Below are 141063 nucleotides of genomic sequence, written 5' to 3'. Positions count from 1 at the left end.
AATCCGTCTCAATTCCACGGAAATACCAACGACGGAGACGACGGTAGGTCAAATTATTACATCTTGTAATGTTATTGTTTTCGATAAATGAACATGATCCAACATGGATTTACATCTCGATTTGCTGTTCATTACGATTCATACTGTTTCCATATGCTGGAAAAGTCGCCGATACAACATTAAAATCACATCAGCAGATGCCCACTTCCAAATTGATTCTTTCCATCATTATGCATGAAAAATGATCTCAATTCGACAGTTAATGGAAATGTTTCCAATGCAATGATCGCATGTAATCTTGAATTGAACGGCGTGACTTCTTGTCATCATTATTGCTGCTGCTGCTACCTTTCATTGCGTAATTCATTAAACTTGAAACAAGAGTTCATTGCGGCAGAAACAAAAAGCCATGCACGAAATGGAACATGAGACGAAAGCGAGAGCGAGAGACATTTTTAATTACTTTCGCATTGCGCCAAAGATCGCGTTTTTTACGCGCATTTTATCGCTCACGTTTCGTGTTTATAACAACTCGTGTGAGATTACATTTTATAACGGTAAAGCGACAGACAAACAGTCACTCATTCACCGAATTGAACACACACAAAAAATGGTGCTCACTTTCCGTTTCGATCATGTCATGTCATTGCGGATTAACTGATTGATATGCACGTGATGTGACACATCTCATCAATATATATATATAACATTTGGGTTTGATCACTTTCGCGCAAAATGACAAATTAAACGGTGTCAACAGCATGGGCGTTTGGCAGACAATAAAAGCGTATTTTATGACTGCTCGTTCATTGTGCTCTAGTAAATATTCAGACAAAAACAACATCCGATTTGCTTTGCTCAGCCGCAACAAATGAAACACTTAGCCGAAAATCTTCTCTATTCATCATTATTATTATTGCCCGTCTCAATTACTGGCTATTAAAAAAAAATACGTATGAAAAAGTAACAAGACAGAACAAAGAAGCGGATGGTGATAAAATCAGATGAAGAAAAAAATGAACTGCCCAATTTGTGGAGTGAGTGAGTGAATCGAATGGGTTGGTCTTGAATGAAGAGAGCTATTAATGTAAAATTATGATCTCTTGAAAGATGTAAATGAACGGCTGTTAAGATCTGGCGTTGGAGCGAGAGTAAAGAAATTAGAACAATGCCAGTTGTTGTTCGGTCAATTGCAAATTGGACAATTATTCCATGTGTACGAAGTGCGTAAGCTCGAAAACATGCACGCAATGTGTGGAAATGCTAGGCAATTTAGCCCATTTCTCTGTTCATATATATAAAATATATTTTTCACGATATAAAAGACGAAAAAAACACAATGCGTTCGAAATTTATCTATTTGAAGTATCAATTTCATGAGTTGTTTTGTTTTCCAATTTCGAGCGAACGAATACACGTATAGAATTGGTCTGTGGTGTGTCAGTCGTCATCGTCACCGGATTTGACAAAGGTGTGAATGTTTTTTTCTTCTTTCTCACTTCGAATTGTGTGCAATAAAAAGCGTTGACCTCTCTCGATAATTTTTGCTTTTCATTTCTTCTTTATGAATGAACCGTATTGACTTCATTTAAACACTCTATTGAAGGAGAAAGAAAAGCCGAAACACCAAAACCAAGTAAATTCCATTCTTGTTTTTCCGTTGTTGTTTTTCAATTGGCCAACATATGTTTATGAGCATCTTATACGCCCAATATATTGTTCGATCAACAACACAACCATCAACTTTTGATGATCCGCATGCATAATTTTCGATGAATAACATTTTTTCCGATCTTTTTTTTTCGTCTTCTTCGACGTTTCTCTCGTGCAATACTTTCAGATTTGGTTTTTTTTTCTTCTTCCTCTCTCTCGCTCGAACAATGTGACTGTGTGGTTTTTTTAGACACAAAAATGTCAATCGCTATTTTTACATTATGAAAACGATCTCACGATAGCTTTTCAAATCAAAATGGTAATATGATTCGTCTTTCACATAAAATCGAATGTGAAAAAAAGCAGAAAAAAACGCAGACACAAAATTCTATCGATTCAACGGAATGTTGTGAGGCTTCGCGAGTATGTAATTTGAAATTGTGAGCTTTTAATGAACTTCAATATAATTGCGAAAAATTACGGCGAAAAAATGAAAGTCTTTTTTTTATGATTGCTCGTGAACAGATGGCATTTGGTTTCTCTCTCTTATTTTCGGTTGGTATTGAAATCGAAAAGCCATTAGTTTTATTTTTCATTTCGTTTGACAAAACAACACGGTGCATTGTGTGTGTGTGTGTGTCGTGCGCGCTTCAATCAAATAATCCGTTGCGATTTTTTTAAGACGAAACTGAAGAAAAAATTAGCGTCATGATTTTTGACACTCTATTTGATGAGCAATGCGCTAATTTCGCAATTGTGGGTAATGTGTGTGTGTGGCAAAGGTTATGTCTATCATAGTTGAACAATGAATTTACACTCAATTACCATAAATCATATGGTGCGAAAAATCGGCAAGTATGCACTTGATTGCATATGATTTGGAAGAGAATGAGTGGCTTGTTTGCCGTTGGCCCACGTTTTGATTGCATTAATTTGCATCTCATCATTTTGACTGAGAGCGTACAATTTGCCGTTGATCGAATCGAGTAAAATCGATTGGCCCTTGAAGGTTGGATCTTAATGACTAATCCAACTCTGTCGCCTCATTCCAGTATGGGTATTCTTCCAATTAATTTAATTAAAGCCCAGCATGTTATCAAATCGACCGTAATGGAATTTTTTACACCTTTGTTTTCGTTAATATCTTTTACATTTTTATCTAATTATGTCGCATGCCAAATGCAAATAACGGTAGGTAGAGTTTATTAATGAACTGATCAATCCATAAACCACTTAATAGACGGACAAAAACATGCTAATCGTTTTTCGATGCGGTTCGAAGGCTGATGAATGCTGTCGCTTTGTTTGATTTACTTGCTTGCCTGGTACACCACAACCATTGTCTTTGTATCTACTTTGTTTGAAAAAGCCGTTCGTTCCGCTCGTAACACGTTTGCCAGAGAAACAACGCCGATTCGTCACTCATTTACTTTGTCACTGAACCGGAAATCGTCAAACCGAAGATGTTAATTAATTGTTTGCATTTGATTTTACAACAAAAGACCAATTTTACGACGCTATTTACAATTCAATTGGTAGGCATTTCGCTTGAGAACAGGAGAGATTGGAAAGCTTGCCATTGATGTGACTGCAGAGCCGATTGAATAATTTCATCGTTGTGCCGTGTGTCACATTTCTTTCTTCTCTCCAATCGATTGAATTATTTCCGGAATGAAATTCGATTGAAATACGATTTGGCAAATCTCCCGATTTATTCAGATCAGAGCAGCTCAGCTTTATCGTAACGAAGAATCGGTTTCAACGTTTTATCATTTACAAATTACTACCACAATATTTTTTGCTTCAATGCTTTATCTTTCTCGAGATCGGAGAGAGAAAGAGGGGAGAAAAGACTTCATCAAAATTTATGCACATTTATTTTCCCATTACAGAATTTCATTTGTCTCAGCTGAATTATCAATCAGGCAGTTTCGTTTTCACAAAATGTATTGATGTTCATGTTGTGTTGTGTATGTGTTTTTCTTCATCGGCCATGTGATGAATAAAGAAGCTGCGCGCGCATTCCAACGAACGAGCAAACCGAACAAAGAAATTATTTTGCATGAATGTTGAATGATGATCGACGGTTCATTAAAATTTAATAAGAAAAAAGTGATATTGAGAACGGTCTGTTGTATTTGTTCGTCGGCAATTTCGATGTTTTTTTCTTCTTCTTCTGTTGCTTTTCGATTAATTTGTGGCAAGTAATCACGATAAAAAAAGGGAAACATCGTTTGAGAAGGTATGACGACGACGACGACGACGAAGACGATCAATACGAATAGTTGTGGTCGTTTTGTAGTGTGGCTTTAGTTCCATTGCTTCAAGACGTTTTGATTGATTCGCAACGTGAGCTCGGTTCTGCACATCAATCGACTATAAAAGCCGCTAACTAAGCACGTAACTCCGTATCGATTTTCTCAAGCGTAAACAATTCTTAAAACATGAGTGTCCATGAATCTTCTGTGCGCCAAAGTTGAACCGCACATTTCGGACGGTGTTCGGTTTCTATTCTTCATCACGTTTTGTTATGCCATTTTGACTACGAGCCCGACCGATTAAAAACTCAACAATAGATTTAAAGGGAAAAAAAACAACAGGGCCAACATTGCCATGGCAAAGAAAATCAAATCGCATTCGAGCCCGCGTCCAACGGTTTTGCTTTTAAAAACGAAACCGAAAATGAGAGATGATTTCATTGTGGCCATTGAAAGTGAAAATTCACATCGTAATCAGTTCGAGGGGAAAAGTGTATTTCTCAAAACCAGCACCGCGATGACCATTTCTTCTTTCGTGAAGGTCTTTTTCTTTTCTCTCGCTCTCTTTCTGTCGTATCACTTGTTTGGGGCGGTAGTCGATTCAATTTGCGTCAAACAATGTGGAATTGAGTGAATAATTGTAGGCTCGATTGTGGTGCCGAGTTTTTTCTTTCTGCTTTACATAAATGAACAAACGCACGCACGCACGCACGAACCACACGTAGGTTCATCGATTACGATTCAGCTTCTGGATTATGAGCATCATCGAAAATTGCTCACAGTGAAATTGTGCACGTTTTTCTATTCAAATGGGTTGTTTCGCTTGTTTCGATTTTCATTCTCCTCGCTTCAATAAAACCGGGCAATCCAAAGCGATCTTCATCACATGCGATGATACAGCTGAAAATGCTGCTGTTCAAACGCATCATGTGCACTTTCGGCATTGAATGTCTGTGTGTATGTGTATGAGCAGGTTTGAAACGCTAATAATCATGATTCACCAACATCCAGCAAATGATCCATTTGATCTCGTTGTTCAATGGGCATTATTAAATAAAGTAGCAGCAACAGCAGCAGCAGCCGCTTCTCGTTCGCATTTTATAAAGTGGGCAACTTCATTGGAGCCGTGGCAAGCGAAGAACGAAAAAAAAACACAACACCAACATATGTAGCAAATGAAGAGAGCTAGAAGCAAGTAATTTGCTGGTCGTTAACAATGAAAACTGATTTAACCCAATGAGTTAAACATAAAGTAAAAAACAAAAACAAGCAGTCATCGCCAATGAATTTCGTGTCATGCAAATGGTTGGGAGAAAATGGCATACCTTCGGAGTTGATCATCAAGTTTTACGATTCAAACGTTTGGCGAAATGGCAACACCGTGAAATTATTGAATTAAAAGGCGAAAATTTGTGTCAAGTGCTATGAGGTTATGAAGATAATCTCTGACGAATGAATGAATCGAGAGGGGAAAAAACCAACCTTCTCTATATGGAGTCCATATTATGGACACGGTAGAAAAAAGTATTCGACATTCTTTTTGGTTCCCATGCGAATGTTATCAAAGCAAGGTCCGGAATATCTTGAGTGTGTGTGTGTGTGTGTGTGTGTGTGTGACACGGCCCATGCCATCGACGTGTGTAATAAATAAAACTAATAAAACATTTATTCACTTTGCGCATGGGTTTTAATCCGCCTTAAAATGCCTATGCATCGATCAGACTTGGTTTTTGGAAACAGATTGTCTGCACACACAATTTAAACATTCCACTCATAAATTTTCATCTGGAGAGTGCGCGGCTGCTGCGCACAAGAGATGGCAAACGAGCACAAACAGAGACGCAAAGAACTCGGACGTGCATTTACATAATTTATATAAATGGAATCTCGCATTGATAACCCAGAAAATCACGGGAAGACATTTAAGCCGAAACGCTCTGCAAACGCACCCAATAAATTCCGTTTCGATGTCGTCGTTGGTTGGTGATAGTGCGGCGCATATAAGTTGCTGGCTCATCTCTCAATCGATTATTGAATAGAAAAAAAACTGAGCCGATGTTGAAAAAGTGAAAAAAATCGGATAATTTTTATGACAGGAAATTTCTTTTCACTGTGAATGCGTATAAATATTGAGCACCGTTGATTTTACAGTTCATCGTTTCTTTTGTCGGTGTGCCGGGGCTATTCACAAAAAAAAACAACATATCGTTTATCTCTGAAAAACCTGTTCCTCTCTCAAAAAAATCGTTTACGTTCTGTGTTCCACCTTTCGATTGAATTATTCGCGGCATTTTTTCATTCAGACTGAGTGATAAGCGTGTGAGAGTCTTTGTGTATGTCTTTCTCTTTCGTTTGCTGTCCTCCTTATTTCGAACATACGTGCATTTTTGGTGGATTCACTTGTCGAAATTTTCTGAGAATTCGCTCGCTCCGATTAATTGGCCTATGAAATCAATGAGAATGATCTTTGGTATGCGCACGCGCGCGCGAAACTTATCACTATGAAAAGAAACACCTATCACACCAATGGATCTACGAAAGAGAAATGAGAATGTAATATAATAACCGTTTTAGGTGTGCCCCTTTGCTCCCTTGCTATATATCTACACAGAGATTGCAGTTTCTATTGCGAACAAAACGTTAAAAGCTTTCAACTTGGAAAGTGAATTATGGTAGTGGCAAAAATGTGGCTCATACCATTCAATTCGTCTCTTCTAGTTTCGTCGAGAGTGTCAATGTATGGGCGGGCATTCGGTCGGTTGTTGCCAAGTATGCTCGTCATTTCGATTGAGTTCGAAGGAGCTTTCGAAATGGCAAAGTGTCACATAATCACCCGAGTGACAGTCACTCTAATAAATTACTCCGGTTCATTAGAATTGCACACAGCATGTCAACATCCAACGATTCAATTAAACATCAACAAATACGAAATATATCACTCGAAATGAAAACGAAACAGAAGAAGAAAAAAAATGGGAAAATATGAAAAACATCCGAATGATATGATTTAACTTAAGATGATTATTTTCCATTAAGGCTCTCTTAGGCGCATTCCACGCCACAATTTTTCAGATTAAGCAATTTTTTGTATCACATTTTAAAAACCATGCCATCCATTTGTATGTTTCGAGTGCATTCGTCACACACACCGAGCGAGTTCATTGCGAAAGAAATAAAATACGTATTAATTTAAACGTTGAGCGCAGCAGATGCTTCAATTTTTGCGCCTGTTGCGTTTTATGGAAAATCCGTCGACATTCACCACTCACACACTCACACAAGCACACATTGTGCGCAAGCCGTTTGTTGATTTAGTTATTTTTCACACCGATTTTAATTCAATTTAATCACTGCATTTTGATTTGCAAGTTTGCAGCGCAGAACACGATAATAAACATCAAGCTTTTAGCTCAAATAGGATTGGTTGTTGTTTTGTTGTTCGCATGAAAAATAAAAGTAAATGCAATTGGCGCAAAGTGAGTGAAAAGCGGGCAGTACACATGGAGTTGAAATGAAAATGAGCGAGATAACTATAATAATTAGATAAGCAAAAATGCGGCAAAGCATTTTCGATGTATATTTGTGTGTTGAGAGAGAGAGAGAGATAGAGTGCGCTAGTGATGTGCCGTGTTGTGTTGTGCGGCCATCGACGCCGACGTCGATGCATGTGGCGGTGTCAGTGACGCAGTTTCAAATTACATGTGAATCACTTTATTTTAAACGGTTTATGGCCCAGCCTCTATTATTTTCTCTCTTGGCTTGGGAGCCGAACATCAAAGTTGTTGCTCTTCACTCTCGAAATCGCTTTTCACGTGGAATTCTGAGTGTGGCGCTTTTTTCTTCTTTTGCGGATTGGAATGCTTTTTACCTCTAGTGTCGCTCTCAATGGATCATCTCGCTTTCTTTCTGGTTTGTATCTCACTCACTCTCTCTCTCTCACGCGCGGTGTGTGTTTTTTTCGTGAACCGATTTCGATTTTCTTCGGCGTCGCCACAATCGTTGAAATTTATTCATTTTTTCGCGCCGGCCCATTGTGCGCCTTGCGTGAATGTGCGGTTTTCATCCAGAAAACAAATGAATGAAAGATAAAAGGCACCAAACGGTTGCGCTATCAACGAATATTAAAGAAACAAACACGCCGCTCCCATTTATCATTTTCTATATGAAAAAAACAGAAACGATGAATGCAAAAAGGCATTTTAGCATCTTTTAGCCACGAAAAATCCCACGAAACGTAATAAGGAAGTTAATAACATTTATTTTATTATTTTTTTCTTCTTCTGCTGTTTATACCAAGCATTTTTGTCGGCAGAGTCAAGAGTAATAAAAGTGAAGCGCGTCCGTCGAGTAGAGTTCGCCGCCTAATACGTATAATTTCAAATTGCTTGAATCTTTCGTTTTCTTTTCATTTTCTCACTCGCACTTGGTGTAGGAAGTTCCTTGTGGTTTTTTCTTCTTCGAACGACTTGAGAGAAGGAGTGTGTGAGTGAAGAGAGCGAGAGAGAAAAGTGTTTGTGTGTTGCGTGTGGTTCCAGATGAAAACGGTGGCCAGCCGCGAAAGTCATGTATGGGAACGACCGTAAAGATTATAATTCGTCGATTGTCCATCGAGAGTTAGAGAGTATCAAAGGAAATGGCAAAGCCATGGTGCCAGTTGCAATATATCGCCTGCAATGCGCGATGAAACTTGCATTACGATAATAACCATGATTAACCGTTCGTTCGTTCGTTGGGTTGTTTGGTCGTTTGCATGATTTGAGAGTGGAACCAATTCAAAATCGCGTGCTGAAATGTGCGAAATTCGTTGTGGTCATCGCAATATTCTGGGCCATAGCCATATTCAACTGTCATGATTTGTATGTGCTTACAATTGTCCGCAATTTTTCATTTTGCTGCTGAGGCATATGGACCAATGTTTGCTGCCGCCATGGTTGTCGCCGTCATCGTCACTGTCGCGAGCGCGAAATAAAACAATGAAAATGTAAATACAAATTGTGGTGCGCGCGGTCGAAGCATTCGTCGTGAGATCACACAATGTGCCATTTCATTTAATTTCTTTACTCGTACATTTCACAGTTGTGTCTACGCTCATACCAAAAGCCAACAGCTCTTATGTGTAATTTGATATCGTCGTTGGCCATTGTGTTATTCGCCAGTGTGTGTATTTGCATTTTATTTCGATATTATCACTGCGAGCGCCTATTTCTGCATCGCATACTCTCTTCAAACCATACTTTATCTCTGATTTTTCATCCACATTTTTCTACTTCATTTCCATTTAGTTTTGCGGTAATACATTTTATTTACTGTCATTTTATGCGGCTGCTGCTGCTGCTGCTGTAATTTGCCGTTGCTTTTTTTGCATTCTTCGCCACTACGTAGACTTCGTAGCTATTTGGCGTTCGTTTGTCTAAAATAGCGTGCATTTTTTTCTGCTCGTCAAGCATTTTTTTCTGCTTCGCTTTGCATAATAAACCATAAACGGACTTGCCAAATGGTAATAGCCACGGCAATATTCGTAAATGTTATAAAGAAATAGCAAATAATCACATTTGCTCTATTATGCAGTTTGTTTACGGTGTTATGCAATTTCGATGAATTGAAATTTTTCCCGAGTTTCCACTTTGTTTGCTTTTTTTCGTGGAATTCGAGGCAACGTGTGTGTATGTATGGTTTTTTCTTTGTCGGCTTGGTCGATAATGTCAAAACTATTCTTGGAATTCCAATTAATTTGATGCTGATCATAAATCGCAAAACAATGGCTTTGAAAATCCTTGCAGAATTTAGATCATCAATTTTGATGGGTTTCGATTAGTTGGTGTTTGTTTTTTCTTTGCTCATGAGCAATTATGAGACATAACAAAATTACATGTTAATAAATTTTCTGAGTGATGCAATGTGCATTGACTCCTCGACTCTCAAACATCCAATTGAAGTGTGTGTGCTTTGAAGTTGGTTTTTTTCTCGCTTATTTTTTGTTTGATTGATCGAAGAACAATAAATGATGAAACAATTGCTGCATTGAGACTCGGTGGGCTCAAGTGCTAACTTTGGAGAAAAAAAATATCTTCCCACATTCGGTCGCTTCGAAGCACCTAGCTAAAAATGAAAGCGATTGTTTCGACGCATCATCAACATCATATCTTCCAGCATATGTTCGATGATTATGCAATGTAACGAACAAAAAAATATGTTTCGTTACACATTTATTTTTATGAGGCACTTGTACCTCCTAATTAAAAACGCCAAAGAAAAAATATCATAAAAATGGAGTAAACAAAGACGAAATTCACTTCTTTCTCCCGTTCGAAAGTGAATTGTGTACCGTATGCTGTTGAGCGTGAGTGGTGTTTTCGGTTCAACGGTAAAACTTATTATAGGTCGAATTGCTTGAGTAGCGTGCGTTGTCAGAGCCATGCAGAAGAGAGCGACAAAATGGTATTGGAATTGGAAGCGCAACAGTAACAGCGAACAACAGTACCGGCGTACTTACAACATCGCACACCAAAAATAAAGACAACAATTAAAACAAAGCAAATAAACCATAAATTCTCGAGAAAAAAAGGAACGCCAAAACTTTACTACGTCGAAAAGAAAGTGAAACGAAGTAAATAAATAATTTTACGTACAATAAATTCAGGCAACATTTGTTGGGCATCGTTAAGAAGATTGAAGCGAAGAAAAAAACATTTACAACCGAAACAGTTACGAGCTGTTGAGTCACACACACCGACGACACGAGGAACAGCAAATAGAAATGATGGGCAAATATCGGTTGAGGCGATGCATGTGGCTTTGATGTCGGTATTTTGATCAATATACCACACTGTTTCTAGCCACTGAGCGCATATTTTTCTCTCTCTCTGAATGCGCGAAAATAGCTACTCGCTCGTATGTCATTCACATCAATGCTGCCGCCGCTGCCGCTATTGCTGTCTGAGTTCAAGCACACAAAATTGATACTTTCAAAGTGTGTGAGTGTTCAAAGCACATATTTGATTTGGGATGTGGCTGGAACATAAATTACTAGGGCGTTGTGCTAATGTAATTGCGTTTGAATGAGCGTAAAAACAAAACGTTTAGAAGTAGGTAAAAGCTTCAAGCCACGATTGTGTTTCTCTTCTTCTACTACTATTTACTGACTACTACTGATTATCTTTTCACTCTCAAATTGTAATTAATTTCAATCAATCACACATTTCTGGCGTGTACGTTTTGTGAAAGCGAACAGTTTCGAATTGCCGACGACGACGACGACACAAACGGAAGCGCTCAAGATGATGACATGGTGATTTTAGCTTGGCCTTTTGCAATTTTCCTTCTGAATCAACATTCAGTCTGTGTGTGAGAGAGTAAAAAGCGATGTGTGTGTCGATATAGATTGAAAATCGCGCGAGTACGTGTGTGCAAGATTACTTGCTTGCGCGAGAAAATCAGTTACTTAAATGGTTTATCTTGATCAGCAATTTAAAGTGTATGGATGATTGCGGCCAATGGCCAATCAGAACCAAATAACTGCTGTTTATTTTGGACGAAAAGTAGCAGTTGCGGCGGGCTACTCGCACAGTAAAAAGGTCAATCCAATTAAAACACAACACTCTCGCATGTATGAGAGTGTGTGCTGTATATGTTTTCTTGCTCTCCGTACGCCGAAAAATCTTCATTTACTTTACTGATTAATTATCGATAATTTCCAGTAGGTTCAACCGCTCCATAGATCCATTTCTGTCATAAACTTTCTTTTTAGCCACAATTGCCACTGACTAATCGACTATACTCGAAGCACACTTCACTTCTTCACTTGTGCTCACCAAAATGGACATCAATGGCTATAGCCTCGAACCACACCATATACACTCATATATATTCTTTATGGTCTGCCAACTGATGAATGAAACATTGCGTTGTTTACCCATAGAATTACACACAAATTGTCGACGAAAACAGTTTCTCTTTTGTTTACCATTTCACCAAGTTCTAATTTTATTTTTCTGCTGCTTAGAATTTAGGCGAATTATGTAGTGCCCAAAATAACGAACAATACCAATTATGAAAAGTTGCTAAATTGCCAAATCGGTTTTAGTTTCGGACAGCCGTTTTCGATTTCTTCAGACACCGCTGGTCACGAATTTGGCTTATCTTTAAATGTTGGCCTTTTTTGTAGATTTCGGTTTAATATCAGCTTAATTTTGAGTTAAAAATGCCAACAATTTTCCCGTTGAACTTTCTGCGTTTATGCAGAAACACTTCAATTTTTTTCTTGCAATCGAAGCCAATTGCTTTTACATACTCAAAACAGTTATACAACATGAAACCAGTCCCAATTTGACTATCAAAACGAATTTTATTTTATTACGCTCAATGACTGTTTTTGTTCCATTGTAAGTGGAAACCAATTTGGGGCCAATTGTCATTTGGATGAAATGATCGATAGTGACTTTTTGGTTGAAATTTAATCGATAAGTTACGTGAACAGACTTTTTTCTCTCTCCTTCTGCCTCTCTCTCTCTCTCTCTCTCTCTCTCTCTCTCTCTCTCTCTCATTACAAAGACGAAATGAAATCCGAAACTGAAACAAGAAAAAAAAAGTCTCGCACAAAGTGATAGAAAAAAGCAGATATTCAATGAATCTCTTTTCTTCTTAATCGGCCGATTGCCCATTTGTGATTCCGTAACTTGTTTTTGTCGATCGACACGTCGTTGAGACAAAAAAATACGAAAAACTGTAAATAGAGATGAAGATTACACGAGAATAGTAATGAGTGGACGAAAAACAACAGCACGAGTCTTGCAGAAAAAAAGAAGAAAAAGAAGAAGGAGAAAAAACAGCACACACACAAAACCGTGACAACACACGATGTACAAAAAAAGTAATACCAACAAGTTACAATATACGCTCTCGCGAGGAGAGTCTCTCTCTCTCTCTCAAAACAAGCTAAAACCATAACCATCGACGATTCATATTCATTTTATATTAAATATATTACAAGCAATTTACTTTCATTTGTTTCGGAATTTTCGTTGTTGCTGCTGCGATTAATTTGTTTTCTACTCAGGTTCGATGTGCGACTGCATACATCGAGTCTGCGTGTGCTGCAGACTCCGATCGAAAATCTGTCGCTTTTGCGTACAGGTGACTCGAGAAGCAGCAGCATCATCATCATCAGCTCATCATCATCTTGTTTCTGCTGCTTGTTTCTTCTTTTTTATGGTTTTCGTGGCTATTGGCATTTGGCCGAGCATATTGCTTCTCAGAAAATCGGTGGCGGACACGAAAAAAACTACAAAAAATTATATGAAACGAAGAAAAAGCGACGGAAATAATTGTTCTGTCGGAGAAAAATATTCATGGCAAAAATATGATTGAATGTGGTGTATCGTCCAGTATGACTTATGCAATTAGCTGTGGTCAAGAAAAATGAGCGAAACAGTCGATTCGACATCTTTGCCGATTCAAGAAAGTGTTGTGCGTTTCTGTTTTTCCATTCTGTTTCTTCTGTCTTCTAATGATTCCATCATCATCTGCTTCTTGTTTCGGCATGTCTACATCCGGAACTTGGTGCGTATATGAATTAAAGTGGCTATAATTGATTTTCTCTAACCTTCATTTCCGCGACTCGATCAGCTTGATCGTTTCGTTTGTTCGCTGGCACGTATTGTTTTGCGTGACAAAACCGCCACACGTTTTCAACGTCAAAACGACGAGATCGACCGACCGACGATATCGTGTGGACAATCGCAATTATATTCCGATTTACTATTAGATTGCATTTAAGTGAGGCATAAAGTCAAAGTGATTTACGACCATTGGAACCGTTTTCGAACACGAAAAATGACAACAATGTTCCTATTTTTCACGAATGACCGCGATCGAAAATTCGAACCGTTTTCAGCCGGCCCAAGATGAGCCCGTGTGTCGGTTTGTTGGTTTTTGGTCGCATCGTGTCGTGGTCAGGCGAGCAACGAAGCGACATCGTAGAAATTGCGCGATAAAATTGTATTTATTTGCACATTCCTTATCGGCTCAACAGTCGATCGTAGCATAAAGTACACACAGCGAATGCGATTCAAATCAATGGTGTACATTCCAAATTCGTACATTACTGATTTTCATATCGCTTGTTTCTATTTTCTCTGGGCTGAAAGTGAAGTGAACGCTTGTTTGTTGCTTCGTCGATGCAGACGTTGGCTTAGACAGGCCAGTACCACTTTGTATTGGAAAGCCCAAATTCGAATGGGCAATAAAATGATGATGTCTCGTTGATGATGCACTCGCGCGGCGTGGTGTGGCGCGGGAGCGCATCTATTTCATGGGCCGTCGTGTTTCGTTTACATTTTATTGACAATGAAACGTCGTCGTTGCAGCAACATCAACAACAACACACGGGGAGTCGTCTTCACTAACTAGAGAGACACGGCAGAAAGAAAAAAAAAAGAATGCGCACACAACAGGGCTGTGCCACTGTACTATAAGCAGCTCGCACGAATTTATATCTCCAGAAACCAGAATAAACTTGAACTTTCAAGCCTTTCTTTCTTTTCTCCTTCGCTCTCCAAATATCGAAAACAACATTTCGCTGAACACCAACAGCCACAATCACGACAGCAAATATATTCATAACGGAATAGGAAATACAAGAGATGCGCCTGACGATGCAAAGACACACTTTTTTTTATCAATCCATTTGAATGTTTTTCACATTGAATGTGAAAAAGAAATGAAAGAGAAAACCAAAGGTCAATCACGGGATTTGTGTGTTTCATCTTGTTGTTTCTCGGTGTGTGTATATGGTTGCATTGGATGCTGGCTGGCTTGTTCAGCGCGAAGACAATTTCACAACTGGGCCAAATCGACTGGATGCGATTTAGGCGAGACAAGAGTGGTGAGCGCAGCAGCGCGCGAGTGCGCTCATCACAAACCAAGAAAATATTGTTGTGCGCACAATGGTTAATTCGCAAGCGAGAGAGAGAGAGAGAGAGAGAGAGAGAGAAAAAGGTGAAATGTCAAGTTTTCATTTTAAGCATATTGTCGACGATCACCAGCCAGATTTTAAACGAATTCATATTCACAGAAGAAGAAAAAAAATTGCCTGCTTATTTATTGCCTGCTCGATATTCCCGCGAAATATTCTTCTGGCTTTTAATTTTTTTTCATGGTTCGGTGAGTGCTTTTTGTTTACACTCGTAATCATTTTTCATTACGACGTTGGTTTTTTTTAATGAAATTCCACTTTGTTTTCGGTTTCGAATTGAGATTGCAATTTTCTCAATCTTTAATTTAAATGTTAACCGCTTAACTTGAACTTGCCCGAATTGCGGCCGAACACGAAATCTGTTTTCTGTTTTTTTTTGCTTTGGCGCGACGCGACGTAAAAAATGATTTTTATGATGAAATTTAGATCACACTGCAAAAAAACTCAAAATGAAATTAACGGACGGTCGCGCGTACGCTAATAAAACGTCGGAATGATACATATTTCGCACACAAGTGGACAATTTCACCTTTCTTTTTGGTTGGTTTTTTGCTTTTTTTCGTTTTGCATTGTTGCAAATTGTGCGATTTCGTTTCACTTGGGCGAGGTGATAATTGTAATTAAAATCGGATTTTATTTCGAGTTAACGACATCATTTTTGGAGCTTCAAATGAATACTTACCGATAGAAATTGCGGTGGGAATCCTTGTGCCGCTATTTCACTGGCCATAAAAATGGCACATATCAGGGATACGATCAACTTCATGTTGGAATGCAGAAACGAAAAATCCTTTAACTATAGCTGTTGTCCCGAATTAAAATATATCCACTCAACTGAATTTCAGGTGAAAATTGTCAAAAAAAATAGTTTCACTTTAACACAATTGTTTCTTCTTCTGTTCGATTGATCGTAGCGAAAACACGGTGCAATGCAACCAAACCGAAAATGTATTCGTTTTCGCCGTTTAATCGGTCAATGTATCGATGTTGTGTGGTCGCTATAATTGCTGTTCAACAAGAATCGCTGATTTTTATTTTCACAATGTTAACAAAGAAAAAAAAACAATTAAGTTGATGTTTCGAAATGCAATTCGTATTAAATGCGGTTATAAATTTTCGTCTGCATCATTTTCACACACATACACTGTGGATTCGGTGATTCTCTGCCTGGGTTCGTCTTCTCTCTGTTGTTTCTTCTTTTTTCTTCTTTCTTGATTTTGTCCCGTGTGTTAACTCGTTCTGTCGATCGACAATGTGTCGAGATATTGGCTATGGGTCCAATACCGTTTATTCGTCTGATGGGATCTGATCGGGAAATGTGTGTTCGAATATTGCGAGCGTACACACCAAGAGTAAAATATGAAATACAACCTTTCACAGCGACGTTTGCACCTGAACTGATGGTATTGTGGGCCGAATTCAGTACTTTGAAATAGTCTTTCTCTTTTTCGTTCGATTGAGTCGCGTTCGCTCAACAGACGATGGCTTAATGACGACGGTTTGGTTGTGGTGCGCGCACGGGGCATCGATATACCACGGCATCATCGAGTGAGTGTGCACTGCACATACACACGAGGCTTTTGGTGCATGGAATGGAGCGAATCGTTCATCGTTGCGAGTACCTCGTGCATTCATTGAGCGTAAAATATCGCTACAAAAATTCTTAGTATATAAAATACGATACTTGTTACAGTGCATTCGCCGCTGTGCGACTTCAGCTTCAACTACTGGAGGAAATTTGTGTGATGCGATTGAATGCGTGGCTGCGTGAAAATTGCTCGGAATTCGAAATTCCAGAGGAAAATTAGGTATCATCAGACGGTTGGCAGAAAATGAATCGCAGCAGCAAAAAAAAATTCTTCACAATTTAAAAACCGTTTCTTCCCGTCGAACGTCAAACCGCGTCGTCTGATCGGTTAATTAGACATTTGGTCGAACGATGAAAGTGCCAAATGCAAGTGAAACAAATTGCCATCGCGTTAAAATGATAGAAAAGAGAAGAAAACAAAATTTAGATTGATGAAAAGCGTCGACTGAGGAATCTGTGAAAATATTAAATTGCAGAAATTTTTTTTCTGTAATCAAGCGCTTGGCACGAATAACACACTTTGTGATAATTGTCTAACATTTTTTCTGCCATCAAATCGGCTCGATTTCTTGTTGCTTCATTTTTTTTTGGTCATTTTATCATATTCGAACATTTTTTTTATTTGCATACATTAGTAAAAGGGGCACGTCCACCGAATAATCAGTGTTTGCACTTTCGCACATGCAACGAATCGCCAGTCTGCATACTAAACGATTTTCAAATCACTTGTCCAACGGAATTTTTGAATCAAACACATCCGCCAGCCATGACTTGAATTAAGTGATTGGAATGTCAGATTGTTTTCGGGAAACTGAGACATTGATAACAGGTTTTTCCTTCGATTTTCATATCAATAATGAGATTTGGGTTCGAAAAATTAATTTTTCTCAAATTGATTATCCAAATCGATAAAAATAGAAAGAAAAAGTCCGAAATCAATTGAATTCCATGAATTATTCATCGTCAAAATAGGTGAATGAGATGATGAAAATTATTATAGAAGAGAAAAAAAAACGCTAAACGGTTAACAAGCGAAGAGAATGAATTGGAGAAAAAAAAATAGAAAGAGAGAAAATGAAATGGATTGACACTGATAAGCGCGGTGCCGGCATTTTAATGATATTTTATTATGATGCTCGGTTGCTGCTTTTTTATTTCTAAGCGACTGACAAATCGTCGTTCGAAAAAGAGTTGTCGAGCTGAAGAAAATAAGAAATTATGAAGTTTGTGTTTGATTTTTTCGATATTTGTTCTTTTTTCTTCATCACATCATCAATTGGTCGGTGCTTGTCATCTCATAGAGGTGCTGGCACAATTCGGGTAATGAAAATGAATTGAATGTAATGACCGATTCAATATGGTTAATTGAGATTAGCTGTTGACAGTGACGCCAATCGTCATCGGAACGTGTGATCTTTTCATTTCCGACTTTTTACATTCAATCCGATTTTCCCCCATCAACAACTTATGAAAACCACCGCAAATATGGACAATAGATTTCAGCTAACTGTAAGATATTTATCAGATTTAAAACAAAACACAACAACAACACTCCTTTTTATTTCTGCAACAGTAAATAAAATTCGAGAAAAAAAATCATATCATTTCTACCTGGTCTGACACGAGCACGGAGCATGAAAGAAGTCTGTCAAATTGTTAAGAGCCAAAGCACCACGAAGAAATCTTGTTCGAGTGAAGAATGCCGATATTGGTGATGATGTTGTTTGCTGCTGCTGGCTGCTGTTGTCTCCATGGCGTGTGATATGTGTTCGTTCTTGCGCTGGATTGTGTTTACGGCCACAATAACAAACGTGCAAGCGAGCGACACAAACCAATGAAAATGACAAAACCAGTAAGACAGCGTAAAAATGCGCAAAATGTGTGAAAAGACCACATAAACAGACGAAGATGAGGGACAACAACAACAATTATCATCACCATAACCTAAAATGTACAAAAATATTTTACTTTCACCGAACAAACCACCAACCAACCAACCAAGCAAGCAAGCAGGCATCCAATGGTAATAATAAGACGACATAATGCATCGACATCGGCCAAGATCTCGCGCTCATGCGCCCGCGCGCACTCACACACAAAGTGCCAATAAGAAAGGATGAACGAACGCAGACAGATGGAAAAGAGATGCGCGCCCGCGTATGTGTGTGTCATATGACGGCGATGTACAAACCAAATACATATATTCATAATCAGCTAGGCCCAAGGCAAGCGGCAAGAAGAGTATAGGCGAAAAATAATATAATTATGCCATTTTTCTTCTTCCGTTGTCACGTCTCCACGGCTCATTCAATGAGGTATTTATTTACTAAATGAATCGAATTGCCAATTGAAACGGCAATCAATTGATAAATAATATAAAATACAATTGTTTTGAGCTACCAAACATTCCGCGGTTTTCTTCTCGTTATTTTCTCTTTCGCTTAACAACGATCCACAGTAAAATGTCAACGCATACAGTTTTACATACAACGACAGAAAGTTGAGATGTCCAAGTGACACAGAGAAACAGAAAATGAAAACTCAACATGATTACCATTTAATTTCCATTTCGTATTGTGGCATTCCGTATTTGCCAAAATTCGCTTTGCTCTGCTGTTTGTGTCAACGCAATTCCGTATGACATCAGTTTGCGTATTTCAAACCTGACTGAAATTTAGCGACTATTTTGGCGTGAGAGTGGAATGGAATGTCCAAACGTATGAAGGTACGGTAGCGGTCGCACAACGGTCATCATCGGCTAAGAATCAATACGCGGTGGGAAATGATTCATTGTCATGGTGAAATGATGATGCAAAATGCCAAATTACAAATTATCAACATTCTCAGCACAAATCACAAGCTCCACTTAAGAAAAAGCATCTGAGATTGTGCGAATTTTGGAACAAAACCAACAAATAACGGTCTTATCCATAAAATCCATGAACAAACATCTTCCGCTTTGTTTTTTTTTTCCATTACATTCTTTTCGTCTTCATTTCGGTGTTACACTCACAGAGAGAAAAAATTGATCGGATTTTTAAATTTATCAGTTGATCACATTTGCATGCTATTTTGTATGCATTTTAAACGTGCCAAATGGGCCATTCGATTTAAACGTTGTTTTTTTTTATGGCCAGACGAGCATCTTGACCGATTTAAATTCATTACACCTGCTTTTGTATTGATAGATTGATTGTGGTGGACACCGCAGCGAATTTTCGACTCAACATAAATTTTTTTTTCGTTTCCATCTGTTCCTAAACTTGTCATTCTTTTTTCTTCTGCATACTTTCTTCGGATGATCGATAACAAAAACGAAATAACAATCATAGACTTCCATTCAACCATAATCACTTCTATTACTAACATTAAAGTAAAAAAAAAACCAGCTCTTGAACATGATTATACTAATTTAATGCGATCGTTAAGTGAATATAAATTTTTAATCCAAATGAATTGATCAAATCAAAATGAAATATAGTATCATCTAGTGAGTGTTGGCCGTCTCCATCAAAAGCTTTCCAATGATCGCTTCAGCGCGAACAACTTAATCGTTCAAAAATAACCACGCAATTCTCGCTTCAGAAAAGTTCATCACAGCGAACAATTGTTGACGGAATATTATAAAATTTGTACTCATTGGAGAAAAAATCTAATTTTTTGCGCTCTTCTGCGGTAATTATAATGAAATTTTAACAAAAAAGTGTTTGTCCAGAAAAAAATATTCAATTATCGCTTTTTCGAAATACCATACTGATGATAAAGCTATAGAATAAATGTGCAAAACCGCCTTTTCAAGATAAATGTGTTGAAAATAGACACAACATGCTAGATACGCATTTTACATTACGAACACAGCTTGAATGCTCGTTGCACACCAATGGACCTCCAAGTGTGTTAGTTCCATGCATTTATTTCCAAGAACATTTCACAAGTGTTTTTTTTTCGGTGGAAATGGAAGAGCAAAAAATGGAGTGTTATTGAAATAAAAGTAAACAATATGAACATTCCTCTTCCGTTACGTGCTTCACTTTTTTCAAGGCGACAATAACAATGTACGTCAACAAATGACGGAACAGCCACCACCACTTTGTGTGATTCGGATAACAAGCGTGCATTGCATTGCCGATAAAAGTGATTCCGATTTGAATCAGAATCAAAAAAGTAGTCTTGTTCCATAATGGAGGTAAAAAAAATTAGCATTCTCGCCTTCCTAGATTAAATTAGATCGTTTACAAAATGCCACTATCAGATCGTTCACAAAATGTCAATTAAGAGAATTGCGATGCTTCGAAATATTCAAGTTGTAAAACTACGCTCATTCATTGGCTATAAAATGACGCAAATCGCTGAGTATTTGAAACACACGTCTCAGTCCTGCATGTGGCTTTTTGATGGCGGCTCTTATCGTTCATCCCTTATCACTTTCCTGGTTGTCTATTTGCATCGCGGCAATTTGCTGTAGAAGAAACTTTAGCACAGCACAAAATGACAAAGTACACAGAGAATCAAACCCACACACAATCTGATAGTGTATACATATTTTGTTAATTTATTTTCAGATATTTTACAAAAATAAACATTTTTATATAATAAATGTTTTTCTGTTGTAACAATTACCGTCTGGCCATTTTAGTCTAACACAGATTATATATTTCTTCTTCTTTTTGTTTTCCGTTAAATTTGATTAATATGGTTTTATAGTAGGTTGTAACGTAGTTTTCAAGTTCACATCAATGTATGCGGGGGCATTTATGTTGTTTTTTTCTGCTTCTTTTTATTAAAATACAACTTAATTATAATTGATGAGTAAACTCACACGTATTATATTGCTGGGGCTCTTAAATCAAATGCTCATTGAGTTTATTATTGAATCAATAATAATGATATAATCTAGGGGAATATCACGCTCCTGAATCTTGTGAGATATTTGAGATATTTGAAATAAACATCAATTGTATGACATATTTTCGAATATTTCGAATAAATAAATCAGATTTTTGTGGATTTTGGAGATATTTGAGATTTTTTGCATTAAATCCGGAAAAATACATTTAAATATCATTCATAATCACAAAAATCCACAATTGTCCGCCGTATTCACAAATATCCACCATATTTCATACGACAGATTCTTAGAGATAAATTGAATTTTCTTGAAATATTTGAAATAATTTAAGCGTGATATTCCCCTAGGATATAATGATAAAAAATTTATGTTATTTCCACGAACGTCAAGCTACGTCCTATCATATGTAAACTACAATTGTGTGCTATCAAGAGGTGAAGAAAAAATTATGCACTGGAAATCGTGTTGGCAATAAACAACGATTTCTTTTTGTGGTTGTTATTCAAAGAGTCACATATATTTCGTTCTCCACACTTCGATGATATCGACATTCAACGCTTGATTTTTTTGGTGGTTCATCTCTTGAATATTGCTCTTCAAATTTATGATCACAATATTTTAAAAGATCAAAAGAGAAAGCATATAAATGAATCGTTTCTAATCATATCGATATTGAACTAGACACAGAATATTTCATGTGATTAATTTTTTCTCCAATAGCTGCGGTGATTGAATGACAATTATATAATAATGTGTACCGTGGTAACTGATATTCTATGGCGCACTCGTGTTCAAAAAGTAATGATGCCACTTTTGAAATAGATGTCATAACTGTCGCTGTGTTTAGCTTGATAGAAAATGCTTCTGTATAATAACAAATCGTATTCTCTTTGTAACTATTAATATTTATATAGCAATTCCTTTGGAAATCCATTGTTTCAGCAATTTGTTTTTTTGCAGTGAAAATGAAATGTTTGAATGCAAAAGGTTAAATTCGAGTAAATTCACTTATTATTGTGACAGAGTTGCTCTACAATAAAGTCAAGATCATTTTGTTTCAGATGTCATTGTTCTTGGTAACGAAATCTTTATTCTACTAGGCCTGGCCCAATGTTTTTATATCCTTTGTGGTGATTTGTATCTAATGACGATGATCGTATGGATTCTGAATGCTACTTATCCGGTGTTGTTTAGCGGCCGACTGATGTTATTGGCTGTTGTCATTGTCCGGATCTCCCATCTAACGGCAGAAAAACGAATACAGCTGGTTAATCCAAGGGAAAATGATTACAAATTGCGTAGAAAGTTGCAATTCATTATCTTATCGAGTCTACCGGTATTGAATCAGTATTATTTAAAAATAAATACTCACCTGATGTCTTGCGGCAGATACGTTTGATCTAAATTGCTTTCGATGACTGACATAAGACACAAAGTCTTGAGGTTTGGTTCGAAGTCCAGCACATGTGTATCGCTGTAATCAAGTAATTTCTGCCCATGACCTCCGCGCATTGTCGGACTTTCGGATGGACTGTAAAATGAACGTACAAACAATTATATCAATTAGATGATTTAATTTTAAGTGCTAATTATTATGGCATATGGAGCTGATAAAAAAAAGCTTTTTAATCTAATAAAAATAGCATATCAAGGACTCTTTTTAAATTACCTGGTGCCTCCAAAGAGATACAATCGCTTGTCAATGACTAGACACACCTGTCGACGACGTGGTTTGGGAACGATTCCTCTGCTTTTCATCGAACTCCAACGATTCTTATCCGGATCAAAGCAGTACATATCATTGAAATGCTGATCGTTGATGCCGTTGTATCCGCCAAAGATGTACAACAAATTATTGTACACAAATGCTGAATGGCTACGTCGACCGAGGGGAATTGTACCGGTTGTGTTTGGATGTTTCCTATTGACAAAAAAAAATCCAAATGAAAGTCAATTTGTTTGCAACCATTTTTCTTTCTCAAACAAATGGAATAAATTGGCCGATTTTGTTTGGTTTTGTAATAAAAGGTGCACGTATAACAACCCAAAACAAACAACACAATGTCCATATTTTAACATCTTATTATCTCAATCAATATAGAAATAGTTTCCAAGAAAATAAACCATGTTGAAATAAAAGAAATCGTAAATTGATCCGCAAAATTTGCGCTCAATTCAAAAATTGGCAAAAAAAAAAATTGTGTCATAATCTTACCATTCACACGTCCTGAGGTCTAAGTAAACGATTTGTGAGCAATAGATTTCTTCTTGCGAATGATATGGACTGTGGGTGTCACCGCGACCACCAAAAATGTACATTCGATTGTTCAAAATGGTAGCGGTGTGAAAATCACGATAGCTCGGCGGTTGTCCACTTGTTCGTATGTATGACCAGTGCATCGTTTTCAAGTTCAATTTGTGAACATCGCATGAAAATTGATTGATTTCCTCTTCAAAGCCTCCGAAAATATACATATAATGATCAATGATGCAAGCACTATGACCATCCCTAACACCTGGGATGTCGCCCGTTACCTCTGGCTTAGACCATCGCAATGTTTGTGTGTCAAAGCAAAATAGGATGTTGCAACCAGTTTCATCATTTCGACCGCCCCACATGTACACTTTGTGTTCGTATGCAACCGATGTGTGTCCATAACGTTGGAATGGTACTTCTGGATATTGTTCATTTTTCCTCGACGGCACCTGTGACCATCGTAAATTTTGTGTATTCAAAATATGCACATCGATTGTGTTGAGCAAACGGTAGTCTTCATTGCTACAATAACCACCGAAGCTATAAATAAAATCGCCAATCGCAACGGCCGTATGATTGACCCTACGTGGTCCACCTTCGATATGTGCCAGCCAATACATTGTTTGGAATTATTTTGCACTCGTCTGTGTGAATTTGGTTTTCTGTTTTTGTTTTTCGGAAGAATTGGTTTTGATAAATAATTTTTAATCAACACTCGAGTATCGTCTCTTTGCTTAAACCGTAAACATTGTCACTTAATTTCTTATCATTTTCAAAAATATCATCACACTCAATATACTAATGTTGTTTTTCTTTTCGATGCTATTTTATTACAGTTGTAATTCCCGTTTGTCAAGATAGAATGATAATTTAGTTATTTTGCTTTTTGTTGCTTGTATTCAAATACCGCACATAAATCCGGCCAACAAGTTTACTAAAAATATGAATATAAATTAAGTGTAGTCTGACATAAACGTCGTTTAACGTGAAATGCTCCGTTCGTGTTGTCGCGTATCGCGCTTAAAATAGACGCTGACACAATTGTTCTAAGAATTTCCCATTCCAGATGACTTGACAGCAAATACACAACAACGTATTCAATTCACTTCCCTAAAATATTCACATTTGCCGTCTAATAACTTCAGCACTGACGCAGTACATTCAATGTTGCGTTCGTTAGATACATTTGGTGTACAGGTGTTAATTGGTGTCAGTACAGTATTTTTTCCCTCTGTTCATGACTTCGACAACAAGCATCGGTTCATTCGTGACATTTATGAATAAAACTTAATTATGCATTCGATCTGTTTGGTACTTATTCACATTCGACACCACTCGTCTCGAAGACTACTTAATGGATCAATTTGTTATATCACCACCACACAGCGTATGATTTATATCGTACGGAATTAACTCACTTAAAAAGCAATTCAAACAAAAAGCTACTTTTTTTGTGTCTGTTGTGATCAACGAAAAATGTTTCTTTTTTTTCTCTTGCACTCTTTCTCGATCGACTGGTATTTATATTTAGATTTTAGTGTGACACCAATGCGAAACTGGGCATCAACGATAAAATAAGTCGTTGCTTGAAACCGAAATGGTATAATTTATGATAGTGTTTCTACTTTGTATGCGCCCCCAACGCTGGATCAATGTAACTATATTCTCGCTCGCTTTTTTTTACATCGCTTCGCTGCATTCACAACATTTTATTACTTTTGATTATTTATTCACCGGATGTTTATATCGTATGCAATTGTTTACAATGTTCAAAAGAATTTTTGCTCAAATTGACACTGCTCAAATATCGCATTGATGTTAGAAAATTGCATTTTGGCCACCCATCCGAACAAAGAATATCCGATTCAAATTGGACGGATTGGAAACCGAAATCGAACTTTTAATTGTTACACAATGTTCTAAATGTTCACTTGACAAATATTAAGAAAATAGTGATTGTCATAATTTTGCACGTCTGGTCCGTACCGTTGATTCGACAATAATGTGTTATCGAGTTGTCGATTCAGATGCCTGTTTTACAGCTTTTGGGTATTTATTTTTTATTGGAACAATATTTACGCAGTGCTATTGCTATAGTTTTTTTTTGTTCGTCTTCAATAGAAATGGCACACCATCAAAACAAAGTTCAGACTATGTTAATGTGTGTTGACAGCCACTGATTCCCAATATGATTTCAGTTGACAGCATTCTGGCGATTATTTTGTATTGCCCGATGCGGAGCGCCATCATTTCAATCTACTACCTCATGAAATACTCAATGGCAAACGATACGGTATTCTAGGTTTTGCTTTTATTTACATTCTTTTCCCTTTATTTTGGTTTATTTTGTTGTTTTTATTTCAACGCATTTTTCATGGATAATTCGATTGCCGGCTGGTAGAAAATATAATCGTAGAAAAATTGGAAAGGTTTTCCAATTCGGGAGAAATGCTTTCAACGGCTTTTGCCAAATTACGTCAAATGAAATGATTAGCTAACTGGCGGATGAGTCATTGAGGAAATAAATCATACTTTGCTGTAAAGCAGATGTGCAGTTCTATTATTCGGTTTCGGTGGTACGACGGACGGAACATCATATCAAAGCTTTCATTGTTGGGTCGCTCGATTCATGAAAATTCTTGGAAAAACTATGAGTAGGAGATTTTTTTTTTGGTCATTCTTTGTATACACGTTTCGTTTGGTCTAATCAAATCTCAGATAAAAATTCAAACGAAAGCGTTGTAAATTAGCAATGTTTCCAAGTATCGCATTTGAGATTTAAATCTAAATTGTTCAAAGTCGAATCATCCGATATTGATGAGGTATACTCGATCGTTAGATTCAGAAAAATCGAAGTCATCATGGTAGCTGTATTGTTTTTGATATGTCAATATTTTGCAAATTGATATGATAATAATTTCATCGGCATTTGATATGATGACAAAGTGCGCTCTTCTCGAGTATCGCTCATCGCACAGCGGAGCGGTGAACGTTTGGACTTTTCACACACATTCACTGATTCATAAATTGAAGTTGTAATTACACTGGCGCTGAGTCATATGATTCATTGAGAAGTCGGCGGCGGCGGGAATGTAGATGTGCGTATGACGATCGAATACCGTGTAGTAAAAGTGCTTTGTTATGATTGGCATTTTGTTTTAATATACGTGAATTGCGCTGCGCCGACCGATTCATCATTTGTTAACTGTTTCGGTTCGATTTTGGCATGTATGACACATCGTCGCGCCGATCTGGTTTCTGATTAATTTGTTCCAAATTACATAATGCAGTGGTGAAACAGGTATTCGCAAATTGTTCCTGAACTTTTTGTATTTTCCCAACTGAAGCGCTTGTCTCTGACCATTGGTCACATCGAAAATTGCCCAATGAACTGCATCGCAGACCTTTTTATACAAGTGAGATTGATGTTAGATTGCAACAGACATATCGTTCGATTTGTATCGGCAAACAGGTGATCATTTCATTTCTTTCGCCGAACGTATGAATGAAGGTCTATAGTGCGGCGAGCATTTAATACATCTCAACTATACACAACACTTTTACTGGGAAATCCCTGGCCGCTGCGAGTGTACTATGTGATCTAAGCACATCGCTTCAACCCGACGCATAGATGTGTGATCGTGAACACATACGATGCGAGTGTTGAGTGTGAGTGTGCTTTGCAGTCACACGATCAACGGGTCTGCGTGTGGATGAATTTCATTCATCGCGCCAGCTCATACACAGCGCTTAACGATTTTGAATGTGAGCGACGGTTAAATTACAATTTCGTCTCAGTCTTAAATTGATTTCTGTTGATCGCGAATGTCTACTGTCGCTCGTGGACACACTCTTTCTCTCTTCTTTTTTTTCGGGGTAAATCCTTTTCGCTAATTATTATACCAAGTGAATCGTTTAGAATTTCAATTGGTTCTAGTTACGTGATCCGTCATTTAAATCAAATTTAAGGATTTAATTTTAATACACGGTGCGAGAAAAAACCAAAAACCAATCGTACGCATCAATCAATTCGTTTTACAATGGCGATGAAATTATCTGTGTGCACAGTGCAAAAATTATGATGTGAATATTAAATTTGTAGAAAAACCAAAGTAACAATCAAAACAATAAACATACCCGAACGAAGAAATCGAAAGCAAACCCATTTAAGTGTTCTTGAATATAGTCGACTACAACGAAGCGAGCGCGAAAAAAAACACCACACGAACAAAGCAAACAAAACGAATTAAAAAGCTTTATTAGTAATACAATTTTCGTGGAATTGAAGTCGCTGTTTTCAACTGGCTTCAACACCTTGTGTTCGATTCTTGTATCTCTCTAGCTCCGGTTAGTCAAGATGAATAATTTTTTGAACGCGACGCGTAACAAGTAATGTGACGCTGTTCAATCCAAGTGGATGTTGTAAAATTGGCACAACGATTTTTTCTGTGTGTGAAATTAAATGGGTTTTTTAAATAGGATGAAGAGAAATTTTTGAAAAAAGTGAAAAATTGAATAAGAAAAACGTTCATGAAGTGTCTCTGGTTTTGTTGAACAAACTATAGTCTCTATAGTAATAACTATAGTAACTATAATGGTACTATTGCTAGTTGAACAATTACACATTTGAGTTTTAAAAAAAAATTCTAAGGAAAAGAGTCCATTTTTATTGCGTGGTGAAAAGTACTCCTTTATTTTGATACACATTTTGCTTGGTCGTTGGTGTTCTATCCAAAAATGCAATTTGATGAAATTCAAACCAATGTGAAAAAAGAAGAAACATATGAAGAAATTGAAAATTTAAGTGGCAAAGAGTATATAGCGGAGTGTGAAAATGTGTCAGAAATGGATTTTAGTGAATCACCGCGCTCTTCGACATCAAACGAATTTACAGATTTTTCCAATCCGACGCAACCGAATGACGATAGTGAAGATAATGATGAATCTTCAGCTTCAGAAGAACTTAACGTGAACCTCCCAGCTGGTGTGTGGAAATTCTTCCTTAATCTAGTAAAATTATTATGATGAAAAGGAAATTAATTCATTCGTCGTGATAGGAGGAAAAAATTTCTTAAATTTTTCGCCAGCGGCTAAAACCACTCCTGAGTGGAAATAAAGTGGTACACAATTGAAACTGGCTAAGTTGATTGAAATCGACTATTTTGTATGGATATGGTCACGTTTAGTTATAACTAGGAAAATAATTATTCAGACTTAGCCAGTCGTCTAATTTGGGACATTTTGTCTGAGAAGTGAACAGTGAATTATTTTTTTTTTATTTGAAAACAGACACCTGAAGTAGTTTTTTACATAAACTTGTCAGTGAAGATGTTTTGGATACATTTAAATCTATCTATATATAAATCTGATTGTTCGTCTGTGCGTATGTTGCGAGTATTTGCCCCTTTTTCGATTCATGTCTTTATTATTATGAGTGACGTTTGATTCCTCGCGGCCTCGAAAAGGATCTTATAAATGCAGTTTTGATTTTTGAATTGAATTTTTAAAAGTTTAAAGACAACTTTTTTTGTATTTTGATTGAATTGATATTACTTATTTGATGAAAGAATCGAAATGACACGCAAAAACACATCAATTGGAAAAACAAACAAATAAAAAAGACATTCAGAAGGAAAAATAAAAAGTTATTTTCGCCTTGGTCGTTTGCGAATAGAATTTGGAAGTAGCTAGATACAGAACAGATAAAATCTGATCGTTTAAATGAGAAAAGAGTAAGGGCAAGATCCAAATCAAGCGATGAACAGAACAACAGGCAAAATGAGCTTGATCGTCTACGCGTTTATTATTCAAGAAATAAAAGTTTCAATATTGGCAATTGGAAGCATTTAATAATGATTTCTTCAGATTCCTTAATAAATTATGGCAATTATTCACAATTCACATGATTCGCTAGCACAAACGGGATTCATACGTGTGTATTGCAGAGCGTTGAAATTTCGTAATGAATCACCCGGAAAATGTTGAGTTAAAATAAAATGAAAACAAATTCGAATCCATTGTTGAATAGTCGATGTAATCGATAAACGAGAACATGAATTTAGTTTCAAATTGTAGTATTTGTCAAATTGGAAATGTTAAAGCAACACATTTTCAAAGAAACAATAGAAAAAACTTGGAACATCAGGAAATTTAAGAAACACTTTCATCAGAAGGACACCAATAAATGTAGACTTTTACCAGATTAAAGTAGATGGAGTTTATTATTTTCCAAATGGTTCAATCAGATTACCAAACAAGAAGTACGACGAAGCAAAATGAATGTGAAATTTCTTTGACTGATGAAACTAAAGAACATTTAAACCGATATAACAAAATTGTTTGCTGTCAAACTTTGTCTCGCTCACGCCAACTGTCGCACTGACTCGTTCGTGTACGAATTGCTGTTAGCGTAAAAGAGACTTTGTTCGCAGTGGACTCAGTTTGGATGTTCCTTGAAAAATGTGAATACCAATTGATTTGAACATCGTCAAATGAAGAAGGATCATGAAGAAGGATTTTTAAAAATTTAAAAATAAATGCGGGTTCACCATTCTGTGCCAATTCCCGCCAAAAATCCTGGAAAAAATTCGCCATGAGGTTAAAAAATTGATTTCTTGGAATAAAGTATTTACATTGGCGAAACAAAAATTATTTCCAAAATATTCTACTCAATTTTGATAAGCTGCTAAAATTAAAATGGGTTTAATCTGTTTATGTGGAGTACATTGCATTAATTTTAATCAAATTTCTTGAAATTTCTTAATCTAGGAATGATTAAGTTTGACGAAAATTCAAAATTAAATTTTTCCTTGAATCCAATTGATATTACTTCAATCCTTTGGATAAATTTAGATCCGAACAAATGGGATGCTGGACACATAAAAGTATGGTTGAAATGGATGACCAAAAATTTTAAAATAAAACCACCACCGGTGCGCTCTCGATTCCCGAACAATGGCAAAGAGCTGGTGGCATTAACGATGGCTGAATTCTGGGTGTGTGCTGGCTCGGAGTGTGGAGGTAAAACACTGGCAAAATACATCGCATGGAAAGTGCTCGATGCCACCGGTAAATCAGTACCAACGTTAGAATGCAACATAGATCCCTGTAAGTAAAAATAAGTCAATTGAATATTTATCGCATTACATTTCAAAGTACGTTTAAGAGCGTGTAATTCAAAGAAAGAAAAGTCGTTATTGTACGATTTTCTAATCAATTGACCGATAAGAAGCAAACATAAACAAACACACAGACTTATATCGAGTGACCAACGCATAAAAATAAATGGCAACAATCATCATCATCGGCTTTCACCCTTTTCTTATTTCGGCCCACAACTCCGACGGGAATTATCGCTGCATTCATTTCTATTATTGTTACAGACCGGTCAAGATCATTTGATAGGCGTTAATGAACGCGCTGCGTTCGACAGCAAAACTTTGATTTTGTATTTGCACATCGGATTAGAGTTTGGTGCAAGGAGAGATAAATAGTTGGCTATTAAGTTCTTCTTCGTCGATTTTATGCACGTATTTATCACTGCGTTCAATTCAATTGACCTGTACATTATTTCGATTGAAATAAATTAAGATAAAAATCAGTGGGTCTCTCGTCTCGATTGGGCGATGTGTGATGGGAAACTACGAATTTATCGTATATTTTACGCATTTTTCGGAATGAATTTGGTAAATCCGTTTGAATGAATTCTCCAGAAACTCGTCCGTTTCTCCTCTCAATGATTTCCCAATAAAATCCATCCGAATAAAGTGGACCGATTGGCCTAAAGAGCGTTATTCCGAGAAAATCGTCAAACAACCGAATCAAACAATGTCACGATATCAATGTTAAAAGGAATCCTGCGGTTTCTGCATAAACCATTCTGCTTTTTTCTCTTCTTTTTTTCTTCAATAAATCGGCCTCGGCACATGCACTGGATGATGATGGTATTTGAGTGTAAGCCTTAAACAAATACAATTTCCCCTTTTTTCGGTTGGAATTATGTACTGTGTATTGTGTATAACACGTTCTTTGCTTCACGTTTCACAGTGTAGCATGGCAACGACTACGTTTGATTCGCGTTTGCACCGAACGTTTGAAAAAATGAGTGTGTGAAAGAAACCGAATAAAAATGGGTGGTAACCTTTGCGATACACGCGGAGAGGATGTGTTTCGTTTTGATCTGTCGCACCATATGTATCACAGTACCAGCATCAAAGAAATAATATACACACACTCAAAATGTACTAAAACAACAAAAGATTCACCACTTGTTTGCCACCACAAGTCTTTCATTTTGCACTTGAGAGAGAAAAATATATATGAAAATGTTTAACGTTATTAACTGCGCATACGGTGTGAAGGAGTGTCGGTGATATCTATAGGAGTGTCGGGGCTAAAAGATTAAGTTATAATAAAACGACGAGCATTTGATTATCATATTTATGCCATTTCTTCGAAATCTCTGAGTGAAAAGGGGCCAAATCTGGCCATTGTTACCGAGAGGGCTTTTCGATTAGCTTCAATGAATTTCTTTCGTACAATGTTTTGGTTGCCCTTTTGACATGAGTCACAGAGGCGAGAAAAGTTAAGGAGAAAGGAAACGCGTGCATAGAGGTCACAGATTGATAGATTCATCACCGGATACTCGACTTTTTTTGGAAATTATTCCCAAAACAATTTTAACCGAATTTTTTTTGTGTAAAACGTTCTCGAGACCAAATCTCATGAGTCATAAAATTCCCAGTGAAAAAAAAATCTCTTATCATAACAGCGCTCAGTCAGTGACCCAAATTTTGCTTAAATATTTTTTCTCCAACAAAAGGAACTTTTCATACTTGTTCAGGAAGCTTATGATAAGAATCATTCGAGAAAAAAACAAATGAAGCTAAAAAATGTCCCAAACGGAACATTCTGATTTTATAGCCGAAAGAAAACACATTACGACCGCATCAAATTCATTTACACATCCTTCCTTCCTAAATCAACGGAACATTTGTCATTTGGATGTTTTTATTGGATTTTGTAATTCGCTTCCTGGCGATTCTTATTGATGACTTTTTTCTCTCTCCTAATGCATGATCATGAATGACAATGCTCTCGGTAAATATTATTGCTGTGCCACCTGCTGTGAAAGTTTTAGCGATTCAATAGACAAAGTCGTGCATCGCTCTCTCTCTCCCTCTCTTTCTTTCTCTCTCGATGGCACGTTTCAATAACACATCGCAAACATATCGGAAGGAGCCTTTCATTCGAAATTTATTTGCGCATCCGAGTTTGGATGCGAGCCACATCGAAAGGAAACCAACGCTCGACTCGTATGTCTTCTGCGGATGGTATGCTTCATTTGCATACTTGATGAAAATTGACAAAATAACACATCAGGGTGCTTATTGCTTTTGTGCGCACGTGCCTCTCAAGCCGAAAATCTTAAGCTGGATTCGCCATCTCTCTTATTTTAATTAACTGATTAATAGCTTGCTGCTGCTGCCATTAAGTAATTTCATTTCCTCGGTTATTTTTACGTTTAAAATCAAAACTTTCGTAAATTTTACAAGTTTCACATCGCTTAAGACCGTTGATGGCACGTTAAATGCAAAGGAATGCGTCCTTGACGAGAATCATAAAGCCATTTCACATGGGAACGATTTCAATTTTGCATAAGTTTATTCTCTATATTGAAGCCACTTGCTGCGAATTTTCACTTAAACGCTCGTTACTTGCATCGGAAAAGTTGATGCTATAATATGACTTTGTAACAACTACATGCAACTGATTTATCGGCTAAATCAGGGTGGATGAGACAGAAATAGAGGAACGCTTTGCTTTCTCCAGGGGGTTTGCCACACTCACATACAGGCAGTATGCGTTTGTGGGCAATCAGAAACGGTTTCACGTACACAATCCACAGGCCACCGATAACATTTTCCGTTTAACCGTTCGAGTAACCACACCGCTCTCAAATCGCTTCCTCGCGAAATCGTTTACAGTGCAAAAAAAAGTTGCAAACATCTTAACAACAGTGGCATAGATTTAAAGAATAAAGGATGATCAAGGGTGGAACTGAATGTGAAAAGTTGCGAAGTTTAAGAAAAAAACCCTTTTATATCGAAAATCAGTCTTAATAATAATCTTCTTAATAAGAAGTTGTTTCTTTATGAATGTGCGAATTCGTTTTGAAGCTAAAAAATTTGATATTTTGAACAAAAATTCCAAAATAAAAATATTTCAACTATTCTTGAAATCATTTCCAAGAAATAAAAACGATTTATCAGAGAAAAACACATTGTTTTCAGTTCATTCAAATAAACGAAAACAACCGAATAAATGTTGAATAACTATGAAATGAGTAGTGTTTGTGTTGACACGGGAGTGATGTGGCGTTTGTCCGAAGATTTTAATCGTCGATTTGCAGCTCGTGTTCATCAGCAGTCGCATCATGTACATTCGCATCATCATCATCATCATCGGCCAGCCAGTATGGCCATGATTTACAATGGTATTTTCAAATAAATGATTAACTTAATAGTCATTTGTTTCGCATATTTTTTTTCTGCGTTATATTTAGGCGCCAAATGAAATAAAAAAAATTGTTCAGGCGCCATTTGGACTGAATCATATCACTATTTTCACAAACTTGATAGAAAAAAAAACATATCAAATTTTACAATAAATTTCTTAGAAATGAGATAAACTGACTGTTGCCATCACATAATTTGATACAAATGTTTCACATAGTGAAAAATTCCAACAAAATTTTTTGTGAGTAAAATTCAAAATTTTTGAGTTCCGCACAAAAATGTATGGTTTTTTCGGTGTGTGTCTCTCTTGGCTCAGTCAAAACGTTGTTTGGGAATTCAATCAGATTCAATGTCATCCAACAACCACGATGAGTAATTGGCGCCGCTTGTTATTTTTAAATACGAACTGTTCGCGATGAATTCGTTGAATTGGATGAAACAGTCATCGATTTTTTTTTTCGCCCGAATACGAAAAGTGTGCAACATATGACTCGTATTCATTAGATCGTTGCCCAATTTTTTCTTCTCGTATTTAAACAGATGACTACTCAAAGGTCTGATTCAATTGTTTCATTCATTTATTGCTGTATATACAGTTCCCTCCGGTGACGAAATGTTAAGTAATAGAATTTCTAAGAATTGTTGATTTGCATGTTAGTTCAAATTATAGAAAACGGTTTTAAACAATCTTAATCAATTTGCTCTGTGTGTTGGTCAAGCTGTCATTTTATCTCGCGCGAAATTCGGATTTCATATATGAACTCAAAGTTATAACTTTGCCGTCCTTCAAATGTTGATTATGCGATAAAATTCAGCGTTTAGCTAAATCCAAGCGGAAAAGAGAAAAAAATGGAATCCGGTGCTCAAAAAAGAACATTCTAGCGAATAAGCAAACAGAACACTTGAACATTTTGCTAATATTTCTCTTTCTCTCTCTTTCTTTCCCCATGTTTTATTCCAAAAATGCACAGATCCATATCAATTGTTGAACGCAGCCTCACACAGACTAGTGTCACAAGGGTCGGGCCAAATTCAACTGTGGCAATTTCTGTTGGAGCTGCTAGCTGATTCGTCGAATACCGAGTTTATCACGTGGGAGGGTACAAATGGCGAATTCAAGCTCATCGATCCTGACGAAGTGGCGCGCCGTTGGGGAGAACGGAAAGCAAAACCGAACATGAACTACGACAAGCTCAGTCGAGCGCTCAGGTAAAAAATGAAATGTGGCTTGCGGTTTTCTTGCGTCTCGTGTGTGTGTGTGTTTTTTCTTCTTCTCTTCATTTGAATTGTGTTATCGCGTTTTATCAGTGTCTTTTTCATCATTTCTACATTCAATAATAAAAGTTGTATCGCACAATGTCATACGGTTTTCATCTCCTTTCGAAATGTAATATATTTTCGATTTTGACTGCTTTGCGTCCGCAGCTCGATCCGGTTTCGATGTTCGACGGTGGTCATCGTTGTCGCTCGCCAATCTTTCTCTTCTCAATCGCCTTTTTCGTTTTGTTTTGATCTTTTTCGCAATTCCGAAAAGTGTAAAGTGCAAAACGCGCAAAGACTTCATTCATAAATACTCCGTATAAATGGCAGCGTTTCTTTATAATCGTATTATCACTTCGTTGGTGTTATTCTGCCGCGTATCAAGAGACCCAACCATTACGTATCACATATTAATGGAAACATAAAATTTGTTCGTTTGGCTGCTGCCGCCGAATGTCATTTACATCGCTCGTTCCATCGTGTGTACAACATATCTGTCAATAGGTTTAAAGGCGCCGATGAAGCTTTAGTTGTATAAAAATTAGTCAATTCTGCGAAAACATTTATAATATTGCTTTCGTGTGATCCGCTTCGTTTTAAGGCGATAAATTTAACGAGAACAAGTATTTCTAATCGATCGCTTTCCGCTCATTCAATAAAATGTTTCTCAATAAAAAAAAAACAAATTTCATCTCACGCATACAAATCAATTGAAGCTTTTGATGATGCGTACCAATTAAAGCAGACCGGCCCAGGCAGATGAGTCACAGCAATGAATCAGTGGTACAATTGTTTAATTGAACTACATGAAATAATGACCATCTATTGGTGCTTTCCGCTGCCGGGCAAATATTTCCATTTCGAAACAATGCCAAAACCCCAACACTGGCTGGTACGATGAATAACTACCAAAAGGAAAGGAATCGTGAGAAATTCCATGAAACGGACGAGATGTAGAATGCGGCGCAAAAAAAAAACAACAACAACAATGTAGTTCACAGAAATGACCATGCAGCATAACACACAGCAACACTATTACCTAACTGGCTTTTGTTCTTCTTTCGTGGTATTCTTCGCGTCACTGTGTATGTGTGTGTTCATTTGTTGGCTGTCACTTGATTCATGTTGCACAGATTCCAACGATACGCATCGGAAGTGTGCTCTGTGTGATGATGAGAAGACGAAGAAGAAAAAAAATGGTATTTGAGTGATTCATCGATAAAGCATGCGGTTCTCTTTAGCAAATTACCATATTTTGTGCCTGATTCCGTTCACTTTATACACATGCCGTTCGATTGGAGGAGAAATTCAAGCATAAAACACACACATGTATTGATGAGAGAGAAAAAAAGGAACGGATTCTCTTTATGGAACGTGTTAATGTTTCATCTTTCGAATAGTTTGTGTGTGTCTCATGTTGAATCATAAATTATTGACTGTGTGAAATTATGTGGGTCTTTCTCGCGTTTCGCTTTATGCTTTCATTACGAATTTTTCTCTTTTCTTCTCCTCTCTTTCATTCTGTATTTTATTTTCGATATCATTTCACATTTTATTTCCTTTTTTTATAAAAAAAACCAAATTAACCAATTCAAAATCAGTTGATAAAATACCATTTAATCATCTTATTAACAGGTACTATTACGATAAGAATATAATGACCAAAGTGCATGGCAAACGATATGCGTACAAATTTGATTTTCACGGACTGATGGCCGCATGCCAACAACAGGCACAAGGTGGTGATCCAACGGCAAACATGCTATCGGTTGCTAATTATGGTCGTAGTCTATCTGCAGACTCAATTCAATGTCCAACGACAATGTATTCAACCATACCGTCATCTATTCAAATCCCACTGATTCCAACGATGACAACGGCCATTTCAACACCCAGTATACTTACCTCACAGACAATGGCTACATCTTCACAGTCGACCACATCGGCAATAATCAAACCATCGGCATCGACTGCATCAACATCCAGCCTTTTTCCATCCTACTATTGCCCACCGCCGTACTAATTAATTGCGGTCATTTAAGCGCTCGCACTTCCTTAAGTGGGATTTTCTGTAATGGCCAGTTGACCGATACGACACAGAGTTTTATCGGTTACGGTTTCAAATGCATGACCCTTTTTACATACAGCATTTGCAAAACACCTAATAAATTTGGTCATTTGTGATATAATTACATGTCGTAAATTCCTATGACAATGAAAAGGTATTACGCAAGAAAAGAATATTTTGGCCGGACAACTGTTGCGTCTGTGCACATAAATGTGCACAATAAAAATGGCATTATTATTACAAAGAGCCTGATACAAAGTGACACCAAAAATTGTAGCGTCAAAAACACATTTTAGGCAAATTTTGACTCGTGTTTTGCCAGCGGCGCTCAAGCGCTACTCAGCTCGAACAAAAATAAAAGTTTTAACTACCAACATATTCTATGATACAATAATTGATTTATTGTTTCATCATTTGTTCGATGAACTTTCCATAATAAACAGTGTTTATTTTATTAAACACTATTGAATTCCTTTGATTGCACCTCCCAGATGGTGCACTTCGATAAGATTGTAAGCATATTATGTGTTATTGTACAAACTCACTTACAATTGTTACACAATCAAAACAATCAGTTTTATGTTCATTTTTATTCTTGTTTTGTTTTTATGCTTGCACTTCATTTTAGTGGACGCGATTTATATTGTTGTAAATATATCGATGTCATATATTAAGACTACTTGGAAATATTTAGAATAAAATGTAAATAAATTAAATTTTCAGTTCCATTTTTACGGTTTATTTATTCAATATATCAGAACTTTCAAACTCGGACACTTTGTATCACTTCCGGTAACGATAAATTTTGGTTGCTTCGGTTTATTTAGCGGGTGAAAATAAAAAAAAACAATTAAATCGAATAAACAATACCATAAATCGAAAAGAGGAAAAAGTATACGATGAAAGCTATTCTATCCACAGCCGTGGCCAATTTCAAGTAATCATTTTTCAATGAACCATTTCCAATGCGACATTGCTGAATGATTTGCTGTTCGTCATTTGGTAAATGCTCATCGAACGGATGTTCACGAAGCTCGGAGGCACGGGGCTGTTGTTCAGTCTGAAATGTTGAAGAAAAGAGTTTTTTTTCATTCAGGTTTTACTTTTATTTGGGAAAATTGTCAACAATGCAAGAGCTGAAAGGTAATTTATAGGAACTAATGACAATTTAGAAAAATGTAAGAAAAGTTTGAAAAACCTCAGAGTCATTAATGTGATCCAGTAGTAAAATATCGCCCAACTTTCCATCCAAATGCTTTTTGATGATCCATGGTAAGGCTCTCTGGTGTTTAAATCGTGTTAAATTTATAACAATCACCGAAATCAGTGTGGAAAAGCACACCATGTAAAGTGCATGGCTGTAAAAGAGAACTGGAAACAAATGAATGATTAAATCCAATTCAATTATAAGAAAATGAAATGCAATTTAAAGAAAGCGATTTTGTTTCTTTTTTCAATCAAATTGAAAAATGATGATTACCAATCAGAGGTGTGTGTGAAGCCATAACATTTAATTTCTGCGAAAAATAGAGTAAGAAGAGCACAATAATCAGTGCGGTGATGCCATTCAGCAGAATTTTCTCGCCATATTGAGCAGGCAGCCAAAAGGTGAGCAAAGTAAGTAGAATGACAACGAAGGCTGGTGCCAAAATTACTGTTCGATATATTGTTGAACGACGAGCTATCGTAATATTATACCGAACATCTACGTAGGGTTCCTGGCAACATGCGTAAACGGTAACACTTCGATCCACTTTCAAATCCGTTACTTCCCATTCAGGGTTTTCAATAAATAGTTCAAGGTGTGAATCGGTTTCCTTTGGCACCACGTCGATTTCATGGCCATTGTATACCCAGGAACCAAATAATAAAGTGCATTTGTGGCTATCAAAAGGCCAATAACGAAGATTTGAATCGCAAAACGTCTTGAATGTCGCTGGTGGTACCCAAATCACGTTGCCATTTGGTTCAACAAGGAAATTTGTCGCTCCATAATAGTCTACATTATGCGTGATGCTGTTGTACAGTGTAATGTCTGGCTGCCAGATCTCATGTTGAGCCAATCCAATTCTGAAGTTGAAAACAAAAACACACTGAAAATCCAACACAATATTGATTCAATGTTTGAATTGCATTTCACCTGCTCAAATTGCCATAGAGTGACTTATTCCATTTGAGTTTTTCGTCATTCCACTCCTAAGAAATCAGAGAGAAATATAAGAAAGAAGTGAAAATATCTTAGATATCAAGGGTTCAAACCAAATATAGCAAGGATATTTACCATAGCAAACCATGCATAAACAGTGAAAATCGAAGTAGCCTCATCGAAGTCGACGTGTTTGATTTTCAAATCGAGTTTCACTATGGTGGTGTTGTAGTGTTCTGTTGGTCGTGCAAATTTATCGTATGACATTAGAAGGTCACGTTTCAATGCATCGGCGTATGTTTCATTCCAAATCGGTTTATTAGCTACAATGTAACAAAACAGAATCCATTTCAGCGCAGTGAAACGATTAAAAAACGAACAGTTGATAATATTTTTGTTGGTGGATATTTTTGCGTCGTAGGATGCCATTTTTCTTTATTATCACTACTACTAAGCGAGAACCATCTTGATAGATACCGAAAACGTATTTATTCTCGTTTTATAGGCGAAAAAGTAGCACAAAATGCTCTCTAATACGAAATTTGCTGGCTTCACTTTAATGAAATTAACTCATACAGTTGATCAAACTCAATGGTCTGATGTATTTTAATGCGAACAATAGACACCAATGTGCACAATATACGCTTCGTATAAGATAGAGAGAGCGCGCGCGCGTTGCCAATGGAACGTGTACAGCCGGAAACTTCTTATTGATTGTATGGACATTAGTATGAGTCGTTTCATTTATTTTTAGAAAATGATCAAAATTCACTCGGTTCAATTCGAAATATCAACAACCATTTCACTTGACTCGCACTTTACCTCTGCGGTTTGCATCTCCTCCATCTTCCATGCCTATTCCAAGCTCGATACTCACAAAAACACCGATCAAAAGTAAACAATATTTCATATTCAAGCCAAATTTGAAATTTGCTTCTTCAAAACGAAAGAAAAACAAATTTTGTACTCTTTGATTGCGACAAAAAGAAATTCCTTTACTGTGGTCAGCAGTTGTAGATAAACTGAGCGCGTTCGTGCACTGTATTTCTGACCAAGACAGTTTGCATTTCAAACTATCTCTTCCTCTTTGCATTGCTCGACGCTTTTTTATCTCGTCTTATTTTACTTGATTGTTGAAAATTGTCAGAGAACTTTGATACAAGTGGTGTGCATGTGCCGAGACATTCAAACACAGCTCTGGTCGTTGTGTTTGTTATTCACGATATGTGCGGATGTCGCGACAACGAGCATCTATTTGGGCGGCTGTCATATTTCATTCACTCGCTTTGCTTCAAGTTGCAATTGAGTCGATTGAAAGTAAGCACATTGTGCATGGGATAAGGCTGAAACAAAATGAAACGTTGTTGATGGAGAATGGAGCGATAATTCAGATGAATACAATGAATGGACAAAGCTAAGCACTGAAATCTGTAGAGTCATATATTAGTTTGAATTAGATTACAAAAAATGTTGTTTATTTACCTATTTATTACTTGTGAATTTATCAATTAATTAATGAAAAAATCCGTAAGTGAACATGTTAAGAATGACTTTAATTAGAACATTTCATTTTAATTATAACTTTTTGTTGACTCAAACCTATGGAGATGTTTTGTGATGTGATTGTGTGTGAAATTATTTGGATATTATGATTTCAAACTCGTCCATTCTCTCTTATCGTTCCGTTTAATTTCCAGTACAAATTCTTGTTTTATCAATTGTTCTTGAACTCTGCTTCTGCGTATTCTTTCCGGTGTAATGATTCCTAGTTGCTTCTATTTTTAGTGGGTATGTAATTCAAATCGAATAAGCAATACCATAAACCGAAAAGAGGAAAAAGGATACGACGAAATCTATCCACAGCCGTGGCCAATTTCAAGTAATCATTTCTCAATGAACCCTTTCCAACGCGACATTGCTGAATGAGTTGCTGTTCTTCATTTGATAAATGCTGATCGAACGGATATTCACGGAGCTCGGATGCACGGCGCTGTTGGTCAGGCTGAAATATTATGGATGAAGTGTTTTTTTTTAATTCAAGTTTTGTTTTGATGAAATTTGGAAAAAATTATAAAAATGTGCAAAAGGGGAAACTTGTGTTAATTTAGGAATAATTCATGAAAAAAAACCTCAGAGTCATTAATGTGATCCAGTAGTAAAATATCGCCCAGCTTTCCATCCAAATGGTGTTTTAATCGCGTTAAATTTATCACAATCACCGAAATCAGTGTTGAAAAGCACACCATGTACAGTGCATGGCTGTAGAATAGAACTGAAAATAAATTACACAAGATGTTTAGAAATGTTCCAACCAGTCGAGTTAAGTGGTGCTATTTTAACGCATTGAATATGTGGAATTAAATCGTTTCCGATTAAAATCGAATTACATAGAAGAAAATCAATCGAAAATAATATTCTTACCAATCAAAGGAGTTTGTGATGCCATGACATTAATCTTCAGTGAGAAATAGAGTAAGAAAAGCTGTGATTCATATGAACTCAGCAAATCTAAACGCACATGAATTGTGTTGAATCATGCATTAGTCTGAATAATGTTTGATAAAATATTTTATTCTTTTTTTCTTCGTCAAGTTATCTGTGGCCCAAATTGTCCCAAAATTATTTTTTATCAACGATTTTGAAAAATATCTTATGTAAATGGAAAAATACGCTGATTGTTTTCTTCATTCACATGTTAGATTTCCCAAAAATTCTATTTTCTGTTAAGTATTCAGTGCCAAATCGACCAAAAAGCGGAAAATTTTAAGATAGTCGTTTATTTACTACATCAAAAGTTTGCGATGCTTTCATTTTAGAGCGGTTTTATCAGTTTTTCAATCCGGCGACCCTGCCATTGAACAACAACCCTTAGGAATAATAAGTATAAAATTTTGAGTTATCCATTAGTTTGGCTCTTTTTAGTGCTCAAGCCAATAGATTCTTGCCCAAAATAACAATATGTAACACGGGAACGATTTGAGTCAATAAGAAATGCGTTAGTGAACGTTCTGATGTTTTGAATTGATTTTTTATTACATTGAAATTTATCACAGACAAAAATCATGAGACCATCAAATTAACTCAGGTTAATGGCACTGAAAATGTTAATTTTTCAAGTGTGAAATGATTTTGGATAATTTCTGTGAAGTAGACGAGTTCACTATTCTATTCCAGTGTTCTTATTTCATCAGTATTGTTGAGTTCTCTTTCTATTTCTTACGGATGATGATTTCTGGATTCTTCGGTTCGTTTACTGAGTAAAAATCGGATCAGATCGAATAAGCTAGACCAAAAATTGTGAAAAGGAAAAAGTATACGATGAAAGCTATTCTATCCACAGCTGTGGCCAATTTCAAGTAGTCATTTCTCAATGAACCCTTTCCAACGCGACATTGCTGAATGATTTGCTGTTCGTCATTTAATAAATGCTGATCGAACGGATGTTCACGGAGCTCGGATGCACGGCGCTGTTGGTCAGTCTGAAATGTTGAAGAAAAGAGAACTAAAACCAAATGAGAAAAATGTTAGAAAAGTTAAAAAAAACCTCAGAATCGATAATGTGATCCAGTAGTAAAATATCGCCCAACTTTCCATCCAAATACTTTTTGATGATCCATGGTAAGGCTCTCTGATATTTCAATCGCGTTAAATTTATCACAATTACTGAAATCAATGTTGAAAAGCACACCATGTACAGTGTATGGCTGTAGAAGAGAACTGGAGACAAATTACACAGAATGTTTAAAAATATTTCAACCTCAACCATTGTTGCACCGATATTTTCATAAAAATGTTCTAAAAATCAAGAAAAATTGAACTTTTTTTTCATTTCAAGGTAAGACCCTTACCAATCAAAGGAGTTTGTGATGCCATTACATTAAGCTTCTGCGAAAAATAGAGTAAGAACAGCACGATAATCAGTGCCGTGACACAGTTCAACAGGATTTTCTCGCTATATTGAGCCGGTAGCCAAAAAGTGAGTAGGGTAAGTAGAATGACAACGAATGCAGGTGCCAATATCACTGTATGGTATATCGATGAGCGACGATTTACTGTAATATTGTAATGTATATCTACATATGGTTCTGGGCAGCATGCAAAAAAGTTTACACTACGTCCCACTTTCACGTCTGTTACTTCCCATTCCGGGTTTTCAATGAACATTTCAAGATGTGAATCGGTTTTCTTCGGCACCACGTCGATTTCATTGCCATTGTATATCCAAGATCCAAATAATAAGGTGCATTTGTGGCTGTCAAATGGCCAATACCGAAGACTCGAATCACAAAATGTCTTGAATGTCGCTGGTGGCACCCAAGTTACATTTCCATCTGGTTCAACGTAACAATTTACCGTCCCGTAGTAGTCCATGTTATGCGTAATGCTGTTGTACAGCGTAATATCCGGCTGCCAGATTTCATGTTGCGCCAAACTGAGTCTAACTTTGAAAAAGAAATTGAAAATCCACGCAATTTTATATTTAAAGTGGTTTTCATTACTTGGTCAAATTTCCATACAGCGACTGGTCCCATCTGAGTTTTTCATCGTTCCAACTCTACGAAAATCGAGACAATTTTTTTAAAGAATATGACAAATGTACAGGTAAAAAACTTGGTCACAAAATGATTTCGTTGTATTTTATTTTTTAGAAGATAATTTTTATTAGTCTTTTTACCATGATAAACCACGCAAAAACAGTGAAATCCGATGTGGCTTCATCAAAGTCGACATGTTTAATTTTCAGATTGAGTGCCACTTTTGTGGTGTTGTGGTGCTGCGTGGGCCGTGCGAATTTATCGTATGACATTAACAAGTCACGTTTCAATGCATCGACATAGGTTTCATTCCAAATTGGCTTATTAACTACAAAATAACAGAAAAAAGGTACATATTAAAGATGTTCGAAAGTTATTGTGTCCTAGGAATTTTCCAATTTCGGGTGATTATCCTTGTGTTGACTGATGCCATATTTTCAATATCAATACTGCTTATAGCCACCTTTCGAATGTCTCTCATCTCTCTCTCTCTCTCTCTCTCTTGTTCTCTTCGTCTTTCTTTCTTTCTCTGTCTCTTGCTAAAGTCTTTTTTGAATTGTGAACTCTTTAATTCACTATTACGATGTACCTCTTCGATCTGCATCTCCTGTATCTTCCATGCCCTTTCCAAGCTCGATACCAACAAAAAAAACAATCAAAAACAAATAATATTTCATCTTCGGCTTAACAAAAAATCGAATTGACTTCTCCAGAATATTATTCAAACGAGTATTCCAGTTAAACAAGCTCCTTTACTGACCGTAGTCATTAATAAACTGAGCATACTTACATTATTTTCTTACTAAGACGTAAGACGACTTATGTTGCATATCAAAATACTTCTTATTCTTTATATGCCTCTGTTTGACGCTTTCTATCTCATCTTATTATGTTTGATTGTCAAAAATTGTCCGAAAACTTTGATAAAATATATTTAAATAAGTGTTGATAATTTATACGTCCAGGCACGACTGTGTAGTGTGTATTGCTATTTGTGTTCAGTGAATGATGTTCACGATGTGCGGATGTCGTGACAACAAGCATTTATTAGTGTTGTATTTGTCACTCGCTTTGCCTCAATTGAGGTCGATTGAAAACGAGCAATAGCCGTATGTTTCGCTGGAGATAGGCCAAAATGGAATAAAACGATGGTCGTAAAGGAATAGAACCGTAATTCATACGATGATTTCAGCAAATGAGCAAATCAAATGGAAAATCACATGAGATGCTACCACATCTTCTTATTGTGTTAGTTTGAATATGATTGCACGAATCTTTTGTGCTAAATTAAAGTAAGTCCAAGAGCAAAATTGTATACATATTTCTATCACACATCATTTGAAACATGTTAACGCTGAACGAACGATGCACACACCAAATTTAAATCCACTTAATCAGTTACTCACATGATCTGTCGTTGTGAGCCTCATTCGAACACATTTCTAGTTTTTTTTTTGCTTCCGAGCAATCTCATCAGTATTTCACGTGTCAAGCCAAAGTCGAAAAAAGAATTACTTATTTATTTATTTTCAAGTTAATTGTTTTACGAAAAGAAATGCGTAAGTGAAACCACTTCTAGTTGAAATTGATTTTAATCTTTTTTTTTATTCGATTGAAAATTATCACATACAAAATTCATAAGACTTTGAAATTGGTTCAGGTTTTGTGGATGTCAATTGACTGAGTGTAAAACGTTTCGGGATGATTTCAGTGATTTGGAACTCATTCAATCTCTTCAGGCACTCCGTTTGATTGGAATATTCCAGGCCATTGGGTCGGGTTATGCTTGCCAGTATAAGTTCTTTTTTCGTTGTATCCGCCACGCGGTAATTACTTTGCATGTCCAATTTATTCGTCTCATCCTTGCTGTCACTCACTAGCACCACGTAGCTCGCGTGATAGTAGCTCGGCCCCTTGTAGTACAGAACTGCATGAAAATATCGAAATTTTTAGCGACTTCTATATTTGGACATTTTCCATCTAATTTTATCTTGAAATTGTTCAATTGATTTCATTGGACAGGTTGCAACTACGGCTTTCATCGAAAATTACTTACGAAAATCACCGCCAAACTTTAATCCACTTCGGACAACCCAGCTTTTGCTTCGATAAAAATGATATACTATGTATCGCTCGATGAATTTCGGGTTCATGTTGCAAAATTTCTCCACTGCTTCTTCGGTTGTGAATGTATGTGTTTGGTCAAAGTCCAAAATGTTCAAGCATCGCAATGAAAAGTGCAAGAAGAATGCTTCTTCTGGGAAGAGAGCAAGTGTGTCTTCAATGGGAAATGGGTCGACCACCAAATTCAGCTCTGGCTCCTTCTTAGTCTCGAATATTGTTGGTTGGTTTGGATTTTCGTTGACTTCGTCACATTGTATCGGTTGATTCTCCTCGTCCTCGTCGTTATTTTCCCCTTCATCGACTTTGATTTCTTCTTCAGCGTCAATCATTTCTTCAATCTCTTCAACTTCTTCATCAATTTGGTCGCCTTCGGTGGTTTCAACTGTTGTTTTCTCAGCCGGTTGCAATAGATTCATCATCACTAGGTTCGGGTTTTGATTTGTGAATTTGTCATTCCATGCCGATTTTTGTTCATATTGTGATTGGGTCACACTTGGCACTCGCGGACAATTGTAAAGCATTTGTGGTACATTTTTCGTTTTTGAACTGAGTCCAAAGCAACCATTCGAATAAAGTTGCCTCATTGCATCTGCATCGATGATTTCAACGCTTAATCCATTGAAAATACCCGTGAATTGTTTATCGGTGTCTTTCGCTGGGATCCGATCAATTGGAAACTCTTTGAATGTGCAATCGGCCGAAAATTTCTTCGATTGAGGCAGTGACAACTCGTGGAAATTCATATTTTTAATGAGAATTCAAACAATTCAAAATTCACTTCAATTAATTCGATTCAAACTCATGAACTTCAATAAAAGAAACATAAATCTACTGAATTCCATTTAAAACACAAACATGTTTACTAGACTCATGCTCCGATGTGCACTGATGACAACTGACAGCTTCGCTGGCTCTAGTACGTTCGCAGTTGGTGTATGACAAGAGCTAGTGAACTGTCATCCGTGTGCATTATCGGACAGCGAACGTGTGTGCACACTTAGTTCGTGTGAATTTTTTTGTTGGAAAAGTCACAAGACCCTCAGCTGAGGAACATTTTCGATTTCGAACAAAACCCAAAACAGTGTTGTGTGTTCGTGCAAGGCGAGAAAAAAATCCGAGATAGAAACTAATTTTTTCTGCACCGATAAATTCAATTGAATTTAATTCACGTTTGGACGGGAAGCGATTACATCCAGAACAATGGCAAATAATGTGCAAGATTTGATTTCATCGTTGCCAGACGATAAAATTGGTGAGAATATTGACGTTGTTTGTGAATGACATATTTTGAAGTCAAACAAAAGGCATTTGTGCACGGAAAATGTGATTTTCTTTGTTATCCACACAAATTTTGATTTGTCCTTGTGGCGAATCGTTAAAATTTCGACGAATTTATCGAGTAAACCATGGAAAATAGAATTTTTTTAGCAAAAAAAAATGATTTGTGATTTGACGAATGACTGAAAATTGACGTCACGAGACCTGTACAAAAACAATATTACGCATTGAATTGCTCGAGGAAAAAATTCCAATTGGAATCGATTTTTAGCGGTAGATTTGATTTGTTTCCAATTTATTTTGCAGACATGATTGCCGCGACGAGTGTTTTGCAGCAACAAGCTGGTGATATTCGCCAGAATAAAATCAATTGGCAATCGTATGCACAATCGCAAATGATAACCAACGAGGATTATCTGTGTGTTAGCGCATTGGATAGTGATCAGCGCGCAACGTACTTACAGCAAAATCCCGGCCAATGTGCCAAAACATTTTTGAATCTATTGTCGCACGTATCAAAGGACCAAACGATTCAATACATTTTGGTGATGATTGACGATTTGCTGCAAGAGGACCGTTCACGTGTCGAAATCTTCCATGAGTATGCGGCCAAGCGCAAGGAGAGTGTGTGGGGACCATTTTTGAATCTGTTGAACCGTCAGGATGGATTCATTGTCAACATGTCGTCACGAATTTTGGCCAAATTGGCATGCTGGGGCCATGAGCTCATGCCAAAAGCCGATTTGCACTTCTACTTGCAATGGCTGAAGGATCAGCTCACCATCAAGGTAAGCAGCAGGAACAAAATGAACGATTGTTTTGTTTTACACGTAAAAATTTCGTATTCGCATCGTTTCTCTTTCGAAAACGTCGAAATACCGTGCTGTACATATTAAGCCTCTAAATAATCGGGAATGGCTCTCTAGCGCTATCTAATTCGATTTTATGTTTAGCTCTAACTCTCAACCGAAAGAAAAGCCAATTTGTTTGTCTTTGGTCAGACGACAGTTTTGAAAAATAGTTTGTGCTATTTTCTTCTTCTCTTTTAAATTGTAACTAACCTAATCGCTGTGAATTTTAGATTAAGTTGTAGAATTTTGATTGTATTCTTTCCTCTCAGTAGATTGCAATATGTGTAGCCGTAAATATGTATGCCTAGTGCTGAAAATGTCTAAAATCTATTTTGAATTCGTATAAAATAATTTCTAAGCCAAGTTGAAATTACCACTAACCGATGTGAAATGCCTTCATTTGTAGCTTGTTGCACACTATTTTCCATTGCATTTTATGTGTGAGTAGCTTGTATTGACGTCGTCGAATAACCCTTTCAGAAGAACAAAAAAAAAATAATACCAATGCTGTAATTGATTGTTGCTAAATCGACCAACTGATATCATGTTTGAGGCAAGCATGTGAATGTGCTTGACCAATTCAACCTATGTGTTTATGTTCAGTCAAAGCTGAAGCACGAACTTCAAACGATAATACACACACACAAACACCATTTACATATATTATCTAGCCTGTTCATTCGAAATTTACACTGTCGACAAGTGCCAAAGTCTTACGCTTAATATCTGCCTCTATCATTTCACCGGACAAATCTTTGCGCACAAAACAATTTATTACTATTCTAATTCACTCTTCCACTATTTTTGTGTTGTTTGACTTTGCAGTAAGTTTCATACGTGTTTAATTTTTTTTTGTATCTTATCCGTTTGTTCAGCGTGTGTAAACAGCTAAATTTCGCTTAATTTTCTTCTTTTTTTCTACCTTAATTTTGTTGTTTTGACAAAGAAAAAAGAATTTTGTTATTTAAATAAAAAAAAATTCCACTAATTTTTTTGCCGGTGCCAAACACACCCAATTCACACACACATACACGTATTCAATCCTTACCCAATGACGCAATCAAAATATTCAAACAAACCAAATGGTCATCATAGGCCAAGCAATACTTGCAAGAGATGGCCGAAAAAGCCAAAGCAAATCGTAATCAACACGCATTGCAACAGCAACAACTGCAGTTTCAACAGCAACCACCACAAGCCCAATCGACAAATAACGAACGGTACAGTCTGCTTTCGGGCAGCGATCAACGTGCATCATCACCACCGCTTGTTCCGAAACCCCTATCGGTAGTTTTATCCTTTTGTTTTTTTTTTCTTTGTAAATTTATGGAAATTTTTTTTCTCCTAGTTTTATGCCATTAATTGTAGACATTTTAAGTATACCATATATGTATTTTAGGCGTTCCAGATCTAGTCTCAGCTTTTAGTTATCTAGCTAGTTAGTTTCATTGCCATTCCGATTGTTGATTTTTTGGAACACGTTTTATCTTCTTTGTTCTATATTTTTGAAGATTTTTCAAAAATTGGTTCAGCACCATATCCTTGACTGTTTCCGAAAGGTTTTTTATACGTACGTTTATTTTCGTCTCAACCGAATTGTTACATTCCCCATGTTTGTTCGTTTTTTAAAATGCTTTTAGTTTCATTAGACTGCCGTTGAAGCCAATAGGTGAAATTTTTTTGAGATTTTATTTTAAATTTGTTTCTTTTTCGGGTACGGAGTTTTCTTTTATGCAATTTTTATATCTATATCAAATCGCCTATCAGCGATAATTTTGCAAAATTGTCGACGAGTTTAAATAAGAGCCAGAGACTGATATACAAATTAATGATGCATTTTATTAACTTTTTTTTTTGGATATTTCGAAATTTCTACAAATAACTCCTTTAAACCATCCATTTCGATGGAATTTTTTTTTGAAGACCGATACATTTTACTAACCGCCTCTGACTCCAGCCAATTCATTTTTTAATTGTTTTTTTTCTTGTTTTTTTTAATCAAATTTTAAATTCAAAATATCCAGAGCAACGAGTACATCCAATCGGTTGCTAGATGTTTGCAGATGATGTTACGTTTAGACGATTATCGCTTTGCATTCGTTTCGGTCGACGGAATCAGCACATTGTTGAGCATTTTGTCATCACGTGTCAACTTCCAGGTATGTTTTTCGGTAGATATCAATTCAATTTATTTATTTATTTTTAAATTTAAATTTTTGTTCGAAAATTATGGACCAATTTTCAAAATACCTTTGTTCCCATTTTAGGTTCAATACCAATTGATTTTCTGTTTGTGGGTGTTGACATTCAACCCATTGTTGGCTGAAAAGATGAATAAATTCAATGCGATCCCGATTTTGGCCAGCATTTTGAACGATTCGGCTAAGGAAAAAGTGACACGCATCATTTTGGCGGTTTATCGTAATTTGATCGAAAAGCCAACCGATCCAAATATTTCAAAGGAGCATTGCATTGCCATGGTTCAGTGCAAGGTATTGAAGCAGTTGTCGATTTTGGAGCAACGTCGTTTCGATGACGAAGACATTACCGGTGATGTTGAATACTTGTCCGAAAAACTACACAGCTCCGTTCAAGATTTGAGCTCATTCGATGAGTACGCCACTGAAGTTAAGAGTGGACGGTAAGAAGAACTATTCTAAATTTTAAGATTACTTTGATTTATTATGAGGGGAACCTATTGGATTCGCTAATTCGATGAATTTCCGTTTGTGTTACAGTTTGGAATGGTCACCAGTGCATAAATCGGCTAAATTCTGGCGTGAAAATGCTTTGCGTTTGAATGAAAAGAATTACGATCTGTTGCGTACATTGATTCACTTCTTGGAAGTATCGAAGGATCCATTGGTTTTGGCAGTTGCAAGCTATGATATCGGTGAATATGTACGCCATAACCCAAGAGGAAAACAGTGAGTGTCATTTACGATACATTAGAAGATTCTTAAGAAATATTATTCTGAAAAATGTGTTTTTCTAGCTTAATCGAACACTTTGGCGGTAAACAATTGGTAATGCAACTTTTGAGCCACGAAGATCCAAACGTCCGATATGAAGCATTGGTTGCTGTGCAGAAACTTATGGTCCATAACTGGTATGTTTACTCACAAGACAAGTGTTTCCTAGTCATATAAGACGCAAACACTTCTTTGGAGCAACTTCAGCAAACTCATTTCTAACACCATGTTTCATTTTACAGGGAATATTTGGGCAAACAATTGGAGAAGGAAAGCGAAGGTTCTAATCAAAACCCTGGCCCAGCCACCATCCAAGGAAAAGCCTAAGCATGTGCAATGATCTATGCAATCTACCAATAAAACGAAGCGCATTAGTTCAATTCTTTTGCACAAATTTACTTAGAACAAGAGTTTTAGAGTATGCAAAGGAATAGCAGTAAAGTTTGAATGGAATAAACAACAACAGCAACAATAAAAAAAAATGTTAAAAATATATTGTTTTTTTAGAAAATAAGTCAGAATCGAAATGTAACAATAATCTGTGTTGTAGCCAGCAATTTCACTTGAAAGAAAATTTTATTTGTGAGGGTTTGCAATTCACTATTATGATTAGAATCAGCAACAATTCATGTAAATGTTTGTATGTAAATAACCTAATGTATAGTATCACTCAGATGTCAAATGCGAATCGATACAATTGCGATAGCTATTTCGTTCTTGGAACTTTGATCAATCAACAGATAAATTTGAGAGAAAAAAAAACATACACACACACACTAACGAGTTTTCGATCCATCAAAAGCATGTGAATGAACAATGAACACATACAATTCATGGTTTTAATTTTTTTTTGTCCCAAACTATTGTTACAATTTCTGTTGATCGATGCAAGTTATATTTTAAACTATTCAACATAGATTAGCAATTGAATGAAAAAACATTTTTCTCTATTCACATATAATAAAGATTATGTTTAAATGATACTAACTGAACGATTGATCATTTCATCTGAGATACTTAAAACCAGTAAACTCAATGTCCACTTTTTTCTTTGAACTGGTAAGAAATATTTTAATTTGTCTTATTTTGGTTCTTTTGATACTAAGAATGCGTACTTGGATGCGTTCACGCAAATGGTCAGGACTTCATCTCATTCGATGTGGTTGGGTTTTTCTGTATGATTTCGTGAATTCCCAGAGTTTAATCATATCATCGTAATTTCGATCATGTTCACTAACAATAAACATAGGCTCCGGTAATGTTGTAACGTTGCCTTCTAAGACTTTCGTCAAGTTATCGCCTCCCAATTTTAGGTAGTTAATAGATTTGATCGTAGCATTAAGTTGCTCACGAATTATTCCGGTCACATAGACATCGTCAATCCAGAAATATGGTGTTGTAAATGTCTTTTTCAAAGCCTCATGCACAAAATCATTGGAATAAATAACCGATGCGCCTCCTACAAATTCTGGATAAAGGTCATCGGAAAATTCTTCACGTGTCATTTTCCATTTTCCACCGCGTTGAACTAGTCGATTCACTCTGAAGCCATGTAAATGCACTCCATTTTCTGTATTGTTTAACAAATATTCATGGACGGCTGGAACATTCACGAAAACGGCATCATCCAGTTTCAGCAAATACTTGACATCGGGACAATTTTCTGAGAACCATTTCAAGGCCATTGTGTGTTTGTACGTCAGATTGTGGTATGAATCAACGAAATTCCCTTGAATGATATCATTGAATCGTGCATCTTCTTCGTCGATTCTTTTTTGCAGTGACGGAGACTGAACCATTCCCATCAGAAAATAGGTTTTCGTTCGTGGATCCGAATGTGCCCACGTATCTCGGCAAGCAGCCCGTCTTTCGGAATGCGTCGGTGATGAATGCACCAATGTGACAAAATATGGCGCTGAGCTGTTACGACTGCATCTCGGTTTGGAAATTAAATACTTGAACTCGGGGACATCAAACATTCGATTCGAATTCTCATTCACATCTTCAAGAATACCGAATAATTTTGACTTTTTAAGCAAAGAATAGGTTGAAAATTGCCCAAAAATTATTAGAATATTCAAAAATGTCACCGCGATCAGCAGAATTTTCCCAAGAAGCTTTAAGAACAATTCGAAATTATTGATGATATTAATATGTATTAATAAATGAAAAAATTACCTTTTTAGTCATGTTGGTGTTACTTAGTACAGAAGTGAAAAAATTATGAGTATACATGTGAAAAACATCCGAGTTATATAGCAAATGCATCTCTTGTTTCTCTTGGACAAAGTCTGGACCAAGTGGTCTGGACATCTGTGTTTGATTATTTAATGTGTTTAATATACATTCAAAAATATTCTTTTGATCCATGTCGATGTTCACCCAGCAAAAAATGCGCAATAAAACAGAGATTTCTTCTGCTACACAACTACGTCAGAGCTATGAAATTGGATGTTGGTAAAAAAAAATTTAAGCACAATATAGTATGGTTTTTAAGATTGATTTGGACTCGTATTAAGGTGCCCTATCAGAAAATAATAATATTTGGAGAGACGCAAAAAATTTAGCGAATTTTGTTGCACTGTGTAATATGTGATTTGTTAATATGTGCTGAACAAAATTCATATGCTGCGATGGTGGAGAGTACTAAAGCGCTACATTAAACTACAATCTCTTAGAAGGCATAGGCCTCACTTCTGACGAGCCTTTTTTTATTTGCTAAATTTTATAATTGATTATAAAAAAATTGGAATTGATATTAATTTTATTGATTTCATGATTTTTTATGGATCCATGTAAAAAAATAGACAGCAAATCGATCAACAAAAATGCAAAAGGAATGTCGACTGAAGAAAAGAAGAAGAAAAATAATTGTAGTACTCAACCTGCTCTACAACTTTGCTGAAATTGGATATCTCATATCTCCGTTAAAAATGAGTTGGCGATTATTCGCGTTTTCGCGGTTTTTCGTGGAACTGATAAGAGATAACGTGATAGTGCCTTCTGTAAAGTTGTAGAGCAGGTAGAGTACTATAACTTTGCTGAAGAAAACAAATCGTTATCTCTTATCGCAGTCCAGTTTTCATATAAAATACATACACTGTGTGCCCCAAGAGACAGAAATATGTTGCAAAACCGAAAGACGAACAAAAGGTTAAATGTGAAGAAGAAAGAGAGGTAAACAAGGATAAAGGAAAAGGCTCGACACTATGTGAACGATCAAATGAGAGCGTCACGAATGATGATGACAACGAGAACGAGTTGGCTGATGCAATCGATGTTCAAGTACCGAAACCAGTTGGCATCGGAAAGAAACGGAATGGTAACGTCAAAAAGAAGAACAAACAAACAATTCCCAGAAATCAAGTCTCCAAAAAGCAAAAGAAGCACAAATTTCATTTGTGCGATCATTCACTATATCGAAAGTCCCTTCTCATACGACGCTTGCGAATCCACACTGGGGAGAAGCCATTTCAGTGTGATGTTTGTTTGAAGTCACGGAAAGATACTTGGAATTGTCATAAGAAAATGCATGACCAATTTCGTTGTTTAAAATGTAGGGAAACACTGAAAAAAATAACGTGTTTTTAAACCCTATTTAAAACCGATTAATAACACTTGTATGGCTCCAAATTCCCGGAACTAAAATCATTTTGATTAAAATTACATTCAATATTTGTTCAGGCATGTCGCTCCAACACCAAAAGGCAAGATGTTGGTAGGCCGCAGCGACTGTGTCTGACGTCATCGCCCGCACCAAGCGATGCAGCGATCGCCCGACTAGATTTTAAGTTTAGAATGTATCAGTAGTACCATACACGGCTTTGCTGAATAAACACACACCAAATATCACTCCGTTGCGTTTTATTACGTCTTATTTTAATTTAGTTCTTTTAGACTGTTTTTATGGGTTTCTTAGGTAAGAAAACATGTTTAGCCCGAACAATATTTTTAAGACAAATAGATCATGAACACTACTTGAGATTTACACTTCATTTTAGGACAAAACTTAACAGAAATAAATTGGATAAAACATATGAATGTTTGTTGACTTTTATTTTCAACGTATTTTTGCAGCAATTTTCTTTGTGAATCGAAGAAAATGAAAGGTGTTCTACTGATAAAATTAGCACTGTATTTTTCTTAATCGAGTTTGTAAATAATTTTTTGTTCCAATAAGTATTTCAGTTTTAAAGCGGATATTGATCTCTATTTACAATATAATAACCAATTGAAATCGATTTCCAATTATTTATCAGTTTTATTTCAATCCCAGTCTTCATACGATATCACATTGCCGATACTTTTGATTACAAATATTCATGAATTGAATAAAGACATTTGATAGACGATGGATGCGTTCGCGCAAATTATCATGACATTCCATATAGATGGGCTTTTCTATATGGTTTTGTGATTTCCCAGAGATTAATCATATCATCGTAATTTCGATCATGTTCACTAACAATAAACATGGGCTCCGTTAATATTGTAACGTTGCCTTCCGAGGCTTTCTTTAGGTTATCGCCACTCAATTTTAGGTGGCCAATGGATTTAATCGTAGCATCAAGTTGCTCACGAATCATTCCGGTCACATAAACATCGTCAATCCAGAAATATGGTGTTGTAAATGTCTTTTTTAAAGCCTCATACACGAAATCATTGGAATAAATAACTGATGCTCCTCCTACATATTCTGGATATAGGTCATTGGAAAATTCTTCAGATGTAACTTTCCATCTTCCATCACGTTGAACTGTACGGTTATTTATGATGCCATGTAAATGCGCTACTTGGTCTGTATTGTTTAACAAATATTCATAGACGGCTGGAGCATTCACAAAGACATCATCATCCAGCTTAAGCAAATACTTGACGTCAGGGCAATTTTCTGAGAACCACTTCAATGCCATTGTGTGTTTGTACGTCAGATTATGATACGAGTCAACGAAATTCCCTTGGATGATATCATTGAATTGTGCATCCTCTTCGTTGATTCTTTTTTGGAGAGTGGGTGATTGAACTATGCCTATCAGAAAATAAGTTTTCGTTCGGCGATCCGAATGCGCCCATGTTTCTCGGCAAGCAGCCCGTCTTTCGAACTGCGTCGGTGATGAATGCACCAATGTAACAAAATATGGAGCTGAACTGTTACGACTGCATCTCGGTTTGAAAATTAAATACTTGAACTCTGGAACATCAAACATTCGATTCGGAGACTCATTCACATTTCTTGGAATATCAAACAATTTTGTCTTTTCCGACAAAGAATTGCTTGAAAATTGCAACAGAAGTATTAAAATATTCAAAACGGTCGCACCGATCAGCACATTTCGCACGAGAGACTTTGGGCAAACAAAATAATGAATTAATAAATGTAAGCGAAAATTTTAAACTTAAACTCAAATAGAAATTTCGATAAATCTAATGAATTGAAAAGAAAAAGTTGATAAGTTGATGTCAAAGAACGATAAATTCAGAAAAATGATCCAAACAAATCAAAATGTGTAACACCGATGAAGGAAAAAATCACAAATTTTATTTAATAATCTAAAAAAATAAACTTTAAGCTCAAGTCAAAATTAGTATTGAAGAATAAATAGAAAATCTATATTGGACCTACCATTTTTGCTCATGACGATGTTTCTCGGCTCGCAATAAAACGTTGACTAATGTAATAGCAGAGAACATAGTAGCACAAAATCTTCGAAATGACGTCGCTTAATGCATATCACCATTAATGTTATCGGGACGTCACAAGAATTAAGTTTGATAAATTTTTTGTGAGAGATAAAGCATATCACGGAACACCAACCAACGCTGTATGCACATTGCGCATACGAGAGTTTGATAAGGTTTTTTTTTAATGTGATTTAATTTGACTTACTGGATTTTTAATGTATCGCGATATTTTATACAAGAAATTCATTTGTTGAAATGTACCTAATATTGTTATGGAACTCGTTCGTTGTGCAGGACATCAATTTGTAATCACATGCATTATGATTCATACATATATCGCCGTCTCAAGCTCACTGTCCATGTCAAACAAGCGTTTTTCTTCCACATTCGGTGGAGTATGAGAAATTAAAAAAAAACGAAAAATTTTAATCCAGATGTTCATACTGATAATATTCAACTAAATACATTTTTAATATAAATGAACATAAGAAATGCGTTTATTGTTATCTGACAACCAATTGTTTTTATTACTTTTCCGTACACAACGTGTCAAGGGAAAGTATAGGAATTGGTCCCGAAAACTTTTTTCGCAAAATTAGCTTAGATCATCATAAAAACTCATGAAACGCGTAGAAAACCACTTTTTGAGACACTTTTCCGTTCGTGTGCCGTCGTTGTTGTCGTCGTTATTGTCGTTGTCGTTGTCGTTGTCGTCGTAGCTGTTTGTTAACACGATAACTCAAAAAATAATTGAGATAATCAAAATCTGGAAATGCCAAAAGTTGTGTATCCAAAAAACTTAGTTTAAGTTCGAAGATGAGCCATTTTCGATTTGATCCTGGGGTACTTGCCCTTAGAAAAATCTCAAAAAATTGACACTTTTGTATGGGAGGTACCCGTAAATCGACTCCGATTGGCTTCAAACTTTCTGAGGTTTCATTTTTTGAAGAAAAAATAAGATTCTGAAAGTTTCATGTTGATTGCATTTGCAGAAGTTTGATTTTTTGTCCTCAATTTTTGTCGAAATTTTTTCGGAAAAAATTGAGGGTCAATAACCAAACTTCTGCAAATGCGATCAACATGAAACTTTCAGAATCTTATTTTTTCTCCAAAAAACGAAACCTCAGAAAGTTTAAAGCCAATAAGAATTGGTTTCCGGGTACCTCTCATACAAAATTGTCGAAGTTTTAGTTAAAGTGACCGATTTTTCACTTTATTTTTATTATTATATTTTCCCTGCCTTTATTTCAAGAAAATTCACAAAAAATAACCAAAAGTACCTACGGACAACGCAGGCCATTGGTACGGAAAAGTTCGGGATTACCAATGTAATTCTTTTTATTGTGTTTATGTATCGACGAAGCGAAGGCGTATGATGAAATCTCGGGTGTTCAAAGGGCATTTAAAATAAATCATTGCCCAAACATTAAGAAAACATGATTCGAATGGTAAAATAATCGTAATTCCAAAAAAATAACTTCAATTAAATTGGGATTTTGACTGGAATAAAAAAAATCGGGTGAATATACCCGACATGCCTGAATTGAGCTTTGAATTTGCTCATAAGTCAGCTACTAATTGAGATAGGAGCAAGTGTGTGAGTGTGAGTCGCAGCATCGATGCTGTATGTTGAACTGAGTATTTTCATTGTACAGAAAGCGACAGAGTGAAACAGACATTTTGAAAGACGATTGGTGATACAAAAACCGATTCCATTTTCAACAGGAAAAAAGCATCGACAAACACACAGTAAGTGTTGGGCAATTTTTATTATTTCGATGTTAGGCTTATAATAATTCGATTCTGTTCAAATGAAAATAATTTGAATTTTCATGGAAATTGACGACACTCAACCTAAGAAAATCTGTGTAAAAATACTTGGTGTGCGTTTTCTCTTTGCTATGCACACGCCGAGCACATGTTTTTCCACACCGTGGCAGCAAAGAGCAATATACCATAGGCGAGATCTCTTCGCGTAATACTCAACTCACTCATTATACTGTTTTAACACATACCGCTCGATTGTGTGTGAATGAGTGAGTTCATTATTATTTGAAAAGATGTCGCCTGGTATATGTACATGCTGCCACGGTGTGTGTTTTTCATTGAGTCAATTCATTTATTAATGTTAAATTTTCGAAGTTTTCTGTCGAATGCTTTAGAAATGAACCCGTTCAAGGGTGGTTCTGGTAGACGCTGTAAGCGCAAGTCAAAGTGTAGAAACGTGGAAATCAAGCAAGAGCCCGGCATTAAGGAAGAATGCAACGAAGAAGGTGTCATTGATATATAACGACCGAGTGTTGATAGAAGGTATCGTGCGAATTACGAAGGGTCTTTGAATTTGGATATGATTTTGATGTGGTGAAGGATGAAATCAAATGCGAAGAAGAAGGAGATATGGATAAGGGCAGAAGAAAAGGCTCGACACCATGTGAACGATCGAATGAGAGTGCGGACGACAATGATGACAACGAAGACTTGATGGGTGACGCAATCGATGTTCAACCACCGCAACCAGTTGGCATCGGAAAAAAACGGAATGGAAGCTCCAAAAAGAAGAACAAACGAACGATTCTCAGAAATCAATCGGCCAAAAAGCAAAAAAAACACAAATGTCATGTGTGTAATCATTTGGAAGACTGTAAGTCCCACCGCATACGACACTTGCGAATCCACACTCGAGAGAAACCATTTCAGTGTGATGTTTGTTTGATTGTTCCCATTTCGATGCTTCAAGTGCTTCAGCGGATATGCAACCGAAGATGGCAAAATTGCACATGAACAAAGCTGTCGCTACCATCAATATCAGTGCTGTTTGTGTGAAGAGTATTGTCGAGACAAACAACAATTAAGGACTCACATGCGAAAAGATCACACCGGAGAAAGGATTCAATGCAATAAATGTAATGCCTGCTTTGCATGTAAAAGTAGTGCCAATAAACACATGAAAACCTTTCACCGTTTAGAGAAGTAATAAATCACACAAACCATTTATTAAAAAAATCAAAATGACGAACAACTTCCCATAATTCCTTCAAATAGCTCTAACATTAACTGATTTTATAAAATATTTTTTTATTTGCCCGATGATTTGTCACACAACTCGACGGCAAAAATTAGTAGCGTGTATATCACAATGCTCTTGTATTCGAATAATCGAAGCTAAAATAACACCGAGAGAAAGATAATTTCTCTCATTCTTTCAACCATACGAATAACAACGTTCAATTTCTCCTCTAAACTGATTTTATAATTTCATACCGTTGAAACCATTTCTACTTTGAATTTATTGTAAAATAACCATTTTTTGCCATGCAATCAATTCGTGACTACCACTTTAGATTTAAACTTAATTTTTGTATGAAATAAAACACAAATAAATTGGAATTGAAATAGATGTAAAGAAAGAAGTATTTTGACTTTTAGTTCTAGCCGATTTTTGCAGCAACTTTTTCATAACAAGTGAAAGTAACAAATGGGTGAAACAGAAACCTCCCCAAAAAATACTGAAATCTCCCCAAAAAATACCATAATCTCCCCAAAAAATACCAAAATCTCCCCAAAAAATACCAAAACCTCCCCAAAAAATACAAAAACCTCCCCAAAAAATACAAAAACCTCCTCAAAAAAGCAAATGTTTTCCACAAAATCCTTCCCAAAAAACACCAAAAAAATACCAAAACCTCCCCAAAAAATCACAAAAACCTCCCCAAAAAATTGCATTGTTCTAATGCTGGATTTGATCTCATTATCAATTGGCTTCATTCATTGTTGTGTTTGAAATCCCTGATATTTTTTATCACATAAAATCACAAAGCCATAAATTTGAAAATTTACACGATTTGGTCGCAATCCTCGCAAAAAAGGAAGGTCTTCATTACAAAAACTCTGTATTTGATTTGAACCAACTATAGAGTGATTAATTTTTTTTCCAGTATTGTATTCGTTTTTTGAATTCAAATATTTTTCAAAAAAGAAGAGTGGATGAAATACAAGTAGAATACTAGTTTTATTGCAATTTTTTTAATTACACCAAAAACTTATTAATAAAAATTGATCTAAAATATTTATGACATTCCATGTGTACAGTGGCGTAGCTGTGGGGGGGGGGGTTTGGGGTTTAAAACCCCCCCCCCCCCCCGAAATCAAATGCGGAAGAAAAAAAGATATTCAACTGAAAATGGGTGCTAATTTTTTTTTACAATTTTTCAAAGTTCTGTATGCAATGTTTTCGAAATTTTCAGTTCGCTTCGCCCACTGGGAAATAAAATTTACTGTTTCAAAATGATAACACGGACAATTTCTTTTATGACATTTATTCAATCATCATATTTGCACATAGATTTGACGTTTGATTGTTCGATTTTTCGATTGTTCGATTGTTTGATTGACAATAATTCAGAACATTTTTAGCTCGTTCCATTCGGCAATGGACGGATAGCACGGGTGCTAGAATAGAAAAATATATTCACTTAGTACTAACGAATTTACTCCATATGTTAGTCAATTTAATTCACCTCTAATTATTCATTTTGATCTCGATAGAGTTTTACGGCACGTTTTTCGATATACAAAATGCACTTTGATCCCCCTACGATGACCAGAACCAACAGCAAAAGAGCAACGATGATCAAAAGCAGAATCAAAACGATTTCGTTTGCGCCCAAATCATCTTCTTCCGGTTTGGTATACGGATATGGAACTTGTGGTGGATATGGAATTTGTTTTTGATATGGCACGATCTGATTTTCCATCAATCCGTCGGTCAATTCATGCGCTTGATAACCAACAAATGCCGCAGTTACAAATTTGCTGACTTTGACTGGCTGACAGCTTAAATTTCCTGCTGAACGAAATGCGTGATAATGCAAATGTTAAGTTCCACGACTTATTTTCTATCGCTGAAGATTGTGCAGAAGAGATCGGAGGTGAAATTAAAGTTCCAAGAATTGCAAGTCGACAAAATTATCGTGCAAATTATAATTTAAATAATCCAGAAGGTTATTATCGCGTAGCAGTTTTCATTCCATTCGTTGATCACTTCATTACTCAACTTGAACTGCGTTTCTTGAAACATAAAGGTATTCTGTCAAAAATCCAGAATATCTTACCAAACACGATAATAAATTTGGATGAACACGCAATTAATGAAAGTATTGATGCTATTCTAATTCAATGGCCAGATATCATAATTATAAACGATAATATTATAAAGAAAGAAGTATTGCTTTGGAAGCAAAGATGGGTTGGCTCAGATGAACGACCGCAAAATTTCATTGATGCGTTGAATTTTTGTGACCATGATATATTTCCAAACACACGTATAATTCTAAAAATGTGTGCTACTTTGCCGGTAACCATAGCAACACCAGAACGTAGTTTTTCTACATTAAAACGAATAAAAACGTATTTACGAAACGCCATAGGCGAAACCCGCTTAAATGGTTTAGCTCATTTAAGCATTCATCGAGAAATTCTCATTTCTGTTGAAGAAGTTATTAGTAAGTTTGCCGAAAAAAATAGAAGATTACTCTTATGAAGAAAAATATGATACTTTTGTCTGCCTTTTTATGAATAATAAACAACTAATACAAAAATGTATATCAATTTTGCATATTTCACATTTTTCGAAAAAAAAAACGAAATTTTCTTCCAGCTACGCCACTGCATGTGTATGTGCTTCTCTGTATGGTTTCGTGATTTCCCAGAGTTTAGTCATATCATCGTAACTTCGATTATGAACGCTGACCATAAACATGGGCTCCGGTAATATTGTAACCTTGCCTTTCAAGACATTCTTCAGGTTATCGCCATTCAATTTTAGGTGGCCAATCGGTTTGATTGTGGCATTAAGTTCTTCTCGAATTATCCCGGTTACATAAACATCATCAATCCAGAAATATGGTGTTGTGAATGTCTTTTTGAAAGCCTCATGCACAAAATCTCTCGAATAAATGATCGATTGACCTGATACAAAATCTGGATATATACCACCGTTAAATTCTTCAGGTCTCACTTTCCACTTTCCCCTGCGTTGAACTAGATGACGAATATTTGTGAGGCCATGTAAATGCGCTACTTGGTCTGTGTTGTTCAACAAATATTCATGAACGGCTGGAACATTCACAAAGACGTCATCATCCAGTTTCAGCAGATACTTGACATGGGGACAATTATCTGAAAACCATTTCAAGGCCATTGTGTGTTTGTACGTCAGATTACGATAAGAGTCAACGAAATTGCCTTGAATGATATCATTGAATCGTACATCTTCTTCGTTGATTCTCTTCTGAAGTGACGAAGACTGAACCATTCCCATCAGAAAATAGGTTTTCGTTCGTGGATCCGAATGTGCCCACGTATCTCGGCAAGCAGCCCGTCTTTCAAACTGCGTCGGCGATGAATGCACCAACGTGACAAAATATGGAGCTGAACTGTTACGACTGCATTTCGGTTTGGAAATTAAATACTTGAACTCGGGAACATCAAACACTTGATTCGAAGACTCATTCACATTTCCCAGAATATCAAACAATTTTGACGTTTCAAACCAAGAATGAATTGAAAATTGCACAAAAATTGTTAGAATATTCGAAAATGCCACAGCGGTCAGCATAATTTTCACAAGAAACTTTAAGAAAAGTTCAAAATTATTGATGATAATAATAATAAATAATTAAATAAAAGCAAATACGTTGGACTAACCTTTTTATTCATGTTGATGTTACTTGGCACAGAATTGAAGAAAAGTGATGAATTTTTAATAGACTTCCGATTTATATAGCAAATGCATAATATGTTTTTGTTTTGGACAAAATTTGAAAAACTGTGTTTGTTTCACGTGTTTTGTATTACGCTTTTCGGACCACGGGTTTATGACGCTTTTCGTTCTTTTATATCTGTTTTTCATTTACGTAAAAAAAACTATTTTTGTGTCTCATATCTATGTTTGCTCAGAAAGAATTCAGAAAAAAGAGGTTTCATCATACAGCTACGCTAATAACGGATATTTTTGTTTATTTGCTATGAATAGAATGATTGAATTAGCTACTGTATTATGTGCACACTTGTGTGAAATTTATCAATATTCAGTTACGCAATTCAGACGTAACTCTTTCTTCCTGGTTTTGTGAAACACAATGAGGAAGGGAAATTGCTTCTGAAACAACAAAGCCATATAATTTGGAAATTTCAGGGGGATTACAGATTGACAGTTGAGCTGCATGATATATACTGAATGAATAGCTCTGCCGCTTGCCGTATATGATATTGTAGGGCAAACTGCGGCGCTAGTGTGCTTCAATCTACAAATCCCCTGGGAAACTTACACAATTCGGTTTAAGATCTTTGTGTTAAGAAAATTCTAATCCTTAGTAAATGCTGGGCAAAAGTCACATGTCAGAAACGTCATATCGGAAGCTTAGACATTTGTCAACAACTCCTCATTATTACATTTGTGAATTTTTATCGGCATCATAAATTTTACTCTGCGTGTTTATGTCGGTTTTTGGGCCAAATACTCACTCAGAACGGAATTAATACGATTCACATATACCAATGGTGATCTGTCAAATTACCATCATTACTATTGGCGAGAGTGGCGATCAGATCACCATTGGTATATGTGAATCGTATTAATTCTTTTCTGAGTGAGTAAACGTCATTTGCGGGAGCTGTTTTTTTCACACGGAAAAATTGTGAAAAAAAGATTATTCTTGTATCGGGTTCACACTGATGAAGAATGGACCCTTCTCGATAGACTCAAGCATAAAAAACCATATTTTGATTGACGTTATAGATGGCGCTGCGACTAGGGGCGAGACATGAATTCTATTAGAGTCTAGTTACACTCAATTTTATGTATTTTTTGCTTGAAGTCCTCTAATTTCTCTAGTTTTGGTGCAAAAGTGCTAATATTGTGCTATTATTTCTAGTAAAATCGCTTGCAGAGCGTATTACACTGTCAATACAACGCTTATAGAAGACTTAACGGAACTATTTTGTAAACAATAAACAATATGTCCATAAGCGTTAACATTGGCAAACCAAACTCACTAATTTCTTCTATTTTTCCTATTATCGTTGAATAATGTTCTAATTTTACTCATTTAAGTTTCGTGTCTCTCCCTTAGCGCTGCGATCACTCCATCGAAAATGCTCGAAATTGGGCGATTTGCCATATTTGCGGGGGTGGGGCAGATATGGTGCATCGTGCGGAGGTAAAATCATATCGAAATGTTAGATTTGATCGTTCCCAACAATAACTAATCGTTATATATCAATTTCGGACAGCAAAATCGAAAAATTTGCATTATGCCCCAAAAAATTGGTTTTCCGAGGCAAAATTTTTGAGCGACTTTTCACCGAAAATGTCAAAAATTTCTAAGAAGCAGTTGAATTCGAATACCCGCCATGCTCCCGCTGTATTCTTCAGACAATACGCCTTCTGACTACCACTTGTTTCAGACGATTCAAAATCACCTAAGTGGAGGATTTTTTTTTTCAAAAACTCGAAAAATTGGTCTATTCATAAATTGTCCCGAAAAATGGTGGGATCTTCGACTTTGTTTTTCGTATACTGCCAGAAAGATGGGAAAAAGTAGTGGTTAGCGATGGACAATACCCTAAAGAATAAATATGTAACCATTTTTTCACAATAAACATTCAAAAATTAAAAAAAAACGGCAAAGACTCATTTGTACACCCAATATTATTTGAACTTTTTTTTAGAAATGATTAATGCAATTATTGTAAAATGTTTACATTACTTTCGTAGTACAGCAGTACGTTTGAATTGAAGTACTTTTTCAAAAGAGTGCATGAAAATGACAAGTACAATTTTAAAAAACTTATTTATAAAAATTGGTCCAAAATGATCATTACATTCCATGTGGATGGGCTTTTCTATATTCTTCGGTGAATTTCCAGAGTTTAATCATATCATCATATTTTCGATCATGTTCGCTAACAATGAACATCGGTTCCGGTAATGTTTTGGTGGTACCATTCAAGACCATTTGTAAGGCATCATCACTCAATCTCAGGGGATAGATTGGTTCAATTCTGGCATTTAGTTGCATCCGAATGTACCCAGCAATATAAATGTCATCAATCCAAAGGTATGGCGTGGTAAATGTTCTCTTATAAGCCTCTTTCACAAAATCACTCGAATAAATAACCGATTGACCTGATGCATACTCTGGTATAAATTTCTCTCTGACATCTTCATATGAAATTTTCCACTTTCCAATTCGACCTGTCGGTTGTGGTGGGTAATAAATACCCAGAATAAATTTCTGGTCATTTTTGTTGGTAACCAAAAATTCGTACATGGCCGGAACATTTACAAAGACGTCATCATCCAGTTTCAGTAAATACTTGACGTCAGGGCAATTCTCCGAGAACCATTTCAATGCCATTGTGTATTTGTACGTCAGGTTGTGATACGAATCAATGAAATTGCCTTGAAGGATATCATGGAACTGTGCTTCTTCTTCGTCGATTTTTCGTTGTAGTGATTTAGTTTGTGGTATGCCAATCATGAAGTAAGTCTTTGTTCGGGGATCTGAGTGTGCCCATGTCTCTCGGCAAGCAGCTCGTCTTTGGTATTGTGTTGGCGATGAATTGACCAAAGTAACGAAGTATGGGGCTGAACCGTTGCGACTGCATTCCGGTTTTGAAATCAAATATTTAAATTCAGGAACAGCAAACATACGATTCGGATTTTCGATTACATCTTCTTGAAAAATCTTCAGTACTTTGGAACTATTTGGCAATGAACAATGCAAATAGTAAATTGAAACTATTAAAATGTTCAGAAAAACCGTTAAAAATAATAGGTTTCGGGCGGAAAATTTCAAATTCATCTGAAAAATAAAGAGAATGAGATAAATTAATATAAGACAGAAAGAAACAACATTTCACACACTTTTTGCCATATCGTTACTCTAATAATAAGATTAGACGAAAAGAGATTTTATTATTAACATGCAAAACTGGACTTTGTATGAAATAAATAACTCAGCTTTAATTTTCTCTGACGTCAACAAGTCTGAAAATTTATGTTTAATTTATATTTCCAATTCACGTCTGTTTTTATTCATTATACCAAAAATATGTTGTTTACACGGTTTTGTGAAAAATTTCCACGCGTCACGTACAGAAAGACAGTACAATGTAAAAAAAATGCACCGAGTCAAAGTACAACCCTTTTAATGTTGGTACACGAAATATGTTCGCATAAGAAATCGTAAAAGAAACTTCATGGATTTTTTAATGACATAATAAATCACTCAAAACGTCTAAAAAATGAAAACAAAAAGCCTAAAGTTTCCTTGTAAAGACTTCACAAAATTGAAGACGAGAGAAAAAAGAATTCAGATTGAATGATTTTCAGCCGAAAATTTTTCTCGGAAATTGATTTTATTTTTCTTCAGAAAACTTCTTTCCATTCTCTGATACATTTTTACGAACTCTTCAGACGAAAAACATTAGATCCGTTTTAATATTCCGATAGATAACGAATTATAGTACAAATAAATCGGTATTTTTCCGACACATAGCTCATGAAAAGAAATTGAGCAAAATTTAAAGAAAATATTCAATGCATTTTCCAAAATGCGAATTGAATTAGTTCTAAGAAATAGAATGAATGCAAATGGAAACAATTTAATAGTATGACTGACTCACTTGTGTTTTCATTGCGATCACAAAATCAAATGACGATAAGATCTCATAGCAGGAGTATACTGTATGCCGAAGATCACGAGTTCAATGCGCGTCGAACACATTCTTTGTTTACAGAACATTTTGTTTTATTTTTTTTAAATTCTCGCATTGAACGTACTTCGCGATATTTATTCAAAATGTACGACTGCAAAAAATGCAGACATAACAAACAATGTACAATATTTTTTCCATTTCTTAAAGCTTGAAATAACTTTATTGAAATAAAGAATGGTTCAATATCATTAACCCGTTTGTGCTTCTTCATTGAAAGAGATCTGTAATTTTATTCGATTTACATTTTATTTTATTTTATGACAACGCAGAACTGCATTTCTAGATTGATATTAAAGCAGAAACGCTAACTTGATGAAAAGAACAAATTATCAAGAGAATTCAATGATTCATGAACAAATTTATTCAAATTAAAATGTATTTTGAATTTGAAGAATAAAACAATATATTCAACATGGATTTTTTTATAATATTTTCAAAGCAATAAATACATTTTAATTTCCGAGTTTTTCTGATCTAAAAAAACCCGGAATATTCGATATTGTTGCATCATATGAAATGTTCACTTCTATATTCTTCGGTGAATTTCCAGAGTTTAATCATTTCATCGTATTTGCGATCATGCTCACTAACAATGAACATCGGATCCGGCAATTTGGTGGTGCTACCATTTAATACCATTTGCAAGGCATCATCGCTCAATCTAAATGGATATATTGGTTCGACTCTAATATTCAATTGCATTCGAATATATCCCGTAATGTAGAGATCATCAATCCACAGGAATTTGGTGGTGAAAGTTTTCTTGTAAGCCTCTCTAACAAAATCATTTGAATAAATAACGGATTGGCCGGATGCATATTCGGGCACAAAGTTTTCGATGATATCTTCATATGAAATTTTCCACTTGCCCTGACGACACGTCTCTTGTGGTGGGAAATAAATACCGAGAATGAATTTCTGGTCGTTTTTGTTGGTAGCCAAAAATTTGTGCATGGCTGGAATATTTACGAAGACGTCATCATCCAGTTTCAGTAGGTACTTGACGTCGGGGCAATTGTCTGTGAACCATTTCAATGCCATTGTGTGTTTGTACGTCAGGTTGTGGTACGAATCAATGAAATTGCCTTGGATGATATCATTGAACTGAGCATCTTCGTCGTTGATTCTTTTTTGCAGTGACGAAGACTGAACCATTCCCATCAGAAAGTATGTTTCCGTTCGAGGATCCGAATGCGCCCACGTATTTCGGCAAGCCGCTCGTCTTTCGAACTGTGTCGGCGATGAATGCACTAATGTAACAAAATATGGAGCTAAACTGTTACGACTGCATCTCGGTTTGGAAATTAAATACTTAAATTCGGGAACATCAAACATTCGATTCGGATTCTCATTCACATCCTCAAGAATATGAAATAATTTTGATTTTTTAGGCAAAGAATAAGTTGAAAATTGCAGCAAAATTATCAGAATATTCAAAGATGTCACAGCAATGAGCAAAATTCTCACCAGAGACCTTAGACGCAGCTGAAAGATAAATATCTTCTAAAAAAAATTAGAACAATGTTGATAATTTTAATCAGAATGCTGCACTTACCTTTTTACTCATGGTGATGTCGCTTGGCTGATAACAAATGACGGTGGGTACGTAATGAATTTTCGATTTTCAGCACATTGATCACGTACTCGGCACGTGATAGAACGCTTTTCTTGTTGAATCATCTAGTAAAGTCTAGAAATGTATGTTTAATCATCTACATCTGTTTTTTACCCACGTAAGAAGTTGATCATGCGTATCATCTCAATCGTCGAAGAAAGAAAAGAGAGTAAAGCTAAATTTTCTGTTGCCAAGCAAATACTCGAAAAGGCAATATGTGTTGAAGCTTTTAATAAACCCATTAATTACCAGGGATCTTATTTTATTTTCAAAATGCATTGAACTTTCAATTTGTAATTTTGGTCTGAAAATAAAAAACCAAACCGCGCATCATGTGATTGAATTGATGAGTCCATTTTTCTTAAACAGCGATCGAAATTTCGTGAACTCAGTACAAATTTCTTAAGGTATATTTTTTTCGAAGTTTCTGTTTTCATTTGCAGCTCGAATAGGCGGCCACTTCGAAATTATTTTCATTAATTTTGTAATATTCTCATTGTAAAATACACATTTCATTTAAACAAAGTTTTTAAAGAAAAACATTTTTTTCTCTTGAAAATCGACCAATGGTTGTTAATGGATTAAATTACTAAGGCGAGCATTTTATTCAGATGACGTTCATACATTTTATTTTGATAACATATATTTGGAATATAATTTTGAAACGATAAAAACAAATCGTTTTGGGCACTTTTATAACAATCATCCAAGTTGATCGAAAAATATCAATTGCTATGAAATAAAAATGTATCGATTTTCTCTCATTCATTCGGGTTGATGTGCTTTTCTGTGAAAACTTTTCCATAATTTTCTAATGTCTTGAGCTTTGAGCTGTTGCGCGCTTAATAAAAATGATTGTTCCTCTGGTTCGGTTGTTACTCCATTCAAAACGCTTTCTAGTAACGATCCACTGAGTAGATATCGATCAATCGGCTCAATTCTAACGTTCAGCTGCATCCGAATTATCCCGGTCACATAAACATCGTCAATCCAGAAATACCTTGTTGTGAATGTCTTTTTGAAAGCCTCATGAACAAAATCATTTGAATAAATAACCGATGAACCTTCTACATATTCTGGATATTGATCGTCGACGAATTCTTCAGGTGTCACTTTCCATTTTCCATTGCGTTGAACTATAGTGTTCCCCCTATATGGACCAAGTAGAAATTTCCTATCTTTTTTGTTGTTCAACAAGAATTCATGGAGCGCTGGAACATTCACAAAGACGTCATCATCCAGTTTCAGTAGGTACTTGACGTCGGGGCAATTGTCTGTGAACCATTTCAATGCCATTGTGTGTTTGTACGTCAGGTTGTGGTACGAATCAATGAAATTACCTTGGATGATATCATTGAACTGAGCATCTTCGTCGTTGATTCTTTTTTGCAGTGACGAAGACTGAACCATTCCCATCAGAAAATAGGTTTTCGTTCGTGGATCCGAATGCGCCCACGTATCTCGGCAAGCCGCTCGTCTTTCGAACTGTGTCGGTGATGAATGCACCAATGTAACAAAATATGGCGCTGAACTGCTACGACTGCATCTCGGTTTGGAAATCAAATACTTGAATTCGGGAACATCAAACATTCGATTCGGATTCTCATTCACATCCTCAAGAATATGAAATAATTTTGATTTTTTAGGCAAAGAATAAGTTGAAAATTGCAGCAAAATTATCAGAATATTCAAAGATGTCACAGCAATGAGCAAAATTCTCACCAGAGACCTTAGACACAGCTGAAAGATAAATATCTTCTAAAAAAATTAGAACATAGAAAATGTTGATAATTTTAACCAGAATGCTGCACTTACCTTTTTACTCATGGTGATGTTGCTTGGCTGATAACAAATGACGGTGAGTACGTAATGAATTTTCGATTTATAGCACATTGATCACGTACTCGGCACGTGATAGAACGCTTTTCTTGTTGAATCATCGAGCAAAGTCTAGAAACTTATTTTTAATCATTCACATCTGTTTTTCACCCACGTAAGAAGTTGATCATGCGTATCATCTCAATCGTCGAAGAAAGAAAAGAGAGTAAAGTTAAATTTTCTGTTGCCAAGCAAATACTCGAAAAGGCAATATGTGTTGAAGCTTTTTATGAACCCACTAGCGGTCCAGCGTTTCTGATCATGAAAATAGTAAACAATACAGCGGCACCTGGGGACTAAGTGCAACGTGTCATACTTGCAACGTTTGAATTACACAGACGCATACTTGTTACAGCAAACTATGTGCATGATTCTCTATTTCTCCAACCAGTCGCCAGGTGCCGCTTTATTGTTTTTGTTTGACGTTTCCTATCTATTTGTACAGACGATCAGAGAGGCTGGAGCGGTCCTCGCTTCGCTCGGCACGCTCGCTCCGCTAGATTATTCATAATTTTCTCTACATCATATGTTTTATCAATATTTCTGTTTTATTATCGAAGTACAATGGGATATACAATTTTTTACTTTTGAATTTGGTGAATAAATATATCCTACTCGTGAACATGCTACATATAATAAATAACATGCTAAATATAAGTTTGGTTTCATGTTTTTGATTATTAATTTTGTGTCGTTGCATAATTTCGGTGCATCCAAATTTCTTAAAGAAATTACTGAAGAATCTATTTTCAAATTTAGAACATGTGGTGGTAGTCCTGGTGGTGCCAAAGAATTAAAAAATTCTGTAGGATATTTTACATTTCATCCGAAGCGGTCCAGTTGGATGTGCTCAAGACAATCGTCGTCCAGTTGGATGATTTTCATTTGATCCATTGTGAACGACACGTAAGTCTAGAATATTCAAATAAACATTATTTATTTTATCAGTTAATATGAAAATAAAACGGATCGGCGATATTATAAGGAAATGAAAAAAGAATTTCCTTCTTGAGAAAAATCAACCGCAAACTACAACGTCATAATGGCAATGCTTCTGATTTATCGCCAGTCAATCGTGTCATCGTTCGCTTTTACATACATATTACAACAACAAAAAAAACACACCCTCTATAAAAACAACCAAAAATTCCCAGCTACTCAATGAATATCCTCTTAATCACAACCTCAAATCGGATAGTTCTTCGTATTTTCAGCTCGTAAATTTAAACTATTCAATTTTTGTCGGCATCAATTGCAAAATGGATTCCATCAGAATGATGCTATGAATGCGATTTGAAAATGGCGACGTAAAAATGCAATGTAAGCATGTTATGTGAACGGGAATTGGTGTATATGCGTGTGTTGGAACTGAGTGTGAAATGAACACGATGCAAAACGGCGGTCTCGTTCCTTTCGAAATGTCAAATTCATTTCGAAGTTCGAAATTCAAATTTCATTCATTTTCTTTGGATCAAATTCAGATCAAAGAAAAAAATCATCTCGAGATTCTGCTTTTTAAAATGTATACGTGTGTGTGTTGTTGTTGAAATATGTAGATTTGACCATTTTTATTATTCGAATAAATAAACGAAATTGTTGATTCGATTGTCAACGATTTTTGGCGAGTGGAATGCACACTTTTGAAAGGAATATGCTTTGTATCAGCGACATCGAACCAACTCCAGTTGAACTATGGCGCGCATATAATCCGTTGTTTTGTTCAGAATCGGAATGCTTGTCAAACGCTTCTGCCATGATATCACCGACGTTACCACACTAAAATCGCTGTATTTTGCATTGGTTCAATCTCACCTCGACTAATGCGCTATGGTATGGCTTCCATTCCACAAAATCCACAGCGACAAAATTGAATCAGTGCAACGCCAATTCACTATGTACGCTCGTCGTGAATACCCATCCGTGCATAACCAATACTCAATCACACCGTATGAGCAGCGATTGTCGGACTTGAACATGATTAGTCTTCGCCGTCGACGTGTCAACGCATCATTGACATTTTTCTACGACATCATCAACGGTAACGCTAACTGTTCAACTGTTAGTGACCAAGTCTCATTCCATCATGGCCGTTCGTTGAGACACAGTGAGCAATTCAAGGTCAATGACAAGCACATGAAGTTGGTGCGCGAGGCTCCAATTCCTCAAATGTGCAAAATGGCGAACATGGTGCCACAAATGTTCACAACAGCTACCTCAAAGACGAATTTTGCATCATCGGTTCGCAGAATGACGGACACCACTTTTGGATCACTTTGCAAACTCAAATGACTACCTGGCCGCCTAGTCAATTTTTAATCCAGGTAACCTCATTTTTTGTATATGTTCTCTACGAGAACACCTTGATACTGCCCACATTAATGATGAAATTGCGATTTTCATGTTGCCGTTAAACCCGATCCATGATATCAAGCGCCGAATTCATCAAGGACAAAGCATACTGCCCGGGTGCCTTTTGGGTTGCTTCTGTTTGCAACAAACATGAGCGGGGCTGTCCCAGGTTCCAAACACCCACGTTATTAATATTAAAAGACTGACGAACTTTTCCATACATTCTTTTATATTTATTGAAAAGATGATACTTATCTGTGATGTTTACACTTGTTTATTGTAGATTTTGTGCTTTGTTGTAGCCATCCACGAGTTGGCGAGTTAATATTCTTATCTTTCAAGTCAATTTTGAATTATTTACCATTTAGCATCAAATGATCTAGTTACGTTTCAAATCAAGGTCCATGTCAATAGTAACTCAGGTCAATGTAACTCAATACACTCTGCAATCAACATGGATCTGCCTTAACCGACGTAAAACTTCTCATCAATTTATCTATCGGATAAATTGAGTGACGGCTTTTGCAGTCTTAAAGTCTTAAATTTAACGCGTAACAGTTAACGCTTCACATAGCTTTTGTCCCTTTGGAAACGTTTACCAAAGGTTATCTTGGACCGTTTGCTATAGACTAATATTGAGCATTTCCATCTTGGTTGTATGACTGTCTTCGTTTTCATGTTCCTGCTATTGTAATTACCGCATAATGTACGAGAAGAGCCAGGTTTTTAACGTGGCGAGAACTGAAAGTTATCGAAAGATACTGCTACTATTGTTCATTATTTTCAATGTGTAACAGTCTTGCACTCTTTTCCGGCCAAACCTATAACAAAACCCACATTATATTCAGCTAGAGCTTGGCGGTGTTTAATAAAATAAAATAAAATAAAACCGGTAATGAAAATGTTTATTTTGAGAGGTATAGCAATAGTCTGTTCATGCGTAGCTAAAACAAATATTGATATATTTCAATTGAAAATGAAACGCAATTTAAATTTAAGCGGAAAATTCCTACCGGAATACCAATTCTGTCATTTTGATGGAACTTGGCTTCAGAGTAGTATTTTGTTTTGAGTGAAATTTTTTTTCAACGTCATATTGATCTCGACTTAATATCATAATGAATTTTTTTTTGAAAAACAATTGAATTGTTTGAACTTCTGTCTGAACGCGTTCAGCAAGAGTTGTCTTGCAATTTTTTTTATAGATCTATATTTATATGCGTAGACGGTTGAAAAAGGCAACAGAAACGTGCCAAATGGGCGGAGACTTTCATTCGTTACCACGTCAGTGTTTGCCATGAAATTTTAAGTCGAGTTTTTATTTACTCACACGAGTCTTGTTCAGAATGTGAGAAAGAGTTTTTGTCACCTCTTTCTGTTTAGCAGATGAAAAAACTGACTTTTTCAAGTTTTCACATTCAAATGGATTTTTCTATGCAGCGCAATTATTTATTAATATTACTTGATTCTGAATGAAAGCATACAAATTAGTTTGAAAAGTTTTATTTGATATTTTTATAATTAAGTTAATCAAAGTGCATGTGCAATGAAAAAAAAAACGAAATTTTTAAATCGTTCAAATGTTTCATCAAACTGAATTTGTTTCACCGAGCCGATACCATTCGGTTCTGTCCCACAGCATAATTTGATCTGATATGATTAAATTGGGCAACGAAAACATGAAATTCATTGGGGTTGGTAAATTAAGTGTTGTTTGGCGCATATCAATCAAGCTCTCTCTGGTCAAAATGTACTTTTCGCTCGGTTCAATGTCCACATTTATTTGAGACCGTAAAATGCCGGTGATGAAAACATCTTCCACCCAAAAGAACTCCACGAAATTCGATTTATAGCAGAGCATGACTGCGACGTCCATAGAATAGATGATGGAATGTCCTTCAGCGTAGGCTGGATAGTAATCCGATGCGTATTCTTCGTGTGTAACTTTCGAGTCTCCTTCTCTCGGACATAGTTCCGGTTCGTGATATGTTCCCATGAGAAAATTCTTTGTCAATGGATTCTGTGCCAAGAAGTCACCGATTGCAGGCACATTGGCAAATACATTATCGTCTATTTTTATCAAATATTTTGCATTCAAGCAATTTACAACGCTCCAGTTCAAAATCATCAGATGTTTGATGGTCAAATTGCGTTGGTGATCGATGAAATTACCCTGGACTATGTCACCAAACTCTGCATATTCAGCTTCGATTTCTTCTTGAATTTGTTCGGAATCCACAACACCGAGAAAGAAAATGGTTTTAGCACTCTTTTCATAGCTTCCCCACGAGTCGCGGATGGTTTGGCGCATCTCCTTAGCCCGAGGATTTGAATTGACAGCAATGATAAAGTTTGGATGTGGATCATTTGAACTTTCAAACCTGCATTCGGTGTTTGCAATCAAATATTTAAATTGGTTTCGATCGGCCAAAATGCCACCATCATTCTTTATATCATCAAATAATTGTGGATTTAAAAACTCTCTTTCGTCTAGTCGTGCATTCATCAGATAACGAAGCAAAAATACAATATTTCCTATTAAAACCACCGTGGCCAGCGCCATCCAATACTTTATCGGAAATAACTGAAAATTCGAATCAATTTTCAATATTGGAATGAATGATTGAAAAAATTCAGTACTTACACTTCTAAATTTCGATTTAAATGTCATCGTTGCGTACGCTTCTTTTGGGTTTCATAGCACGAATGGGTGAGGTATTTCGAATTCATTTACATATTAAGTCGTGGAAATGCAGCCAGACGGAGCGAATCCGTATAAAAAAGAAGAATAAATATTGTTGTTATTGACGATTCTCGTGTTTGTCAACAAATGAAGTGTCCTCCATCTTTTGATGTGTATTTTAAGCCATTCCGTTTAAATAAATATGTTGTCCTGACAAGCATGTATTAAACACAACTCATTTCACGGCAGTGTGAGAATGACGTACATTGACATTTTCTATGAGCTTCGTAGCGAATCGATACTAGCGATCTTCTATGCTTTAACGTCTTAAATAGTCTGCCAAGTATACAAAAATCAGTCAAATTTGCGGGCATAGCTCTTGAATATACGTCTCATACATTTCAAAAATGACTGGAAAGAGTTGACTGGTTCCAATGCGTTGATACGTTCAGCAAACTGATTCTAAAATCGAAAGCAAAGCTAACAATGAAAAACACCTGTTCTATTCGATTTGGGTTTCTTTTATATGTACAAAAAAAATGATTCGAAGATTGTTTTTCGTGCAAACGAGTTCAAATAAATCATGGATTGAATTGTTATGTCTATGATAAAATGTGAACAAGTCAGAATTAATTTCATGGATTATTTGGATCAATTGGATTAAAATTGTCTAACAATTTTCTTGAGTATTCTTCAAACGATGAGATTATCCATTTTTGTTTATTGTCATCCAAATTACATGGAGCTGCAATTGCGTTCCACGTATCTGTCGACAGACACAAGCCGGTGTCAAGATGCTTTATTTGATGTATCTGTTTACAAATGAATTATTTTTCAATCAAAATGGGAGATAAATCGAAGTGAAATTATACGCTTACATTTTCATTATATGTCCACTTTTCGCCGCTCGTTGCATTACACTGCAAAAGTACTACGTGATTTGTTGTATTCACGCCGCGAGTCAAAAGATTTGGATCATTGAGTAATTTTGCTTCAGATGGTATGGTGATATTTTCCGTTTTCGCAAGACTTAAACACTCATTTTGATGGAAGACAATTTGGTGATTCTTCTGATAACTAAATCCCTGTGTGTAGCCATTTCCATGGCATCCATGGATGCCAATTTGTCGGTTTATCTTACGGCCATTTTTGTCAAGACAAAATTTTGTACCGAATAGTTGGATCTGGATGAGAATAGCATTTAATGTTACATACACTAACTAGATCAGAAGTAACATCTGAACAAATGTTCTACCTGACCAATGACCTGGTAACCGGCTATCATAACACTTTCGGGGAACACATTCTTCAAATACCAATGGAAACCTTTACATCTCAGCTGAGCACGAAGAGCGATTCGTTTGCTCAAATCTCCAACGTCCATATTTCTTAGTTCAGCTGCAAGTAGAACAACAGATATGTGAAATGGTTCATTTTTCTATTTCATCATTTCTCTTACGTGGTATAATCACATCGAAATATGGCTTATATTCATCCATCCAAACGCTTGCTGTGCGCATGGTGTTGCGAATCCTGACCGCAATTTTATCGCCATTAAATGAATATGGAAGAGTTCGGAATTGATGCCCAACCCTAGAGCATGGAATAATTTCCAGCGCTCCGCCACACTGCCACACCTGATCTTTGTGAGTTTTGATGATCATAATAACCGCAATTGTTCATAATTTGAATATGTGGCTTGAATAATATTGAAAATTGCTTACACGCAACGATAGCTCGGTATTTTCACCACCCCAAATGCTCATCTCCATATCAAATGTGCCAATTTCGAAGAAAAACTCTCGATCAATGGCTATGGCACAACCGATCAGAGCTGGTGTTCGATATGGAGCCGTTACATCACCATTATTTCTTATCATTTCCCGCTCGGGTATTGGATATCTACAAATTACAATTCGTTTATTTTTCATATGAATTTGTTTCTGATAACGATGTTTTCGCTATATTTTGAATTGAATTTAAGCAATATTTTTGGTCACATACTCTCTGTAATACATATTCCAGCCAATGCCATACATTAAACCTTCGTTAAATTCCTCATACGCCATGTTAGTGAAATTGATATTATCAACATGAGGAATTGCTACTACCGATCGATCGCTTGCAATTCGAGATAGTAAGGGCTCCATCCAACCATCGTTACTTTCAGTATTTGCATCCAAGAAGATCAATACTTGACCCTTATTAAATGAAAAAAATCAAATATCAAATGATTTCAGTTGAAATTTCACAATTATGAATCAATACATGTGCTTTTTCCGCTCCAATCACACGAGCTCGAATTAACCCTTCTCGTTTCTCCGTTCGCACTAATTTGATTTTACTCGAAACAGTGGGCAAAAATTCTGCGAGTTTTTCTTTCATATGCTCTTTGTCGCTGAAATCGTCCACCAGAATAAGTTCCTCCAAAAGTTCATCTGGCGATCGATTGATTACGCTCCAAATGGCACGCAGCAAAACTGACCAGGCTTCATTATGAACTACCATAATTACAGACGCACTTGGTAATAGCCTTGGATATCTGATATCCAAACATTTTGAATCGCGCAAATCAGGTAGTGTACGATTTGGTGCGACTTTGTCACTGGCCACGATATTTATTCGATATTCACTAAACGAAACATCTGCCAAACTTTGCAATACTGGCGGAAGCACAACAGGAGCTCCTAAGAAATGGAAATATCGCTTAGATGTCACTGTCGAAGTTGATCTTATTTCAAGATAACAGGATTGTTTTCTTTCACCTCTTTCACCGGGAAAATCAAATTTTGAGATAATTTTCATCTTTGAAGTGTATGTTCGAAGATCGTTCATATGATAATGTTTCGTTATTTGAAATGGCCATCCATGACGAAGTTCATCTTCATTATAGTCTAATAAATCTGTTTGAATAACCATCTTCTTGGACCGAAAATGCCGCCTCTCTAACACCATTTTATCGTATAAAAATACACAAATGAATAAAACCACTATAAATTGTATGTAAAAGGGAGAGCGACGCCTCATTTTGAACCACAAACAACGACCAATTGACGATATTAGGAACATCTTCTTCAAACAAAGTGTTTGAAAATTGGTTTAGGCTAAAACACGTCTTACACATTGAACAATTCGACATAGAATGATCAAATTGGGTTTTTGAAGAAAGTTTCAATTTCATTTAATCTGTATGAATTCAACTTCAATCCAATTTTAATAAAGAGAATGACAATATGAAACTGATCACACAATTGTCTCGAATCATATTAATCGAAGTCCATTTTTTCCAAATCTATGAAGTCAATAGAGTTAGTTACAATGTGTTTAGACAGGTGATATTTTACACAATTATCGCGTTACTAAATGATTTGGTTGACGTAACACTGAATGAACAATACGAATTTAGAATAAACTATATCATTTTTTCCAGATATTTCCATGCAATAAAATCAATATTTTTAGAGAGAAAAAAGATTTTTTCAAATGAAAAGTATTTCCCAAGCAAAAATTCACACTGAATCGACGTTGCGTTTACACATATCTGACACTGTTTCCACACGGTTTTGATGTCAAATAACCGTGTGGATGCAGTTTATGTTTGTATTGGACAGTGTGGAAGTCCGCCACACTGTTTTACATTTAAAACCATGTCGCCGTAGTGTATGACCGTTGCGTTATCATGGCGAATTTTGAAACCATTTTTGGTGTCGACTCTTGATACCTGAACAAACTTACACTGCATCCACACGGTTATTCGAAATCAAAAATGATGTCAAACGGCTTCACACTCTATTATACTATAGCCACACGCTTTGACGTTCAAAACCGTGTGGGAACAGTGTCAGATATGCGTTAACGCAACGTCAATTCAGTGTGGATTTTTGCTTGAGTTTATTATAGCAAAATTAAAATATTTTTAGCTCTATTCTCGTCTATGTCTTAAAAGAATGTTGATTAAATAATCTTTTTTGGCACATTGAATATGCAATGCAATGAATGTGGAGTCAATCATCTATCTTCTTTAATATGAATCAATATTTGAAATTTTTACTAGATAAATAGAGAACAGTTTCGGTTTCGAACATTTCATGTGATATAAAGAAAATTTCATATTGATAAAACAAAATCTTGGATAAAATAATTCATGTTGCCATATTCACCAAAATAATTAACTTTCATAGATGTTTCGAGTAAAATCTGGTTTTATTTGAACAGAAAGCCACATCATACGAATGACTAAATAAACAAATGTTGTATTCCGAGAAAAGTTTGTTTATTCTAGAGAAAAAATCGACTAAAATTTACAATGATTTGATCTCAAACTTATTTTCAAGACATATGCGATCATTTGAGATTTCTACGGTCTATGGTTGAGCATTTCGAGCACTAAACTCCTCTGATATTCATCAAAGCTGGAGATTTTCCAATGTTGCCTTTCATCTTTCGAGTCACATGGTGCTACGACCACCAACCACCCTTCTGTCGCAAAACACAAGCCCGATTCAACGTGGCCAATTTGATGTATCTACGCAAATGCAAAACACATGTTTTAAAAATAGTTCATCTTTTCCATGTGGGCGATACAAATTCGATGAAAGCCCAATTTCAAGCATACTCACTGTTTCGTTGTACGCCCATTTGTCGCCATTCGTTGAATTACAAGGTAAAAGCACGACGTGATTTTCGGTGTTCATTTCAGGAGTCAAGAGATTTGGATCATTTAAGAATTGATCATTGGTTGCTAGTTCGGGAGGGATTTTGCTGACATTTTCCCTCCTTGCACGTCCTAAACACAAATCAGGATGAAAAACAATCTGATGGTTTTTCTGATACGAGAATCCCTGATTGTAGCCATTTCCATGGCATTTGTAAAGTCCGATTTGTCTATTGAGTGCACGACCTAGTCGATCTACACAGTATTTTGATCCAAATCGTTGGAGATGTCCAATAATTTCCGTCCCAATGCTCATTGCATTCTCAGGGAAAACATTTTTCAAGTACCAACGGAATGCTTTACATTTCAATTTCTGACGAAGGGCCTTCCGTGCGGTCACATCACCTCCTATGACTCTTTTCCAAGCCGCTGAAAAGAATCACGTTAGAACTATTTATCATTTAAAAAAAAAATCAAAAATAATAAGAACGATTGCTTTCTTCCATTTGACTCGAAGTCATATCACTCACGTTGAATTAGTGTATCGTAATAAACTCTGTACTGATCCATCCACACTTCAACCGTTCGCAAATTGTTGCGAAGTTCCACCTCATATCTGTCGCCATTGAATGAATATGGCGTGAAACGGAAATAGTGGCCAACATGTGAGCATGGGACGATCTCAACTGCTCCACCGCATAGCCAAGTCTTGGTTAGGATTTATGTTTTTTTTTATTTCGTTGAGAAATTTTGAAGAATATCTTTTTCTTGTTTTAAAATAAAATTCCTTACTCGTATTGACAATTCGGCCGCATCACCGCCCCAAATATGCATGCCAGTATCAAATGTACCTATTTCGAAGAAAAACTCTCGATCAATAGCTGTGGCACATCCAACCAAAGACGGTGTTCGGTATGGGGCGCTCAAATCACCATGATTTCGTGCAATTTCTCGATCGGGTATGGGGAATCTATGAATTATCTTAATTAATCGTTGTCTAATTGAGTAAATATTTTATGTGCCAATCACTGAGATACATACAGATGCAGCACTAAATTCCAACCGAAACCATAGATTGCAGTGTCGTTATACTTTTCATAAGCAGATGTAGTGATGTTAATGGTATCAATGCGAGGAGTGACCACCACCGATCGATCACTTGCAATTCGTGACAGTAATGGTTCCATCCATCCGTCATTACATTCGGTATTTGCATCCAAGAAAATTAGTACTTGACCCTTCGTAAAAGAACAAGAATCACATGGATAAACAAAAACTTTTGCACTTTGAAAATTGAATTTTACATGGAAATTTTCAATTGATTTGAATCAATCAAAGAGCATTACATTCGCTTTTTCCGCTCCGATCAGACGTGCTTTAACTATTCCCTCTCGTTTTTCCGTTCGCACTAATTTGATTTTACTCGAAACAGTGGGCAAATATTCTGCGAGTTTTTCTTTCATATGCTCTTTGTCGCTGAAATCGTCCACCAGAATAAGTTCCTCCAAAAGTTCGTCTGGCGATCGATTGATTACGCTCCAAATGGCACGCAGCAAAACAGACTCAGCTTCGTTATGAACGGCTATAATTACCGACGCACTTGGTAATAGCCTTGGATATCTGATATTCAAACATTTTGGATCACGAAAATCGGGTAACGAACGCTTTGGTGCGACTTTATCACTTGCTAGGATGTTTATTTGATATTCACTATACCAGTTTGCCAATTGCATTATCTCATTCGGTATCTGTACAGCCATTCCTACAATGAAATTAAATCACAAAACGTATAAACGATTTCTCTAGCCTTGTTTTCCTCGTTTCTAAAACTTGAAAATCGGTTACTCTTGATCACCTCTTTCACCGGGCAAATTTTGTGTGGAAATAACTTTCGGTTTTGGTGTATACGTTCGCAAATCATACATATCATAGTGTTTAGTTATTTGAAATGGCCATCCGGTACGAAGACTATCTTCATTATAATCCAATAAATCTTTTTGCACCACAAATGTTCGTCGACGAAACAATTTCTTTAAACTGAACATTTTATTGAATAAACACACAAGTATCAACGAAACGATAATGAATTTGATGAATTTCATGGGAAACGATCTTTTTCGTTGTATTTTCAGACCAGTTTGTCGAGTTAATCCTTTGAGTTTGAACATTATGACGCATTCAATTTTAACTACTTTGAAATCCGAAAAATTGAGCCGAAACTGCTGGCGAGGTGCACTGAAAGAAGTGTAAATCTCAACTGCGATCTGATTCTAAAATACATTAGACTTATTAGATAGAGGTAACTGTGACGTAGACGATTATCACAAATACGATGAGTGTTTACTCAAATGGAATTAATTTATGTTCAGACCCAAATATACAGACAGTCGTTTTTGAAGCATTTTTCTCAAACAAATCGATTCGTGGCAACCATTAACTTCACACAGAATTGAATTAAGTTCGAAAATATTGGTTTTTTTCTCGAGCATTCAGCAGATGATATTTGCTCAACCTGAAATCAATAATAAAGTGGTAGCAACCTTCATAATTTAATTAGTGAGACGTAAAAGAACGCAAGTTTGTCCAACTTCGTAGCAATAAAGAGAAGTATGTTTCATTGCCACTAATAATGGTTAAAAGAATGTATGTTCGTTTTTGGCGGGTCCTCGCGGTTTTGTTCGGTTTTCGCAGAGCTGATAAGAGATAACAACATGGTGTCTTCAGCAAAGTTGTAGTACTCGAGGTCTTCTACATTGCTGAAGACATCTATCTCTTATCTCTTATCGGTTTCGCAAAAAGCGCGAAAAACGATAAGAAAAAACAAAGTTCTGTATAAAATTTGCTTTTTTATGTGCGCGATTTGCTTGCAACTGATCAGTTCTGTGGAAATCGCGAAAAACCGTGGAGGCTAGACGGTATACGGCCAACATACTTTATTTTAACGCAGACAGAATCAACAGAGAACATACTTTCTTTTTCAAAAATATAAATCGAGAAAAAAATAAACATTCTTTTACGTCTCACGAATAGAATTCTGATAAGGAGTTCAAATTCGGAATAATCCAGCTCCGAATTCATTGGCTATGTATTAGTACCTTTATAAATGTGCATATTTTAAAAGAATCTCATGACGAAATCTTTTAAAAGAAATCTTTACTGTTACAATAGAGCTCATGCCAAAAACTAAATATCATTTCAAATTGTTTCAAATAGCTTTGAACATTTATCTCTCGCAAATTTTCAAGAATTCAATTCTCATTCAAGATATCCCAATATCTGTCTTTGTAAATTTAATGATTTATTCAAGCGAATTAGTTTTGAGGATCAAAATAAGTCGAATTCCAACGTACGGTAGTGCTGCAGTACGGTATCATAAGACTCTCACCAAAAGATTACTCAATGAAAATTGCAGTGGACCAAAATTAAGATATTATAAAAGAAAAAAAAAGATCTAATCCGCTTATTTGTGATCTGGTGCACTTGTAAAAATATCAATCGAGTTCAGTCATCTTGTTCGCATCAAACATGTTTATTTCATGCAAACACGTTTGCGATGTCGCCAATGCTCAATAGCTTAGTGCGTTTCAGTCACCTCTGTATCTAATCAGCCGAGTAATTCGTTACACTTGTGCACCGTTTTAAGGTTGTTGACCTGAGAACATTGTGGCGACATTGATGACATTGAGATAAAATTTGCAAATATTCGAGTCGCTCATTAAAAATAGAATTATTTAGTTTGTGGTAAAGTATTATGGATGTTTGGATTGGAGCATTGAAAAGATTTCTTTTTTTGTTGGCGTGACAAATGTGCGTCAAGTTGTTTTCTTGAAAAAAATTGATTGCTCAGAAAAAAATATTTCACATAAAAAAAAAGTTCGAATAAATAAAAAAACAAATCGTTATAACGCCAATAACTTATCAAATGCACAAACCGAGCACGATCACCAGCATTGAAACTTGTTCGAATGAAGTTGATTCGCAAGTTCAATTAATAAGCTTTTGCATCGCAATATTACGGAAGAGTGAGTGTTTGAGTGGAGAGAGTTAATGGAGACGGTGGATTTGTTTTTCTCTCTTGCAAACATCATGAATACGAAATTTTTATGAATGAAATGCCTACAAACGTTAGATTCACTACATTTTACACCGGTTGGTTTCGTTACGATAATTCACGGTTCAGAACTTGATTTGAAGTGTTAACGATATGGTTTCAAGATAAACATCTGCACTTCCTTGAATCAAACATTTCCTGTATTTTCTCCCCCTTTGGTTCTGCAGTCGCTGACTCTGGGAAAAACTATGCTCTGTCTGATTTCATTCGACGAATGAAAAAAATTGCGAGCATCTGCAGGCTAGTTCACGTAATAGAACAATGAAAAGTCCATTTTTCTGCAATAGAAAAACAACATTAATTCACTTCTTGGATGAAAAACAGAATTCAAAAGCGTAAAAATAAAGAAGAAAAAACCAAGTGTGTGTTGTGTGAAAAACAAAGTTAATACGATCCATGATTGAAGGAAAAAGGCTGTCATCACTGAAACATCTTTTTGTGATTAGTTCTGCTGATCGGCTCCAAAGTGATTTCGATTTTCGGTGCGGTGTGTCGAATGTATCTTGTTGATAGTTTGTCGCCAATACCGGAGATCGAAATTTGTGAAACTTATATAGACAGTCACAAATTATAGGTCTCAGGGAATCAGCTACAACAAACACGATCCAAATATTCCGCATTCTATTGTATTTGCTAGCGCACATCGAAACGGGTTTTCTGCATTAGATTGGAAAATCTACGGCGTTGTACATTTTTTCCTTCTTTTATTTTCCTCTCTCGCTCTCCATAACAATGTATTTGAAAAGAAATTTCCTTAGCTGCTCAACAACTTTGATCGAATATAGCGCGAATATGCAATTTATGTTATGCATTGAAAAACTTTCACTTTACGGTGCGTTTACCTTTGTGTCGTGGTTGCCGGTTCGAGTATGCAATCGGTTGCCGTTGCACACGATGACTGTTGCTATTGCTGCTGCTTCTTTTTCTGTTGAGCCTGCGAATTTGATTCAATACATGTTTTTTTTTTGTTTGGTTTTGTTCATTATTTTGTGTGCTTTTGTGTCTCTCGTTCTTGTTACTCGTTCGCTCTTCCATTTTCACATCTATTTTTATTCAAATTCAAATGTCGACAGCTATGTCGTTGCATTGTCTGCCGTTTGCCAAAGAATTTCACTTCAATAGATTTCACTCGTGTTGCCTCATCCGGAGCGCGCGAATGGTTGCATCGCGCGCACAATTGCAACGGTTTTGGATGCATGGCAAAATTGGTGTAAATGGAAAACGATGTGTGTAATCAAAAAGCGATCGACAATAGAGTGCATAGAGGAAAAAAAAGAAAGAAAATCATTTAAATGTACATATGTATGGGTATCAATTCAACGGCACGTTAGATCATTCACATTTATAAATAATTAGCCGTTACAATTATCTTGTCTCGTTGCTTGTGGGAAAATCAGTTTTCTTTATCGCTCTTTTACTCTATCGGGCTCACTTGCTCTCTCTCTCTCTCTCTCTCGGTGTCACTATATCTCTGGTTCTCTCTTCGCCCTTCTACGCCCAACTAATCCGTCTAATGATCATGAACGTATTGGCCAACTCAGCAAATTATTTTGGAGGACTTCTTTTTATTGAACTCCATTGTTTACCAATTCGAATGGCAAATAAAAATGGTTTCTGATGTCATTAACCGCCGCTGTGAGTGAGAAAAATGTACGAATTTTAGAAATGTATTTTCAGTACAATGTGTGTGTGTGTGTGTGTGTGTGTGTGTGATTCATTTGTCGACTCAATCGGTTCATTGAACGGAAGTGCATTGATTTCACGTGACCGAAACTCGATCAAAAGTGAAAAAGTTCACACACGAAAATAAAAATCGTTCCTTGATCAACGAAAGGAAAATAAAAATAAATCGATTCAAAATAAATTACCGAAAAACAAAGCACTAGCGTAACGAAAAGAAAAACAATCGCAATTTTAAATAACAATCATTATCTCGCAAATAAATGCGTATCTAAAAAGTCAAAAATTTCGCATCACACTTCAAGCTCGGAAATGAAAAACTGAACGCAATTTGCAAACGGCACAAAAAATCAGCGAATATGACGACATTTCAACGTATTCGTAGCGAAAGCAGGGAAAGAGAGAGGAAGAGAGAGAGAGCGAGAGATACCGTACATTTGCGAGCACACGAGAATATGTATTGTAATGTGTTTGAAATGTGTAACATCTATCATAGAGAAAACAATCGTCACATACACGGAAACGCGCGTGTGGAGAGCAGAGAGCACGCTCTGTCCTCTTCTATCTCATGCTTTCATGCCTTTGCGCTGCGATTCGAATTGCGATTCTACGACATTTGTGCCTTGCGTTCATTGACCTTTTTTTCGTTATACAGTACACAAGCGTGCCAGTACATTTGTGGGCCCCAACAATACGTATAATTTGACTGTTGGTGTGAGTGTTGGTCGTGCAATTTTTGCTGTTTTGACTTAGAAAATTTTGCAAAATTAGTTTTCTGTTTTTTTTTCCGTTCGGTTCTGCTTTTTTTGCCAAATGATTTGCAAATCGTTGTGTCGGTGTTTGAACTGACTCTCTCTCTTTCTATGTGTATGTGTAGTAATTTATTCAAACTTGAATAGTTTGGTAATGTTTTGCGGGCACAAACGAACGAACGAAAAAAAAAATTGCAAAATAAATAGCACACACCGAATAGTTCAAGTTGAGAACAACGACTTGGCGATCGTGAAGAAATGGCAAAGTGATGTTTGTTTGAATGAATAGCGTTCATCGTTCATTCGTTCAATTCGTTCGGCTGTATGTCTTTCGCGGTTTCAAGTTAATGAGTCAAATACACCGAATGTGTGTTCCATTTTGAATGGGATCCGTGTGGCGGTGTTACGGTCGCGCGTGTGTTTTTTTCTTCTTCTTTTCACTCAATTATATTGTATGTGCAAATATTTCTCTGGTTCGGCCATAAAATTGTCAATGTGTTTGTTTGATGGTTTCAAATATTGTATATTCATATCGATACGCGATGGGAATATTTAAAAAAAAATGATTATCGTGTTGTTGGCTTTTTTTTGTGTTTCGATTGATAAAATGCACGATGGAGAATGGCTAGTCGTTGGCCCCTGTACGAAGGCTAATACGATTGCTGTTAATAGGCAATTTTGCATACAAATCGATTTTTGCGCATTTTATTTATTTATTTGAAAATTTGTAATTTGTTTATCTCTCTTTAACAACATGACTAGCTTTGTATGGCCGACCTTTTGCGCAAAAACAACAACAATATCAAGAACAATTGATTGAAATTGACATTGGCTAAGGCATACAGCACATAGAGTTTTTATGTAGCCATAATAAAAAAACTAGGCACAACTGATGACATACCACGTATTGTTCAGTCAGTGTGCTCCAGATTAGTCAAAAGGCATTTAACGTTACAAATCGCAATGTATGCCATCCAAAATATGAACTGCTCGCTCTCTCTCTCTCTCCTCCCCTTTCTCTCTATCTCTTCAGTCTTGAAATTTCTCTCGTATGCCGAAAATATTTAGTGTTCGCAAAAAAAAATTTGTTTCAATGTTACGCGAATTTGGAACACACGCACACATCCGCATTGTCCGAGTTATTTTTATTACTTATGTCGTTTTTTCTCTCTCTATTCTAGCGCTCAAGTGGATCGACGCACGGTCGTGTGTAGTTGGCAAATGATGAATTGAACTTAATTTTTGCACACATTTATTTTAATTTGCGAAAACACACGATACGCAAAAAACACTGAAAATGAGCAACGAATCTAGGTCAACGTTCGATAAGAAGATGCGTTTAATTGAATTGCGGGCGCGAGCAGCTTCAATATAATCCGATGCTTGAACAAATCCAAGCTGATAGAGCGAAAAAAAGAAGAAGAGAAAAGAAAAGAAGAAATTTAGCACACTAAACAAAGGCCACTCGTAAAAATAGCACAAAATCCAAGCTGATTCAACTTCCGCGAAAATCAAACAGGAGCGCGAATCATTTGCTTTCACAAATCGTGCACACACTCATTTCTTTCTCCATCGACTTTCGATCGACACACGCGACAACCTATTTTTCATTGTGTTTTTGCATATATAGCGTTATAGTTATTATTATTTGGTGTGCGTTCATTTTCAAATTTTGTTGCTGCTGAAATTTCTCAGGATCTCACCGCAATTAAATACAGGAATAGCTATTTGATATCAAATGCTACTTTCTTCTTGATCGCAAGGTTATGTCGTCATCCAGTTGACTTGAATCACACCGAATACACTAGAAAAGATCACTTATTTTATTGACTCGCCGTCTCGCATTAAAGTAACTCAACACTTGAAATTTGATTTTGAAACAACAAATTTTGCGTATTTCTAGTACGTTTAGTGTAGTGAAAATTAAATTTTGTGTGTACTTTGCGGAATTTAAATACTTTTTTTCCCTTTTTTTCATTGGAGACAGACAATTTCAATACACGTTAATCGTGGTTTTGCCAATGGCGCTGCCGGTCCTTTTCATTTGATTGTTTTTTTCTTTATTTCATTCTCGCACACGACTAGCGAATCTCTCTTGCCGATCAAGCGAAGGAAAAAAAAACATATACTTTTGACATACACGATGACGGTAGCTCGCTGACTTTGACACAAGCACACACATTTTAACAATTTATTTCAGCTTAAAAAACTTTCATCTTCGGCCATTTTTTCCTCTCTCTCTCTCTTTCCTTCCACTCAAACACAAAACGAATTTTAACGTTTTTTTTTTACGAGGTTTTTGTTGAATATTGAGCACAAAATTGCAAAGAGTTATTAAATTTTTAACACTACAGTTTATTCAAGAGTATTTTTCGGGGTTTTTGTCTCGAAATTTGTTAATGGATCGCCGGCGGTGTTTTACATCCAATGTTGCATTGTCTTTCACTTTTTCAATCGTTTTTTTTTATTTCGCTGAAAGTGTTCCTTTCATTTTGAAAAATTGAATATTTTTATACATTTTATTGGATTTTTTGGGTTCTTTTTGCTCAATTCAGCTCCTTTTAGATTCAATATTTGAAATTACGTCAACACTGTTCTTATCTGTCCTGGCTTATTTTACCTAAGGAACTGATAGCACTTGAATATATTGGCAGCTCACATATATACACACACACAGTCAAACACACGCGTATGCCAACACCAGCACACTAAAACTATGGAAAATTTTGGAATTCTGGCGGAAACTACAGCAATTTTCGATGTCTTTACCCAAGCGCAGTAATTGTTGGAATTTTGCGCATCATCAGCAAGTTATTCGATTTGAAAGCAATCGCGGTTGAAATTTACAGTGCAAAAAAAATGTGAGGTGACTTAAGTGGTAGAGTGCTCGTGTTGATGGCAGTCTTTCGATTGTCGTGTGGATGTTGATTTCGCGAAAAAAAAGAAGAGAAGAAGACTTTGTTCAATGAAGAACCAAAAAAAAGAATACCGTATGGAGAAGGAAGGTAGAAAAAAAGAGCCGAATTTCACGTTGAATGATCGAACGTTGAGCGCTGTCACGTCACTTGTTTCTGGTGGAAAAAGAAAACGCAAACGTGCGATTTCTTTTCTCTTCTTCTTCTTTTTTTCTTCTGTCGTCGTCGTCGTCGTCGTCGTCGGTGGCCAAACTCTGTGAATCGCTTGTTATTGCCTTTTCCATTTTTATATTTCACATTGTTTCCGTGGTACCAAATCATACTTCTTTCTCTGTCTGCACGATAGAACATCATATTCCGTTTAACTTGAATCGCAAAAAAAAAAATCGCACACTCACACAACCAAACGCGCATACATTACTGAGCGCAGAATAAGCATAAAAATCCAGAAATATTCGCAAAATACACTCACACACACATACACCAACACCGAAACCTATAGTAGCTGTAACGAAAAAAAATTTGTGCACACTCTCAATTCGCGGAGCAATGAAACAGTAACAATTTCGGTTGTAAGAGAGTCGTCGGTGTTGATCGGGATAGAGAGAGAGAACAAGAACAGCGAAATAAACGATTTCATGTCAATGTCTATAGATGTGCTAGAATACAAAAATACGTTGAAGCTTTGGATAAAAACTGCTGATTCGGTTGTGTTTTTTTCTCTCATTCGTTTCAGCTTTGAACCAGAACACTTTGACATCGGATGATTTCATATGGCAAACGGTAACGAATGTGGAGGAGAATAAATTTCGATCGGTTTTAATTAAAACTATATTAAATGAGTTTCGTTTGCGATGACGATTTTCTCTACTGTATTTAATTTCTTTGTCTTAATTCCAGTAGTCGTCAATCATTGATGGAAATTTGAAGTTAAAAAAATCAAACGGAAGAAGGAAAAATAGACGAAAGACTCTTGCCGTGCAATTGAATGATGGGGGTAATTAGCGATGTGCTCTCACGCGCGTTGCCGTCTCAAATGTTGTTCAATTAAAGTGGAAATTTCTAATAAATCTTTTTACTGATGCTGCCACCACCACCGACGGAAGTATTTAATTGCTTTGAAATATTCTCTATTTTTTCCACAGATATTGCAACTACATGCGTCTCATTATTATACTAATGGAAGAAGTGTTGTCGGTGCGCCGAATACTGAGAAACGAAACTTTTAATTTCTGTTGCTGTCGAGATTTAATCATGAGAGAGAGAGAGAAAAATATACCGTTTGTGCAATTTGTGGAAGGTTGCAATTCAGCTCAGTATGAAAATTATAACGACGACGACGACGACAACGGCAAAAGTTTAACGTTGACTGGCCTCAAAACTTGCTACATTTTTCACGATGCAATTACATTTTCGGTTCAAGATGAATGTGTTGGATGCAATGACGACGTTGAGCCACTTAAAGCGATGCATTTCGGAACTACACTGGCGTCGAAGAAACTTTGCTCGCAATAAATTTATTCGCAATATTCGACATACATTCGACATTGTTTCGCAATTTTGTTGTAAATTTTTATCGTTGAAATATTTCATAAAGTTAAGTAGAATAATTTTTATTTGCAGAGAATGCTTTGAAATTTATCGACAAAGACACATTTTCTTCACGCCTTGCGAAGCATACTACAAAGGAAACTTTGCCCGTTTTGTACGAGTTTTGCGATGTTTCTTTCGACATTCTTTGAAATGGTTTAACACAACGAAAGGAACGAAAAAAAAATCGAGAAAAACGAATACGAAAAGTGGCTGAAAATAATAAAATTCAGAAATTTAACAATGTAGGTGGGTGAGTTATGGCTTTTCACTGTTTTTGTGCATCGCACATCCATAGAACGTGTTGACCTATTGTGCAACGACATGAACATGCTCCGTCAGAACGAACAAAAAATTACTCGTTTCAATTACACACTTTAACCCATTCATCGGGATTAATTTTCGTCAATGTTTTTACGTGTTTTTTTCCATCTCTCTTCCTCGCTCTCTCTCTCTCTCTCTGCCCTGCAGCTTCCATTTTCGAGACGACGCATAATATGGTGCATTGCATTTGTTGTTGGACTTAATACGCTGAAATTCATTCGATGATGTAATTGTAAATAATATTGTTATGCAAATATCCCCGAGTTGTATCCGACTCATGGCGATGATGATGCAGATGATGAATACAGCGCATCGCATTACAAGTTAGCAGGTCATACAGTAGCATTTAATAAAACCATACTATACAACCTACTACCTCATAGTGCAAAAGCTTCATTACCGGTTGCCATACAACGTACAACGCCGATTATTACATGCCATTGACAGCTGGGCCTGCTTCATCAATTAGTTTTCGACCCGTTGTCATTTAATGATTCCTGCTGGATGAAGAATGTCAAAATTCAATTTTCGATTTTCCTACATTATCACGCTGTTTCATACCCGAAACAAAACGCTTTAAATTGCCTTCATTAAATGGATTTTTCATAAAAAGAGACGTTATCATTTTGGAATTTTATCATGATAAAATATGGATATTTCCCTATATAGTTGTTGAAAGTGTTTGCATAAGGGAAACTTCCATCTCTTACCATCACATTCCAAGCATTTGATAGAAGATTTTTGAACAACTTATTCCATATTCGAACTGTCATTGACACTTCATCGTTTAAGTAGTAAATTGATATTGGCTGAGAAAGTTTTGCTACGACGTCAAACAGGAAATGTTTAAAATTTCGTGGAAAATAATTTCAAAACCACCGAACCCGATTTTGGACCGAACCCTATTCTGAGTACCGAATGACAGGCACCGTTGTTAAGCATAAAAGATACGAAATACGATATCAGCGTAATGTAAAATTCGACATCATCAAATGGCTAAACGGATAAAAACTTCATGATGGACGGATGCAGAGTCGAGCAATTTTCAGTATCAACAGATTCCCATAATTCCGCACTTGTAAAACTTAAACGGGACAGCACAAGTTCGGATCTACGGGTTTCTGCAAAATGAAATTTCGACATTTTCATCGTTCGTCGTTATTTAAATTTTCTGGCTGTATGTTATTTTCACCATAGACTCCCGTTGGAAAGCTAACACTGGATAAATACGAACAAAAATTAATTGCATTTTGTTTACCGTTCGCAATTACTACTCTGTTTTACAGCAAATTGAGTATAAATGAAACGTCCATCTGAAAAAAAATTAAAATAAATGCTTAATTTAATTGAATGTTGCATATGATATGATCTATAATAATCGTAAATAACCAGCAATCGGACAAAAATTGATGGTTTTGAAAATTAAATAAATGAACGAGAAAAAAAATGTTTCTGAATATTTTATGAAAAATGTTATCGTTTCTCGTTAAACCATGCCAATTCATGCGACAGTTAAATACACCGGAAACGATAAAAATGTGGTGATAAAATCATTTCTTTGAATGGATGAAATGCCACGATCGCAATCGCATTGTCAACGTTTTTGAAACACTTTTTTTCTGCTTTTTTGTCGTTTGACTGTTAGCCCAAAGCGCCGTCTGCCACATTTATTTCAGGTGAAATGATTGCAAAAATGCATCTGACAACAAACAAAGTGGAAGTTGCATTACAGTACCATCGTTCCTTCATCGGCGACAGGTCAAATGAAAAATATTTCCAGTGGTGTGGTATAGATAAAAATCGCTCAAGATCTAATAACCAGCACCAGGTGTATGACATTGTGTTGTAAAATGCATCCGTTGTTTGCTATAAATATATTTAGCGAATTGTCAACGACACTACGGTGACATAGTCGGACAGTTTCATAGAGAAAAATTACAAGTGACACTTAAAATAGCTGAGCAACCGGATCGATGCAACGGTTCATTCATGCTTTTAATATGTTGGGTGAACGCGACAATGGCTGTTTTTTCCTCTATCTCTCTCTCTCTTTGGTGCTCTCCATTTGGTATTGGTTTCGGAATGTACATAAGTGGATAACAGTGATTGAACCGCAGCCATTAACATTCATGTGGCGACGTGCGCACACTTAAAATCCTAATTGAAACGTGCGAAAAAGAATCGGAGCCTTGACAGAGAGAGTATGGGTGAGGGAGAAGGAGAAAAATATAAATGAAACCAGTGAAAGCAGGAAAAACAATGCCATGCCTGATATGACGTAGGCTGAAAACGTATACCGACTGTAAGGCAAACGTAATGGCGAGAGATGTGACGTCGCAATTCGATTAACACACTCTGGTCGATATCTCATTTTTGCCCACATCGAATGGACACTGAATAAAGATTATTTTTTTTACGCTTAATAGGCTTACGGAACGCATTCAACCAAATAAAACTGGTCACACATGAATGTGCGACGAGAGATACGACCCTATATATCTCTCTCTCTTGCTTGTTTGCTTGCTCGGCTTTTTCTACGTTTTTAATGTGTGTACTGCAGCATAACCGGCAACGAGAATTTTTTTCCTCATTTTTTTTATTCATTTCAATTTTTATTTCTGCCGTTGTATCGTCGCGATTTTTGCACTGCTTCGACTTTGATTTTGCGATGTTGGTGCGCCGTATGTGTCGCATCGATGCGTGCATTACATCAACACACTTATATCAATGGATGGAACTGATTTTCTGCTGATTTAATTAACTTTCTCTTTTTGTTTTGCAATTCCATTGATTTGCTTTTTTCTCTTTTTTTTTGCCGTGCGTCTCTGGCGTTCGGTAGTAACAGAAAATGAAATGCACTTTTCAATGGAACATTTTTCTCTTCAAATCATTTCAATTCATAGAATTCTTGTTTGTGACGCATACTTTGGGTTGAACACTTTCGAAATTGCAAAAAAGAAAGAAAATGAAATAAATTCGCCGAATTTTTGCAATCCCAGTAAAAATCCAGACATTGACAATATACATTCATTTCGCCAACTCAAATGGTTTTGCTTGAATTTTCGCTAATATTTACAGCTAATTCGGCCTGAGTCGAGCGATTTATCAGAAGTGTTGCGCGGTTTTGCAAACGTTGCCATTTTTTTCACTGTTCCAGCCAATAAATTTCGCCACAAACAAAATTCAATGTCAATGGCGAGGTAATTAAATTTCATCGCACAAATAACGTACACACGCACACGCACACGCACACTTTTTTCTTCGCATATCATATCAATCGTATTATGGAAAGTGTTTTTAAAATACTTCTTTCGCCCGAATGCCGATTTCATTTTTGCCCCAATTGAGGTCACATTTACAATGTTTGCTTTGCGCTTTCGGCTATGGATATATCGCGATTAACGTTATGCCAAGCGAGGCGCGTGTGTCAATTTAAACACAGGAAAAACATACACAACACTGAATCATTCATACAATCGGGAGCAAATTTGTATTTTCGGAACGATCACAGTAGATTTGTCATGCATTAACGCCACAAATGAATTCGAAAACTTGCAAAAAATTTCACCAGAATTCGAGAAGTAAATATGTTAACTCATTTGGAGAAATCTGTTCAAAAAAGTCAAACTAAATTGTCTGTTGATTCATTTTCAATTAAGAACGAGGCGTTCGTTAAACTTTTCAAATGCTATCTGTTTGTTTTTTGCGAGTGCAAAATGGACTCGAGACGTTTAATTCGATTTTCAAAATAATTCTTGCCCTTTCTCAGGATATTCTCCGATGTCTGTGTGCATTTGCATAGTTGAATAGAGGAAGAGAGCAAGAGAAAGAGAGGGATAGAAAACGAGAAAGTAAAGAGTGTATAACGAGGCGGATCTAATCAAAATTCAATTTTTTTCCTATTTGCGTTTAGGAAGAGCGGCCAAATAACATCGGCTGCGATTCATTCGTGTCTATTTGCTTTGGTGAGGGAAATGAGTGTTTGTGTTTCTGTGACCATTTGAAAATACGAATGCGATGAAGAAATTTCTTTCTGAAAACGCATTGAGTGAGTAAGCAAACGAACGAGTGAGCGCGCGCATGTAGAGGAATACAATGCGATATAAAGAAATCGCGCGATATTCATTCTTTTGCTATCTATATATGGTAGAGATTATAATAAACAACACACGCGTTTTGTTGGATCTCTCTTTCTCTCCTTCACTCTGTGTGCGTTTTTTCGTGTATTTTTCTGTTGCCTTTGTTTCTTTCGGTGTCGTTGCACTGCATAAATTCAAGTCGGGGCAAAAATAACAGAGGATGCTCACACATACACACACTGCACCAAATGAAAACAACAGATAGAAAGAGAGCGAACGCAAAATTCATTCGCATTCTTTCTTCAAATACAATGCGAACGTAGACAAAACGCATAAAAATACAGAAAGAAATAAAAAAAAATCGTCTCGCATTTGATGCTGACAAATGGTAGAAAGGAGCGCTTCAAACACGTCCAGAAACCAGGGCAATATCCCAAGTTTATCGACTCCAGTATATAGTTTGTGAAATGCGTTTATCTCCTCGATTTAGATTGAAGTGATGCAATTACTGTGAAAGTAGAGCTCAAGCGTTTTGTCTGATCGTTTGTGCTGGTTTTTCTCCCACTGTATTCTTTCCTTTTTTGCTGAAATGCCGGGAGAATTGGATTCGTCCTTTTTTTTATTTTCGGATGTTCACAGTTTCAAAGAGAAAAAAAAATGCAAAGGATAAGGTGGACGAAGCCTTCAAGCTAAGCACACATCAACCAGGAGTCACAAGAAGTGCGATTAAGTGAGGAATGTTACGGAGAATGCAAAACAAAAATCCAGTGACGCAACCCTGTATTTTTGAGCAGAGCGCGCGTAGTCTGATGATGTGTATATTGTATTGCAGTGTGTATGCAAAGGTCGCTCAACTTTGCAAAAAGTTTTCGAGTGGCGGTCACAAATTGCGAGCGAATAGCGGCAGCAACGGCAGCCCAAAACGCATGTTAGCAAATAAACACAACAAAAACACACAAGTTCGCACACACGCATCGCACGACCGAAACAGCAGAGCAGAGCAAAAAAAGCAACAACATTGAAATAGGCGCTTTGACAGTGTGTGCACTAAATACAGTCGGCGCAAGCAAAACCGTCGTGATAGGCCTTTTCCACACATCGACAGAGTCACAGACACCTCGTTTTTGCGTAACATAGAGCCGCGCTGCTACGACACACGCACGCATATCCATGTTGTGATATACTCGGTGAGACAGTGCCTATTCATTGCATGTGAATTAAGCCCACTCTCCCCGGCACTTACTACATGTGCACTCTCCCTTTCTCTGTGTGTGTATGTTCGTCTCATGTATTACGGCGGCCAAATATTCGGCAAAACCGTTTGCGTGTGTGGTGTGTTTTAATGTCGGCACAGTATGATTTTTTTTCAACCATCCGTTGCGTATGTGCAAACGCACGTTCACAGGCACATGCATTTCGGTCGGTCGGTCGGTTGGCTGGCGCGTTGCATGGACGAAGCGGCACAAAAACCAATGTGAGAAAGAAAAAAAAAGTTTGCATAAAAATTGGATTGTTGATGGCACAGGCTTACAAACCGTGTCTAGTGCATACAGTCATCGCATTTGAACGGACGATGAGTAAACAGTATATACGCAAAAACGTATGACAAAGTATATGACTATGAGCTATGTGAGTTGTGTTGCCGATTTGCTACCGAATCGGTGCTTGATTTGTTGTTTGGCCGCGACGCAAAGCCGACGAACGAGACATATACACACATACACACATACACACAGGCACACAGGCACACAGGCATACAGGCACACAGCAGATTAAGTGAGTGCACAGGCACACAGCACCATTTATATTTCATCCACGAGTATGATTATTGCATATATTAATATCGTGTTCGTTATCTGTCCCCTTCTCTCCACCACAACTCTCTTCGTCTCGGTCTCACTCGCTCGCGCGCACTCATCGCATTTTTCGTTGCACACGCTCCATACGATATCGCTCACTGTGTTTTTTGCGGCTTGTTTGTTTGGCTTTTTATTACAGTTTGTGTACCATAACTCTTGACGACGTAAATATAGATTTTAAGAATTTTTAGACACAGACATAGTGTTGCCAAACATAGTCATGTTCGCCACTCACACCCCGGCCACACTGCCGATATATTGTCGACACAGAGAAAGAGAGAGCCAAATTGACGGGCAAAATCAGAACAGCGGCAACAAAATGTTCCCTTCTTTTTTGTTCTTCTTTCCTTTCATTCCAAACAAGCGTTCAATGACATTCGATTGGCGCACGGATTTGCAGTGATATGGGTAAAAATAGCCGAAAATGTGGCAAATCTATATTTGGTTGGAATGTTTTATAACTCATTGGCCCACATTAACATCTATTTTTGACCATAACTCAATTGACATGTCATTTGATTGCGGCAAATTGATTACGTATTGCATCGAGAAATTGGTATATTGTTTTATGACTCGTAATTAATGTTTAACTAATGCGATTGAAAAAAAATCGATAAAAATTCATTCGTTATTTATTAACCGCCAGTATTGTGCCCGCGGTTGATGTGTGATACTGTTATGGTTTCGCTTATCAGTCTTCAAATGAATTTTTCGATCATTTTAAATAATTTTTTCATAACGATGGTTTTGGTAGCGGTCAGAAATAACAGAAAAAACACAAATCCACTGTTGTCAGCATTTTCGTGCTTATGAAAGCGCGCAGGGCTCCATACAAATCACTTACTGTGTTTGTTATTTTTGCGAGAAAAAAACGAACTGACGGAATGCATTGTTATAAAAGGTTGCGATAACAACCAGTAACAATAATGAATTTGGCCGTAAATCGTGAGAGAGAATGAGAGAGAGGGAGGGCGAGCTGAACGAAAACCTTAAGCATTCAACAGACTAACAACCAGATGACAAATTTTGATGACTCTCCGCCATTGGCGTACACTATGTATTGCGTCCTGGTGTTTATAATGCTTTTATTTTGCGTAGCGTTTAATACATTTACAGACAGACACTTCAAGTGTACAAACTGATCTTCAATCAACATTGCAGCCGGCAGATTATTTCAATAAATTACGAAATTCAATAAGAAATCTTTACAACTTCCGTGTTGGCGGCATTGAATATTTTTCCAATAACCTGATACGTGTAAAGCTGAATCAAATCAACGCTGAATCCGAAACGCAAACAGAATCGCATGGCGGATGTAGGACGTAAACCTCTTTTTTTTCGATGGTTTGCTAAAGGCAACAGACGAAAATGAACTCGATATTATTTTCTTTCTGTCGGGCTAAAAAGCATAAAGTACAAAATATCCCGAACCGGTGCCATTTATCTCTCGGTCCCAATCTCTCGAAAAACCGTCCGACGGCGAAAAAAACAACAACCAAGAATCATACTTTTATTGAAAGGAAAGGAACGGAATATGGAATGGAATGTAATCAAAACAGGAGGCAAACCCGAAGAAAATGATTACTATATAGGTTTTGTACGAATGTGGAAAAGGTCATCGACATTCATGGGCACATGTACTTTGCATTGCGATTCGATGAAAACAGAATTTCGGCGTGGAACCGTCACTCTACAACATGCACACACAATTTGCATAAGTAGTAAATCAGATTGCTTTGCACTGATACAGATACGTGCACACTCACATGCACACGACCACAAAGGAAGTAATGCGAAAAAGTAAGAGACTGTCGGAGCGTTAACTTGCTACTTCATTCATACGCAGACACTGAGAGAGAGAGAGAAAGACAAGAGAGGCACACTAGTACAAGCATAGAAAATGCTCCTGTTTGCATAGGCGATGCCATTGTCAATGCGAGCGAAATGTATTATATAGTCGAGTGTATAGACGAATTAATTGCTGGTGGAAAACCAGCCGGCCAAATGATACACACACACACGCACACATTCACCGAGATGAGAAGAGACGAAAAATGATTTCATTGTTGGAATTGCACACTTCGACAGAAAAATTGAAATAGGTCTTGGTTCACACAGAGCACGCATTTGCATGTATGAACCCAATTCTGTTCGCTGTTGTTCGGTTTTTTTTTCTGCAACCCATGTCTCCATTTTTCTCTTTGTCTTGCCTGGTGAAATTGGCGCAGCGCACAAGGAGCGTTGGTGCAATTTTCATTTTTTTCCGCATTCACGAGCAAATTGCTTTGTTTGCTTATTATTTGTTTACTTGGTTTTTTTTTCGAGAGCGGGAGAGAGAGCGAGCTGAGTTCGACACCAAAATCGAAAACGATACAATGGGCTCATGCTATCCAGCGAGTGAAGCGATGTTGGGGAAGATTAACATTTGTGTGAGAGAGAGAGAGAGAGCGAGTTGATTCCTGAATACATATTATTTGTTTGCCTTATTGCTGCATATCAAACACCAATAACAACCCTTGGCACATGAATGAATGGATAAGTTTATTTGGATTGTGAATCGGAATTGTGTCGACACCATCATCAACATCATCCATCCATCACGTCGAATATTTATTCATTCATCGTTTTGGCACCTTGAATGGTTGCATACATATGCGCGACAACTTGATAGCCCAAACCCGATAATCATCACCACGTATGTGTGTGCATATGCACAATGTGTTAGGAAAAGACTTGAAAACTCATTCATTTCGATTTTCGGGAAATGGCGTTGCCTCAGTTCTATTTTGCATACCCGTCTCTCGCATAATTATCGAAATGAACGAGTGTATATATCTTGGCTGAATTGCATAACGATACGATTGAGTTAACGCCTTCCATCTGCGAATTCAGTTTTTTTTCTTCCACCTTTTCTCACTCTTTCTCACATTCACACACACACATACCTTATGCCGAATTGAAATCCTTTTGCGTAATTAAAATGAATTGCATGTTCTTACGCTTGTTATTATCGACATGAACCCATTTGAAAATGCTATAATTATAATATGTGCTATGCCATTCCGACGCGATTCTTAGAAAAGCCAATTGCATTTCTTTAGCCCGAATTCTATTCGCGTCTCTTGCGTGGCGCGACTCTTTCTTCTAGCGTACGTTGTTGCAAATTGTGCTTTTGGTTCCGTTCCATCCCATTCCGCTTGGCAATTGTCTGCACGAGCAAACGATGGAAGAAACGAAAAACTCAAGGAAATTACAAAAAAAACGGCTAATTTCGATTGCAAGTTGCATTACCCAAATTAAACTCAATTTTTTTTCCTTCTTTTTTTTCTGTTTCTTCTCTCTTGCTTTTTCTTCTTCATTTAATTTCTGGTGAACTTAATCCGAAACTTTTCCTGGTGCACACGTATAACTTGCATGAACAATAAATTTCACTTGATATTTTTCCACGATGATTCACTTTCGCAATTGAAACCTTCAATTTGATATAAAAAGCGACCTGTTTATTGATTGATATTGGATATCCCCGGGTTTAATAGGTTAACTAAAAGTCGCATTAATTTCGATGCATTTGCAGTTTTAATGGGGGTTTTTTTCATAAAAAGCGACCTCGATCGGAACTGGTTGTACGTTGTACGACGGAGAGTGCGCAGAATGATCAGATGCGATTACGAGAGAGATTATCAGAGCACATTATAACTGCATTTATCTGATGAGCTCATCATAACGGAATTTATCAGTCATTGTCAGTGTGTGCGCTGTGTTTTGTTTCACTTCTGCCGCTTAATTATGCCACACACATACCGATTTCAAGCGAATGAATATGAGTCAGACTGACTACAGCTTACATGGGCGACGATGACGACGGCGGCAGTAGCAGCAATGACGCTCCGGTTAGAGATTCAATACGTCAATTCGAGTATATTAACATTAAAAATGGCAGTGCTTAGAAGTTTCTCGAGTTACAAACGAAACGATAAAATTATACTGCGTATTATTTTCTCATGTGCTCAGTGAAATGAATGTTTTGTGTTTTTTGCTTGGCAAAAGCATTCCGTGAATCTGATCGTTTTGGTGAGGCAATAATGAGGGAAAGAGAGAGAGAGAGAGAGGGAGAGGGAGAAAGAGAGAAAAAAACAGAGAAAATGATACCAGTGTTTATGGATCCAATTTCATTGGACCTTAATGATCATTTTGTTGTAATTGAAAGGTGACGAAAGCTTTTCAAGTACCGCAACATCGCCACATTGTTGCATTTTTGACCATTCGCTTCAAACCGCAATCGATCTTAATTGAAATGAATTCAATCAACAATTATATCGTAAGCCGTTGAAAACACGCAAATTTCTGGCTTCGGTTTCCAGCCTGCAATGCGAGAACATGAATTATGGATATTCAGATCGAATCGATATCATAATTTGTGCACCGTTTTTTTTCTGGTTGTTGTTGTTGTTGTTGTCCGTTGATTTGCGTGTTACTTGGAATGTTGTGTTTTAATGCTCGTTTTTGCACTTCCCTCAAGACCAATGTCAATTAGAATGATATTATTAGTACCGGCATGGCATATTTTGTTTCACTTCTGTCTCAATCATTTCGCATAATTCCGTTCATTGGTATCGTGGTCACCGCAACCGATCACGCTGCAATAACGAAATAATACAGTATGAAGAACGAGAGAAAAATACACTACACACAACAGAAAAGCCGAGCACAACAGCTGTTTGCATGTTGCATTGTTACAAATGTGTTGTTTTTTCCCTCTCGGTTCACAGGCAGTTGGCCGTGCAGTTGATGTCGGAAATATTAGCAAACGAGTAAAAGTTTCTCACATTGAGAGAAAATACAAAATAATTGTGCGTAAAAAAGGCAACCAAGAGAAAAATGTATGGCGAACACGGCACATGGATGAAAACAACGCAACGAGAATTTAGAAACAGAAGAAACGCACACTCATACTCAACAACAGTACAGGAATTGCACTGGTGTTGTTATCTGGAACAGCATGCGATTCAATCATACTGAAGAAGAAAACGCAAAGAAAAACCCCGAAAAATTTATGCAGCAAAATGTTACACACATAATTTTACACATGTTTCTTTCTTTTTCACTTTATTTAACGGTATTTTATTTGTGTATTCCTTGTGCTTGTTTATTCGCTTCCGAGAGCGACTGAGACTTGGTGTGACGACGCCGGTGCTGGCCAACAAGAAAGAACATGCTCTCATTACAATTCCATGTTCGGTGCTAGCTGTGTGTATGTGTGTGTTGATGCGTTTTAATTATTGGATAAATGTTCATACTATGTGTAGTGAAGACGTGCACATTTTTTTCTGCTGTTGTTGTTCACAAACTGGGCACAACTTAGTTCGTTGTGTGTTTATTTTTTTCTCATTCTCAGTTTGTACTTCAAAATTATATAGTACCGCATCGAACAGAATATATTAAAGCAATTGCAATTGCGATATGGGATCATACAGTACGCGGTGGCCGAGCAACGGCAAAACAGTTGTTACAGCCAGATAGAGTTGTGGCATTTTTGCAACCGGATAGTTTGCTGTACGCAATAAATAAAATATTAAGAAACCACAAAGTGTGCATGCACAAACATACAGCACTGAATGCGAAAGAGGGAGAGAGAGAGAGAGAGAGAGAGAGCAAAAAAACGCTTATCCGGCTTTCGGTTCAAACTCTTTTTTCGGCTCACTGTTGTTTTTTGTGTCTTTTTCCACAGGAAAAAGTCGCATGAACAATTTTTTTTCCCTCTCACTCGCCTTTTGTGTCGAGAGCGTGAACGAAGCATCGGGTCATGCAAAATACAGCGTGTAGCGTTTTTTTTTTCGTTCGATGATTCAAATTCCTGGTTACGCTCTGCCTTAAAACCGGATTTTATGTCGCATTTCAGGAACCGACAAATTTTCAAATTGCACACCAGAAGCAGCAACAACAAAATATGGTTGCGATGGATTACGAAATATAATCTCAAGCAAAAATCGCTTGTGCAGGAAAATTGAGATTATTGTTCAGATGAATTATAGACGAATGATGTGCGCATTTTCAGGTTTTTTTTTGTACGTGTGCATATGAACTTTTATCCATGGTTCCTCTACTTTACAATTCATGTAGCAGCAGCAGCAGCAGCAACGGCAATTGCCCGAATCGATGGGTTCACTGTAACGATGAATGCACTAATGTGTGTGTTCATTGAACTTTCGTCATATAAATGAAAATGTATTACACCACACCGATAGTCGCATCGTTTGTAACCGTACTATCAAACTTTTTCCAGACTAATACAAACGCAAATACCTTCTATTCAGCTATGGGGGAAAAAACGTCTGTGTTTTTTTTGTGGCACAAAAAAGTGTGTGTGCTTTTTTTCGTTTTCCTGATTTTTCCTCTTTCAGATGGTTTGTTTCGACACTTTTTTTCTGGTTCAAAATGAGCAAAACTTCCATTTCAACACATGCTGTCGATCGTTTACGATTTGCCAGAGCTTAACCACATCTGTTTGGGTAATGACTTAGCCGCCCTCAAAAGATAAATGTATCAAGAATGCAAAAGTTAGGCTTTAACTTCTGATGCGACGAGAAATGTTCGACGAAAAGTCAAAAAATCATTTGAATGAATGGAAAAAGCGCAGTATGCTCACAAAGGACGTGTTTCCAATATCGACGAGTCTCGACACTGGTGATACTTACAACGCTTGCAAGTGGCATAATTCTTCTTCACATTCTATCAAGAAATCGTCATGCAATTGATTTTATACGGTTCTTTTTCTTATAGTACAGCACACGCCAAAACCTCTCAGACATTTCTTATCGATTCGGAGGGAAAAGGCCATTTTTCTTCGGTTCGCATCGCCGTTTTTTCTATTGTTTTCGATTCAATCGAAGTGACGAAACCATACACACATCAAGACGGTTCACACGTACACTCAAAATGGGGATAATAATCAACCATCGACAAGCAAAATTATCCACGACTTGATGAAAAGGTTAAATACATTGCGTTGGTAGTGGTCGTCGTTTTTGGTGGCCCTTGTTTCGACTATAGTTTTCTAGTCTACTATGCTGCTGTTGTTGCGGCTCATCTGACGTCTCCCTTGAAACAAAAGCAAAAACAACAGTGTAATCTTGTTATGCTTTTGTCTAGGCGGCGAGTTGAGAGGAGCACGGGCAACAGTTTGGGTAAACCGAAAGTGAATTTTGCCAAAGAAACCATAGATTAACCGCTGATTCGCAGACAAAAACCCATATTCGAAACGAATGAGTTGTAATTTTGCCTTTGAATGTGCGCTACATCATGAAGTGATGATGATTGTGAGTGCTGCTGATGTAGATTTGTCGTCGTTACCGCCACCGCGTACATACTGTGCGTGTGCAATAGGAACGAACCGCTTTGGTTTTGATACTCGAAACGTAAACGACGAGTGGATGATGTGTTGTAACGATTTACGACAAATTTTCCATGAAATATTTATGTCGGTGTATTTGTTGCGACTCAACCGAAAATATAAAAACATACAATAAATTTTCATTTGAGATCGAGCAGCCAGTATATGGTGCGAAGAAGCGAGCGAGCGAGGGAGACAGAGGCAGAGACAGAGTGAAAAAGAGTATACACATCAAAGGTATGTTGAACTATGGTGCTGGAATCAGTATCAGAAGCATGGAATATGGAAAGTGTGCGTAGAGCAGACACACAAACAATCCAAACGGAGCAAATAGTACATTCTTTTTTCTTCGCTCGCACTCTCACTCACTCACTCACTCACTCTTTCTCTGCGACCAAAGAAAAAAATACATTTTGACAATGTCTACGCACCACAGACATATGTGAGGCTATATACGATAAACGCCAACAAGCATACATTCACCGAAAAAGCTACATTTTGGGCACACAAGGCTAAGGACTATATAAGTTGCACACTTCATCTTAACACTCATATGTTTCGGACTACATAAGACTGTGAAAAATCAGCCAGACACGTTAAATTGCACCACAAAATTTACTCAATGCACACGCACAAACCGACGAGAGAAAGAGAGAGAGAGCGCCCGATGAGAGAGAGAGAAACCTAACCATAAATTTGTACAGTGAGAAAAATGTACCATTTGAATTGTCAATGAAAATGGTCTCAACGGCTACTGTCACTGTTGTGTCTCATTCTCTTTTGCGTTTGTTTAAAATTTGAATGAAATGCGGGCAGTAAATTGGATGGAAATTTGCGTATAAATAAATTATCTGGCATTTTTAGTGGGGAGAATGGTTGTGACGATGTCGACCGATGCCGGCATTTTGCATCGAATGCATTCACCGCATAGGCTGCCACATAAAATTACATCTTGCCTCCTTGAGATGGTGACAATAACGATGATTTCCTTACACATTTTCGACGACAAGATGACACGACCACGAAAATTATGTTGATTATTACTTTTTGGAATTAACTGTTTTAATTTAGTCTCACATTAAATGACTCACTACCGTTGCTCTCTTTATCTTTAAATTGGCTCGACGTGGGCCGATATTTATTAAAAAATGTTGTTGTCTCCTGTTTTTTCTCTCTCTCTCTCTATCTCTCGTCTCTATGGAATTGTCGTTGATAAGCACATTTTTTGCTGCAAACTGTCACATCAAATCAAAATTCAAAAATGTTACTATTTTAAACATTTTTATCGCACTTTTCACACTTTCGTCTATCACTAGACGATAAAAAAAATGTCAACGTTTTTTTCCCTTCTAAACTTTGTTTTGGCCCGGTTTGTTTCTCTCTATCTCTCATTCTTTCCATTTTGGTTTCTGGGCTGGTCGTATAATGGCGCAGTCAAGATAAACATACGAAAATTGTGTGTATTGCAACCGAAATCCATTCGACGAATAAATAACCTTGACTGTCTGGTCAGAAGAAAAAAAAAGCGCACCAATGCCACGCACTTCTACTGTACGAATATAAAGAGTTTGTCTTATCATCCAGCGAATGAACGACAATGCCTGCCACACGAAAATGGGAAAAAGAAAAGACACACACCGAAAGAAAAAATAAAACGCAACGACGCATTTCAAACGGCCTACGTCAAAACAACAAAACCGAAGCGAAAAATAATTTTTCGCTCCGCTCTGCGTTCTTGAGTTTTTAGTTACTTAATCTATTTTGTTGTTTCAAAACAAACTATTTTTTGGCGCACTACATGAAATGTATTTCATCAAAGTAACTTTGAAGTAATATATTTATTTGCAAAATGAATTACAAGATCTTGGTTTTATTTCTTTTTTGAAATATACTGCCTTTGGTTATTAAATAAAAAATATGAGCATTGAATCTAAAATCACTTTAATTCTGTTCGAGACACAGAAAATATTATACGAAAAATTAATGTAATCTTTAAACAACATTTGATAATAAAAATTTGATTGGCGCTTTAAGATATTATGCACCTGTTTGTCGTTACTGCCACTGTTTTAAATTAAATAAAAAATATGAGCATAAAATTCAAATTCACCATAATTTGTTTCAACACTCAAAAAGTATCTAGACAAAAAAAAAGCAGATTAGTAGCTCTACATTTCATGTAGTGCTAAAAACACGCACCAACAACGATATACAAAAACACAACCGAGCAAACCAGGAGCCGTCGTTCGAATGAATGCGTGCAGTTCATCGTTGATTCAACATTATCGCGACCGATGAAATGCGTATATGAAATGAGAGAAAATCCCATCGAACCAAAGTGGCATAAGCATACAGTTTCATTAAATTCGGCAAAATATTTATTCGATTATTTTCTTTCGATACTTCTGGCAATTGATGGTGGGTTTTTGAAGCTTTTCAGCTATTTACGTAAATGTTTTTTTTAGCAAAATTCCAGGAAAATCGAGTTTAGTGCTGAGCTTACATTCCAGCGATCTATAATACTGTATCGATGCTGATTGGTAGCTCCTTTGCAACCATTTTCGTGCCATTAAATATTTTCGAAACAAATAACTTTCGGATGAGAGTGGGGGGAGTAAGAAGGAACGAGAGCAAACGAATATATGTAAAATATATGGTAAACCATTTCAGTTCAGAGCGCGCGCTCAATTCAGAGTCACCGCCGTCGCCACCAACTCAAACTCACATTAAACAACACGAGATACTTGATTCATTGAAATCGCTGTAATGTAATCATGAGACGCTTTCGGCCATTTTTCATTCGATCCTCGTCTAGCACTTTTCCCTAGGTGAATTTCCTCTCCTGGTCCATGTTGTGTTGTTTTTCTTTTTTTTTTCTGGTGTGTGTACATGTTATAAATCGTACATTTGCACGACGCGCAATGATGTTTTTGCCCATTGTTCTTGTGCTGCATCGTTTGTTGGGTTTGTTGTTTTTCTTGTTCTTTTTCTTCTTCTTTTTCTTGTGGCTATGGCGATAGAGCATCTCTCGTGAAGAGAACAAGATGCTTTCATTACGTTCTGGAAATTGGTTGAATGCACTATTTACCTGCAAGAATCCATCAGACACAAAAGAAACATGCGATACAAAACGCAACATAAAAAAAACACATGCACAAAACGACCTGAACCAAAATGAACTGAAAAACCTGTACACCAATGCTTAAAAACCGACAAAAAAGAACGAAAAATGAAAAACCTAACCGACACGATACGATATGCTCTGGGTGTGCTATATGCAGTCGTCGTAGCCGTGTTGTCGGTCGATTGCAAAAAGTTTTGCAGATGATTCTTGCTCTCACGACTACGACAACATTAAAATGCTATTGATGGTGAATCGATAAGGTGTGTGCAGTACATGTGGAATGGTGCACACAGTGCACGTCAACTGCTTCAGAGTGCTTCTCTCTGTTGCATTTGCAAAGTTTTAAGTTTTCTGGAATTTGAATTTCCATCGAGAGCGAATAAAATGCTCATTTTTCAATAGTTTCTTCGTTTTTTCTTCAGTTTTTGTTTGCCCTCAGTTTGTATTTCTTTGTCTCTCTTGGTTTTGGTAGCTAAGGACTCTGCTTGGAAATTAACCATTTACTATTTAAATTAATTCCTCTGCAGCCAACTACATCTGGGATAGCACTTGGGTGAGAACTTGTCTCGAATATTCTTACTTTTCTCTGTTTCAAGAACACAGCGGCACAGCCAACAATGTTGAGTCAACAGCACCAGCAACAGCAACAACACCATCAACATCAACAGCACCATTGACAAATGAACCACGCAATATAACAACCTTAGGCAGCACACTTAAATTCAACTAGATTTGTGATTCATCGTTAAGCTCGTCTGAAATGTTAGCCCAATGGCGCATTAGACCGGATCATTTCGGAAATTAAAATATTCACGAATATGTCGAGCTTTCCTTAGACAACTCGAACATACTAAGAAGCTCAACAATGATTTAATTGAACTGAAATGGCGAAGAATATACAATATTTTGTATATTGCTGAAATTCCATGAATCATCTTGTTGTTATTAGAACACGGGACTCGCCGTTGATATATCATTGGCTTATTCAACAGCATTTTGTAGATGTTCCTTTAATTTTTTTATTCTTCATAAGAACGACAAGTGAAAAAAGAAGAGAATGAATAACAACAACAACAATTTCATTGAAATGAAAATGAAATCATGGTCCTCCTATACGAAATATTATTAATAGGATAATTGAGTTTATATATGAATTAGCTAAAAATTCGTTCAGTCACTTCAGTATATTTAGTTACCACTTTGAGGATAACGATTGAAATGTTTTCCAACCTTAGCCTAATCAGAGGTTAAATTGGACGTTCAAGTGCTATTGATTTCTTGAATTTCAAGGTAAATCGCCTGGATAAAGAAAAATGCTAAGGTACTTAAACTTATAGAACTCACCTACATCGTGTCCATTTCTGTTTTGTTTTGTTTCATGAAGCTTCGTCAGATTCGTTGGTGAATCGATGGGAAAAATCAATTAAATCCAAAGTTATCGTTGCAACTTATTCAGAAACATAACGAAATGAAGAAAAAGAAAACTACTCCGAATCCATGATACAATGGCATAATCGCCCGTTCACACATAATTTTCCATTTTTAGCAATATCGAAAAGGAACTACATTTTTTTTTAAATATAAGACGCTATTTCATAGTCATTACGTGCAGGTACTGTTTTTTTTTCTTTTTTCTTTCTGTTCTTGTCTCTGTTTTTCGTCAAATTTTCTACGTTTTCTTCATGACAAATCTTTTTATTTTTGCGCATACCAAAAGGTCGTTGAACTTCAAAATCGTGTATTTATAACGCGAAGTCACTCTTTCTGGCAAACTAACAAACGGCAAAGCACCGTCTCACTGCACAAACCATTGTGAGCTAGCACAACACACCGAGAGAGCCATACACATGCATTTTTACAGGCAGAATATCATAGCGCGTGCACAAATACCAGCGTCGCTCATCTCGCTCTCATACGGCTGGCTGGCTGCTTTGCTTGTTCGCAATGCCAAGCCGAATGCCATGGCAAACGCAACAACACCGATGGATTGTGTCTCGAAAGGCATACAAAAATCCACCATACACACATATACATATAAATATGATATGCAATTGCTTGTGTTTGCCAATGTGCGAGGCAAACGCGGCGTGCGCGCGAGAAAGAGCGACAACAAGAGAGCCGAGAGCGTAAAACTTTAAGAAGCAAAAGCAACACACACACAGCACGCGTTGAAAATCTATACATATATGTGCATATCTATATGCTAAACTGCATTCGATATAAAGAGGCGAATGAGAGTCGACTTTCATTCTGTTAGTGACTATATAAATATGCGAATCCCGATGTGCAACACAGCGCACAGCAACCGAAAAGCAAATAGCTGTGAAGCGGATACGAGATAGACGTGCAAATCTTATTTGAAACGATTTTGGATCCCGCAAAGAAACAGAGCGAGAGAGAGCGAGAGAGAGCGAGAGAGAGCGAGAGAGAGAGAGAGAGAGAGAAAAGTGAGTGACTTGTAGAAAATCCCACTGTGCTTTTATCTCAGCTTCTTCTCTTCTTTTTACGTTTCGATGGCAATGCTCTTTTTGCCGAATTCAAGAGTCCTTTTCAACGGTGTTCTTTCTTTTTCACGGAATGAAATTCGACTTCTTTTTTACAAAGGACAAAACGTCACTAATGATTAAGCAAAAAGAGTCAGGCCAAGGTTCACCAACCATAACTAGCGTTCATTCGAACGGCAATATGATCGTTCACTGGTGCAATAGAACATTCGGAATTCATCTCTGCGTGTGGAGCACAACACACTCGATACATATCTCTCACTCGCAGGGCAGTTTGATGTGAGAGAGTCTCTCAGTTCTCTGTTACTGCTGCTCGGAAAAATTGTTTCGCATGCACATACCCATACAGAGATGTGCGTTTATATCCAACAACAGCAGCAACCGTGTACAATTTACATTGTACATGCCTCACAAAAGTCAATGTGATGTGCAAAAGATGCAACGTAACGAGAGAAAGAGAGCAAGAGACGCACGCGCGGCACACAATCACGATATTTCCCATTCCTCACAGTTTTGTGTGTGCCGCGGCTGCCTTTATTCATTTGCTCTTCTTATCGCTACGAAAATATTATTAACTTCATGTCCCTCTCTCGCTCGCCCGATCTCTCTTTCTATCGCTACAATTACACATTGCAATTCCATTTATTGGCCGTTTCTGCGGGAAATTTACAATAAGCAATTGCAAGCGAGTAGAGAAAAATGCACTAGCGTGCTTCATCATAAAGTGAAAAAATTTCCATGGCATATCTTGTAAATTGATTCGAAGACGTAGAAATGCCGAGCGATTAACAATTGCACACCAAGTGCGGCTAGTGTATCGATGTGAGAAGCGCATTTGATGAGGAGATCGATTTTACAATCACCATTACGACGAAATAGAAAGCAACGCCACAACATCTTGTAACAGTTCAAATGGAAACACACCGAACGAACAAGGCGTTAGGCAGAGAAGAAAAAAAACGTCCAAAACTACTACTACTACTACTACTAATGATGGTTTTGCTGCTGTTGCAGCAGCTCAGCCAAGATCTACCGAAAATTGTGATACTGAACTGAAGCGATGCAACGCAGTGAAAGACCTTTGTCGGGTGCATGCGTGTATCTTCGTGTGTGTATTTGGTTTTGTGGGCAAAATTGCACACCAAAAATTTTGCCAGTGCTCTTCGTGTGCTACGAAAATTTGTGTATGCGAGAATGGGAAAACCAAGATGCACCAGCAACAAAATTGCACAATTATTTCAAAATGGCGTCACTGCATAGTGTGCTCTCTGCATTCGTTTCGTTAATTTTGCTCGCATGTTTGCTCCGTTTGCTTGCCACACATTTTTTTTTTCTCTCGATATTTTTCGTTTTTTTTTCCTTCGTTTATTTGGCTTTATTTTCGGAATCCATTGCACAGTGCACACTCACACACAGTCATTTGGCCAATTCAAACTGTTTACTTACTACTCTCAGCGTGTCGTAATTTAAAACATGTGCTTCTTTTACTAGTAGGTAAATAAGCCTTTTTTTTGTTTACACCATAGTATGCAAATTACTGACTTTTCCGCCTTCCACTGAACCTGAATCACGCAAGGATTTTCTTCTTCTTCTTTTTTGCCTCATTTGTCAAATGAAAATTAGGCGAAGCATGCAGTTGCAGCGATTTTGATAAGTCTCCTGCCAAGAAAATCGACGGCAACGACGAAAGCCAATTGTAAGCTTAGTCCTTACGTCGCTCAATCGCCAATGTTGAATTATGAACGTTGGTGCGCGTTCAATTTCAATCGAAATCCATTTGACGTAGAACGAAAATACGTCATTCATTCGTTAAAATTTGCTGTGATATAATATTCAACCTATTTTTGCCCTCCCCCCCACCATAATTTGATATATTTATGCGTATGATTTTTTCAAGATATTTATTATTTAAATATTTCCACCGAAACACATTTGAATCCACATGTTTTAACTATATATGTTGAGAGAGAGAGCTTTAAGGTAAATGCATTTTACTTGGAAATGCTACTTTACACAGCTGGAAAGTTAACTGATCGAAATTTAATTGGCGTGTCTAAACGGACAGAAGGAGAAAAAATTGCATTTTCATCACTCCAGCCAAGTGGGAGAGCTCACAATGCGAAATGAGCTACTTTTGTGAAAGAGAAAGGCCGTGCCGAGAAATTGGAATCAAGCGAAAAACAATTGGAATGCAACTTTCTTTGATGCAACAACGAACGCAATAAATTATATGGCAACGATATGCACGCGTCGTTGTAATGACTTCATAACTTTCATTTCGCCTGGAATTCCATTCGATCGAACATTTTAGCGACACCAATTCTCAATGATTCAGGGAATTTCGAATGAAAAATCATATCAAAATCAAATGTTTAAATATTTTTAAGATTCTCTACTAGCAATAATAGCAGCTGCAATAAAGGTCGAAATGGTGAAATTGTCATAATTTTAAAAATACGAATATTTACGGATTTTATTCATGGTATTTCGAACATACGTCGTCATTGACATTCAAATATCATTCAAATAAATATAGTTCGCACGTTTGATTGAGAATTTTGAGTGATTATTCATCATTTGGAAACTCATTATGGTTATACGAGTACTTTCGAGAAAATCCAACCAATCGAAGGAATAGTTGGGAAAAAACTCTATCTCTCTCTCACTCATTCACTCAATAGTTCCATATATCGAAGCAATGCGATGAACTTACACCAAGCCGTTGTAAAATGAAATTTGTATCGCGTATCGCGTATCGTAACACACAAATGCAGTTTTCGGTGTGCATGTCATGCACAATACAATTGCAATTGTGGAGCGTTCGTGCAGTTTTGTAAGCCAACAATAGCAGAAATGTGGAACGCCGAACGAGCGAGTGAGTGAGTGAGAAACAGTGAAAAACCCACACACGAGCACACCAACGAAAACTAAGTAGAAATTAGAATTCTTTTTTTTTGAATGGCTTCGAAACGACAAAAATATTAATTGAATTGCGCATGATCAATAATTTCCAAACATACGCGGATTTTCTTGGCTCTTTTTTCGCTCCATCTCTGTCGTGTGGCTCGTAATTTCGTGTGTGTTCGATAAAGAGCAAAAAATGCACACACATCACTTGCTTTTGGTGATTGTTCTTGTTGTTGTTGTTTTTTTTCCATTTCGTCTAAGCTTCCTTTTTGCACTTATAAATGAATTGCATTCATTCGTCTTGGTTTTATTACATAAAATCGTCTCTTTTTTTTGTTGGCTTTTGTTCATCATTTTGCGTTCATTGTATTTTGAACTGAACCGCCCAATCGATTGACCTAGAGAAAGAAAAATATGCGTTTCTAATTATCGCTGCAATGTGTGATTTGGTAAGTGCTTTTTCTCGTTCTGTTCTCGTGAGCTCATTTAATGAATCATCGGGTGCATTTGCAGAAAAAAATAAAAAAAAAGCTTCAATCTTTCAGCTCTCTCACACATCACATCATATCACATCAAGCGCGTATGACATCACACTCACAGAAGTCGGTGCAATGCGCTAGGTTTTGTGGATGATTCCACATTCTTTGCCTATACTTCTGCCAATAACTATAATTCATGCGACGAAAGCGTCATTTAATTATCACTCTGATTGAATTCACTGACATTTTAATTAACATTTTTTCACTTGGTTTCACCATGGTCTCTACAAAATGCATTCCGTTCTTTGCAAATGCAAAAGAACAACGGCCGCTCCAGGTTTTAACTTAATTGAAAAAATGAAAAAAAAATTCAACAAAACAGAAAAAAAACGCACGACTACACAATGAACGAAAAGCAGAAGCAGCAGCAGCAACAGAGAAAAAAAAATGTTGGACAATGTTTTACACGAGGACAACGAATTTCGGGAATGGGTGAGAAATTCGGTGCGTTCGTTCAACTCTGTACCACCAACCTTTAAAGCAACAACAACAAAACAAACTGACTTCGATTTGACTGGTTCACATGAATCCATGCGAGAGACGAGGATATGTGTATGACTTGGGCACAACACAGCTCACAGAGAACTAATCGCATATCGTAATTTTCGAAAACCATAGCTACTGCTCGACTTTTTTACGGCTGATGTTTATTGCGAGGCGATATCACACCACAACATTCGAAACACCCAAATGCAACTCTCTCTCTCTGCCTCGGATGAATTGTGCACACATATACACACATGTACAACAGCTTGTGCCGCCGCCAATGCCGTGCAAAATAAAGTGCAACGAAATTTTCAAAACGATTCGCTTGCACACACACACACACACTGAAAGGCAAAACAACGATCCGTTGCCAGCAACGCATCAAACTGGAAGCAACGCTTTCAAAAGCGGAGAAGAAAGAGAATAAAACGGACAATTTCTATATAAGTGAATTCAGTTAACCTTATACGTATCGTAAATGCTGTTAAAATTTCATACTGCAATGTAATTTTCAACACGAATATGTATGCGTTAGACAATGATGACGACGACGACGATGTTGAAAGGAGTGAAACGACCGAATGGAACAGAATGCCACCGAAAATCATATGAAACAGACGATTGCAGCGCGAGTCGAGCAAAGAAAATGTCAAAAATTTTGCGAGAGAGAAAGCGGCTTGTGCATACACATATATGCGTATTTCGATTCAATTTGTGCAAGCAGCAGCAGTAGCAGCAATAGCAACAAGCACACCACTTCGTTAAGTACATATGCATGCCGTGTCTGCGAGCTGTGTTTTTTATGCGCGCAACCAGCCAAAGACACAGAGAAAGATCTCATACATTATCATTTTTTTTATATCTATACAATATTGTTATGTGCATTTAGGTAATTATTATATTCATTGCGTTCCGTGCAGCGCATTTCGACCGCAGCAGCACAATTTTTGTTGCCCTGCTCCGTTCCGTTCCTTTCCATCACACTCACTCACTCACTCACTCTCAATCCATCTCCTTCTGTCGATTTATTATATTTCAGTCGGAACGCGTACGAACCCGACTCGGGCATTGGTTCATTTTTTGAGCCTTTTTGCATTTGCATCGGTGTAGGTAAGTGAGTTTGTTTGTATTTTTCTGATGTGAATGGACTTTCATCCGCGCGCACAATGTAAATTTACAATGTCGTATATATATCGTATAATCAATGTTTCAACCCACCACGAATACACATGGACGTGGGCATCATATGCGTCTACTCACTACACCACAAGCGATAACTGACGACAGAACTGAAAAAAATCTACGTGTGCACATCGTTCGCTATATTTCTTTCATTTATTTTGCACGCAATCAATTTTCAAGTGCGTCGTTTTTTGTGCAAATGCATTTTTGTTACCTGACAAACACTTAATCTTAAGTATATCGCTTGAACTAGTCGAAATGTGTGAATGGTTTCTATTAGTTTTTCATCGAAATGTTCGCATGGCTCATCAATCAAAGTCCGTTGACCTGAAATTTTTTTAAACTAAGTCAGACAGAACTGAAGAAAAACAAATCCGAATAGATTGGACACAAACCATCGAATACCATATCAACGCCATCTCTTGATTTCATCTGTCAATCTACGTTTTTGAATTGCAAACAACGAATAATTCGCTTTAAATTTAAAAAAATTTGTGATTTATTTTCATTGTCTATCAAATTATCCATGAATTATCCCAAACTTATTCACAAAGAAAATTAAAATAAATTTAAAAACTATTCGCTAATCAAGAGGAAATACTTCAAAATTTTATGGGTATTTATGATTTTTATACGTCAACCATTGTGCTAGAGTTTAATAAATTCCACTAAAATTGGACACTTTAACTGAGTGTCCGGGATAAGGTCATGCATATCTTAAAGGTTTTTCACATTTAACATCATTTTTAAATAGGTTTTCAATTAGAATGCTTATTGGTGTGTGCAGCGATTGTCTTTCGGTTTTTTCTTTTTATCCGACTGCATATTTCCGTTGCGTCGAACGCCTTGGATTGGCATGTATGGTGGAATTGGATTCGAATTTTGATCGGGTGTCGTGTATTTCAAATGAGCCGGTAAAAAGTTTTGAGATTCATTTGATGGGGTTGGAATAGAGCTATTCGGTCCGGAAGACGATGAGTTTGGCTGTTGTATCTGTTCCATATTATCGATACTTTCATTCGATTTTGGTCTGGAAGATAAAATAACATTAGCCAATACACAATAATTCAATAGAATGGATGACTCACCTCGGTTGTTTGCTGGAAACTTTTTTGCTAGGTCTTGGAGGTGATGCATTGTGATTGGAATCGTTTAATGCGGCATTTCGAAGTGAATCAACTGGATTGGAGTAATTTTCATCATTGAACAGTGAATCTCGTGATGCACCGCTGCTTTGTTTGCTATGAAAATATTCACCAGCCTGATACAATTGCTTGGCATTTTCCCGGGCATTTATCAAGTCGATTGGATCCGAGTATGAATCATGTTCAATGTCATTTGAATCGGAATGACTTCGGGTGTGTGATACAGCCGATGAATTCTCGACATATTGTGCACCTTCAGCTGCTTCTTGTTGCATTTTCTCCTGCTGTAGTTGCTGCTTCCGAGCTCGAGCACGCTCCTTTGCCCGGCGAGCCTTTGCTTTTTCCTGAAAATGAGAATTTTGGTTACAAAAATAAGGGTAGATGATCATTAATATCCCCAATCGTCACGAAAACCCTAAACCATTCAACTTACCCTCTCCTGTAGCATCCGAGCCAATTCTTTATCTTGTGCTTCGATGGCCACCATATGATCTTTTTCCTCTTGTGTCATACAAGCCTGTCCTTCTTCCTCTTGCAATCGACGAGCAAGCTCTTCATCTTTCTCCTGTTGTGTGAGACGTCGATCGATTTCCAAAATTTCATCAGCTGGAACGCCCAACTCTTTTAGCTGCCTTATCCGATCCGAGCTACAAGCTGAACCCGCAGCTTCTTCTCCGTCATAGCTCAAAATATCGTCAACTGAGTCGATCCGATTGATATTTGGTGTATTACTATTAAAAACACGCTCTGTGTTTCGTGCAACCTTCGGTTCTGCACCGCCAATAGCTAAACTGTCACATTCATCGGGTAATTCGCGTAGATTTGGATTGCCCATTAGTATATCGAATGAGTCTGTGGTGAGCATTTGCAATCCACGATTGGTTGGCGACAAATCTTTTGCTTTGGGTGGTAGTTTTGGCAGATCATATTGCTTATTTTTCGTCGGTGATTGTTTGCTCGGCAGTTTTGGTGGCAGAGCCAAAGCAACTGAGTCTGGTGGCGGTGGAAAACTATAATCTCGTTGAACGTATGGCTGTGGATTGGTTTTCTTTTCGGGAGTGTGCGAATGCAAATTGATATGCTCATAATGATGACTATCCGAATCAGATGGTGACAACGGAGGTGTGCCCAGATTATGGGCAAAGACTTGAGTGTATTGTGTTGCATGATGGTTTGCCAAGCGTTTTTGACTATCTTTCGGTATGTTCAACTCCAACGAAACGTAATTTAGCTGCGGTGAATCCCTTAGCGGTGTCGCTGTATGTGTCGGTGAAGCAGTGACGTACGATGGATTCGTAACTATATCGTTGTCATTGTAATTCCTTCGCTGGCTACTGAATTTAGTACCCAATTTTTTTGGCGGAATCGGCAGCTCATTGACGATTGGCTCGGGTGGACTTGGAAATGATTGCTGCATACGTGATGACGACGACGACGACGAAGATGATGATGCAGATGGTGGTTTGGCTTGAAGTACCAAATCTTCTTCGAGTTGACGCGCCAAATATTCACTTTGTTCAATATTCCGGCGTCGTTCAATTTCTTGTTCTCGACGCAAATTTTCAGCCACTTTTCGAGCAACAGCTGCATCAGCTTCAGCCTGTGCATTTAACATTTGATGATAAAGTGCCGCTTGTTGATCGGCCACTTCTTTTTCTTTTATTTGCTCCGATAAAGCGGTTGGGAAATCTTGTCGAACCACTTGATTTCGATAGCGATTGCCGCGATAGTGATCGTGGACTACAAAGTGGAAAAAGAGAAAAGGAATTATGTGAGATGAGTAAAATAATTTTCAATACGAAAACAACAACAACAACAACAACAAAGAGAACTTACTTTCTTGTGACTGCAATTGTTGTGCCAAAGCGTTGTCTTCGCGTACGACCCATTCTCGACACACTGCAAAGAGAGAAAAAAAATCGAAACAATGTGAATAAAAAAAAGCGCATTTAATTTAATTCAAGGTAAAAATATTTGCGAAGGGCTAAAAACTGGTTTCTTTCGCGAACGATTTATTATCATTGAACTTGATTGCAAATGGAAACGAAATAAATGAAAGAAAAAATCAAAAATAAAAAGTCAAAAGGAATAAAAACATTCACGTGATTGTTTTTCGAATTCATTTGTTGGATGGATCAGCGAAATCGATGAAGAAAATATAAGACAAATAGTGAGTTTTTTTCCGCTTGTTTCTTTTTCGCTTCAAATGGAATTCCGTGAATACAAGGAATGGCTACGAGTGCGACGGAAACAGCGTCATCCAAAACAAGCGCCGGAAACGACTCGGTTATTTTCATGAATTTTTCCGTTTAGTATCGGCATGTCTTCTGCGCAACGTCTTCTACATTGGTTTGCATAGCACCAATGTTGATTGTTTGCATTATTCCCACGACATTTGGGTGGAACAAAACAAATGTCCAAAATCAAGAGCGCATAAAATTTAATAAAATTCCGACGAACAAAAAAAAAATGATTGTAAACAACATTTATGTATGAATGTGTGGCTCAGTATTTCTCGCACAAAAAAACCCATCTATAATAGCGTGATTACGGTGTTCGCTTTAGTTCCATTGACCGTGTACATACACGGTATTAAATGCATTCAATTTCGTTTTCTTTTCCATGTTCTTCATGGAAAGAATTACTACACACAGTTTACTGTGATGCGTCGTCATAGCCATCGTAGAGCCAAACAGCTAGAAACAAGGAAACGAAATAGGTTTACAATGAAATGTCGTTACTGCTGTGTTGTGCTGTCGCTGCATCAAGTCTAAATGCATTTAACAGAAGCGAACAACAACAATAAAAACTGACTATATTTAAGTCGTATGCAGTGCACTGTGCCCCGTTCGAATTGTTTTCGAGAAATTACTTGACGAGAGTGCGCGCACCGCGCACACACAAAATGAAATGAAAATAAACTCCATCATCGTAGCAAGCTGCATAATGTCTACTTTTGTTTTTTGTATATTTTTTTTTAGTATAAATCAAGTATAGCCAACATTGATATACGTACACAAAAATGAATAAACGGCTTGTGATGAAAGCGCGATTTTAATATTTATACGTTTGTGTTTTTTTGTGTGGATTCCAAGTAGAGCATTTCGCAAATGCTAATTTGATAGAATGCAAATGGAAATGAGATATTAATGCATGTAGCAGGCGAACAAACGCTGTGTAGTCTGTCAAAGCCAGATTTTCTGCCTGAAATAATCCCATCAAAGAGCAAATTTGCAAGAGATCATAATGAATTTTGAACAAGAGGAAAAAAAACAGCACAACAACCGTGTGTGTCATTGTGATCCGTTCTGTGTCGGTGTGGTGTGCATGAGTCGTTGTATGACTGAGTCACTGTGTTTCGTATTCTTTTTTTATATATGCACATTGCACACAATGCACACAGTGCACACAACACGAATTCCATTGTGATTTAATGCCATTGCAACGAGCGTGCAATCCAAAGTATGTCGAGAAATAAAGAGCGAGTGCGAGAGAGATCCAAATAACAGCACATGCATCGCATATTCGGTATAAATAGTGGTCGAACAAGTGTACACGCACCATTTTGCTGCCAGTGCAGTGCAATTTCATTCGTATACGAAAAAATTACACGTAATTTTCGTTTTTTTTTCGTGGCATTTGGCATCGCTACAAAACGGTCTGACATCGTCGAATGTAAGTCGGTGGAAAAGCGAAAGCAAATAAGCGACTATCAAGTGAAATGACTCTATTCGACACACATCACATAATTCAAAACGTATTCAATCATCGAATGAAAAGAAATGCACTAATCGCCTTTTTGGAGAATCTTTCAAACAACAACAAAAAAAACAGCGTTTGTATAACCATATCAGACAAAAGGCATTGAAAAAATCACCACTCAAAAAAAAGAGTAAACATTTCTTCGAAAGTGATGCTTATGGTGCAAATATAATGACATTGTATTCACTGAACTAAATAAACAACATTGGATGGTGATGTTGATGTGGTGTCATTAACGGGCGAATAAAAGAAAAAAAAATGAAAGTTGCTGATGCTGAAAGTGGTTTTTCAATTAATTGTGGCCGCAAAACGGAGCGACCGCTCAATTTTTGCTCGGTGTCACTAATTCGATTTCGCCACCAGTTCCAGCCTTTCTCGCGCGATAGCCATTCGTAACTAATGACATTGTAACATAATTATTTATCGGTGAATTTCCATCTTTCTTTTTTCAGTGGAAAAAAGAGAAAATTCCACTTGTATTCAAATGAATCATATATGAGTTTCGTTTGTTTGGGTAGAAAAAATTGCAATATGCTTTATTGCGCAGCTGAATCTTGTGGGAATTTTTTTCTCATTTGGATCATAATTGGGCGTGCTTCTTCACATCAACCATCAGCTTTATCTGGGAACGAATGCATCATATAGATTGAAATTACAGTAAATTTTTTCTCTTGTTGTTGTTGCTGCTGTGGGATTCATTCATTTCGACCGAACATCGATTGTCTAATCACAAATTGCAATGGATGAAGCAATTTGGCTTACAACACAATCACACACATTTCGATACAACTATATATAGCTGTAGCACGTAAATTCCGAAATTGTTTTGCCGAAAAGGGATTTCACAGTTCAACGGACTTGCTTGTGGTTAGTTCGACATCTTTGTTGTTTGTATTTTTTCGTCTGTTGATTTCTTTTACCTTTCATTTTCTTAGAGAATTCGTAAACAACGCATATATGTAAATCACAATCCGGTTTGAGTTTCAAATGCCACACTCTCTGTACTCATACGATACTGAACACAATCAAAATGAAAAGAAATCATATTGACTTTATGAACGAATGACGTTGAAAAATAAAGGTTCACAGTTAATAAATACGCACTAAACGGAATGAGTAATGCGCCTATTCGTTGTTTTTCTATTCATTGATTCTATTCAATGGGTGCGAAGTCTAACGAATTGTTTGATTGTTTGTTCCACTAACCTTCATTAACTCGTCCCGTTTTCGGAAAGGTTGCTTCGTTCAATTCAGTCATTTTTATCCAATCTCTTGGTTGTGTATCTGTTGCCAAAATATATCCAAAAAATAATCCACAGCAAATCCAATAATCGATTTTCTTTTTATCGAAACGAATTTTTTTTCTCAAAGATTTTTTCCTATCTTAGAACATTCACTTTTCAAACAATGAATCGTTCATCTTCAGGGCACGGCCGTTTTGAGTACACAAAAACTATACTCGATGCTTCCACCATAAAATATATGTATATATCAAGAGAAACACTTCAACAATTTGATAAAGAACATTTATTTGCATCCACTTTGACTTGAGTATATTACACTATGTTTTTTTTATCGTCTTATTTTCGTCGATGTCTTATTTGTCATTTGAGACGAGCTAAGGTGCTCAGCGTCGTTCACACACTTTCATGTATAATGAATTTTAAACGACAACTAAACAGAGACAACCGCACGGCCCATGGCACTAGGCATAAGAAACGAATGAACGAAACAATTTCGCCTTATACGATACATTGTTTTGATTTTGACTGTATGTGCAACAATACTCAGGCGTGTCTGTGTGTGCGTGAGTGTGTTGACAGCTCTCACCAAGTTTTTTTTCTTCATTATCGACGCTTGCAACACTAACGTTCATTTCGGTTGTGATGCCTTTTTTGCGCAATTCGTTTCTGAAAAGTTTCATTGAGTTGTTAGGAGAAATTTTTAATTTCAAATTCGTTTTTTGATATTTAGATTGGTTTTACTTCGTTCAATATTCAAACGATATTTGCTGCTCATTTTTTATGTATTTTTTTTATCTTCAAATAAAACAAGTTGAATGTTGAAACTTCCAACGGAAGCTTCAACACAGATAATTCACTGACGTTGACAGGTTTCACAATTGAATGAATCAACAGGTTTTTTCACACAGAGAAAATGATCAGATGATGAGATTGTTTTGCTCATTTCATTTCTGTCAATAGACAACAAAATTTTGCTGTTAATTTCTTCAGCTTTCGCTTTTTTATTCAAGAAATCGTCTAAATTCGATATAAAGATACTTACATAGCTACAGTTTGACTTTTACATCTTTAAAATATATGAAGGTTACTTTCATGAATGAAGTCAAAATCAATTAATACTCACACACCTTACCAATACTCAAAGTGTAAGTCTCATGCAAATATTTTCATCTAAAAACCTGGAACATTTTTATTCTCAAAGAAAATATGTGTAGCATTTATTTTGAACAATTTATTGGATTTTAATGAAAGCACAGTACAAATACAAACATAAAAAAGAATTCTACATTAATGAAACTTAAACGATAAGGAGTTTTTGTCAATTCATGTCCAACGGAATGATCGTTTTTTTTTTAATTTTCGCACATTGAATTGGATATGATTTGAAGAGGAATTGTTGATGAATAATAGTCCAACTAATAGTGCTTTGTTGGTTTTATAAGAATCAAAATGTGACAAAAGTCGAATTTTGCCGGGAAAATAATTATTTTTCGATCGGAAAAATAGAAATGCAGTGGGACTATACGTCAGATTTTGATCATTATTGACTAGTAAATCGCGGTATAATATTTTCAAATTCGATGGAATAAAACAACTTGAAAATATAAATGAAAATGACAAAAACTTTAATGAACTGTAGACGAATAATTGCGATAAAACCTCTAAATCCATTTGACATAATTATATGTATGATATATACATTTTATCTCTTCTTACTTCCGGTTAGTTTCTATATTCGGTTTGAATTTTGTTTCTTTTACTTTTTACATGCATTCGCGAAGCGTTATGTAAAAAAAAACAAAAGTGCTTAAACTTCATTAATAAAAAGGATTAAAAACTACATAGAGACGACTCGTGTTATCGAGCATGTTATAATGTTTAGGAGCGTGTTAAAATCTGGAAGTTAGAGTTTCAAGAGGTTTCATTAATAGGTTTTTCTTCTTCAGCTTGTATTTGTTCAGTTTCAAAACACATAAAAACAAAACAAGTTATCCATTTCCAAACTGTTTTTTTGATTTTGAAATCACTTCTTTATTTCGAATTGGTGACATTTTCAGCTGAATTTAGATGTATAAATAGCAACTACAGATCGGACTCTTTTAAAATTTAAAGTATTCAATTGACACATAAACACTGGAGAATTCGCTTGTCGCACTATTTATATTTATAATTCAATCGAGAAAAACGATTAACCTTAGATCTAGCGAAAGAATTCTATTTCTATTTCTTTAGTCTTATTATTTTGCTTGAATTTTTTCTAAATTATTCAATCGAAAAAGTGCGATTTTTCTGCCCCAATATTCGTATTAAATTGCGATATTTTATTACTTCATTGCAATTACATTAATAAATATCAAATTCATTGCCTACAATCTTAAATCAACCTTAAAATTTAGTTTCCCATCATCAATGAAATTCTAAATGAATCTGATTTATGAAAAAAAAACTAGACAACAAATCAAAATGTGGGCAATGAATCCTTAATGGCGTAAATGATTCAAGTGAATTGCGCTTAGTCAAATTAAATTACATAAGACAGTGAAATTAAGTTATTCTAATCCTAGAAAGAAATCCCACCCTAAACCCAATACTGATTCCGCCTGAGCAGTGGATTGGTATTTTGTTGCCGTTGCAAAGTTGGTTGAAGAATGGATGAGTAATTGACTTCGTTGGCCACATCACACGATGAGCTCCACTCATCCGGTTCGTCTCCATAGGGCGAATAGCACGGTAGTTGATGAAGCTGTTGTGATGCGCTGACGTTATTCAGATCGATCATTTCATCCGATTCTGAATCATCCACACTATTTATCGGAATCACCTTGCAATGTGGTATGCTGCTAAGTACAGGCAGTGAAGTCGTTACCGAATCCTCTCCATCTGATGGTGAATACATGCGATTATTATTGATGTTCATGAAATCTGGTGGCCGTGGCAATGGTGGCGGATAGTCCTTGTCCATATTGTTCTTATTTGCTTTAGCATTCGAATGACATCTCAAAAATATGATCAGTACCATCACGAGGACAAACATAGCAGCCAACGTGGCTACAATAAATAGGTAATTTATCGGCCAAGATGCTTCGTATGTAACGTTCACATTATCATTTTTGTCACCATTTTCGACCAATTGCGATTTCAACTTGTGTATTTCGATGGAAACAAATGCCTGTCCCGGCTGATACGGTTTTATAAATAGCGCATACTCGAAGTAATCATTGACTGAAACTAAATCCTCTGGAAGTTTCCGGGCGATAAAGTAAATGACACCACTTTTCAGCTCTTTATACGTGAACGATGAGATGTCTTTGTCATTAGAATGCTCTAAATCACCCGTGTTCCGAATGATTTTCTTAATTTTTCCATGATCTGGCTTACGAGTGATGACTATCTTTGGGTTATATCGATTCAATTTCATTTGATACGGATTCTCGTCCATAAATGAAGTGGTTAAACGGATTTTATCTTCCGATGCAATTGATATTCCATTGAGCTTGATTAATGGTTCGACAATGATTTTAACCTCAACATTTTCCAACATTCCTTGGCTGGTGTCTGGTACATAAACCGTCACCTGGAATTAGAATTAATTAAAAACGAAATTTTGTCACATTTTTTTTAAATTATGTAAATATTTTCAAATATTTCTTCAAATATTCGAAAGGTGTACATTTTTCCTCAAACCATTTTCTGCCGAGCGTTCAATTTTCCATATAAAATGTTGAATTTTTCAATAGCTTAGTGGAAAATGGGTAAAAAACGCTGACTTTAATGAGAATTTACCTTAAAATTATCGTTCGACTTCGACATATCAGTTTGAAAATACACGATTTTCTTATTAACCAATTGGTTGTACGTGAATTTGCTTGTTTGTCGGTTTTCACACAGCAACACTCCGTTTTTTGGTGCATCGGTGACGTTGTACATCAATCGGCTGCGATCAGCGTTTGTATCCACAGCGAAATGGGTTTCACGAATGTGAGTTGTGTTAGCACCTTGTTGCATATAAACTAAGTCTCTGTCATTCCCTGGATCAACAGTCACTGGAATCACCTTCAAGTTAAAAATCTCAAATGCTGGTGTGAATTTCCCATCTGAAACTTTAAAGTAGAATGTTGTTGGCTGTGGCAAATGGTTATGCACGTACAAAATTCGATTTTCATTGATGTCCAACTGTGAGAATCGATTGCCATAGGTCATGATGTCTTGAGCGGTTCCTTCGTCGGAAATTTTCATCAAAATGCCAATTGTTGGTCCGCTAATGATATCTATTATATAAAAATATAATAATGTTGTAATTCATTAAAAAAAATTCATTAAAATTTCTAATTTTTTTTTTTAATTTTAATGATATCTATCTATCTATTTCTGATCATCGTATTACCGTAGATAATATCAACTGGACCCGTGTCAGCATCCTCTGTGAATAGCTCTTTCTTGGTTATCGTGCGGTTTTCACCTTCAATTATTGTCATTTGTGGCGATTGAGTAACCAAAAAGAATTCATGATCGTTAATTGGATTTATGATGACCGGAATTGTTAGATTGCAAAGGAATATATTCCCTTGTTGCAGATAAACCGATAGCCGAATCTTATCCTCAACCGTGTCTGAATGATCATGTAGGTAGTAAACTTTCTCCGAAATAAAGTCATCCAGTGATGCTCTGGTCAAATTGCGTGAGCCATTTATTGGTGCGATGATACCGTGAGCCGGTTGATAAATATCAATGTACAACTCAGGCGCTTGAATACCCGCCCGGGATGTTAAATATTCCACTATTTTCGACAAGTCCAACTTGATTGGTGCCTTTTCACCTTCATCCAAATTCAAACGGTTCACCGGCAAAAACCGAACTAAACCACCCGATGAAACCGAAATTTCGATGTTAAATATTTGATCGATTAAACTATTTGCCAGTTTGGATTTTACGTCAAAATAAAATGAGTCATTCGACTTGAGCTCAACAGTTGGATGCGTGTGTTCATACACGATTCGTCCTTCATTTATATCATGCTGTGTAAACTCAGTCACTTCCTGTGAACTGCCATTGTCTGAATGCTCGTAGACAATTCGACCAAATTGTGGGTTGATTGTTATTTCGTATACGACATCACGAAGCTCATCTGAACATTTGAACTTCAGTTGATCTGGCATAATTTGTTTTCGTGTCAACGGGAAAACGTGCAACACTTCATTGTGGATTTGCTCCAAGTTAACTGGATTCGTGGTGACGAACAGAGTTTGGTCTGGACTGCTATGATCTCCATCAGTTACAAAAAAATCCATTTGACCATTCAATTTGTTTGATGTGTGTTGGAAGTAGATTTGGTTCTCGTTGATTTCGTACTGTGTAAAATTCGTCAGTGGTATACTAAAGACATCATCCTGATGCACCACAATACCACCGACAACGTTCAGCACCATGAATCGGATGCGATCAGATGGTGTATCATAATCTTGTGCCACTGAAATTGAACGAGAATTTCATTTAGTTATGCACTTTTTTGAAAACGATTTTAATAAACAATTCAGTAAAAACTCACTCAAATCCGCATTTTTAATTGGTGACCGTCCGCCCACCCACATCTGCAGACCAGTGTTCGTAATGACTTGCGGTTTTTCATCGTTCACTTGGATAATTGTGATGTAAAAGTCAAACGGTACACTTTCCTTGTTTCTCGCAACCGCCACCAAACGAATAACATCTGTTGCATTTTCGCTTCCGTCGTGAACGTAATAAATGGTGCCCAATTCCAGCTGCTTATGTGTGAATCGATTGACCTTCGACGTTTCCGATTTTATGTCACCAAATGACGGCTGCTGAAGAACACGATATTCAAGGATTTTGCCACGGTAGTAATCCGAATACGGTACCATGTCCATTGGCTCCAGTTTTAGCGCTTTGCCTGGAAAATTGAAGCGTTTTTCTTTGATCAGTACTGACTTTATCAGCTTACACCACTGTAAACTAAGAATGAAACTACCTTCTTCAACTGACACATTCCGAGTTTGAATGTACAAATTCTCTGGAATAATAACAATTTTCAGCATTAGCCCTCGCAACCAAGTGATTCCATTGGTTACATCGAATATGAAATGGTCCACTGATTGATTGACACCAGCTTGAATATAAAACATTTTCTCCGAGTTGATCGTTGATTGATCGAAAACTTTGCAATTGTATTCATCGTCAGATGTTATGGATTGGATTTCTAAATAACCATGTTGCGGAGAGGTGGTTACTAAATACGTTATATCACCCGGCGATATATTCGGATGCACAATCTATAGCAAAAACAATATAGATTTGGTGAAAATAATTGTTAGGTATTGATTCAATTGGATTTTTAAGTTAAAGCATAGGAAGAATTTCATTTGTCAAAAAAGACGATGGAAACGATTTGGAAATTACTTTGAATGAAAAATATTGAGAAAGGAAATTGGATCTAATTTGGAAAAAATGATTAACACCTACCTCTAAAATGTCACGCGAAATCATCACACTAGTTGATTCTTCCACGTAGAGTGTTTTATTTCGTCTGATTTGCAATAGATCCCAATACGCGGGCGGATAAATACGGATCATGATTTCTCCTTCTGCTGAAATTCCTTTGGCAGTTACTCGATATCTGTAGCAAAAAATTTGACCAATAAAAATCTTTCAACCGAACAATTTCTTCGAAAAAAGAAGTTCTCGAACAAATGCATATTTGCCAGATGATCATGCTAGTTCATGTTACGATGAGCTTCAAAAAGATGAATTAAATTTTCAAACTCACTTAATTTTATCCATCGAAGCAACTTCCGTATTCCAATAGACCAGACGTTCTCGAATCACATCGGTTTGTGTGAAGTTCTTCACCGAAATCGTATTATTGTTCGCCCGAGCTAAAATTGTGCCATTGAATTTGCGCCGCAATATCTTCAATACACCATAACTGGGTCCTTCAAGAACAGTGTATTCAACTTCATCCGGGATGATATTCAAATTGGTTTCAATGGCCAAGTCGCTCATTTTGATCAGAATGTACTTGCTTTCCTGCACGACTGTCGCATTTTTCTCTGTGATATTAATAAACGGTTCCCCAGCAATGACATCAAATTTGCTTGGCACTTGAAATTGTCCATCGGTGACAACGAATGAAACTTGATTAACTTCTGTGTTGTCCGTGTGTTTCAGCAAAATTCTACCTTGATCGATGTCATCCTGCGTAAACTCGCTCAAAGTTCTGCCCGAGCCAGCGTTGCAAAATTCAATACTCGACGAGTTTATTTTTGAGTAAACAATTTCAGTTGCGTTTGTATTGATATCGGGATCGACGAATCGTAGATCGGCTGGACTCACGATTTTATTTTTATTCCGAACCACATGGAACACTTTGTCGTCCAATCGATATGGAGCGTTATCATTAACTAATGTGATATCCACGAGCACTTCGCACACGTATTGAAAGTCTTTGTTCAAATCTGACATCACCAAAAAGTACATCGAGTCCGTTGTTGTTTCCGAATCATCATGGCAATAATAAATGTCACCCAAGTAAAGTTTTTCCAATGAAAATGAATCGATTTGGGACACTTTCATCGTTTCACTATTCACATTACACAAAACACCGTTTCGCGGGGGAACCGATAGCTTTAACATCAGAAAATTGAACTTATTGAATAGGACTTCGAATTGTTTACGATTCAATTGAGCACGATCACCTTCTTTAACATGGATTAATTCGCGTGTTTGATATGATAACATTTTTGATAGTTCTTCAGGTGGATTATACACGATTTTTATACTGCCAAAGACATCGTCACACTCAGGCACCGAAATCACAAACTCAAACACATCAATGAAACTCGAGTAACACGTTTGATACGTGCGATAGCGTATCAAATTTTTGTCGATATCTTGCTGAGTGAATGAATCCATTTCCTTTGCATACTCAGGATAACCATTCACATAGATCAAACCATATCGTGGTGGCGTGATCACAGTGTAAATTATATTTCGCGGAAATGTTTGCAGCGGCGTGGTTTGATGGAACAAATTGGAATTGGTAACCGTTTTCTCTTTAGTTCCATTGATTTGCAAAGAGTTCTGAATTTGAATGCCTATTTTCAACTTGGTGAATGTCAAACGGAAATCATACTTGTTACTTTTTATCGGCCCGAAAGACACCGTGAACTGAAAACGGAGCGAGAAAATCAGTTAGAATCAGTTAAGAAAACTATCCATATAGAAAACAACTAGGATAACAATTCAGGAAAACATTGAGTGTTCATCATATGCTTACTTTGAAATCATCATGAACCGGAAAATCGGTGTTGTGGATATATCGAACTTGACCCAAGTGAATTTGATTGCTTGTAAAAGAATCGACATTTATCCAAGACGAATCAACCACACGAAGACGTTGAATATTACCAAATTGTGGTTGTTTCACTATTGTGTATCTGAAATGATAGGTATAAAATTAGCTTTGTTGAATTTTTGTAAGATTTTGAAGATTTGAAATAAAAATCACCAGAAAACATCAAAAGTTTTTAACAAAAAATCATTATTTAAGGCCAAACAAAAGTAAATGAAAGAAAAAACTGAAACCAATCAAGAAACAAATGAAATTCTCTTGAACAAATCGTAGGCAAAGAAAAACTCACTTCACATCAATGTTATCGTCCTCTGAATTCGATACAAATGAAAGATTGCAGGGCGTAATTAGGGCGACTGATTTGTGAATCAATACCAATCCAGTGTTGTTAATCATGCGCAATTGCAGTGGAAGTACTGAAATCGGCAGATAGGCTTTTTCACTCGTCTCCATACCATCGGACACTTGAATGGTTAAGTCAAACGATTTATCGTTCGCTGTTTGGCTATTCACCAAATACGTGACAGCACCTTGGTTGACATCTTCTTGTGTGAAAGTGTTCGATCTCTTTCCCGATACTTCAACAACGCCGTGATGAGCTGGTGAGTCTGACTCCGTTGGCGGTACAATTGAAAAAAGTAAAGAGGCAGGTGGACTATCTGGATCATTGGCAGTTAGCAAGTCAGCTGTTATGACTTTTGGTATGCCTTGAGTCAATCTCAGTACTTTGTTTGGATTCAGTGCTAGCACTGGTGCATCGTTAACAGGGGTGATATTTGCATGTAATACAAAACGATGTTTCCCATGAAGAATATCTGGAATCGCATCTCGATTCGATGAGATCAATTGCAAGTCAATGGTCATATGATCATTTGGTTGCTCATCACCGTTGTGCGTGTACTTCACTTTGTCTGTGCTCAATTCGATTAAGGAAAATACTTTGCCGGATACTGTATTATTGCCACCACTATCAGAAGTGATCATAATTTTCCCGTGTTTCGGTTGAGAGACAATATTAAATACGATTCCAGCCTCCATAATACCAAGCTTGGTGTAGTCAATTAAAACATCAATCGCTGATGTGGACAAGAAGACGCTATCGCTTTCAAGTAACTGCAGTGGATTCACTGACAATAGTTCCATCTCCTGTGGCATATCGGATCGAGTGAATATTTTGTAGTGTTCGTTATAATCCGCTTTGATGCAATATGCCTGCTCACAGTAACAAATGAACTCATCATGATCGTACTGCTGACATGTGCCACTTGAAATACATGGATCTTTTTCCAAACAAGGATAACTCCACACGCAATCCACTTCAACGGCATGCGTCACTTTCATGTGAGGGAATCCAACTGCATGCTTGTCAACCATCAAATTTTGAATGCATCCACTGAAACTTTGCGCTTTAAGGCCTCTTTGTGTCGCTTTTCGTTGTGGAAAACTACTCAAACCGCCGATGAAGTATTCCTCACCAATTTCCAACACATTGCTGCTTTTGCTCGCAAACGTTGCACTGTGAACTGTTTCATCAACCATTAACTGAAATTGGAATTTAAGAAAAAGCGATTAAAAATTTGTCATTGAGAGAACTATAAGGACAAATTAATAGATTGTATATGAGATAAACAGAAAATAGGTCCAAAAAATGATTCCAACGAAATTCGATCTCTACCTCAACCGTAAATGGGCTGTACGCAATCGAAACATTGTGCCATTTTCCATCGGTAACGTTCCGCTCCGACACGAGTTCAACGGCATTCGAACCTTTGCCCACCAAGAAACGTAGTCTTGAATTCACAATTTCCAGTGCAATAAAATCGGCGGCGCTATTGTACAACACCATGCCAACGCTTTCGATTGTTTTCAGTTCTAAATTCCAACTGTCAAGAAAAAAAACGGGGAAAAAATGGATCATAAACAATGTTTGACTTGACATTTTGAGTTGGTGTAATAAAATCCATCATCCGAATCCGTGCCGTATAGTATACCTTTCGCCGGTTTGAACGGCCGGTTTAGCCAACATGACAAATGAATCGTCACGTACGAAACTAATCCCTTGATGGTGATCAGCGTCAAATTCCGAGCTACAAGTCCACAGCACATGCACGCTCGACACATGCGACGTTCGCTCTTTGGCCCGTTTGAACACATTTATGTTGTTATAAAATACCTAAAATAAAATGAAGCACATTCCAATCGTTCATTCAGATGAAGAAAAAAAATTGTGTAAAAATGTAAAATGATATTAAATTATATGATTTGAATCGCTGCAATGTCACGGTTAAAAAAACGGTAATTAATTAGAGTACAATGCTCTAAAAATAACAAATTGAACTCTATACACATGTGTGTACATTTGTAACAAGAAAATAACGAAGCAGATATCAATGACAAACTGCACACATGCTAAAAATAACACAACCATCAAAAAAATGCTCGAAGAAACGTGATAAATTTAAAGTGGGTATAAAAAAATGCCACGTATATCTTACGTACATCTGACATGCATCCACGAAAGTTATCCACAGAATTTAAATAGGCTTCGCTAAAGTCACCCACACCGCCGAAAAATACGCCGAAATGCACATTCAATTCGCCCGTTTGTGGCGGCAACACTTTTCTATAGCAATGAAAAAACAAAAAAACAGTCAAAAACAATTTCGAAAATTCGCTTTAAATCATTTCGATGGTATCTCTGCATAGCATACCTTATAATTGGCTCATCGATCTGGATCGTTACATTCGTATCGTATCGTTGGAAAGAGATATCGTGCCATTGTAGATCATTCACTTTTAACGGTGACCAAACCTAAAATTGAATTTTTTTTTTCGCGCAAATTAATGCAAACCAATTTACATATTTTTTTATATGGAAATGAAACAATAAATTATTTTTTTGCAGAATCCGTGCATTCGATTTACGTTTTTAAAGAGAGTTCCACTTAATTAACATTTACCTCGGTGAAGTGTTCATTGATTTTCAGATTCAACTTGACTCGACCATCATCGACGCTTAGTAAACAGTAATCTGTGCGACCGGCTGCTAAAAATAAAACGCCATTGTCTTGCCGTGTGCGAAAACGGAGCCGTAAATTTGTTGATATTTTTGCTTCTTGCAGTGGCATTGCCACATGACTGTCGCCAAAGAATGAAACTACACGGTGGGAATTGAAAAAAAAGAGTCAATTAGGAAATACGAAACTTCTTGTATAAATGAGCTAACAAAAGTGAAATCAATATTTGTCTCATTCTTACCTTTTGCTGATCCAACCGAAGTAATTGAGCAAATCCACAGAATAGTTAAAAAGTAATCCATTATTGTGGTTATTTTTCTGTCGTTATAACGTTGTATTCACAATAGCACCACTTGTTTATCACTCTATTGTATTAATTCCCATTGTTTTTTCATTCAACCTGTCGAAATGAATTGAAAATCTTCAATCAAAAAGAAAATTCTTCACATTTCCAAATATGTTCAAAAGAAAATATGTTTCAGTTTTTTAAGTATACATCACGGCGTGCTTAGGAGTATTTGCATGTAAAAGTCAAAAAATTGCCCGATTTTTTTCTGTACCGCTTTCTGACCAGTAGCAAAAATCCCCTGCTTTAACTTAATTGTACAATCGATTGTGGGCTTATATGTACATTTCACATCATTAGATTCAATTTAGATTTTTTGCTTTCGAAAATGCTTTTTTCGATCCATTAATTAAATTCTGATCAGAGTACAAACATAGACATGCGTGTCGTGTTCGTTGTGTGTTTTTCGAATGAGCGAAGAAAAAAAAGAGCGCACAACATGTGTTCAAATGTGCTCTGACAAAAGTGAACGCCACATTCGGGGTCTTGATACTTGGTTGGCTGTAATTCAATATCGAGAGTATTTTAATTTCCTATCTCGTTCGGGTTTTACAACAACTTAACGAGTTAACAACAATGGGTATCTTGCAACCGAATGTTTTGACTCAATTTGCATTTTATGCATTGCTTAATTGCCGTTGTTCAGTCCGTCCGCATCGGTCTGAGGATCGATTTAAGTAAAAAGCCATTAAAAACGGCGAATGAAAATCAAGTATTTAAATGACTCAATCGAAACATACACACACAGCGATTGTGCTATCTTCCTCCGATGACACTATGCTGCCGTTTCACTGTTCACTCAAAGAATTTCGAACGGAATTTGCGACCTTCGATTAAATGCGTCTGCGGTTCTTATTTCGAAATCGCATAGTCAAATAAAAACCAAAACAATTCGAATTTAATTAGATCGTGATACGTACAAAACATGTGTTCCGATTAGATTGAAGGAAAACGCGTAAAAAATAGCATTTGAGGTCAGTCTTGTTGCTGAATTTATCGATAGAATAACGGAAGCTATCTATGGTTTGAATTTAGAAAGGAAATTATAATCACCAAAATAGAATAAAAAGCCAAGATTAAAGAAGCATAAACGAAAAATTTGGAATTGTGAAACACTGGAATTGCCATTAGCTCTGGTAACTAAGACTTAAAAAATGGTCAAGCGACGACTTCATCTAATGAAGAAAAATAGGTGTGCTTCGACAGCATTCGCTGGGTTGTCAGTTTCAATTTATCCTCGCTTTCATTTACGCATCTTACTTTTATGTCGATTTGCATTCTAACGACAGTGTTGGGGCTATTTTTAAACACCGAATATTTAGTTTGGAAAGTGCTTGATTTCCCGACCGCGTTCCACGTCGCTCTAATGCCTAATGAAGAAGACATTTTCCGAGAAGATGCATACGTGTCTCAAAGGGAACATTTTCATGTCATTTTGTTTAGACGGAACAAGCCAAGTGAAAACGGCCAACAATTTCACACCAAATAAACGGCTGAGCATTGGTTTTAATTTACATCGTTTGCGCGGGGATTGTGTTTGTTTGTGTGTGAGAGAGAGCCTCTTTCGATGCGATCTTTATTTTTATACATACAACCGTGTACTGTCTCCAACTTTATGATCCCGTCATTTTTTCCTCTGCATCTCTCTCTTTCTCTATATCTTTATTTCTATTTCTCTTACTCACTCGCTCGGTTGCATCACAGCCTGTCTGCGTTCAAAACACAACACTGCAACGCACAACAACAACAACATTCGCTTCAATTAGATGCAAGACAGTAGGATCAAAAGAGGCTGTGCCGCACAAACGAAAATCGATTTTCTACGGATACCGTTTAGTGTTGCGATGCATATGCATGCAGTTATTATTAATTTTATGGTTTTAACGGCGATATGCAATTCAAAATTACGACCATAAATCTATTTGGAGTTACGACGCATTTAAACCGCACCAACTAAGTACCAGACGGTTAAATGACAAAAATGACACAGCATCTTTGCCTCATAGATGCGGTTGTGTATGCAAAATTATTTTTAGAATAGATAGATTGAAGCAAGTGCTGGCCCTGCATCACTAACACTCTTCGACGTGAATGCGTATCGTAATGGTGATTCTTCCGAGAAATGGACAAAGTTAATTCCTCGATGACTGTATGAAAATGACCGCTAAAGTTGTTGGTAATGAAGTGATAAGTGCACATCAGCTCTTAATTGTAATTAATTAAACGAGAGCGTAATTGATTCACGATGATAAGCCGCATTCAATTTATGAGTTTAATTATGAGCATTGAAATTCAATTAAATTCTTATCGGTTATGTTGAATTGAAGGCTGGTCGTGGTCACAGAGATCGAAATCCATCCGAAAATTAATTGAATTTAATTGACGTTTGGCTTTTTTCCCGCGGTTGTTTACTTGGAAAATAACCTATAATTACAAAACTCAACGCTTATTTCGCCACTTGAAAGGAAAAACTCTTCTGATCAAAACCTCAAACAAATTCTCCAAACGAAAACAAAGAGTTGCATCAAATTCAAACGCCACTTATCGTGACTGTAAGTGGAGAGGAAGAAACTCCATAGAAAAATGAGTATATGTGTATATACGAAGTAACTATTTTCAACAGTTCATTAATTTCTGGTTAAGGTATTGAAATCGATGATAAATTTATGCAAATGATACAATTTCCGTTATGGCAACGCGGTCTAGCGTGCCTCACGGCGTAAATTCAATTCAATTACGGTGACACATATTTTTCAGCCGAAAAATTATAAAACGTGACGACTTTATGCTTTATGTTGTTGTACAAGAATAAATTTTTCGAAAAAAAAGAACATAGACATGTGTGACTCATCGTCATTACGGGTTTCGAAATGGTAGAGAATGATTTCCAATTTATTGGCATCTTTCGAAATGCAAAACGTTGAATATGTAATTGATTTAGATTTAGTGTTCTTTTTTGTGTTCCAATTTTTCAGAAAGAGTTTCATTTTCCACCGAGTGGATGTGATGCGATGAGGCAAAAATCGTTTCACAGCCTATAAATGTGAGGCTATTTCCTATCGAAGAGAAATGGCATAAGAGTAACCCTGTGTATATCGTGGCACATAAAATCGAAAGTGTCTCTGGATCACAACGCATAGACATAACACACACATCAAACACTTTTCATCTGTCATAAATCATCAGCGCATCATCGAGACGCCAAGCAGCTCGTTGCCATAAGGAATATGTATATCTATACAACGTGTCATTTGCTGTGTGACTCGGTGATGTTTTGCTTGGCTCGGCTCGACTCGAAGAGCAGCGACAGTTTTGTGTAACGATGCCGTTTGTTTTCACTTGAATTTTCCGTATGTTATTTATTCAAGCGTCGCCTTCGATGATCACTTTCTCTTATTTCGTGTGTTTATTTCTTTTCCCGTCGTTTTTTTTTGTTATTCACAGTGTCTTAAGTACATACACAAACAGGATCGAGAGAGCGCGAATGAGAAAATTCTAAATCGAGAATATACGCCTGATAGAAGGGGACTTTTTTCTTTCTCTCTTCGTTCATTCAATTTTACGGAATAGATTCACAGTCGAAATGGGATTCGTTGTTTTGTTGTTGGTGGGTTTTATAAATAAAACTTTTACGACAAAGCGACTCAATTTGTCTTTGCGAGAGTGCGGCAAAGACACGATTTTTCTGATGAACAGCAGTACTACCCGATTTCGGCTCAATTCGATACGAGATTGATTCGGCTTATTGAAATTTATTCATTGATTTTGGTTCGTCGTTTGGACTTTATGCATTTCAGATTGTTTTTTCGCTGTATCGAATATTTTTGACGCCGAAAAAAGAATACAACAGACAAAAAAAAGAAGCTACAAATACACAAACGCACCTTAATTTCGCGACTCGAATGTTTTTCTAATGAAAACAAGCAAAAAACCAACGCAAAACGATCACTTGCATGCAACTTAATGAATGTCGGTTTTGTTCGATGTGCAAACAACTTATATATATTCCACTTAACGGCTTGAGGAGCTCACAAAAAAAAAACACCCGACACACAGAGTCAATTTGTTCTTTATGCGTATGATGCACAACAATCTTTTGCATGAGATATCTCATTCATTCGCCGCCGAGTCGCGAGCTCAGTGTATTCACTCGTCTCTTACACTCATTCAAAATGGTTTTGCATCGTTGCGATTCCCATAAAATGTGTGTATTTTGCTCCTTTTTTTCGATTCGTCATCATTTTTGGCACAAGCACCACTAAGTTGATCGTTATTTTGTTCCTTTTACTACATCCGTGTGTCATATATTCATGTCACTTGGCTGACTGAACCGTCTTAATCGTCGTTTCAAACTATATTTCACTTGAACTCATGATCATGTCGCCCAATCCCAAAATTCGACGAACAATTTTATCATTCTGCGTACGCACATAGACACACACACACACAATTGGCTTTTATTACAATTTCATTCATCAAATCAATACAAAATGGTCAAAATTAATTCGATTTTTATTAACCGAATTAATCGATCACTTCCAACGAATATCCAATTCGAATTCACACACTCTTCGCAACAAGTCAAAATGCGTGTACACTCACAACAACACTCTCTTCCGGACTGAAAGCGACGCGCGCGGCATTTCACGAAGACGACTACACAATTTTCTGAAGAGATCGAGAAAAAGCAGCCGTGTGCATGCGCATAACCGTTTGAAACGTTAAAACAATGAACATATGATGAGCGGAATAAGAGGAGAAACAATTTAGGGTGCGTCGATGTAGGAAATGCTTGCTCTCTCTCTCTCTCTGCGCCGCAGATCGGAATAACAGTTAGTTGAACCGGGATCATAAGCATCCCATTCGCATGGTTTATGACATCTGTTCATCATTCAACGCTCCAGCTCGCAAGATGCGATGGCAAAAAAAAATTCCGAGAAATTTCGGAAAAAAGGCAAACTGTACAACGAACGTCTGATTAGATCATTATGCATTTTTCTGCATCTTTCCTTTGAACAAATTCAAAACACCAAAGCAGAATGAGCCTCTTTAATACAAACTATGAATGACTTTTGCGACCATGTGCTGCTATACCCATTGCATTCAATCGATTATCTGCATCGTTTTCGGTACGATGTGCATCGAATGTGTGCTCTGCACTTCATTGCGCAGTCAATGTCTTGCTCTTTCTCACTCACTCATATCGTTCAAGTCGGGGGAGTGCCGCGACTCGGCTACACATGAGTGTGTTTTTATGTTTTATTTTGCTCGTTTCCTTCTTCTAATTCGTTCTCTCAGAGTGTGTCTCTTACTACTCAGCTGCTGCAATTTGACGAGAGTCATTCCGACTACAAAATTTACATTGATTGAGTTGTATATTTATTGCCCATTCAAAAGCTACAAACATTTCGAACACCGTCGTACACAAGTTTTCTAATCTTCTCGGTGGATTGTCATTGTTTACATTGGAAACGCGCAAACATATTTCAGAGCGGCCAGATTTATGATGGCTTATTAGACGAACATGATTTTTTTTGGTTGGTGACTTAAATCAGTGGTTTCTCCCACAAGTCATTACATTTGAATCAACCACAAAGAACATAACAGTTGCTCATTGTTGTTGTTGTTGCTGTTGACCTTCCTTAATCGGTTTTGTACTTACTTGAGACTCTCTCCTACAGAAACCGGCCTATGATGCAGCAATAAAACTGAAAATCCTAAAACTAAGTTTGACATCAATTTTGATATTCGTTCCATTTTTTTACGCTTTTCGACACATCCTCCGGTTGATAAATTGCGAATTCGATTGAAAATTCAACATTAAATGAAGTGATTCGAAGTGAAAATTGGATGAACGGATGACTGTTGAAATTCCTTCACGTGTAATTTGATGCATCGCCTTCTAATACCACCAAAATGTACGAGCCAAACACATTTCCGACTGTGTTCAGTCTATTCAATTCATTGTCGAACCTTTTGTTGAATTGGCTTTTATGGGTCATTCTTGTGCAGCAAAATAATTCTTCTTCTTCTGTTTTGAATTTGTTATCTTACTTCTGATACGAACAATAACTTTCTGATTGAAGGTTAGTTCATTGGATGAGAAATATATTGTAAACAATTGCTTGACGTTTATTCTCCGGTTAGAGAGTAGCAATGACAGGCGTGTTTCAGAATCCTCTCACCGAACCAGCGCCAATACAGCTTTCAAACACTTCAACGTATGCAGAGCAAAAACCCCACAACCTTTGCCTTTGTGCAACACAGTCCAATTGGAGAAATGTGTGTGTAAGAAATCAAAACATTGAAATAAAATATTTTTTTAGTTCGAAAAATTGAAATATTAGCAACAAAAAATTGCTAAACTGGAAAATGTGGTTCAAATTTATGAATCAAAGGTTTCTGTGTACAAATATCAATTGATTGAGTTTCGCTTCGAAGAATCCGATTGGTAAAGCTTCAATGGAATATCATTAATTCGTCGCATTGCCGCAAGGTGCTGACGATGAATTCTGCATTTGAAACAATGCTTGTTGTTGTTGTGTGTTGCAAATCACCGACGAAACTTAACAGTTAATGCTAAAACAAAAGCGAAGCATAGAATGTGCTGCATTTGAAGTGTCAAACACAAAATCAAACCACTTGTTCGAATGAACACAAGCCGTAATCGAATGTCAGTCACAACATTCAATCAAAAATGACGCATCGTCATTAATTTCGCACAATTTCATTCAACTAAACTGAATTAAGGTCAAATCGAACTGAAATCAA

At 36.7% G+C, this 141063-nt stretch overlaps 19 protein-coding genes and 1 long non-coding RNA gene across 33 annotated transcripts in view; 4 read left to right on the top strand and 16 right to left on the bottom strand.

Annotated features, from left to right (window-relative positions):
- LOC129565335 (uncharacterized) overlaps positions 1 to 16365 on the bottom strand; it is a 29816-nt gene extending 13451 nt beyond the window's left edge. Inside the window, exons 1-2 of the mRNA XM_055440093.1 lie at positions 16027 to 16365; positions 15566 to 15907 (exon numbers count right to left, since the gene is read on the bottom strand). Coding sequence (XP_055296068.1) covers positions 15566 to 15649 — 84 coding nt within the window. The 5' untranslated portion in view covers positions 15650 to 15907; positions 16027 to 16365. The remainder of the gene's footprint in view (positions 1 to 15565; positions 15908 to 16026) is intronic.
- A 4635-nt stretch (positions 16366 to 21000) lies between these two features.
- On the bottom strand, positions 21001 to 25783 carry LOC129565333 (kelch domain-containing protein 3). The gene is made up of 4 exons (XM_055440092.1): positions 23536 to 25783; positions 22990 to 23241; positions 22693 to 22851; positions 21001 to 22560 (listed from the first exon to the last, which is right to left on the bottom strand). Exons 1-4 carry the CDS (start codon positions 24195 to 24197, stop codon positions 22497 to 22499), a joined length of 1137 nt encoding a protein of 378 aa, XP_055296067.1. The 5' UTR covers positions 24198 to 25783; the 3' UTR covers positions 21001 to 22496.
- A 429-nt stretch (positions 25784 to 26212) lies between these two features.
- Positions 26213 to 38150, top strand: LOC129565332 (DNA-binding protein D-ETS-6). 2 transcript variants are annotated; one of them, XM_055440091.1, is made up of 4 exons: positions 26213 to 26231; positions 30430 to 30684; positions 35066 to 35303; positions 36990 to 38150. In XM_055440091.1, the coding sequence occupies exons 1-4, from the start codon at positions 26228 to 26230 to the stop codon at positions 37375 to 37377; spliced, it is 885 nt and encodes a 294-aa protein (XP_055296066.1). In that variant the 5' UTR covers positions 26213 to 26227; the 3' UTR covers positions 37378 to 38150. The 2 variants fall into 2 exon arrangements, with proteins under 2 accessions (XP_055296066.1, XP_055296065.1); XM_055440090.1 differs by lacking the exon at positions 26213 to 26231 and adding an exon at positions 27375 to 28561.
- On the bottom strand, positions 38145 to 40851 carry LOC129565331 (neuronal acetylcholine receptor subunit alpha-10-like). The gene is made up of 6 exons (XM_055440089.1): positions 40391 to 40851; positions 39704 to 39891; positions 39563 to 39618; positions 38903 to 39492; positions 38621 to 38793; positions 38145 to 38482 (listed from the first exon to the last, which is right to left on the bottom strand). The coding sequence occupies exons 1-6, from the start codon at positions 40659 to 40661 to the stop codon at positions 38273 to 38275; spliced, it is 1488 nt and encodes a 495-aa protein (XP_055296064.1). The 5' UTR covers positions 40662 to 40851; the 3' UTR covers positions 38145 to 38272.
- A 1798-nt stretch (positions 40852 to 42649) lies between these two features.
- Positions 42650 to 45026, bottom strand: LOC129565330 (acetylcholine receptor subunit alpha-type acr-16-like). 2 transcript variants are annotated; one of them, XM_055440087.1, is made up of 6 exons: positions 44693 to 45024; positions 44244 to 44431; positions 44068 to 44123; positions 43417 to 44006; positions 43113 to 43285; positions 42650 to 43047 (listed from the first exon to the last, which is right to left on the bottom strand). In XM_055440087.1, the coding sequence occupies exons 1-6, from the start codon at positions 44778 to 44780 to the stop codon at positions 42838 to 42840; spliced, it is 1305 nt and encodes a 434-aa protein (XP_055296062.1). In that variant the 5' UTR covers positions 44781 to 45024; the 3' UTR covers positions 42650 to 42837. The 2 variants fall into 2 exon arrangements, with proteins under 2 accessions (XP_055296062.1, XP_055296063.1); XM_055440088.1 differs by having other exon boundaries at positions 42857 to 43070; positions 44693 to 45026.
- A 656-nt stretch (positions 45027 to 45682) lies between these two features.
- Positions 45683 to 47114, bottom strand: LOC129565328 (tRNA-splicing endonuclease subunit Sen2). Its single transcript, XM_055440085.1, has 2 exons — positions 46160 to 47114; positions 45683 to 46030 (listed from the first exon to the last, which is right to left on the bottom strand). Exons 1-2 carry the CDS (start codon positions 46968 to 46970, stop codon positions 45726 to 45728), a joined length of 1116 nt encoding a protein of 371 aa, XP_055296060.1. The 5' UTR covers positions 46971 to 47114; the 3' UTR covers positions 45683 to 45725.
- Positions 47115 to 47187: 73 nt separating this feature from the next.
- On the top strand, positions 47188 to 52315 carry LOC129565327 (V-type proton ATPase subunit H). 2 transcript variants are annotated; one of them, XM_055440082.1, is made up of 8 exons: positions 47188 to 47479; positions 47812 to 48293; positions 49452 to 49643; positions 50381 to 50515; positions 50624 to 50997; positions 51095 to 51283; positions 51352 to 51465; positions 51571 to 52315. In XM_055440082.1, the coding sequence occupies exons 1-8, from the start codon at positions 47428 to 47430 to the stop codon at positions 51653 to 51655; spliced, it is 1623 nt and encodes a 540-aa protein (XP_055296057.1). In that variant the 5' UTR covers positions 47188 to 47427; the 3' UTR covers positions 51656 to 52315. The 2 variants fall into 2 exon arrangements, with proteins under 2 accessions (XP_055296057.1, XP_055296058.1); XM_055440083.1 differs by lacking the exon at positions 49452 to 49643.
- LOC129565329 (beta-1,3-galactosyltransferase 5-like) lies at positions 51876 to 53582 on the bottom strand. Its single transcript, XM_055440086.1, has 2 exons — positions 53507 to 53582; positions 51876 to 53445 (listed from the first exon to the last, which is right to left on the bottom strand). The coding sequence occupies exons 1-2, from the start codon at positions 53561 to 53563 to the stop codon at positions 52474 to 52476; spliced, it is 1029 nt and encodes a 342-aa protein (XP_055296061.1). The 5' UTR covers positions 53564 to 53582; the 3' UTR covers positions 51876 to 52473.
- A 1951-nt stretch (positions 53583 to 55533) lies between these two features.
- Positions 55534 to 57283, bottom strand: LOC129565326 (beta-1,3-galactosyltransferase 5-like). The gene is made up of 2 exons (XM_055440081.1): positions 56952 to 57283; positions 55534 to 56673 (listed from the first exon to the last, which is right to left on the bottom strand). The coding sequence occupies exons 1-2, from the start codon at positions 56952 to 56954 to the stop codon at positions 55702 to 55704; spliced, it is 975 nt and encodes a 324-aa protein (XP_055296056.1). The 5' UTR covers positions 56955 to 57283; the 3' UTR covers positions 55534 to 55701.
- A 4250-nt stretch (positions 57284 to 61533) lies between these two features.
- LOC129564955 (beta-1,3-galactosyltransferase 5-like) lies at positions 61534 to 63727 on the bottom strand. Its single transcript, XM_055439208.1, has 3 exons — positions 63716 to 63727; positions 62795 to 63641; positions 61534 to 61853 (listed from the first exon to the last, which is right to left on the bottom strand). Exons 1-3 carry the CDS (start codon positions 63725 to 63727, stop codon positions 61534 to 61536), a joined length of 1179 nt encoding a protein of 392 aa, XP_055295183.1.
- Positions 63728 to 65889: 2162 nt separating this feature from the next.
- Positions 65890 to 66948, bottom strand: LOC129564954 (beta-1,3-galactosyltransferase 5-like). Its single transcript, XM_055439207.1, has 2 exons — positions 66939 to 66948; positions 65890 to 66812 (listed from the first exon to the last, which is right to left on the bottom strand). Exons 1-2 carry the CDS (start codon positions 66946 to 66948, stop codon positions 65890 to 65892), a joined length of 933 nt encoding a protein of 310 aa, XP_055295182.1.
- A 1312-nt stretch (positions 66949 to 68260) lies between these two features.
- On the bottom strand, positions 68261 to 69537 carry LOC129565324 (beta-1,3-galactosyltransferase 5-like). 3 transcript variants are annotated; one of them, XM_055440078.1, is made up of 2 exons: positions 69348 to 69537; positions 68261 to 69295 (listed from the first exon to the last, which is right to left on the bottom strand). In XM_055440078.1, the coding sequence occupies exons 1-2, from the start codon at positions 69357 to 69359 to the stop codon at positions 68300 to 68302; spliced, it is 1008 nt and encodes a 335-aa protein (XP_055296053.1). In that variant the 5' UTR covers positions 69360 to 69537; the 3' UTR covers positions 68261 to 68299. The 3 variants fall into 3 exon arrangements, with proteins under 3 accessions (XP_055296053.1, XP_055296054.1, XP_055296055.1); XM_055440079.1 differs by having other exon boundaries at positions 68261 to 69292; XM_055440080.1 differs by having other exon boundaries at positions 68261 to 69277.
- A 290-nt stretch (positions 69538 to 69827) lies between these two features.
- LOC129565323 (beta-1,3-galactosyltransferase 5-like) lies at positions 69828 to 71339 on the bottom strand. 3 transcript variants are annotated; one of them, XM_055440075.1, is made up of 2 exons: positions 71223 to 71339; positions 69828 to 71147 (listed from the first exon to the last, which is right to left on the bottom strand). In XM_055440075.1, the coding sequence occupies exons 1-2, from the start codon at positions 71298 to 71300 to the stop codon at positions 70173 to 70175; spliced, it is 1053 nt and encodes a 350-aa protein (XP_055296050.1). In that variant the 5' UTR covers positions 71301 to 71339; the 3' UTR covers positions 69828 to 70172. The 3 variants fall into 3 exon arrangements, with proteins under 3 accessions (XP_055296050.1, XP_055296052.1, XP_055296051.1); XM_055440077.1 differs by having other exon boundaries at positions 69829 to 71162; positions 71223 to 71292; XM_055440076.1 differs by having other exon boundaries at positions 69829 to 71165; positions 71223 to 71254.
- Positions 71340 to 75222: 3883 nt separating this feature from the next.
- Positions 75223 to 76197, bottom strand: LOC129564953 (beta-1,3-galactosyltransferase 5-like). Its single transcript, XM_055439206.1, has one exon. The coding sequence runs from the start codon at positions 76195 to 76197 to the stop codon at positions 75223 to 75225; it is 975 nt and encodes a 324-aa protein (XP_055295181.1).
- Positions 76198 to 76820: 623 nt separating this feature from the next.
- On the bottom strand, positions 76821 to 79415 carry LOC129565322 (polypeptide N-acetylgalactosaminyltransferase 13-like). 3 transcript variants are annotated; one of them, XM_055440074.1, is made up of 8 exons: positions 79083 to 79415; positions 78586 to 79004; positions 78322 to 78518; positions 78042 to 78219; positions 77777 to 77954; positions 77573 to 77715; positions 77196 to 77501; positions 76821 to 77129 (listed from the first exon to the last, which is right to left on the bottom strand). In XM_055440074.1, exons 1-8 carry the CDS (start codon positions 79384 to 79386, stop codon positions 76953 to 76955), a joined length of 1902 nt encoding a protein of 633 aa, XP_055296049.1. In that variant the 5' UTR covers positions 79387 to 79415; the 3' UTR covers positions 76821 to 76952. The 3 variants fall into 3 exon arrangements, with proteins under 3 accessions (XP_055296049.1, XP_055296047.1, XP_055296048.1); XM_055440072.1 differs by having other exon boundaries at positions 78586 to 79415; XM_055440073.1 differs by having other exon boundaries at positions 77585 to 77715; positions 78586 to 79415.
- A 1156-nt stretch (positions 79416 to 80571) lies between these two features.
- On the bottom strand, positions 80572 to 84372 carry LOC129565321 (polypeptide N-acetylgalactosaminyltransferase 5-like). 3 transcript variants are annotated; one of them, XM_055440069.1, is made up of 8 exons: positions 83357 to 84362; positions 82827 to 83241; positions 82318 to 82733; positions 82013 to 82209; positions 81764 to 81941; positions 81502 to 81679; positions 80937 to 81400; positions 80572 to 80842 (listed from the first exon to the last, which is right to left on the bottom strand). In XM_055440069.1, the coding sequence occupies exons 2-8, from the start codon at positions 83137 to 83139 to the stop codon at positions 80675 to 80677; spliced, it is 1914 nt and encodes a 637-aa protein (XP_055296044.1). In that variant the 5' UTR covers positions 83140 to 83241; positions 83357 to 84362; the 3' UTR covers positions 80572 to 80674. The 3 variants fall into 3 exon arrangements, with proteins under 3 accessions (XP_055296044.1, XP_055296043.1, XP_055296045.1); XM_055440068.1 differs by having other exon boundaries at positions 82827 to 84362; XM_055440070.1 differs by lacking the exon at positions 80572 to 80842 and having other exon boundaries at positions 81289 to 81421; positions 82827 to 84372.
- Positions 84373 to 89611: 5239 nt separating this feature from the next.
- LOC129565320 (uncharacterized) lies at positions 89612 to 92946 on the top strand. The gene is made up of 2 exons (XR_008687601.1): positions 89612 to 91212; positions 91330 to 92946. It is a non-coding gene; the product is annotated as an uncharacterized LOC129565320 (long non-coding RNA).
- A 23937-nt stretch (positions 92947 to 116883) lies between these two features.
- On the bottom strand, positions 116884 to 123119 carry LOC129565319 (inner centromere protein A). Its single transcript, XM_055440067.1, has 5 exons — positions 122527 to 123119; positions 119395 to 119457; positions 117992 to 119298; positions 117502 to 117902; positions 116884 to 117443 (listed from the first exon to the last, which is right to left on the bottom strand). The coding sequence occupies exons 1-5, from the start codon at positions 122576 to 122578 to the stop codon at positions 117185 to 117187; spliced, it is 2082 nt and encodes a 693-aa protein (XP_055296042.1). The 5' UTR covers positions 122579 to 123119; the 3' UTR covers positions 116884 to 117184.
- Positions 123120 to 124570: 1451 nt separating this feature from the next.
- On the bottom strand, positions 124571 to 138915 carry LOC129565318 (chondroitin sulfate proteoglycan 4). 3 transcript variants are annotated; one of them, XM_055440064.1, is made up of 16 exons: positions 138177 to 138915; positions 134188 to 134346; positions 133890 to 134086; positions 133641 to 133741; positions 133429 to 133552; positions 132921 to 133102; positions 132605 to 132812; positions 131219 to 132471; positions 130855 to 131014; positions 129346 to 130745; positions 129042 to 129195; positions 128551 to 128851; positions 128110 to 128472; positions 126949 to 128031; positions 126348 to 126832; positions 124571 to 126138 (listed from the first exon to the last, which is right to left on the bottom strand). In XM_055440064.1, the coding sequence occupies exons 2-16, from the start codon at positions 134246 to 134248 to the stop codon at positions 125143 to 125145; spliced, it is 7068 nt and encodes a 2355-aa protein (XP_055296039.1). In that variant the 5' UTR covers positions 134249 to 134346; positions 138177 to 138915; the 3' UTR covers positions 124571 to 125142. The 3 variants fall into 3 exon arrangements, with proteins under 3 accessions (XP_055296039.1, XP_055296040.1, XP_055296041.1); XM_055440065.1 differs by having other exon boundaries at positions 138895 to 138915; XM_055440066.1 differs by having other exon boundaries at positions 138309 to 138901.
- Positions 138916 to 140820: 1905 nt separating this feature from the next.
- The window catches only part of LOC129565317 (ubiquitin carboxyl-terminal hydrolase 12-like), a 3938-nt gene continuing 3695 nt past the window's right edge, over positions 140821 to 141063 (top strand). The window contains exon 1 of the mRNA XM_055440063.1: positions 140821 to 141063. This exon is cut by the window's right edge and continues 230 nt beyond it. The gene's annotated coding sequence lies outside the window, so the exon portion shown is untranslated.

This window comes from Sitodiplosis mosellana, unplaced genomic scaffold (assembly GCF_009176505.1).
Source record: "Sitodiplosis mosellana isolate CC-2019 unplaced genomic scaffold, AAFC_SMos_1.0 Smas_scaffold_2, whole genome shotgun sequence".
Classification (NCBI taxonomy): Eukaryota; Metazoa; Arthropoda; class Insecta; order Diptera; family Cecidomyiidae; genus Sitodiplosis; species Sitodiplosis mosellana.
Note: the sequence above shows the minus strand (reverse complement) of the source record. Positions and strands in the feature narration are given on the sequence as shown.

Coding starts and splice junctions, on each gene's coding strand:
- LOC129565333 (XM_055440092.1), bottom strand. CDS start 24,197: ATGTATTGGCTGGCACATATCGAAGGTGGACCACGTAGGGTCAATCAT. Junction 22,852..22,989: donor TATCTCTTTGGAGGCACCAG/GTAATTTAAAAA, acceptor TTCATTTTACAG/TCCATCCGAAAGTCCGACAA. Junction 22,561..22,692: donor TATCTGCCGCAAGACATCAG/GTGAGTATTTAT, acceptor TTCTGCCGTTAG/ATGGGAGATCCGGACAATGA.
- LOC129565332 (XM_055440090.1), top strand. CDS start 28,315: ATGCAATTTGATGAAATTCAAACCAATGTGAAAAAAGAAGAAACATAT. Junction 28,562..30,429: donor TAACGTGAACCTCCCAGCTG/GTGTGTGGAAAT, acceptor GGATAAATTTAG/ATCCGAACAAATGGGATGCT. Junction 35,304..36,989: donor AAGCTCAGTCGAGCGCTCAG/GTAAAAAATGAA, acceptor TCTTATTAACAG/GTACTATTACGATAAGAATA.
- LOC129565331 (XM_055440089.1), bottom strand. CDS start 40,661: ATGCAAAGAGGAAGAGATAGTTTGAAATGCAAACTGTCTTGGTCAGAA. Junction 39,892..40,390: donor AGGAGATGCAAACCGCAGAG/GTAAAGTGCGAG, acceptor GTTACATTGTAG/CTAATAAACCGATTTGGAAT. Junction 39,493..39,562: donor CTCTATGGCAATTTGAGCAG/GTGAAATGCAAT, acceptor TTTCAACTTCAG/AATTGGATTGGCTCAACATG.
- LOC129565330 (XM_055440087.1), bottom strand. CDS start 44,780: ATGAAATATTATTTGTTTTTGATTGTTTTTTTTGTTGGTATCGAGCTT. Junction 43,286..43,416: donor ATCACAAACTCCTTTGATTG/GTAAGGGTCTTA, acceptor ATTTGTCTCCAG/TTCTCTTCTACAGCCATACA. Junction 43,048..43,112: donor ATCACATTATCGATTCTGAG/GTTTTTTTTAAC, acceptor TCAACATTTCAG/ACTGACCAACAGCGCCGTGC.
- LOC129565328 (XM_055440085.1), bottom strand. CDS start 46,970: ATGAATTTCCACGAGTTGTCACTGCCTCAATCGAAGAAATTTTCGGCC. Junction 46,031..46,159: donor AAAGTTTGGCGGTGATTTTC/GTAAGTAATTTT, acceptor ATTTTCATGCAG/TTCTGTACTACAAGGGGCCG.
- LOC129565327 (XM_055440082.1), top strand. CDS start 47,428: ATGGCAAATAATGTGCAAGATTTGATTTCATCGTTGCCAGACGATAAA. Junction 50,998..51,094: donor ACTGAAGTTAAGAGTGGACG/GTAAGAAGAACT, acceptor TTTGTGTTACAG/TTTGGAATGGTCACCAGTGC. Junction 51,466..51,570: donor AAACTTATGGTCCATAACTG/GTATGTTTACTC, acceptor TTCATTTTACAG/GGAATATTTGGGCAAACAAT.
- LOC129565329 (XM_055440086.1), bottom strand. CDS start 53,563: ATGTATACTCATAATTTTTTCACTTCTGTACTAAGTAACACCAACATG. Junction 53,446..53,506: donor ACACCAACATGACTAAAAAG/GTAATTTTTTCA, acceptor TTGTTCTTAAAG/CTTCTTGGGAAAATTCTGCT.
- LOC129564955 (XM_055439208.1), bottom strand. Junction 61,854..62,794: donor CCTGAAGAATGTCTTGAAAG/GCAAGGTTACAA, acceptor TTCGTTCAGCAG/GAAATTTAAGCTGTCAGCCA.
- LOC129565323 (XM_055440075.1), bottom strand. CDS start 71,300: ATGTGCTATAAATCGAAAATTCATTACGTACTCACCGTCATTTGTTAT. Junction 71,148..71,222: donor ACATCACCATGAGTAAAAAG/GTAAGTGCAGCA, acceptor TTTATCTTTCAG/CTGTGTCTAAGGTCTCTGGT.
- LOC129564953 (XM_055439206.1), bottom strand. CDS start 76,197: ATGGCGCTGGCCACGGTGGTTTTAATAGGAAATATTGTATTTTTGCTT.
- LOC129565322 (XM_055440072.1), bottom strand. CDS start 79,386: ATGTTCCTAATATCGTCAATTGGTCGTTGTTTGTGGTTCAAAATGAGG. Junction 78,220..78,321: donor TGGAATATGTATTACAGAGA/GTATGTGACCAA, acceptor TGTAATTTGTAG/ATATCCAATACCCGAGCGGG. Junction 77,502..77,572: donor GTTACCAGGTCATTGGTCAG/GTAGAACATTTG, acceptor ATTCTCATCCAG/ATCCAACTATTCGGTACAAA.
- LOC129565321 (XM_055440068.1), bottom strand. CDS start 83,139: ATGTTCAAACTCAAAGGATTAACTCGACAAACTGGTCTGAAAATACAA. Junction 81,680..81,763: donor CGGCCGAATTGTCAATACGA/GTAAGGAATTTT, acceptor ATCCTAACCAAG/ACTTGGCTATGCGGTGGAGC. Junction 81,401..81,501: donor TTACGATACACTAATTCAAC/GTGAGTGATATG, acceptor GATTCTTTTCAG/CGGCTTGGAAAAGAGTCATA.
- LOC129565319 (XM_055440067.1), bottom strand. CDS start 122,578: ATGACTGAATTGAACGAAGCAACCTTTCCGAAAACGGGACGAGTTAAT. Junction 119,458..122,526: donor AACGGGACGAGTTAATGAAG/GTTAGTGGAACA, acceptor CTCTCTTTGCAG/TGTGTCGAGAATGGGTCGTA. Junction 119,299..119,394: donor ACAATTGCAGTCACAAGAAA/GTAAGTTCTCTT, acceptor TCCACTTTGTAG/TCCACGATCACTATCGCGGC.
- LOC129565318 (XM_055440064.1), bottom strand. CDS start 134,248: ATGGATTACTTTTTAACTATTCTGTGGATTTGCTCAATTACTTCGGTT. Junction 133,103..133,428: donor TTCGTGGATGCATGTCAGAT/GTACGTAAGATA, acceptor ATTTTATTTTAG/GTATTTTATAACAACATAAA. Junction 128,852..129,041: donor TTTCGCGTGACATTTTAGAG/GTAGGTGTTAAT, acceptor TTTTTGCTATAG/ATTGTGCATCCGAATATATC.